This window comes from Oncorhynchus tshawytscha, linkage group LG05, assembly GCF_018296145.1.
Source record: "Oncorhynchus tshawytscha isolate Ot180627B linkage group LG05, Otsh_v2.0, whole genome shotgun sequence".
NCBI classification, from domain to species: Eukaryota; Metazoa; Chordata; class Actinopteri; order Salmoniformes; family Salmonidae; genus Oncorhynchus; species Oncorhynchus tshawytscha.
Window position 1 is genome coordinate 54,272,452 of NC_056433.1, and position 144,179 is coordinate 54,416,630.

Here is a 144,179-nt window from a genome sequence, read left to right on the forward strand (position 1 = left end):
GGCACTTTGTCACTCAGATCATTTCATGGTTATAACAAAATACGTGCACACCAACAGTAACTCCACTACTTATTTACAACCTATCCCAATTACAACACTGAAAGACACAGAGACAAGTCATCAGAGACTCTGAGCGTAGCCTACCTCCGATTCCTGAGCTGAGGAAGGGGGATGACAGGCCCTCGTGCTCATTGTAGTGGGAGCCATCTCCGTAGCCCTGTGGGAAAAACAACATGGTAAAGAGTCAGTCAGCAGAGTTCACTGATCAGTAATGAGTCCTTCCATGCTATGGCCAGTGCACTGGTTCATCCCTGTCTGTAAACTACCATGTGAGCTCAGGAAGTGTGTACGGGATCCAGTCTCTAGCAATTTCTTAATCATCAAGTTGTGGTAACAACAGTTTGCTGCAGCCAATCTTCACCCCCTGTACACCGTTCCTTTATATTTACAATGAGACGAGCCAAGACAGTTACCGTGGATGTGAAGCCGCAAATTACCATTGGGCTTCCACAGAGGTAAAGACTAGCGCAGAGCCTGCCAACGCCCGACTCTGAGCCAGGCTATTAGGTACAAAGTAAAACTACCAGTCTGAATCATATGCATAGTTTGCCAATGCACTGAGCTGTTGTGAAGTGAGTGTGTAGTGTATGTGAGCCTGTGATGAGCCCCTGGTAGTGCTTACCCTTCCCTGGTTGAAGGGGGGGCTGTTTTGTTCTCCTGGGCCCCAGGATCCAGAGCCATTGCGCTCATCCAGAGCTGGAAGAGAGAGAAATGAAAGGGTCTGGAGAAAGTACACAGCGGCACCATTTATATGAGGCTATTTTATACTTCGCACTTTTACCTTTTAGAAATCAAAGCACTTTCTGCATTTAGTCCCCCTATTTGAAGAAGTCATAGGTCATAGCATGCTAGGAATATAAGACCAAATACTACAAATTTGACTACTTTAATATACAAGTGAATTTGTCCAAATACCTATAGACACCTTTAAATGAGGGAACTAGATACATCAAGTGCTTTCATTTCTAAAATGGTAAAACATATATGAAAATACAGTCAAATAAAAGGTGACATTCGATACTGTTGCCTCATATGAAACATGTGATCTCAAATCCCAAATGGTGGAGTATAGAGCACAATTCTGTTTTAGTTTCACTGTCCAAATAAATATGTAGGGGTATATGTGTAGGAATGTAGCCATAATGCTAGCACCCATCACTCAGGTGAACTTGTCAGCACTGCAGAGTCCCTGAGCCAATGCATGTCATTCACAGGTCTTAAAAGGCAACACCATTGGGACAACAGATCACCTTTAAGAGAATCTGTCATTGTCGCATTAATAAGGAAGGACCATTCCATACATGTCCATGTGAAAACCTCAAATTGAAAAAGCAGTGATGGGAACTGCTGTTTTAAATCACCAGTCTGAAAGAGGGGGCATTTCACTGATTCTATAGTGGGCAATGATCCTGTCGTAGTTGACAGAGAAACCAAATGATAACAGAACGTGTCATTGTCTAGCTTCTCATTGCCATTTGTTTCACAGCAGTTGTGCAGATGCCATAATATGGTAAGCCATAAAACATCAAATAACATACATATTCAATACACAAATCATATATGAATATGTTAAATCATTTCACGAGTGGCGGCTGTGTGGCGGAGGAAAAACAAGCATTCTAAAGATTGGCAGAGCAGAAATTCCAAAATACCCCCATCACCCCTTTCTCCTTGTCTTATCCGTTAATGCTACCAAGCCTCTCTGGAGACACAGGGCTTAATTGCATACTGATTTGCATAATTGTGCATATTAATGCAGTTTCCTTATGAATATTCATATTTCTCCTTTGATTTCTGCCTAATTAAAAAAATGTGTGAGAGAGAGTGAGGGGAGGGAGAGAGGGTCTGGGCGAGATGAGCGGCTGACGACTCGGAATGAGTGATGAGGCTAACAGAGCGGTGCAAGCACCTACACACGCCATGACAGCCATGATCTATGGAGCTGATGCCACTGGCATGGAGAAGCAGGGGAGCAGAGAGAGAGGCACCTCCAAATATCAGCCTTACTCAGTCACTGTCAGTGAGCTGAAAGGTCACACTGCTAAGACAGTCACATTTAGTCACAAGGACTGATGGACACAACTAAATATGAGCGACAGGCTTTGCATGGACACCACTTCAACAGCCCTGCTGGCAGAGTTAGTCCACTCAATATGGAGACACAATCAAATCCACATAAGTGGCACCCCAGAGCCATAAAATAAGGCTTCTTAAAAACCTTCTCCATTATCCAGTGTCTACAATGGCTTCGTTCCAACAGCCAGTCAATAGTAGTATTTGGTGCCCACATAGACCTACGGCACTTAATAAAAGGCCTCCATTTGGCGAGCGGGTACTACATGAGATAGAGAGAGCATCGCCTTGCAGAGAAACTCTGACAACATTGTTTCACACTTTGTGGAGTAATTAACTTGGAGGCAATTAAACAAGGTGGGGAGCTGCTGAGGTGACACCGACACACAGCCAGCTATATTGAGAAGTGACAGCCAAACACTGAGGAGCCTACTGTCACTATGGAAGAGGAGAGGAGAGGAGAGACGGAGGATGGGAGGACAGGGGTGAAGGAAAGAGGAAAAGGCATGGGAGATAAGAGGGGAGAAGGAAAGGGCTGGGGGACTAAAGACAGACTTCATGCTGCAATAATTGTTTCATGTTCATTCTTAACGCTTTTACAGAAGATCTTCAATTTCATTGTTTACGTGTAAATTATGTTACAAGTGTGGTTCCATTCTCTTCTCCCACTTTCTACCTGTTGAAATGTTGAACTGCAACATCTAACCTGATTCAGTAGATGAGAATCTAGTGAAGGCCATGAGGGAAATATTAACACTGTACAGGCCAGCCAGCCGCTGAACAAATAATCTGATTTTTGAGGCACAAAATCTTCTCACTTTCTTGCGTACGTCTTATAACCACAAGCAAAAGGCTAGGTCTAGTAGACCAGACATTTTTTAGTGCCACCAGTATAGGACATATTTGATAGAAGTTGGCTGTTCAGATCATAAGGTGACAAACATCCTAGGACAATCATCTGAAATAATATTTGTGTGGGAGTGTGTGCGCACAAGCACGTGTCTCTGCCTGTGAGAGAGGGTTGTTTGTTGTTGTTGGGGGGGAATGTGGCCTGTCCTGGGTGGGTGGATGACGGGGCCAGCAGCTGCAGAGGTGAGTGAGGGGATGCCTGGTGGAGCCCTGTGGGTGTTACTGCTCCCACAGCCCCAGCTCCCCTCTCCACACGCTCTGGGCTATGGGCCCTGACGAGGAGGGGAGGACGCCTAATGCAATTAGCACCCCTCCGAGTACTTTTGTGTTGGTGAATAGAGGCGGACTGGTAGGCCACAACTCCACCGGTGCCTTTCCCGCGCTGAGTCAGTCACCTACTAGTAGAACAGAAGCGGTGATGTCACAGGCTACAGTTGGGCCAGTTAAACAGGAAGTTGACCTGTTTGCAGGAGAACAATACAGAACAAACAGGCTGCTCTTTGTTATGGCAATGTGATCTTATCATAATGGAGGACTGAAGTCAAGTTGTCATTTCAGGAAAAAGTGGAAGAGGTGCGAAATACACATTTTTCACATACATTGCCTACTTCAAAAGAAGTGCATTCTCCTCAAGTGAAAAACTGACGTAAAACTGCTGAAGTGTGTAATTTAGACCTGTACCGATGCTACTCCCTGTTGATTGTATATCTACTTATAACAATGGATCTGGTGCAGCTTCAGAGTGGAAAACAGGAAGAAACGTATCCAACAAGCCTGAATTGTAGCTTACAGATGCCCTAATCTCTCACTGGATTGATAGGCTTGTATCATAACCTCGAACAGAATCTCTAGAGGTTGGCAGTGTGGCACTCGTGCTATTACGAGCTACCTGGAGTTCTCTGAAAGTTAAATGTGACATCTTGAAGTATCACATTCGAATGGTGTCAATGACCAAGGGGCACACTTAGGACAGGGGCAGGAATGAACTTCTCACTGCTAAGTAATTGCCTGCTGTAATAGAAACAAACTGAGTCCTGCCACTGATCCCCATTCAGAGGGTTCCCACTCTGGCCAACACTCCATGCTGGGCCAGTTAAGTGTTCCAGAGCTCGGGGTGAGGGGCATTGTCTCTGGCTGAAGCCATTTCCTGTGAACCAAGTGGGGGGAAGAGCCCTGTGTCGAGTTGGGGGAGGAGTGTTTTATACTTCAGGGTGGGGGAGTCGTTTCAAGTCCATAAGCCCTTTTCTGCCTTTGTTCCTCTGCGGCCGAGTTCTTACTCTGGGGGCCGCGCAGAGTGTGACTCCATTTCACACTGCAGGTTGGCAGGGTGACAGAGGGAAGGAACATGTCTTACTAATAACATTCAGCAAAAGCTACTCGCACATTTCAGGTGTTCCGAAATACAAGCCATGTTGGTGGTAGAAAAAGATGAATTGGAAGTTAAAAAATATATATTAAAAAAAAATTGAATTCACTAAATAGAGACATATTGTAAATCTAAACGGCCACCAAGATGGTTTGCTTCATCACCCCACCAAAAAACAAGTTGGGTCTCATTCAACAACCAAAAATAAAGAAGACATTCTTCTGAATTACAGCGATTTTGTCATCCAACACACAGCGTTGAAAGGCACCACCAACGTTCTGAAGCTTTAGCACAGATGAATCATCTTGGTTAGATAAAAAGAGCGGGGGTTAAAAAGGGTAAATGTGCACACAGAGTGACAGAGCAGGCTTGAATATTTCCACAGGAGAACTAGGATCAAACTAACCAGATCTGGACAACTTACTACCAGCAATAAAAGGTGATCAAATACCATCCCCACACAGCGAAAGTAGGAGGTCAATCAAAAATATATACAGTATCTTTAATTCTATTGCCAAGTGAATGGGTGAAGGCATAATGCAATACAACAAAACCACTACGGCACCACTGCTCCAGTACTTTAAACGTATTATACAAGGACAAATAGCAATGTTGCAGCTACATATAAACAGCCATTATCCATTACTTACTGACCTTACCAAAACTTGATACAATAAGGCTCAGAAAGACAGTTTTACAGTATTCTGCATTCAGAACAGAATCTTACCTGATCCGCCAAACTGACTGCTAGCGAGTGTCGTCGGTCTGTTCTTCCCATTAGCCACAGGTGGTGCAAACATCTAGAATAGAGAAGAGGTGGGAAATAAATACTGATGTGAATATTCATTGGCCACACCTTCTTTGAACATACAGTAAAGCTAGATCATCGTCTGTGATGTGAAATGTGGGCTGGACACGGATGTTAAGAGTGATCTAGCCTAATCCCTGGTCACAGGTGCTTGCTTAACATGCCATCTCATGAGCCACTGTGTGTGCTTCTTCCTCTTGGCATCTGGGCCAGCAACAGCCATACTGTAACATTATCAGCCAATCCTGCCACATAACACACACACACACACACACACACACACACACACACACACACACACACACACACACACACACACCTTTGTCTCCAATGGGTTTAGATTCCATACATAGCTACTGCTTACAGGACCATGGACACATTTCTGATTTGAGTGGGTGGCGACACAAATGGATGTGCATAGCAAACCTAAGTCTTGACACACACACTAGTGGCCCATTAAGAAAGAGAGGGAATAAAACCAATGGAATTTCACTACCCTTAAGGCTTCAATAACACAGAGAGGAAATAAAATACCTGGGCAGATCTTATATTAGTACGCTGTGGTTAGTGGAGGAATATCAATGCGTGGGACATCAAGTCCGATGACAAGCGTTTACTCAATTAGGGTTCCTGGTCTTGAATCCACAGATATTTTTCAGCCTATAGTAATTATCCATAATAATCTATTTACACAGGCTCAGCTATTCAATTTATCCAGAGGGAAAAAAAAACACATGAATGTCAACTTAAAAGCCCAACAGAAATCATATGGTAAAAATGAATGAATACACAAGCTGATGCCAGCAAGTAGATGACAATCAAACCCAAAATCTCCTATTAGTCCGACCATTCATAAAGACCTGCTTTCAAGAGACATAAACGACAGGGTTACCCCATTCCAAACAGCATGTATTGAATTGAATACGATGTGGGGTGTTTCATCGCAAGAACCACTCAAAAGTATGGAGAGTCCCTTCAAACGCTTCCCATAAGTAATTATCAGCCATCAAAATATGGCAAGGTTGTGCACAAAATAAGAAAAACCAAACTCGGAGCAAAAATAAACATTACGGCAAAATAGGAATCAAATACATCTCGCTTGAATAAATCTTCAGGATTCAGGTCAGCCCAAACCATGAAAAAAAGATCAGTAAGGTTGATTTTATGTTCAAACACTGGTTGAAAACCAATGAATAAACACCTAGGACCTGTGGTACATTCAGGTGACCTTGCTTTGATTTATTGAGGATGGGGTAAAACAAAACAAAAATATGAAAATGAAATAACTTCTGGGAGGGATGAAGCTACTTTTGCCATGCTGGAGTTCAAGGATGGAAAAGAAGATGGGGTAAGCAATGTGGAAAAATTATAACCTGCTAATGAATCGGGAACAAGGAGAACTGTTTAACGGTTTTGCTGTCATTATATTGGATATGTAACGGGCCCGTCCCTCCCCATTCAGCCGCTCTCTCTCTCTCCCACCCTCCCGGTCCAGCAGTCTATGTCCTGGTCCCAGACCCCTAGCCCACTCTCTCTTACCGCACTGAAATCCAGGAGGTCGTTGAGTTCCTTGTCTTGTGTTCCCACTGCAGTCATTCTCTGCTGCTGCTGCTCGTTCATGCCCCTCAGTCACTAACAACCCTACGAGAGAGATTCGCAAATAAGATAGACTGACTTTTAGTGGAACCAGACTAGAGAGCACAAACACATTGAATGTGACTGAAAAAATAAATAAAATAAGAAATAAATAAAAAATCAGGCTAGATATTACTGGCTGATATGCCTGAGGAATTTCTGAGTTCTATCACTTGAGAAAATGAATGAACATACTGCTTTTTTTCTGGCCATGTAATTCACTCTTGCCTACCACTCACTTTGGACACGGATGCGTAAATAGTTGGCGAAAGTTGAGAACCCAGACTAATAGTCCAAGATCCTTCCCCTCTTATTGTCGTTTAGATGATTTCCCAGAGGCTCCACAACCTTAACACTGCCGCCTGTCCGCCTAGGACTTCTTCATGATAATAATAGTTGTCAGACATGGGTATTTTGGCATATGGGACACGGATATTCAAACAATATTCAGAGAGAAAAAAAAAGGGCAACACTATTTTGTTGTAACCGGGTTAAAATGGGTAGCACCATTTCCCTTGTCACATATAGGCCAGTGCAATAATTCATTGTGAATAATCACATATGAACAAATACAACATAAAGAAAGACCAGAGAGGGTAATTAACTCCTTTGGGCATGACCACATAGGTTACTAATAGTGAGGCATCACTATACAGGCTGCAAGGAAGGGAATCGGACACTCCATGTGAAGAATATAGGCCTGCCTAGTTAATGCATCCCTTATTCAACCTTTACCAAGACTAATCACTTCTCCCAGGCCATGTCTTCCACAACAAATCACATGCACATTGATCATCCATTTCTACATGAAAGTAAAGTATATTAGGTTTACAATTAGACATAATTGGAGCTATTGTTAGACCTAGGCAATAGGGGTGAAAGGCAGAGCTAATGGATGTATGCAAACATGTCATTACCAAATTACCATATGTCAGCACAGAGGAACCTTGTCAAATGGCACAAAAAGCATGAATACTGGATTTACCCTGTGTTTTGCATTCCAACGGGAGCCTGAGGCAAAGAGGCAGAGCTCAGATGCTCAGCAGCACTACATGCCTCAGAATAAACTGCCAGTGCAACAGAGAAGAAGCACTAGGGCGCCAACAGGTGGTGTACTTTTACAACCTCCTTTGTAATCCATTTCTTGTGCAATTTGTTGTAAACAACCATTTGAAGGTTTGAACCACAAAATAAATGCAACTTGTCAGGTGTAAATGTAAACACCAGATTTGTAACAATACATCAATTGCAAAATGAAAGCTATTCTTACTTTCTTCATATTTGTCACACACACACACACACACACACACACACACACACAGGGCTAGTAGTTCCTTTGAGCCCTGAGTGGAATCAAGGAATTATTCTTTTTTTTAAATACAAATTACGCTTTAGTATCTTCAACGTTGAATAAATTCCTTGGAGAAGACGTGTGTAAAAACAATACTTTAAAAAATGCCTATAAACCATTCAAAGGAGCCATCAGGATTAGGCCTTGGTATTGAAAGTGAAGGCAGGTTAGGCCTACATGACCTAACCTTGAAACAAGACCCCCCTAATATAACAATAGGCCCAATTGTAAATATGCCTAATGTTGTCTTGCCACACTTTTGGATAAGGTGGTAGGCCAAGGATACACAAACCTTGCCAAACATAAACCACAAAAACAATTACTGTTCTAAAATGTTGTGGGTACATCTGGATATTTAAAGGGACGCTGGCACTGTGGATACACACATATTATTGTACAGAATAGTATATTTTGCTACCCAGTTAGAACAATATTCGGAAGCAATAGATTAGGGCTATGGTCGCCTTGTACATGTGAGCCAGACAAGGCAAGACGTCCTCCATGTGCAAAACTATAGTCTCTATTCCTAAAAAAGGAACATATTTTGAACACAATTTTAATGTTATTTTAATTATGCAAAACACATTGACAAGTGGGCTACTCTACCCAAACCTTGCATATCCAGGCCTCTGTTTCTGAGAGCTGACATCAATACAAAATCCATTGTGATCATCATGCACTTCCCAAAACCTTCGAACATATTCAAGCACCACCAAAAAAACTAATAGCAGAATGTGAGTTTTGGACAATTGTGTTTTTCCTTTGAATAGACATTAACAGAAAATGTAAATATATGTTTTGAGTTGAAAAAAACTCAAATACAACTGTTGCTTCTCAACAAGGGAATATAATGTGTCTGGCTGCAATGAATCCACCTAAAACTTTACATTATTGTCGGGAACAGCATCATGATCAAATGTATTCAGAAATCTGCTGGGTTCAACGATATTTTCATTCCGATTAAATGTTTCCATATCGTTTCGCGTAGTTTCCCGAACTGAAACAACGTAAATATTTATTCCTGGTTGCAAAATCATTCTACTCCGCTCGCTAGCCGTTTCCAAAGATAATAGGCCACGTCTAGGTCCTATAGCCTACTGAAAAGGGATGCTTTCCAGCCGGAGGATATTGTCAGTTTCCAAGGGCTCTATGTTGTGGAATTAAGAATGGGATCTCTCGCTACACAACGTAAAATAATTGCATTAACCTTGAGGAAAAGAAAAAACACATAAAAGACACTGAAAAACAAATAATGTGGCCTCCTTGAATAACTGAGAAAGTAATTTTAATAAGGTTATAAATACGTTATTTCTTTTGAAATACGAGAACAAACTCAAGGTTGAAGTTTGCATTTCAGTTAGTTCAAAAAGGAGATGGTGGGGGGTGGGGGAAATAAGTAATTTCCTGCCAAATGTGGAATAAAATAAATGTAAATCTAGCCTGTGACCACCCGCTTAACCACTTTCATAAAGGGGTCGTTGTTTGTGTATTAGTGGTTATTGAAACGTCTGCGTTAGTTGCTTTACATTTCTGATGAACTCTTGAAATGGCAGGGTGAACCAATGAAAGTACAAGTTTATAATGCCCCTCAACATTACTTAGGCTATATAGCCGATTAGATTTAGTCGTCATTCCCACTGATCGAACACAGGCTTCTTTAGGGGAAAATTGTGACTAGTAAACACATCAAAGTGAGTCAAATTCAGAATAACCTATATCTTTATGGGGAACAAAGGACTAATTTCCCCCACTACACGGTTGGTGCGGAGATCACCACACACTTGAGGGCTGAACTCACCACCTTACTAGAAACCAGACAAAAACTTGCATCCCCCCGCTCCAACCACACATTCCCAAAACTTTTGATAATTGTAGAAGTCAGACGTTCTACAATTGGCCACATCCCACCTAATTAATTCGTGCAATTTTCCCGACTATATGTCAGTCTGAAACAGAAGCATTTTTTACCTTTAATCTTCAAATGTCTGGCATCCAACAGTAAAAAGAAAGGCTGTCTCTCGCAGGGGAAAAAAACATAAAACTTCAAGAGAATTTCAACCTCAGCGCGTGAAACGCATTGGATCGCTGTAGGTCTTCCTTATTCCTCCTGAACCTTGCTTCGTTACACTGTCCACGTCATTAGTACAATGTAACCAGTTTGCATCCAAACAATATCTAGTTATTAATCTCACGTCTTCCTTTTTGTTGTTACAATTGAGATGATTTCATTCTTCTAGAAGACATCTTAACCACCTCCGTCCACATTGTCAGAACCAACAACGTATCCTTCCGCATAAAAAGAGGGCCTCAAAGCAGCGGTGTCCAATTTCAAACGCCTATATAGAGACAACCTATTTGCTCATCGGAAAAGAACAACTATAAGTTGTAACGACTTAAATTGATGTAACCGCCGCATATGTTAAATCGTTGGCCAACTGTTAATGTGTACTCTTCAAAATAAAGAAGATCTAAAGGACTACGCCTTTTAGCGGAAGGTTATAGTAGGAAAGTTAGCTGCGATTACACAGCAGCTTCACGAGATGGAATGATAAATCCGTAAAAGCATAGCCAATAGAAAAACATATATGAGTGACAAGCAGTCACGGAAGCCAATAGCCGACCGCAAATACATATTTGAACCTCCCTCTTCTTGACGCCTGGTTTGCTGTGTGCTCAGGGAGGCTGTGAGGGGGCTACAGTGTAGCCTCTGACATCATTTTAATGCTGTGGTTAACATTTTGCTCGGTCTACATTTTGTAAACGTAGCCTAGGCTACTCCAAGCAGAAGGGTGAAATTGTCAAATAAATAACATTCATTGCCTAACTATATCACACTACTAGTTGTACAAGGCTTGGCTTCAACCATGTGTACTGTAGTGCCAACAGAGTGGGCATCACTAAATTGTTAATTCAGACTAGCCATAAAATCTAGCCTAGGATCTAGCCTGTTTTTGCCAGTTAGACTTTTACAATTTCTTGATAATCAAAATGTTCACCTTAAAACTGGTCACACCATTGAGTATATCCCATTTTGGCAAAAATATTTTCTAAGAAATAGATAATAGATCATCAATAACTATTTTATTATTCAGGGCCCGAGTTTTTTTAGACCAGGTGATATGACCAGGGAAACCTCAAGGCTAGGTTGATTGGTTATGTTCATGCCATTTTCACTTGACATAAAACTAAAGCGTCCTCTGTCTTTCTGCGCCTGATACATAGACCTGGGGTGGAGAGAGAAGGGAAAGGAAAGAGTATAGTATGGGATCATAACAGAGCATGAATGTGGGGGGAGGGGAGAGGTCTGGCTGCAGAGAGAGAGAGAGAACATGTGTTGAGAGAGGGAGAGCGCATAGCGAGGTCTAAGTTTGTTTGATGACGATATCCATAGTGATTAATCAATCAATCAATCAAATGTATTTATAAAGCCCTTTTTACATCAGCAGATGACACAAAGTGCTGTACAGAAACCCAGCCTAAAACCCCAAACAGCAAGCAACGCAGATGTAAAAGCACAGTGGCTAGGAAAAACTCCCTATAAAGGCAGGAACCTAGGAAGAAACCTAGAGAGGAACCAGGCTCTGAGGAGTAGCCAGTTATCTTCTGGCTGTGCCGGGTGGAGATGATAAAAGTACATGGCCATTTAAGGTCAGATTTTTCTTCAAGATGATCACAGTGGTTGTAGAGGGTGCAACAGGTCAGTACCTCAGGAGTAAATGTCAGTTGGCTTTTCATAGTCAAGCATTCAGAGGTCGAGACAGCAGGTGCGGTAGAGAGAGTGTCGAAAACAGCAGGTCCTGGACAAGGTAGCACGTCCGGTGAACAGGTCAGGGTTCCATAGCCGCAGGCAGAACAGTTGAAACTTGAGGAGCAGCACGACCAGGTGGACTGGCTACAGGCAGGAGTCATCAGGCCAGGTAGTCCTGAGGCATGATCCTAAGGCTCAGGTCCTCCAGGAGAGGAGGGAGAGAGAATTAGAGGAAGCATACTTAAATTCACACAGGACACCAGATAAGACAGGAGAATTACACAAGAAATAACAGACTGACCCTAGCCTGCCGGCACATACTGTAGACTAATGCAGCATAGATACTGGAGACTGAGTCAGGGGTGGGTCGGGGGACATAGTGGTTCCATTCAATTGACTGATTAAGAGAAAGGAGAAAAACTATATGAGTTAATAGCTTGATAGTTTGATAGCGTGATAGTTTGTATTTTCCATAAATTACCACGAAGATACACATCCTTCAAATGATTCAATGGTTTTAATCATCTTCACCTCCCCTGACAAAGGGCAAAATATTTTCAAACCAAGTGGTTAAGCAGGCATTGTGTACATATACATATGTTATAGACAGCTTATATTCTTCACATAAGCATGTCTTTCTTTTACCCCTTTTTCGTGGTATCCAACTGGTAGTTACAGTCTTGTCTCTTTGCTGCAATTCCCGCACTGACTCGGGAGAGGCGCAGGTCGAGAGCCGTGCGTCCCCCGAAACACAAACCAGCTTCTTAACACAACGCCCGCTTAACCCGTAAGCCAGCAATGTGTCGGAGGGGGACCGTGTCAGCGTGCATTGCACCCAGCATAGGAGTCGCTAGAGCGCGATGGGACAAGAACATCCTGGCCGGCCAAACCCTCCCCTAACCCGGATGACGCTAGGTCAATTGTGCACCGCCCCATGGGCCTCCCACGGTCATGGCTGGCTGCGACAGAGCCTGGACTCGAACCAGGATCTCTAGTGGCACAGCTAGCACTATGATGCAGTGTCTTAGACCATTGTGCCACTTCTGTTTTATAATTCCTACTGAACAAATACATAAAACACAACATGCAAAGTGTTGGTCCCATGTTTCATGAGCTGAAATAAAAGATCCCAGAAATGTTCTGTACGCACAAAAAGCGTATTTCTCTCCAATTTTGTGCACACAAGGCCACTCTAAAATGTGCAGTTTTGTCACACAACACAATGCCACAGATGTATCAAGTTTTGAGGGAGCATGCAATTGGCATGTTGACTGCAGGAATGTCCATCAGATTTGTTGCCAGAGAATTGAATGTTAATTTCTCTACCATAAGCTGCTTCCAACGTCCTTTTAGAAAATTTGGCAGTATGTCCATCTTGGCCTCACAACCGCAGACCACGTGTAATCACGCCTGCCCAGGACCTCCACATCCAGCTTCTTCACCTGCGGCATCGTTTGAAACCAGCCACCCGAACAGCTGATGAAACTGAGGAATATTTCTGTCTGTAATAAAGCCCTTTTGTGTGGAAAAACTCATTCTGATTGGCTGGGCCTGGCTCCCAAGTGTGTGGGCCTGTGCACTCCCAGGCCCACCCACGGCTGTGCCCCTGTCCAGTCATGTGAAATCCATAGATTAGGGCCTAATGAATTTATTTCAATTGACTGATTTCCTTATATGAACTGTAACTCAGTAAAATGGTTGAAATTGTTGCATTTATATTTTTGTTCAGTATATGTGAGAGCCTCTGCCTTAAACCTTGGCATAGCACTTGCTATGCCAAGGAATGCTATGACCACCATTAATAAATTCAGGCTGGGTATCATATGGGTGGCCATAACTGTTGACGACTATCTGTGTTTATGGTATAAGTTGTGACCAAACAGGACAGTTAGAAAGCAAAGATTTTGTATGGAAATTATTAAAGGCGTTAACCAAATATCTAACTCTCCATTCAGGGAAAGAGGGATGGGCTGCCAATAGGAGATATAGGTAAATAATCATGTGTGTCCCCTGGGTAGGAGAGCCTCGGCAGCACAGTCTGCATTAATTAGTCCCAGAGACAGTCTGTGGAATGTAGTAGGGTTATTGCCTAGAAAAAATGCACATATGGGTCATAAATACCTTTACTAACACACTGAACACATTGACAGAAGACAGGATTTTTTTTTTTAATCCCGCTGTCAAAGAACATCTGACTCACTTATCTGACAACCACTTGAACAATCCTGTCTTAAGGTATCTATTAATCAAAAAGAAAAATTCTAACAGATGGAAACATCTGTTTGAAAATGAATTGCCAGAAAAAAAATGTTTTTCCAGTATTGGGCCCTGGGTAAGAATAGTGCTGTTGTCAGTGTTAACAATGAGATTTGTAAGCCCTCCAAGTAGTTTGTAGTAACAGCTGGGCCTGACACGGAGAGCATGTACAAGGGCAGCCAGAGTGAAGACGGAGGGGGTGGAATTCAAAAAAGAATATCTGAGAACCGTCAACTAACGGATAATAAACGTGAATTCATACAATATTGAGAGTGGATAGTGAACTCCAAGAATTATAGGTGGAATGGAAGGGCCATTGCATAGAATTGTAAATGGAGTGTACATTTTTGTCAAGAGTACCTATAAATGTTTTATCAATACCGTGTGTTGCAGACAAATAGAGCAGCATGATTTTAAATCACATAATGTAACCATCACTCATATTGCAGTGAGTTGTTTATTAGTAATAGGTTATATAATGGTATCACAACAGTCCCAGATTATTATCATCATATCATTGTCACTGTAAGAAAAAATGGATACCAAAATATCCAGTATATAATATACCATTTTAAAATACATGAATAGTACAATAGATAGACCACATAGAATGTATTTGGAGAGGGAGACTGCATTATTTGCCCCCATAACTTCCTTCAAGCCATTCCCCGCCTCTCTGTAATTAACGACAGATGCACATGGAACATTTGCATATGTCTTGCACATTGGTGCTAATCGGTCATATATTTGTGCACATGTATCAAATATTAATACGTGTATGAATCTTTGAATATTGATCAATTCATGTAAGTAATAAGTGTGTACTAAGTGTACTAATTATGCAATTTTAGATGTATTACAGCACAGAAACAAATAAAGAAAGGGGAATTATCCACTCCTGGGACAACATGGAATGAAGCACTGTATCAAATCAAATTTTATTGGTCGCATATACATATTTAGCAGATGTTTTTGCAGGTGTAGCGACATGCTTGTGTTCCTAGCACCAACAGTGCAGTAATATCTAACCATTCACAACAATACACACATATCTAAAAGTAAAATAATGGAATTAAGAAATATATAAATATTAGGATGCCACTGTTCTTTGTTCCATTTTACACTGAACCTATGGTAGCATTTACCTTTCCTTTTTATGTTCTGTGGTTTGGTGCTACCTGTCTCAACAGTCTCTTACATCTTTTGTCACATCCAGCCCTCTTCCCCAGCATCCTCTCTGTTCAGTCTATAGGAAGCCACTCATGCAAACCACATCACCTGGTTATATCACACAGCAGCGAGACAAGCTGCTCACTACCTTACACACCGAGTGCCTCACAGCCAATGGCTGCATAACGGTAGAGGCTTTGGTTTGGGTGTGGGGGAAGGGCAGAGGTGCATAGGGTTCTGATCACACAAGAAACTAGGCCAAGGGCGACAACCCCTCAAACTCTAGCTCCTCCCATCACTGCAACTTATTACAGTCTCATGACAATCACTTGCAAAAATGTAATTAACCGGACATAAAAAACTATTTGATCCACAACACGTGTGTTTAGAGAATAAACCGTACCTATTTTGGGGATGATGCATAATTTGGTACCCCTTGAAAGCCATGCTCCAATGAAAGGGCGGATGGTAGCAGGTTATATGGATTGATAGCGTTGGCTGGGTGCCTGTGTTCTGAGTCTATCTCTGCAGAAGGAAGGGGAGGAGAGAGGGACCTATCTGTTGTGCTCTCTGTGCTCATGGTAAACAGAACCCCACAGAGCCGAAACTGTCCAAACTCAGGCTCCCACCTGTGTAATACCAGCAAGGTGCAGAGAGAAGAGCAAGTGTTTAAAAAGCTACAAGGTCAGCTAGCTATGGGGAAACACACAAGGTTAACATTGAATGTGATGTGAAGACACCTTCAATTAAAACAGTTGGTACACCATGTAACCTCATGGTAGACAAAGAACCCTCATGTGAACACAAATGTGTTATATATTATATTTCTTATAAAATACTGGGGCCTTAACATGTATCTCACAGACATCCCAGAGCTAAATTGAACACAATATTGAATGTCACAGACAAAAACAAATCGACAGTGTATTTACAAAAAACACAAACCCCATTGCCCTCCCGGTTTTCAGATGAGGTGGTTTCCTGACCACTGTGTTTCTCTTGTGATTTCTATGTCACCCCTTCTGCCATCTTGGAATCCCATTATTGCGCAGTAGTTCCTAGGGTAGCCCCTGTTCTGCCACCCACGCCTTCAGGTACAGTTAACAGAACACTGGCTTCCTGTTTACAAAACCAGGCAGGCACATCAGAACCCCACCACGGAGCAGACTTGCAGTCGCATGAGCAAGAGCAAGAAGGAGAGCAAAAATGTGGCAGTGTAATGAAAGAGGGAGAAATATAACTGGGTTGAGAGAGAAAGCGAGGTCCCTGGCAATATCAACACTGCCCATTCTTTGGTCTCTTGACATTTTGTAAATATAATGTAATAAATAGTCAGATACTGAGTAGGAGGTGTAGGAAGGCAAAGTCATATAATTACAATCAAATCAAGGTTTGAATCGACTTAAAAATCAATTGGAGCAGGCATGTCAGGGAGAGGACAGAAGGAGGAAAAGAAGGAGAGAAAGGGAGATGGATGGGAGCGAGTGGGGGAGGGAGACAGAGATTGTTGGTGTCGTGGGAGCACAGGAACAACAATAACAGCAGTGTGTGTGTGTCTGTGTGAGTGAGTGCCTGTGTGTGTGTGTGTGTGTGTGTGTGTGTGTGTGTGTGTGTGTGTGTGTGTGTGTGTGTGTGTGTGTGTGTGTGTGTGTGAAAGCGAGAGAGTGGAAGTGGGGGGTATTATTGCTCACAAAAGTGATGAAATGACATCTCCTCTACTCCACAACACAGCTGCTGCAGCAGTAGAACACATTCTGACAAGATACCTGACCTTTTTCTGTTTTCTCCCTGACACACGTCAGGTCATAACTGTGTTTGCCAGTGTATTCGGATCCACTTAACTATGTCTAATGTTCTCCTATTACAAACACACCATACTTATACTCTATTGTTGAACACAACCTTTTCCTTTCAAAACATGACCTTTGTTTAGGTTCAAATTACATCAGCAAAATATAACAAAAATGCTGAGGGCTATATTTAGTCTATCACTGAAGCATTACAGATTGCGCAATAGAAATGTAAAGGTAATTTTCGATAGAGCCAACATATTCAGCATTTACTGTGAATCCAGTCTCCGCTAACATAGGAACAATCCCTTTAAATTTCAATGACGCTGTAATGCTGAACTTCTGCGATACGGATTGAATAGAGCCCTTAGTCTATCTTTCTTTGATCAAGTACATTTTGCTATTCAACCAAAAATGTTGTAACCTCTATATACCATTTTGTTATTGGATAAAATATCAGAAATAATTCTCAAGTGTATGATCCCAGGTAATAACTGATTTATAAAGTTAAATTAATGTAAGTAATTCAGGTATTGGGTCCTCTTTTCATTGGTTCTCTATATTAGTTCATACTTTTTGTATCCCCTCCCCCCTTTCTTTGCAGATTAGAATTAATTAGCAATCAAAGAGCCTCCAGAGAGCTCAGGCTCTTAATTACCTCCTCATTTACATTTTTGCATATTAATGACTGCAGAGTTTTGGTGGGGTTTTTGCCGCAGTGGTTTAAAGGCACCTCAGTCCTCTCCTCTATGGAAGGGAATGGCCAGAGGCGAGGCTCCAAGCCTCTCCCGTCCCCCAGAATGCTTCCTTGTGGGAGTTGGGCAGAGTGGGAGTGGATGTGGAGCTGGGCGGCAGGGTGGAGGGGTTAAGGATCAATGTCCCTAATCAACATAAGAAAGAACATACGTCTTCTGCAGCGCCTAATTATTGTTATATTGAGGACTTAGGCACCTGATCTGAAAAAAGTATACCCTGAGAGGAAAACTGTCTAGGCATGTATATCACAGAGATACATATGGGAAAGGACTTAGAACAGTGCTGAATGTATCAGGTTCAACCACATGTAAAGGATGGGGAATTTGTATGCCCACAGAACAAAGTGTCTATGAGGAAAATGAAGATAGCAGGTTTCCCTGTTTCTCTGTAAATGAACAACATTTATAAGTGTTCATTGTAAAAACACCAGGGAGCCCAACTACCTCGGGTCATAACGAAGACGAAACACAAACGCACACCAGCGCACACACACATATGCACGTACACATGCACATACTCAAAGTGGTGTCACCAGAGACGCTAGACAACAGCTCCCAGGCATTTCTTACCCCCCCCGTGATGCTGTGCCTCTTATCCAATATGTTTAGACTATAACACATGGGCCTGAACATGGAAAATAACACCATATCCTACTGTGTCGGAGATACCTTACTCATTTCTTAGTCGTGTCAAGCCTAAAGACATTCTGCACTTCATTGTAGTCATGAATTTGTTTTAGTATAGTGTACTGTAAGTGTACTCCACTCATGTCTTGTTATTTTAATATAGATTATGTTAGCTTCAAGTATTCCTGAAAAATACTAGATTCATTATGGGGTGGCAGGTAGCCTAGTGGTTAGGGCGTTGGACTAGTTACCTGAAGGTTGCAAGATCGAATCCCTGAGCTGACAAGGTAAAAATCTTTAGTTCTGCCCCTGAACAGGGCAGTTAACCCACTGTTCCTGGGCCGTTGTTGAAAATAAGAATTTGTTCTTAAGTGACTTGCCGAGTTAAATAAAGGTAAAATAAAAAAATTATACCTAAAAAATCCCACATACTCTCGATGTTAATGAAAATCTTTTCCAAATCGGAAGAAATTGTCCTTATCCCCTAAGACCATGAACTTCTACAAATGCACCATTGAGTGCATTCTGTCGGGCTGTATCACCACCTGGTACGGCAATTGCACCGCCCGCAACCGCAAGGCTCTCCACAGATGTGAGGCAGAGCTTGGTTTGTGGTTTTGGAAAGTATTGAAAGTCTCTATAGAAAGACTCAATAGAACACTCTAAAAGTGTTCCATTGACAAAGTTTAGTTACTAGCTAACTTACTAGCTTTTAAATTTGGATCCCATGACACGGTTAGCATCAGTTGCTGGGATCGCTACGATCTGTCCAGGGATCCTGCAAACCAAAAGTCTGAAGATCTGCTTGGCATAGCAGCTAGCCTAGCTGCTAACTAGCTATCAAGCTAGCAAGGTTTTCTTGAAAGCTTGAACACAGCCCACAACGGGATTAGCCCTTGTGACTGGTACTGCTAATTGTCCCGTGCTTGTGACTGTTTAAATCCCTGCTGCTTGTTGCTGTTTCCATCTGCGTTGCGACCTGCCCTGTCTGGAACTGCATGGAGTAAAATGAAATCAAATTGTATTCGTCACATGCTTCATAAACAACAGGTCTGGACTAACAGTGAAATGCTTACTACCAGTGTTAGCCTACGTTGCTACCATGTAATCCAAAGCCACAGCCGGTGGGAGTAATGTGTTTCTCTATCACAGGTGAAGGATCTTTTAGATGAACAAAAATGGTTCTACAACCAGTTGTTAAAACAACAGCTAAATAGCTTCAAGAGCTTTGTCCAAATACTGATGGACTAAACTAATAAAAGAACGGACAATCTGACCAGATCGAATGTGTTATATTCTCCTACATTCATTTCACATTTACACAAACTTCAGTGTTTCCTTTCAAATGGTACCAAGAATATGTATATCCTTGCTTCAGGTCCTGAGCTACAGGGAGTTCGATTTGGATATATCATTTTAGGCAGAAATTGAAAAAAAGGGGGCAGATCCTTAACAGGTTGTTAAGAACAGTTTGCAGTTCTCCCAGAGGGAGGTGGATGTCCTGAAAGAGACCTGCAGCAAAATGACAAGAAACTCTAAGTCCACGTGAGATGACAGCACTATCTGTGAATTATTATTACAAATTACTGGGAAAATAGTCTATCTAGAGGGGCAATGCAGGGGGAATAACATCATTGTGGATGGCATACCAGAGTCCTCACATGAGAACTGAGCAAGTCTGAGGATAACATTTTTAAAAGGATCACTGAAACGGTGACAGACTCAAGTTCCAAAAGTTTAAGGATAAGATAGCTGTTCTGGAGAGAGCCAAGAACTTCAGAGGAACCATCTTCCTTATTAAAGAAGACTACTGTGAGCCAGAAGCGGAAATAACTTATCCCAGCCATAAAGGCTGTCAGAGAGAGTGGGGACATTGCTTACATCCACTAAGACAGGCTCATTGTCCACCCTCCCTCACAAAAGACAGGGAGGAGTGAAGGAGCCTAGCTTCCGGGTCAGTAGCTTCAGCCCCACATCACACACACAGACATACACCAACTGACACTCACAAGTGCCTGATTGACTGACTATTACCTGGAACATGTTCTTGTCATGCTTTGCATGTTTTTTTTTACCCAGGAAAGGGCTAGAAATAGCCCATATTAATATATGTAACCTCAGAAATTAGGTTAAAGAAATCAGTAACTTCTTAACATCAGATAACATTAATATATTTGTCATCTCTGAGACTCACTTAGATTGACAAAGAGAGTGGGGACATGGCCAACAGTATGTGGATATTCCTTCAAATAAGTGGATTTGGATATTTCAGCCACACCCGTTGCTGACAAGGTGTATAAAATTGAGAACACAGCCATGCAATCTCCATAAACAAATATTGGCAGTAGAATGACCTGTAATGAAGAGCTCAGTGACTTTCAACATGGTACCGTCATAGGATGCCACCTTTCCAACAAGTCAGTTCGTCTTATTTCTGCTCTGGTAGAGTTGTCTTCTGGCATCCGCCAAATCTGGGTTGGGTGGATGCCAGGAGAACGCTACCTGCCCAAATGCATAGTGCCAACTGTAATGTTTGGTGGAGTAGGAATAATGGTCTGGGGCTGTTTTCCATAGTTCGGGCTAGGCCCCTTAGTTCCAGTGAAGGGAAATCTCAAAGCTACAGCATCCAATGACATTCTAAACAATTCTGTGCTTCCAACTTTGTGGCAACAGTTTGGGGAAGGCCCTTTCCTGTTTCAGCATGGCAATGCCCTTGTGCACAAAGTGAGGTCCATACAGAAATGGTTTGTTGAGATTGGTGTGGAAGAAATTGACTGGCCAGCACAGAGCCCTGACCTCAATCTCATCGAACACCTTTGGGATGAATTGGAATGCCTACTGCGAGCCAGGCCTAATCGCCCAACATCAGCGCCCGACCTCACTAATGCTCTTGTGGCTGAATGAAAGCAAGTCCCCGCAGCAATGTTCCAACATCTAGTGGAAAGCCTTCCCAGAGGAGTGGAGGCTGTTATAGCAGCAAAGGGGGTACCAACTCTATATATAACATCTACAGAAGAAAGAAACAGGAATGTCTATATACATGTTCAGAGCCATATTCCTGTACAGCTTAGAGAGAATCTCATGCCTAATGCTGTTGAAGTGTTATGGTTGCAGGTTCACCAACCTCATCTAAAGCCTCTTCTTTGGGGGTGCTGCTATAGGCCACCAAGTGCTAACATTCATTATCTGGATAATATGTATGCAATGCTTGATAATGTGTGTGATGTTAACAGAGAGGTCTATATTCTAGGTGACTGGTTTTCATCAAGCTGTCCGTTCAAGAGGAAGCTGCTCACTGTAACCAGTGCAATTTTACCGATGCTGCAGAACTCTGCTCTGAAGTTGTATCCATACAACTTCCCAGTCCATCACGTGGACTGGGAGATGTTTCGTATTGCGTCAGACAACAACATTGACGAATACGCTGATTCAGTGTGCGAGTTCATTAGAACATGCGTTGAAGATGTCGTTCCCATAGCAACGATTAAAACATTCCCTAACCAGAAACCGTGGATTGATTGATGGCAGCATTCGTGTGAAACTGAAAGCGCGAACCACTGCTTTTAATCAGGGCAAGGTGTCTGGTAACATGACCGAATACAAACAGTGCAGCTATTCCCTCCGCAAGGCTATCAAACAAGCTAAGCGCCAGTACAGAGACAAAGTAGAATCTCAATTCAACGGCTCAGACACAAGAGGCATGTGGCAGGGTCTACAGTCAATCACGGACTACAGGAAGAAATCCAGCCCAGTCACGGACCAGGATGTCTTGCTCCCAGGCAGACTAAATAACTTTTTGCCCGCTTTGAGGACAATACAGTGCCACTGACACGGCCTGCAACGAAAACATGCGGTCTCTCCTTCACTGCAGCCGAGGTGAGTAAGACATTTAAACGTGTTAACCCTCGCAAGGCTGCAGGCCCAGACGGCATCCCCAGCCGCGCCCTCAGAGCATGCGCAGACCAGCTGGCCGGTGTGTTTACGGACATATTCAATCAATCCCTATACCAGTCTGCTGTTCCCACATGCTTCAAGAGGGCCACCATTGTTCCTGTTCCCAAGAAAGCTAAGGTAACTGAGCTAAACGACTACCGCCCCGTAGCACTCACATCCGTCATCATGAAGTGCTTTGAGAGACTAGTCAAGGACCATATCACCTCCACCCTACCTGACACCCTAGACCCACTCCAATTTGCTTACCGCCCAAATAGGTCCACAGACGATGCAATCTCAACCACACTGCACACTGCCCTAACCCATCTGGACAAGAGGAATACCTATGTGAGAATGCTGTTCATCGACTACAGCTCGGCATTCAACACCATAGTACCCTCCAAGCTCGTCATCAAGCTCGAGACCCTGGGTCTCGACCCCGCCCTGTGCAACTGGGTACTGGACTTCCTGACGGGCCGCCCCCAGGTGGTGAGGGTAGGCAACAACATCTCCTCCCCGCTGATCCTCAACACTGGGGCCCCACAAGGGTGCGTTCTGAGCCCTCTCCTGTACTCCCTGTTCACCCACGACTGCGTGGCCACGCACGCCTCCAACTCAATCATCAAGTTTGCGGACGACACAACAGTGGTAGGCTTGATTACCAACAACGACGAGACGGCCTACAGGGAGGAGGTGAGGGCCCTCGGAGTGTGGTGTCAGGAAAATAACCTCACACTCAACGTCAACAAAACTAAGGAGATGATTGTGGACTTCAGGAAACAGCAGAGGGAACACCCCCCCATCCACATCGATGGAACAGTAGTGGAGAGGGTAGCAAGTTTTAAGTTCCTCGGCATACACATCACAGACAAACTGAATTGGTCCACTCACACAGACAGCATCGTGAAGAAGGCGCAGCAGCGCCTCTTCAACCTCAGGAGGCTGAAGAAATTCGGCTTGTCACCAAAAGCACTCACAAACTTCTACAAATGCACAATCGAGAGCATCCTGGCGGGCTGTATCACCGCCTGGTATGGCAACTGCACCGCCCTCAACCGTAAGGCTCTCCAGAGGGTAGTGAGGTCTGCACAACGCATCACCGGGGGCAAACTACCTGCCCTCCAGGACACCTACACCACCCGATGCTACAGGAAGGCCATAAAGATCATCAAGGACATCAACCACCCGAGCCACTGCCTGTTCACCCCGCTGTCATCCAGAAGGCGAGGTCAGTACAGGTGCATCAAAGCTGGGACCGAGAGACTGAAAAACAGCTTCTATCTCAAGGCCATCAGACTGTTAAACAGCCACCACTAACATTGAGTGGCTGCTGCCAACACACTGTCAATGACACTGACTCAACTCCAGCCACTTTAATAATGGGAATTGATGGGAAATGATGTAAATATATCACTAGCCACTTTAAACAATGCTACCTTATATAATGTTACTTACCCTACATTATTCATCTCATATGCATACGTATATACTGTACTCTATATCATCGACTGCATCCTTATGTAATACATGTATCACTAGCCACTTTAACTATGCCACTTGGTTTACATACTCATCTCATATGTATATACTGTACTCGATATCATCTACTGTATCTTGCCTATGCTGCTCTGTACCATCACTCATTCATATATCCTTATGTACATATTCTTTATCCCCTTACACTGTGTATAAGACAGTAGTTTTTTGGAATTGTTAGTTAGATTACTTGTTCGTTATTACTGCATTGTCGGAACTAGAAGCACAAGCATTTCGCTACACTCGCATTAACATTTGCTAACCATGTGTATGTGACAAATAAAATTTGATTTGATTTGATTTGATTTACCCATTGGATGTACTAACCATAATATAGTTCCAAAAGCTGGGCCTAAAATAGAGTTTAAGTGATAATACAAAACTTTTGGTACTAATTGTTATGTTGAAGATACAAAAAATATTTGTTGGTCTAATGTGAATAATATAGAGCATCCAGACCGTGCACTTGATCAAATCAAATGTTATTTGTCACATGCGCCGAATAAAACAGGTGTAGAACTTACTGTGACATGCTTAATTACAAGCCCTTAACCAATAATGCAGTTAAGAAAATAGAGTTAAATAAAATATTTATTAATTAACTAAAGTCAAAAAAATTTATTAAAAAAGTATTATATAAAGTAACACAATAAAATAACATTAATTAGGCTATATAAAGTGGGTACCGGTACCGAGTCAATGTGCGGGGGTACAGGATAGTCAAGGTAATTTGTACATGTAGGTAGGGGTAAAGTGACTATGCATAGATAATAAACAGTGAGTAGCAGCAGTGTAAATACAAAGGAGGAGGGTGTGTCAATGCAAATTGTCCAGGTGGCCATTTGATTAATTGTTAAGCAGTCTTGTGGCTTGGGGGTAGAGGCTGTTATGGAGCCTTTTGGACCTAGACTTAGCGCTCCAGTAACTCTTGCTGTGCGGTAGCAGAGAGAACAGTCGATGACTTGGATGACTGGAGTCTTTGACCATTTTTTTGGGCCTTCCTCTGACACCACCTAGTATATAGGTCCTGAATGGCAGGAAGCTTGGCCCCAGTAATGTACTGAGCCGTACGCACTACCCTCTGTAGCACCTTACGGTTGGATGCCGAGCAGTTGCCATACCAGTTGCCATTTCCTGGTGTGTTTGGACCATGATAGTTTGTTGGTCATGTGGAACTCAGCCCTCCTTTTCCTGTAGTCCATGATCATCACCTTTGTCTTGCTTACGTTGAGGGAGAGATTGTTGTCCTGGCACCACACTGCCAGGTCTCTGACCTCCTCCCTATAGGCTATCTCACCGTTGTCGGTGATCAGGCCTACCACCGTTGTGTCATTAGCAAACTTAATGATGGTGTTGGCCATGCAGTCGTGGGTGAACAGGGAGTACAGGAGGGAACTAAGCACACACCCATGAGGGGCCCCCATGTTGAGGATCAGCGTGGTAGATGTGTTGTTGCCTACCCTTACCACCTGGGGGCGGCCCGTCAGGAAGTCCGGGATCCAGTTGCAGAGGGAGGTGTTTAGTCCCAGGGTCTTTAGCTTAGTGATAAGCTTTGTGGGCACCCTGGTGTTGAACACTGAGCTGTAGTCAATGAACAGCATTCTCACATAGGTGTTCCTTTTGTCCAGCTGGGAAAGGGCAGTGTGGAGTGCGATTGAGATGGCGTCATCTGTGGATCTGTTGGGGCGGTATGCGAATTGGAGTGGGTCTAGGGTTTCCGGGATGACGGTGTTGATGTGAGCCATGACCAGCCTTTCAAAGCACTTCATGGCTACTGACGCGAGTGCTACGGATCGGTAGTCATTTAGGCAGGTTACCTTTGCTTTCTTGGGCACAGGGACTATAGCGGTCTGCTTGAAGCATGTAGGTATTACAGACCCTTAGGGAGAGGTTGAAAATGTCAGTGAAGACACTTGCCAGTTGGTCCTCGCATGCTCTGAGTACACGTCATGGTAATCCGTCTGGCCCTGCGGCCTTGTGAATGTTGACCTGTTTAAAGGTCTTGCTTACATCGGCTACAGAGAGCACGGTCACACAGTCATCCGGAACAGCTAGAGCTCTCATGCATGCTTCAGTGTTGCTTCCCTCGAAGTGAGCATAAAAAGCATTTAGCCCGTCTGGTAGACTTGCCTCACTGGGCAGCTCACGGCTGAGTTTCCCTTTGTACTGCGTAATAGTTTGCAAGCCCTGCTACATCCAACGAGCGTCAGTGCCGGTGTAGTTCTGTATTGACGCTTTGCCTGTTTGATGGTTTGTCTGAGGGCATAGCAGGATTTTTTATAAGCGTCCGGATTAGTGTCCCACTAAGCGGCAGCTCTAGCCTTTTGCTCGGTGCGGATGTTGCCTGTATGGCTTCTGGTTGGGATATGTACGTACGGTCACTGAGGGGATGACGTCGTAGATGCACTTATCGACTATTAAACAGCTTCAATCTCCAGGCCATCAGACTGGTAAACAGTCATCACTAGCCGGCCTCCGCCCAGTACCGTGCCCTGAAACTTAGACACTGTCACTAGCCAGCACTTTAGAGACTGCTGCTCTAAGTACATAGTCGTTGAACACTGGTCACTTTAATAAATGTTTACATACTGTTTTGCCAACTTCATATGTTTATACTGTATTCTAGTCTTGGCTCATCCAATATAACTACTGCTGCACATACCTTTTCTACTCATATACTGTCCATACACCCCATATATACATTTATATAACATACTATGACATTGCTCGTTCTGATATTGCTCTTTCTGATATTTCTTCATTTATTTTTTGTTACTTTTTGGATTATGTGTGTATTGTTTTGTAATGCTAGATATTACTGCACTGTTGGAGCAAGAAAACAAAAGCATTTTGCTGCACGTGTGATAGGGAAAAGGGAATCAGAGAGGTGCGGGGGCTGCCATAATCAAAATCCACATCTTTGGTGCCCGGTGGGTGGGTTAACTGCCTTGCTCAGGGGCAGGACGACAGATTTCTACTTTGTCAGCTCGGGGATTCAATCCATCAACCTTTCAGTTACTGGCCCAATGCTCTAACCACTAGGCTACCTGCTAACGTCTACAATTCTATGTACATGACCAATACAGTATGTAGGAAATCAAATAAAAATGTATGACATCATGGGCTAAAGCTAGGAAGCATATACTGTATAACCACATGAATAACACAAGAGAATGCAAACACACTCACACACATTCCTCAGTGGGCTCTTAAGCCTTGTTCACATTGGTTTGAATGACTCCAATGCAATTTTTGGGGAGTATGTTCTTTTTCCTGCAGTCTGAACAGCCAAAAAGCACATGGAATCGGATATTTGAAGCCACATTTCAAACCACCTTCGAAGTCTGATTTCTGGCTATGCGACTTGTGTCTGAACGGTCAAATCTGATTTATTTGCCCTGAAGTGGTTTTTAGACTGTTACTTGGCATATCTTGTTGCTTGCTACTCTGTTGACAGTTTGACAAGAACATGTGGTAGCTAACTAGCTTGATAATTGTTTACAAACAAATGAGTGAATGTGCTAGAAAGCTGAACAGCTACCTACCCAGTTGACTGCTGAGGCTAGCCAAAAATGACTCAATTTGAAATTCACCTTATCCTTTAAGGCTTTAAAAGGCGTTCTGACACTTTGATTTTGAACATTCAAAGCAACTGGGAAACATCCATGGCAGGTATTGTTGTCACCTTAGCTTGCTGCTTAACTTCTGAGTGATAGGAACCATGAGCATCACCACCAATCAGCCTACACCACCGTCCACCCTTCGTAGCTATGACAACTTGTGAAGCCATGCCAGCAAATGACTGCTGTCTGAACTTGCCGTTTGGACAGTCAGTATTCCAAAATTGATTTGAGCAGTAAGGCCTGCAGTGTGAACAAGGTTTAAGTCTGCTTAACTGTCATTAATGGAATATTAGATGTGTGTTAGTGTGTGTGTGTGGTGGGTGGGGCCGGGCTTAGCTGGGCCTGGGGACTGGATTGGGGCTGTTAGGGTGGGGTTAATGAGCTGTCACGTAACCCGCTCACACCACAGGACAGCCTGAGGGAATCAGACACAGACAGACACACGAAGACAGAGGACAGACAGCAGGCCTGTGTAAGCGGACATGGCGGAGTCCAAGACATTAGCAAACAGGGAGGAATGAATGTTAAACAAGGGTCAAAGTGCACACACTTCAGAATGTAAGAATAAAAAGCATCCAAAAACATAATGGTGTGTTTATGTATTTGCTTAAGTGGGTAAAAATACAGTACTGTATTTGAATGTTCAGCATGGCTGGACCTCCTTCCGTTGTGGTGGATCCAGCAGAATGAAAAGCAGCACATTCGTGTATGCAGTAGCAAGTACTGGGATCTAGAGACAGTTTTGGTACTCATGTGTGTCATTATAGAAAGTATACTGCCATCTTGTGGCGGGACTGATTCCCCGAGTACTGCATTTGGAAACTAGTTGAGGTGAGAGCTCTTCACACCAGAATAAAATATAGTAATAATTTCTCTGATACCACATTGATAGATTAGGTACATGTGTAATTTATAATTATTTTAAATTCACAAACATGTTAGATGATTCTGTATTTTTCAGTGGGACGATTTTAAAGTGACTAAATTTAGATAATAGAATCCAGACATTTTGGGATATATATATTAAAAAAAGAAAACAGAACAAAAACTGAAACAAATGGAATTATATGGTTTAGACTTTAAATTATATGGATTTGTAGTGGTCTCATGTACAATACAAGATTTTTTTGTTGCCAAAAGTGCAAATCTCCAAAACCACCTATCCCCATATAGCTTCTTCCAACAGACACTGATGGCCATTGTTAAGGAAAACAAGTTTTCGGAGTAGGACAGAGTTTTTAGCGTCCAAGCTTGACAGACAGATTGAAATACTCGGATGTAAAATGTTGACTGTCCCTCTCCCTCCACCCCCCTACGTCTCCCCAACGCCAAGACTCAAAAGTGAGAATTAGAATCGTGTCAAGCCTAAAGACATTCTGCACTTCATTGTATTCATGCATGGGTTTTAGTGTAATTTACTATGAGTTTTCTCCATTCATCATGTTTTGTTTTAATATAGATTATGTTAGCTTCAAGCATTCCTGAATAACACTATCATCATTATACTCAAAAATCCCAAATAGATCTCAATGAAGATGAAGAATAAGTGGAAATTTGGACATGTTCCTACAGTATTAAATCACGAGCTGAGGATAGGATGCATATAATGCATTCGCAAAGTATTCAGACCACTTGACCTTTTCCAAATGTTGTTACATTACAGCCTTATTCTAAAATGGATTAAATAAAAACAAGGGAAGGGTCTTGTTCAGGGAGGTGACCAAGAACCCAATGGTCGCTCTGACAGCGCTCTAGAGTTCCTCTGTGGAGATATGAGAATTTTCCAGAAAGACAACCATCTCTGCAGCACTCCACCAATCAGGCCTTTATGGTAGTGGCCAGATCCTCAGTAAAAGGCACGACAGCCCGCTTGGAGTTTTCCAAAAGGCACCTAAAAGATTCTCTGGTCTGATGAAACCAAGATTGAACTCTTTGGCCTGAATGTCAAGCGTCACATCTGGGGGAATCCTGGGACCATCCCTACAGCATTGGGGCAGGTAGCGTTCTCCTGACATCCCCCAAACCCAGAATTGTCTGTCGGAATGCCAGATGGTGAAGTGTGATTCATCACTCCAGAGAACGCGTTTCCACTGCTCCAGAGTCCAATGGAGGCGAGCTTTACACCACTTCAGCTGACGCTTGGCATTGAGCATGGTGATCTTAGGCTTGTGTGCAGCTGCTCGGCCGTGTTTTCAAAGGCATTTTGATACTCAGTAGTGAGTGTTGCAACCAAGGACAGACGTTTTTTACATTCTACACGCTTCAGCACTTGGCTGTCCCGTTCTGTGAGCTTGTGTGGCCAACCACTTCTCAGCTGAGCTGTTGTTGCTCCTAGAAGTTTCCACTTCAAAATAACAGCACTTACAGTTGACCTGAGCAGCTCTAGCGGGGCAGAAATTTGATGAACTGACTTGCTGGAAAGGTGGCGTCCTATGATGGCGACACATTGAAAGTCACTGAACTCTTCAGTAAGGCCATTCTACTGCAAATGCTTGTCTATGGAGATTGCATGGATGTGTGTTCAATTTTTATACACGTGTCAGCAACGGGTGTGGCTGAAATAGCCAAATCCACTAATTGAAGGGATGTTAACATACTTGTGTATATATGGTGTATATAGCCACATGGGCCTTTTATCAAGTACATTGCTCACCTCCTCCGTCATCTCTCCTCGTCCTCTCAGTCAGCGAGGAGAGTGAACGTGGATGGAAATGGCTTGCTTGAAATGAGAAGGTCCTTCTCCACTCAAGCATCATTAGGCAAATTACGTTTACATGGGTGGATCCCAAATAGATGTGTAAAGTGCTAAAAACAAAGTTAGTTGTGCAATACATTTTATAGATAAAACAATAAGTTGCATATTGTTTTTAACGTGTGTATGTTTTTCCTCTGGCAAAACAAAAGCTGATTCAAAGGGGGTGTGGTCGATTTCAAAACACTTCCGCGGTAGGATACACAGGAGTATGCTCGATGAAAGGTGGCTATCCAGGTGGGGACCCCGCCGTTTGGATACTAACGAATTGACACACTCTTCGACCACTTAGCGGTTTCCGGGTCACAGAGAAGAGAGGACTGTCTTTTTCCTAGCGAGAATTTCCCCAAGTGTATCCTAGCGGGGCCGTTTGGGTCGGGATAACGACCTGTCACGTGATCCCGCTCACTCACCACAGGAAAGCCTGAAGGAATCAGGCACGGAAAGACAAGAGTGTTAGTGGACACTGCAGGGTCCAAGACCATAACAAACAGGGAGGAATTCATGTTAAGAGTCAAAGTACACATTTCACTTCAGAATATGTTAGAAAGTATAAAAAAAACATAATGGTGTGTTGCTTCTTTGCTTAAGTAGCTAAATACGGTAAATTATTTGAATGGGTCTGCTTCCGCGGTGGTGGATCCAGCAGAATGAAAAGCAGCAGTTTGTGTGTATAGTACAGATGCAGTAGCAAGTTACTAAAGTTATCTAGTTTTAGTACTCGTGTGTCATTTTAGAAAGTATACTGCCATCTTGTGGGGGGGACTGATGTCCTAAGCACTGCATGTGGACAAAAGTTGTGGGAGCTCTTCATAGCCAAAATAAAATATTGTAATAATTTGATACTACATTGATAGAATAAGTACATGTGTAGTTTATAATCTTAATTATTTGAAATTCACAAACAGGTTGGATGATTGTGTATTTGTCAGTAGGACCGTTTTAAAGTGAAGCAGATTGACTAAATATTGACATGTAAGACATTGTAAATGTACACATGTATGTAGACTATTACAGTACTTTGAACTGTTTTTAGATCATATTTGATGAGAAATGAATAATTATGAAGGCTACTTGATGTGGTTTTAGTGTGTGGGCATAACAAAAGAGAAACAATTTGCCTGACATTTGATGTGACAATAGCCAGAGACTTGCACCTGAATGCATTCTCTGTCTTTTCTTCGTAATAAACAAACACGAGCACACAAAAAGTCGCAACCATTGTTTTTTTTAATAGAAAGATCTTATTTTCTTTAAACCAGGACAACAGACATTTTTGGATATATTAAAAAAGAAAAACAGAACAGAAACCGAAACAAATTAAATTATATGGTTTAGATGGTATGGATTTAGTGGTCTCATATACAACACAATTTATTTTTGTAGCCAAAAGTGCAAATCTCCAAAACCACCTATCCCGCATAACTTCCAACAGACAATAACAGCCAATGTTTAAGGAAAATGACTTTAAAGAAGAGGATAGGGTTTTTAGCATCCAAGCCTGACAGACAGGAAATATTCTGCCTCCCCCAAATGTGCAGCAGAGTTCTAAACTAGTATGGATGATTAGTCATTTTTACAGTCAGAAATCATTCTACAATGATAATAACTCTTCTCCCTCACACCTGCTATATGTCTGCATACTATATCTTGCTGAAACTAATTTTGATTTGACAGAAAAAAAATCTAATCGAGGCCAATCAATTAATCGATTCTGTAAAAAACCTTAACTCCAAAGGTGACAAAAAAATGGCATAATCATTTGGTTGTGTCTATTTTATACCAGATCCAGCAATTTACTTTAGCTACACAAGGGTCACTAGTGTAGGGCATAGACACCACATACATTAATGTGGCTACTACATGTAAATGATGTGAGGGATAACAAAATAAAACAGCTTTAAATCTGCATGTTTGACATTAAGTAGTACAGCACAGTTCGCCTTCTCAGAAAGCTTATGTTATGGAAGTTTCTGTGCAATGCAACTCTCCCAATGATTTTATATGACTTGTTTTCCAAATATATTTGAGATTGTATGTGGATATAGGGAGACCTTGCCTTTACCCTTCCACTCTGAGAATCTATCTATCAGCTGAGACGGTGTGTGTGCCAGAAGTGTATGTATGGCCTTGTGGGGCGGCAGCTCGAATGGACCTAAACCCAAATATTCAAGTTTTCATTTTTTCATGAAGTTTTTGCATTTAAATAATCATCCATAATGAGAACAAAAATATAAACAAGAATAATAACAATAGTAATAACCAAAAAAAACAACAGCACACAATATTCTGGATGGCCTTTTGCAAAGTGCTTTGTTACAATAGCAGAAGCTGAGACAGACAGGCAGTTGGATGGCCAGGTCTGGAGAGGCCCAACTCACTGCCTGTCTGTCAGACTGGGGGTGGTAGAAGGGGGGACCGACAGATTGAAACACTCGGCTGTAAAACGCTGACTGTTCATCTCCTTCCACCCCCTCCGTCTCCCCACGCCAAGACTCAAAAGTGGAAATTACAGTATGAAGTTATGGAATGTATCCTCTATTGGTTGGTGACTTCAAACCACAAGTCTCTCTCTCTCTCCCCCTCTGCCTCCTAGCTTCCCCTGCTGAGGGCCTGTGATCTGTAATCAAAGGCCAGTCAGTAGAGAAGTGGACACCAAGGTCTGGAGAGAGAAACCCCCCCCTGTGCTTCTTATACCCAGCTACTTTTATACATTTCAACCTGATTAACACACACTTCTCAGCACTCTCCCTCCCACAGACAAGCTTTTGAATCAACATTAACAATAGTAACGGGGGGGGGTCAGTCACATGGCAATGGGGAACCAACCGTTTCCGCACTCCTTGTTTTGAAAACCATTTTCTTTAAACATTGGTACAATTTGCCAATTGTACATGGAAGGCAAAGAAAGAGATGTTAATTCTGAATCAAACCACAAACTGAACAGAAACAGGAACACCATGTATTTCAGTGTTGTTTTTCAACTTAGAAGCACAGAAAAATAGATCAACATTCCCCATCACCAGTTCCACAATTTTGCTACATCATATCATTCCCAGTGAAACACAACAAGATGGGGCAACCTGAACCATTGCACCGCAACCCTGATCTAGTCTCTCCCATGTCGTCGCTGCTGACCAATTTGGTCCAGTCCCTTCCCACCCCAATCCTGACCCTCCCACGTTGTGCAAACCATTGTAGCCCACTGACGTAGAGAAACTCCTAAACTGGCTAACCAACCAGCCAACAGCCTCTCTGGCCCCAGGGATGGCTGTGTAAGTGCCAGTGCCACGCTGTGCATTATGCCATACTACATATGTCATCCTCAACTTGCTGTGCTTCACCAGCCTGGACATTCAGGTGTGCAGCACCACTAACAAAACACACTCCTCCAACCACCACCCACTCCTGTCCCATGATTATTACAATTATCATTGTTATCAAATGTTTTGTGTGTCGTTTTTAATGCTTTCAGACATTTTATTTTGTGTCATAGTGAATTAGGAACAAAACATCTGGTGGATTTTGGATTAACCCCAACGATACGTCTTCTCTTTAAAGAGTTGTGAGACATCTCAGCGTAACGTGTTGGAGTAACAGTGGTCTAGGGCGGAGGCTGGGAGGTCTCAGCAGGAATGGGAGCATAGGACCACGAAGGAGGAGAGAGCTACACCACTACATCACCCAGTAGTATGTTTCTCTCACAGGGACACTTCTCACAATAACCAATTAATTCAAGTAAGTCATAGTAGTTTGGTCAAACACTACGGTGGGAGTTGGATTGAGAGTGTGGCTCACTAGAGATCAGCTTCCAGACAGTTTAATATATATTGTCTTTTGATTCTGTCCCCCACCTGCCAATCGTCCCAATGTTCAGTATGGAAAGGTTTACAGCCACACTCAAAATCCACATTTTAAACTAACTATGTGGAAGTCAGTGTAAGGCGCTCTGAAATTAGAATGAGGGAGAGAAAGGTTCTTCCATTCGTTCCGTTTTAAGTCACGTTCTTGCCCATGACCCATGTCCACCTGGGTGCTAGACGGAGGCCCAGCCTCAGACTTCTACTGGACCCATTAAACAAAGCTTAGTCCTCAGACAAGGCCAGTGTCCCAGGGACACTCACTCTAACTGAAGGACACCTGAATACATCTAGACCCTAAACACACTGCTCAGAGGGTTGTCATACTACCTCCCAGAGGCAGCATGCATATATATATATATAGGGCCTGAATGTGTACAACATTTCAAACATGTAGTTTCAGATTCGCTGTTACAACAGTTTTGTCTCCTCTGTGTGTACCATCCTAAAACTTTCAGAGCACCTTCAGGTTTTGATGTATTCAAATCCCATACATCCAACATGTTGTGACGACTTATCAAAGTCTTTTTCTCTTTTGGTTTGGTTAAGTAATGTTGGTACACTTCTCAGAAGAACCTCTACATGATTAAGTCTGTTGGTTAGGGGAATGGATGGACTGTCTGTGTTGGACCTTTGAGTGTATAACACCCTGTGCTCACAGAAACTCAAGGGCCTTGCTGAGGTCTCACGCCCTCCTTCCTTTAGTAGGACAAGGACTTTAGTGCAAACTCTCGCTGTCTCAGCTAAAGCACTATTTCCAGTGCTATCAGGCTTTATATCCCCGACCAAAACACCCCTTTAATCGAACTCAGAAAATACCCTACCCTCCCTAAACCAATTCCTATACCCCGACCCACACACAAAACAGCCATAAAGTTGATTAGAAAAAAGTGAAGCTGTAGGGACACCTTTTTAAGAAGAATTCAACATAAAGACATAAAAGGGAAGCTATTCCATCTACACCATTGATTTTAGTCCACGGAAATAAAGAGAATGTGAACTGATTCTACACAATTTCCTGCATACATATCGAGGGGGTGGGTTTTGTTGGTGTGTGGCTTGGTCAGAGGTGGTCTCATTCTGGATATGTTTAGAATTACTTTCATACCTTTATATCATATACAAGACATGAATAGCAATTTAGGGAGAACTCTATAAGAGTGTACTATGTACAATCAGGGTAACTTTGGCTTAACCAAGATTAAAGAAATAAAATAGGAATACAACTTGAAATCACAATATTAAGGCCCAAGAACATTATACGTTTTGATGGCTACATATACTTGAGTGATAACTTAGAACCCCTAACAGATCACCTGACTACGGCTTCTTTCATCAGACCTATTCATATACATGACTATATCCTGAGCTCCTGGCTGTCAGGCTATACATATCAACCCCTCTCATCTACCTCCTTGTCTTCTACTTGATCTGTGTATATCAAATACTGACAGACTATTGATTTGCATTCTTCTAAGAGGAGTCAACATCCCAGGGAAATAAGGATTTCAACAGAATACAAAGCAGTGAAAAGCGATGTAAAAAATGGTTGGGGGTGTGTGGAAGTTTCAAGTATACTCTCACACACACACACACACCGTTAGTTAGCCACTACTTGGAAAAGGGTCTATCTGTGTATGATTGAACTGCCGTGCAGTTGGTCTGAAAGTGTCTGACTGCGTTCTCTTCTCTGTGATAATATGTGGAGCTATGAAGGGAGCTGGTGAACAGATGGGTGGAGATAGAGTTTGTTTATCCAGGCTTGCCCTGAGACCCTCCAGCCATGCACACACACACACACACCCCACCCCCCACTCTGCATTAAGACATGAACATAGACAACTCACTAGAGCTTGTTTTACCAAACCTAACTTCAAGTGCAATCAGTTACATGGGGTTATTTTGTCTTTAAAAAAAAATGTTTTTAAGGTCACAAAACATTGTTTGTTTTTTGAACCCGCCTGACTTCTCTTAAGAGACCCGAAACACGCATACATCTTTCTTTTTTGGCAGCTTGTCGTCAAAAACTGAACAAAACTAGAGAACAAGCTTAACGGAACCACTTGCGATGGGGACATTAAGCTAATTCACCTTAGTTTGTTTCAAAGTACCCGTTTCTTTGACAAAAGTGCCTTTCTCAGTAACAAAGTGCATTCAGAACCTGCTTCTTTCCCATTAAGGTGCAAAGGACTGATACTCAGGACACAGCATTGCAGCAATGGCAGGGGAATTCAATCTACAGTCACCGGCACGGCACGGCACACTCTCCTTTGCCCCAAAACCAGTGTACAAGTATGGTTAAAAACACAGAGTTGACAAGCCAAGCGACTCAAAACACAAAGACAAACGTGTTCAGATCTATGTGAACCAGTGGCCATTTCCAAACACACGTCATAAGGCTGTGGAGCAACACCCCAAGATCTCTGGTGGCTGCCCTCATGTTTTTTACCAACTATAATGGCTGCCTGGCTTTTAGTGCACTGGCAGTTTGGGCAGCATGTTTCAACGTGTCCACAACTGGAGGAGCTGCTGACACTCCCAGCCCAAGTCTAGTGAGTGAGTCAGAGAAAAGACCCTGGCTGCCACACACACCAACACCTAGCAGCAGTCCGGTCAGCCACCGACCAGACCTCCTCTACCCAGGGCTCTATAATACCATGTACTCCACAGGCTGGTTTTGGGGCGATGGAGAACTAAAGTGAGAGAGAGAAAACGTCTGATTTGAACCCGTTCTGCCTGGAAAAGTGGCTGTGCCGGGGAGATTATATTTTGGAATGCAACAGACATTGTGAAATCCCCCTCCCCTCAACCTGCCTCACCCTGCAGCTGTGTGCTTATTTGGCCTCCCAACTTGGACAGGTATTTATTGCTCTCTTCATCACACAGGTTGCCTCATGGTTCTGTGGTCCCTAGGGCAAAAAAGACTGGAATAAGCACTAATACACACCTTTTCTCAACAACCTCCTTTAAATATACCTCACTCTGTGGGATCTCTTTAGTGAAGCTGTGCAAACGTATATATCTCGGTCTATCCCTGCTTTTCCTCTTTCAACCTGCTGTTGGTTAGAGGACAGATCCTGTCAGAACTGCACAAAGTTAACCACATAGTATCGCTTCTACCTTCAGGCAGGAACTCTATATACATCTCAATCAAGTGTTAAGTTTAGGACCAATGGGTTTCTAAATTCAATATATTCTAACATTCATATAGTTTCCTTTCTCTTTTACCCACAAGCTTCACTCTGTGAGAAATCTGACGTCAAGCCGAAGGAAACCCCGATTGGTAAGCTAATATACCTCAGCATTAAATCATCACCACCTAATGTGTATATCTATATATATACACACACGCATGTATACAAATGTAAAGTGTCAAGTACCCAAAGCAGTCACTCAAAAAGGGACAAACAACAATAACAAAGACAAATCAAAAAGAAGATAGAAATGAAATGTCAGGGTTGTGAGGGCTGAGAGTCAACGACGTGGTCAAGCCGAACGGCACCATGGCCATGGTAGTGCTTCAGAAACACACCCCCTCCTCCCCTCGCGTTCCCTACCCCTGCAATGGAAGAGCCCCCCAAACGTGGATTCGACTCGACATTTAAAAAAGATGAACCATAGATTTTTAAAATATATTTTATCGAGTAAGTAACACTTAAATCAAACCCTTGTCTGATTCTTTCTGAAGCCTTTAGAAAAAAGGAAGCTGCATCAGAGGTGTGGGTAAGTTAATCTTGCATATATTGCCATATTCTGACAATACTGTTTCTATGGTAACTGTACATTTTAGAACTGCAAAAGAATAGAAAAAGATTGGTTGCTTTCCATCTGAATATGAGAGATTACACTCAGTTCACCCCTGCAGCAGTTAGTAGGTGTGGGACACCTCATCGTTTGGCTCTGAATTCAAAACCTATTTTAACTGCATAGTTTGCTCAGGGTTTTCTGTTGTTTTGTTATGCATATAAAGCATTTTTGCCAAATGTATAAAAACCTAGATCAGACAGAAATGACCCAGAAAGGAGACATCATGGGTGTGTGATTTTAAGCGTTCCTTGCTATTTAACAGAACACTGACTCATGTTTGTCTGTTGTGTCTACTGTTTCCTAAAGCAAAGAAATAAAAGAAACTGAAAATATTAGATTTGTGACACCCTGATTTGGTTTATAGAGAAATAGTTAGTTGTGTTTTTTGTTTTTTGCCTTAGCGTGTTTTTTTTCTCTCTTGTTTCGGCAGCGGCCCCTCCAGGGGCCGAGTATGACTATGGCGTCCAGCGTCCCTCCCTGTCTCCCTGCCTCAGTGCCCCGGCTCCTCTGGCCTCTCCTGGGGCTGGGGACTGTGTGCATGGACCCTGGAGGCCCCCTCTGCCGAGGCTGCCTCCATGCGCCGTCTCTCCCTGCCACTGCGAGGGCCGGGGCCCACCAGCCCCATGGAGGCCTCCAGGAGCCCGGGGTCCCGTACCCGAGGCTTGCGGCCCCGGCGGGAGGGGATACCATTGCAGCCGTCCTTCTTGAGGTGGCGGTGCAGGTGGTCTGAACGCACAAAAGTCTTAAAGCAGCTGGAGCACTGGTAGGGCCGCAGGCCTGTGTGCACGCGCATGTGGTTCTTCAGGTCGTAGTTGTGGGCGAACGCAGCACCACACTGCGTACACAGGTAAGGCTTCTCTCCCGTATGCTTACGCATGTGAACCTTGAGCTTGTCCTGCCTGCGGAGGAAGAACACAGAGGCTCAGTCCAAGACAACAGAGAATTGATTAGTACAGTAGGAACTCTGATAGCAACAAGGGTAGTTAAGTACTAAGTAAACTACTACTATTAACCAAACAATAAGAAACACAATCTTATACACATTTTCATAGCCATTTCTGTCTATTATATTTCAGAAAAACAACCATTTGAACCATGTCTGTGTTGACATTGATAAAAAGTATAAAATGTTCCAAAACGTAGCTATTTATCTTTGCAATATATTACACAGTACACCTGGTTATATTGAGGAACGTGTGATCTTAAAGTAAGGTGTTTGTCGTGTGCAGGGTGGCGGCCCACGGGTGATTTATTTATTTCTGAGTCCATTTTTTAAACTTTGTTTATTGTTGGACATAAGACTGTAAAAACAACAGCAAATCAGCTCCAAGTGATTTTCATTTTTTGGAAATCTTTCCAAAGTCTTCCAAAGAGAATCTATGCGATCGCATACAAATGTAAGCAAGGTTTGAAATTATTATGTTTTAGTCAAATATTATATCTGTTTGGGCTTCTTGCGGTCAATTTGCAGTCTACAAATGACTTGCCATTATGTTCCGGCCCCCTGACCCTTCGCTCAATAACAAATTTGCCCGCTGCTAAATCTAGTTGATGATCCCTGGCCTTGGGTGAACATGCCTATGGAGGCAGTTTGTCTCCCTGTGTCTATCTCCCTCACTATAACAGCTGATGGACCACTCCCAGGTATTTTTTAAAAACTTTTTACTGCACTAAGGATATTATCGCTTGGATAACCTTGTGGCACAGGGGTCTAAGGCACTCCATTTCAGTGCCACTACAGACCCTGGTTCGATCCTGGACTGTATCACAATTCCATAGGGAGGGTTTGGCCGGGGTAGGCCGTCATTGTAAAATAAGAATTTGTTCTTAACTGAATTTCCTAGTTAAATAAAGGTTAAATAAAAATGGTAATTATAGTTTCTTTTTCATTCTTTATGCAGAGTGCACTGCACAGAACACCGGAAGAATTATCATTGTGAAATATGACTGGATTAATGTAATGTTTGTCTGTGTCATATAATCCCCTAAAGGGTGGGTTGCCAAATGGCGAGATTGACACAGATTTTTGTATTTATTCATTCAGTCATTCATTCATTCCAGATTGTTTACTCTGCCATGGCAGCCAGGTCATCTGAGGTTAGACCATAAACTTCACATCTTTATCTACAACATTTCTCAAAGCACACGTAGAGACCCGGCCCAGAGCTCAACGTTCAGTGTGGCTGGGTTCACGGGAAATCTATTTCTGGGGCAGATACCTTCACACACTAATACCTGGAAAGTGGAAATCCAATAAACAAAAAATGCTGGTGAACGAAGCACGTATAGGCAGATACACTCACTGACCTTAAACTACACACCACCCACCCCACCTCTATACACACAGTGACACAAAGTAGCACAATGACAGAGGTGAATTATTTAAAGGGCAGGAGGAGTGATTTATTAGTGCGAGAGCAGCACACTCTTAACCCTGATCAAACAGGATTAAGATTACAATACCACCTTCCCTTCTCAGTGCACTGCCGACCGGCTGAATTTAGACGCCACATTTAGATCAGGCACGCCCACCCGCCCGCCTGCGCAAAGGGTCCTGGGTATATCCAGTGTGCATCTATTTCCAATGCAAGTCCCTTGATTAATTAATTAGGGGGATGGTTTCAAGGAAGAGATGGTGCTCTTAAATATGGGAAAACTACCCTCAACCCCTCCCCTCTATCTCTGAAGACCATCCAGTTTGATTCTACTTGCCATATATTTTTTAACTGTGCTGTTTCACAAAAGGATGGGAATAAAAACAAACAAAAAATAACTAATGAAAAAAAGATTATACAGTATGTATAAACTGGAAGTAGAAGCCTAAGTGTTGTCAATTAGTTAACTCAAATTAGGGGAGGGGTGAAAGGGTTAGGGGAAAATAATAGAGGAACATATATTTACCAAAAAAATGATATACAGTTGAAGTTTACATACAGTTAGGTTGGAGTCATTAAAACTCATTTTTCAAACACTCCACAAATGTCTTGTAAACAAACTATAGTTTTGGCAAGTCGGTTAGGACATCTACTTTGTGCATGACACAAGTAATTTCTCCAACAATTGTTAACAGACAGATTATTTCACATTTAATTCACTGTATCACAATTCCAGTGGGTCAGAAGTTTACATACACTGAGTTGACTGTGCCTCTAAACAGCTTGAAAAATTTCAGAAAATGTCATGGCTTTAGAAGCTTCTGATAGGCTAATTTACATAATTTGAGTCAATTGGAGGTGTACCTGTGGATGTATTTCGAGGCCTATCTTCAAACTCAGTGCCTCTTTGCTTGACATCATGGGAAAATCAAAAGAAATCACACCTCTGAAAAAAAAGGAAGACCTCCACAAGTCTGGTTCATCCTTGGGAGCAATTTCCAAGCGCCTGAAGGTACCACGTTCATCTGTACAAACAATAGTATGCAAGTATAAACACCATGGGACCACACAGCCGTCATACTGCTCAGGAAGGAGACGCATTCTGTCTCCTAGAGATGAACGTACTTTGGTGCGAAAAGTGCAAATCAATCCCAGAGAAGCAAAGGACCTTGTGAAGATACTGGAGGAAACAGGTACAAAAGTATCTATATCCACAGTAAAAAGAGTCGTATATCGACATAACCTGAAAGGCCGCTCAGCAAGGAAGAAGCCACTGCTCCAAAACCGCCATAAAAAAAAGTCCGACTATGGTTTGCAACTCTACATGAGGACAAAGTCTGTACTTTTTGGAGAAATGTCCTCTGGTCTGATTATTTTTTTTTTTAACTGTTGGACCATGATGACCATTGTTATGTTTGGAGGGAAAAAGGGGGATGCTCGCAAGCCGAAGAACACCATCCCAACCGTGAAGCACGGGGGTGGCAGCATATTGTGGGGGTGCTTTGCTGCAGAAGAGACTGGTGCACTTCACAAAAGATGGCATCATGAGGAAAGAAGATTATGTGGACATATTGAAGCAACATCTCAAGACATCAATCAGGAAGTTAAAGCTTGGTCGTAAATGGGTCTTCCAAATGGACAATGACACCAAGCATACTTCCAAAGTTGTGGCAAAATGGCTTAAGGAAAACAAAGTCAAGGTATTGGAGTGGCCATCACAAGGCCCTGACCTCAATCCCATAGAAAATGTGTGGGCAGAACTGAAAAAGCATGTGCAAGCAAGGAGGCCTACAAACCTGACTCAGTTACACCAGCTCTGTCAGGAGGAATGGGCCAAAATTCACCCAACTTATTGTGGGAAGCTTGTGGAAGGCTACCCAAAACATTTGACCCAAGTTAAACAATTGAAAGGCAAAGTTACCAAATACTAATTGAGTCTATGTAAACTTCTGACTCACTGGGAATGTGATGAAAGAAATAAAAGCTGAAATAAATAATTCTCTCTACTATTATTCTGACATTTCACATTCTTAAAATAAAGTGGTAATCCTAACTGACCTAAGACAGGCAATATTTACTAGGGTTGAATGTCAGGAATTGTGAAAAACTGAGTTTAAATGTATTTGGCTAAGGTGTATGTAAACTTTTGACTTCAACTGTACATACAGTACCAGTCAAAAGTTTGGACACACCTACTCATTCCAGGGTTTAATATATTTGTACTATTTTCTATATTGTACAATAATAGTGAAGACATCAAAACTATGAAATAACATATATGGAATCATGTAGTAACCAAAAAAGTGTTAAATCAAAATATATTTGAGGTTCTTCAAAGTAGCCACCCTTTGCCTTGATGACAGCTTTGAACACTCTTGGTATTCTCTCAACCAGCTTCACCTGGAATGCTTTTCCAACAGTCTTGAAGGAGTTCCCACATATGCTGAGCACTTGTTGGCTGCTTTTCCTTCACTCTGCGGTCCAACTCATCCCAAACCATCTCAATTGGGTTGAGGTCGGGTGATTGTTGAGGCAAAGTCATCTGATGCAGCACTCCATCACTCTCCTTCTTGGTCAAATAGCCCTTAGATAGCCTGGAGGTGTGTTTTGGGTCATTGTCCTGTTGAAAAACAAATGATAGTCCCACTAAGCACAAACCAGATGGGATGGTGTATTGCTGCTGAATGATGTGGTAGCCATGCTGGTTAAGTGTGCATTGAATTCTAAATTAATCACAGACAGTGTTAACAGCAAAGCACCCCCACACCATCACACCTCCTCCTCCATGCTTCATGGTGGGAACCACACATGCGGTTATTATCCATTCACCTACTCTATGTCTCACAAAGACATGGTGGTTGGAATCAAAAATATCAAATTTGGAAATCTGACCAAAGGATACATTTCCACAGGTCTAAAGTCTATTTCTCCTGTTTCTTGGCCCAAGCAAGTCTCTTCTTATTATTGGTGTCCTTTAGTAGTGATTTCTTTGCAGCAATTCGACCATGAAGGCTTGATTCATGCGGTCTCCTCTGAACAGTTGATGTTGAGATGTGTCTGTTACTTGAACTCTGTGAAGCATTTATTTGGGCTGCAATTTCTGAGGCTGGTAACTCTAATGAACTTATCCTCTGCAGCAGAGGTAACTCTGGGACTTCCTTTCCTGTGGCAGTCCTCATGAGAGGCAGTTTCATCACAGCACTTGAGGGTTTTTGCGACTGCACTAGAAGAAACTTTCCACGTTCTTGAAATGTTCCGTATTGACTGACTGTGTCTTAAAGTAATTATGGACTGTCATCGGTCTGATTATTTGAGCTGTTCTTGCCATAATATTGACTTTGTCTTTTACCAAATAGGGCTATCTTCTGTATACCACCCCTGCCTTGTTACAACACAACTGATTGGCTAAAACGCATTAACAAGGAAAGAAATTCCACAAATTAACAAGGCACACCCTTTAATTGAAATGTATTCCAGGTGACTGCCTCATGAATCTGGTTGAGAGAATGCCAAGCGTGTGCAAAGCTGTCATCAAGGCAAAAGGTGGTTACTTTTAAGAATCTCATAGAAAATATATTTTGATTTGTTTAACACTTGTTTTGGTTACTACATGATTCCATGTGTGTTATTTCATATGTCACTATTATTCTACAATGCAGAAAACAGTACAAATAAATGAGTAGGTGTGTCAGTTTTTGACTGGTACTGTATATATTTACAAAATAATATATGGGGGACTGGAAATGATGCAGACAGTTACATTGATGGAAGCTACAATCCATTTGCAATTTTAAAGCTGATCTACCCCCTAAAAAAATAATAATAATGATCTACCCCCTAAAAATAAAACAATTATCATACAGGGAAACCAGTAATTGTAGTACACACTGGCCTGTAGCTAGCTGGGCTGTCTGAGCAGGGGCAGATTTCATTAACTGGCTAGGGACTGGGAGAGAGAGAAGGCCAGTCGCTTCTGCCGTGGGCAATAATCAACAAACTCAGGGATCAGTAAGTTCAAAACAAATTACGGCATTGGCACAGATAGGGCACCACTCTGCTTTTAACCTCACTGCCTGTATCAGAACAAACATTTTATAGCAGCCTCCTCCTCGATAGCCTGTTATACCCCCCCGTTAACATTCCAGGACTTTGCCATGAGCCCAGTCTCTATAAAACACATCTTTATGACACTCTGTCCCTATTCACTAGAAGAAATATGTTCATCTCTGACTAAAGTTTTCCAGAAAGGTCTTGGCAAAATGATCCATATTATCACTTGGGGCGGGGGAGGGACATCTAGGAGATCATTTGTTTCCTATGCTATCAACAATGTTTCTCACTTTGTTTTCAGGAGAGTGAAGTAATTAATTGACATCTAGCAAACATTTGGCTAAAGTAGCTATTGCTAAGCAGGAGTGTCCTTGGCTGTGGGACAACAGTGGTCTTGTTTTTCCTCCAGCCCTCTTCCTGACCATGAGTAGGTATGACATGGGTCGTCAGTGCATTAATTGGGGCGTACCTGGTGAAGCGCACTTTGCAGATGGCGCACTCGTAGGGCTTCTCTCCCGTGTGCGTGCGGATGTGGCGGGGTAGCTTGCCTGCACCCTGGATGACTTTGGAGCAGATTGGGCACTTCTGGAAGGCCTTGGAGCGCATCTTCCTCTCCCCTCCACCCCCTCCTCTCTCTTCTCCTCCTCCTCCTCTTCCTCCCCTCTCTCCTCCCCCTCTATCTTGACTGGAGCCTCCCCGTGTCGCCCAGAGGGGCAGCAGTCCCTGTGAGACGGCAGCATCCTCATGCTGTGTGCTGTTAAAGTAATTCAAGTAAAACTCCACGTCCGGGTCCTCCCCCTCCCCCAGCTCCTCCCCAGCCGCGGCCCGCTCCTTCTGCCTCTCGATGGAGTCCATCATCTGCTGCAGGAGTGCACTGGCCGAGCCTCTCTCCCCATCCCGCATGCCATCTTCCTCCTCTTCCTCCTCCGGCTCCAGTTTGGGCTTCGTGGGGAGGAAGAAATGGCCGTTCTGGGCAGGGGCGTAGAAAGAGGCCCCTGGCCCCCCTCCATTCCCCCTGGCCCAGGTCAGCATGTCCCTGAGGTTCTCAGAGTGCTCCACCTTTACTTCGTCCTCCTCGTCCTCCTCCTCATCATCTGGGTCCTGTGTGGGGGCCTGGGCAAGGTCCAGGGGAGAGCAGAACTCGCTGGGGCCCCCGGGGACCCCGTTGCTGTGGGACCCATTGCCATGGTTAAAGTGCAGGTGTGTGGGCATGTCCCTGAGCTCTGGCGTGCTGCAGCTGCTGCTCCAGTGGGCCCCTCTCTGGAAGTATTCTAGATACTCCCGGGCCCGCAGTCGATTCCCCTGCTGCCCCCATCCTCCTCCACCCTTCCCACCATCCCCCTCATCATCATCATCATCCTCCTCTCCTCGCTCACTGCCCGCCTATGAAAAAACAAAACAGGATTTCATAACTCACACACTCATACTCAGACACACACAAAACAGAAAGACACATTACCATGAATATGACCACACCACTTCTATTCTACATTTTGAAGCGTAGTATGTAACTGCAATATGCTTTGTCTATATAATGCAGCTTGTGAAAGAGCACACTGTCCTGAGACTCAGAGACTGGTGTTGGCCCAGCGCGGGTAAGTGTTAAAAGTTTAGTGTTATTGTGACCCCAGGGTGTGGATGTGTGTTTGGCAGTGTGAGAGAGAGAGAGAGAGAGATTAATGAAGAGCATGATGTAAGCGTGCTGACTATGTGATGGCCAAAGACTGATGATGGAGTGTTTGTTTGGTAGAGTGACGCGATGACAGAGGTTGTGTGGTAAGTGGTCTGTGGCGGCGCAGTTGGATGGAAATCAAGCATGGCATTGACAACACAATAGTTATAACTCAAAACAAGAGAGGTTTGACTGATTTCCACATAGGTCGTACTGAATACATGTATTTTAACTGTACGGTAAGTCTCTTTAGATTAAATCGTTTGTTAAGTGACTATATTTCGGTGCAGATCTACCCGCAGGACATACTAGTAAAGGCCATGTGATGGGATGTAATGATAGGACAAGAGACTGTTGACGGAATGTTAAGATAGTGTTGTCATGATGACCAGCCTACCGGCGGGGAGAGCACTTTGGTGTCCAGTAGGTGAGTGCAGACTTCCTGGACGGGCGGGATCTCCAGCAGGCGGGCGGCAGCCAGGATGTCTCCCACGGAGCTGTGACTGATCGTTAGCGTGGCTGTATAGGCAAAGTCCAGCAGGGCGCCTAGGGCCTCGGCCGCCACAAAGTCTATGGTGTAGACGTTCTGCTGGCTGGCGGTCGGGCCCGAGGTGAACAACTTGTGGAAGTAGGAGCTGCAGGAGGCCAGGACCGAACGGTGGGCAGTGAATTCCCTCTCCTGGGTGATCAGGAGCACGTCGCACAGAAGGCCGCTGAGGCGCTGCTTGTTCAGACTGCCCAGGATGTCTGCGCTGTGCTCGGGGAAGGGGATGCCCACTGGGCCTTCCTCCGCCGCTTCCCTCCCCCCACCCCTGAGCCGCCGCCCACCCCTCCCACCGGCTCCCGACGACATCTTCCACCAGCCTGCCGCCGAGCCGCCAATCACAGCCGCCGCCCGCGTGTCCGTCCTGCCGTCTGTCCGTCTGCCTGTCTGAGGGAGGAAGATATGGAGAGGATCAGTTCTCAGTCTTTAAGACACACATATGCCCAGTTCAATTCCTAGGCAATACTCCTTGGGAGTATTACAGTAGCAATGCACGGTAGGCTAGACGCCTCAGGGTAAGGGCTGGGGGTTATTTTGAAATTACAGTAATTTCAATGTGCTCCGACAGGCTTCAGCCATCACACCGGAGACAACACATAAAAATAACATTGGCAAGAGTTGCAATTTCACAGTAACGGCATTAGTCTGACTCCAATTTTATACTTTAAAAAGTTAAACAAACCGTAAAACTCTATGAGCAAGGACTACTTTGAACAATGTACACAGAACATTTCACAAAAACATATTTATTGGCAGAATTGAATTATGGTAAAATCCCCCTTTTTATGAGACTACGTTTTCCAAAAACTCTTTAAATATCTGCTGCGAATTAAGATTAAAAAATGCCTGCAGAAAGAATGGGGTGTCAACTATGACATATTGAGTAAAAAAGTATATTTTGGTTATTAAACTACAGTAAGTGCAGTGGATTTACAAGCGTTAATGGAATTACAGTAAAAGAATTAGATCATGGTCCCTGATTTGTACTATACAGAAATGCATCATTCTGGATATGAATATAATTCTCTTCATTGTGATGTATCCAGAATAGGTACACAAAAGGTAGGGAATATGCAATATTCATCTTTTGCCTATTTGGTTGTTATTCTAACGAGCTCCTCCCCGAAATAAGACCACATTTGGTTGGTCCTGACCACACTAAATCTGAACCAGTCATAGATATCTATGTTTCACAGTAAAGTACAGTAAATATGTTCAGTACACTACATAATACTGTACTCATGTGTTCTACTCAACTGTATAGTACTGTACAGTGTTGGTTAGTGCCATTCAGGATTAGGTAGGATGATTTTTATTAAAGCATATTGGATGACTGTCATTCATATTCCATTCACCAGTTCAATGTAACATTGACAGGTTTAGGCTACTACATGATACTCTAATTTGCCCAATACCCATGAGGTTGCTACAACCTAGGCTATGAATTAAAGTTTACAACGTAAGTGCACAGGTCAAGAGACAAATTAGAGTAATCAAGGTGAAAGACAGTGACCCATTCCATACCACCTTGCACACTCTCACCTGCATCTAGCTGATCTAGGGTGTAATCATTAGCCCAAACCGTTACAAAACGTTCTGTTTCTATTGGATAAATTCTTGTAGGTTCCTCCCCGTTTCGTTTGCTTCCATTTAAGAAATATTTTGCAACAGAATCGGTGGAATGAATACACCCATGATCACCCTCACACACAGTTGACTTTCCTCTGACCATTTCACTTTGCTTGTGTACTCTACTTTTCTGTACTGTTCTCTGTATTGGTTGGTTCAGATTTGGTCCGGCCAGAGCGGACCGACCAAATTTCAACTACTTTTCAACATCCATGGACGTCCGGGATCAGTCGGTGCTCAGTGGTTGAGGATGCTTGTTACGGTAAATGGAAAGAGGGTAGGTGGTAGCTGTAATGGTACCTGTCAGTAAGAGCTGGGAGAGGTGACATTAACTGGAGAGAGAAGAGGCAGAGGGAGGTTGTCCAGTCTGTTTTCACAGTCCTGCTTTGACCATCAGATGACAGAAAGAAAACAATTATGAGCTGAACATAACAGTATGCCAGTGGAAGGGAGGACAGTATAAGGTGACACTATGAGCTGAACATAACAGTATGCCAGTGGAAGGGAGGACAGTATAAGGTGACACTATGAGCTGAACATAACAGTATGCCAGTGGAAGGGAGGACAGTATAAGGTGACACTATGAGCTGAATATAACAGTATGCCAGTGGAAGGGAGGACAGTATAAGGTGACACTATGAGCTGAACATAACAGTATGCCAGTGGAAGGGAGGACAGTATAAGGTGACACTATGAGCTGAACATAACAGTATGCCAGTGGAAGGGAGGACAGTATAAGGTGACACTATGAGCTGAACATAACAGTATGCCAGTGGAAGGGAGGACAGTATAAGGTGACACTATGAGCTGAACATAACAGTATGCCAGTGGAAGGGAGGACAGTATAAGGTGACACTATGAGCTGAACATAACAGTATGCCAGTGGAAGGGAGGACAGTATAAGGTGACACTATGAGCTGAACATAACAGTATGCCAGTGGAAGGGAGGACAGTATAAGGTGACACTATGAGCTGAACATAACAGTATGCCAGTGGAAGGGAGGACAGTAGCAGGTGACACTATGAGCTGAACATAACAGTATGCCAGTGGAAGGGAGGACAGTATAAGGTGACACTATGAGCTGAACATAACAGTATGCCAGTGGAAGGGAGGACAGTATAAGGTGACACTATGAGCTGAACATAACAGTATGCCAGTGGAAGGGAGGACAGTAGCAGGTGACACTATGAGCTGAATATAACAGTATGCCAGTGGAAGGGAGGACAGTATAAGGTGACACTATGAGCTGAATATAACAGTATGCCAGTGGAAGGGAGGACAGTATAAGGTGACACTATGAGCTGAATATAACAGTATGCCAGTGGAAGGGAGGACAGTATAAGGTGACACTATGAGCTGAACATAACAGTATGCCAGTGGAAGGGAGGACAGTATAAGGTGACACTATGAGCTGAATATAACAGTATGCCAGTGGAAGGGAGGACAGTATAAGGTGACACTATGAGCTGAACATAACAGTATGCCAGTGGAAGGGAGGACAGTAGCAGGTGACACTATGAGCTGAATATAACAGTATGCCAGTGGAAGGGAGGACAGTATAAGGTGACACTATGAGCTGAATATAACAGTATGCCAGTGGAAGGGAGGACAGTATAAGGTGACACTATGAGCTGAACATAACAGTATGCCAGTGGAAGGGAGGACAGTAGCAGGTGACACTATGAGCTGAACATAACAGTATGCCAGTGGAAGGGAGGACAGTAGCAGGTGACACTATGAGCTGAATATAACAGTATGCCAGTGGAAGGGAGGACAGTATAAGGTGACACTATGAGCTGAATATAACAGTATGCCAGTGGAAGGGAGGACAGTATAAGGTGACACTATGAGCTGAATATAACAGTATGCCAGTGGAAGGGAGGACAGTATAAGGTGACACTATGAGCTGAACATAACAGTATGCCAGTGGAAGGGAGGACAGTATAAGGTGACACTATGAGCTGAATATAACAGTATGCCAGTGGAAGGGAGGACAGTAGCAGGTGACACTATGAGCTGAATATAACAGTATGCCAGTGGAAGGGAGGACAGTATAAGGTGACACTATGAGCTGAATATAACAGTATGCCAGTGGAAGGGAGGACAGTATAAGGTGACACTATGAGCTGAATATAACAGTATGCCAGTGGAAGGGAGGACAGTAGCAGGTGACACTATGAGCTGAATATAACAGTATGCCAGTGGAAGGGAGGACAGTAGCAGGTGACACTATGAGCTGAATATAACAGTATGCCAGTGGAAGGGAGGACAGTATAAGGTGACACTATGAGCTGAACATAACAGTATGCCAGTGGAAGGGAGGACAGTAGCAGGTGACACTATGAGCTGAACATAACAGTATGCCAGTGGAAGGGAGGACAGTATAAGGTGACACTATGAGCTGAATATAACAGTATGCCAGTGGAAGGGAGGACAGTATAAGGTGACACTATGAGCTGAACATAACAGTATGCCAGTGGAAGGGAGGACAGTAGCAGGTGACACTATGAGCTGAACATAACAGTATGCCAGTGGAAGGGAGGACAGTAGCAGGTGAACCAACTGTGGTTTTTGGCAACTATGATTTCCCATTGTAGCCAATTCAACTATAGTAATTCCGTTACTGATTTATTATTAGTGAAAAACAGTTGGTAGGTCTACCTTTCCTTGTTACTTCTGTGAACTTTCATTGTCCTCCCTCATGAGGGAGAGATATTACAAAATATCTTAAAGATATGTAGGTTTGCGGAAACGGAATTACAAGACAAGGCAATGTTTTTTAAGGTAAATGATTTCTCCAAAACGAAATATACAGTAAGTGTTGATATTCGTTGGCAGGGGTCTTTTCGTCAACATTGTGTTTTAATGTACATTTGAAGTCGGAAGATTACATACACTTTAGTTTTTCAAACACTCCACAAATTTCTTGTTAACAAACTATAGTTTTGGCAAGTTGGTTAGGACATCTACTTTGTGCATGACACAAGTCATTTCTCCAACAATTGTTTACAGACAGATTATTTCACTTATATTTCACTGTATCGCAATTCTAGTGGGTCAGACGTTTCCTGTGCCTTTAAACAGCTTGGAAAATTCCAGAAAATGATGTCATGGCTTCTGATAGGCTAATTGACATAATTTGAGTCAATTGGAGGTGTACCTATGGATGTATTTCAAGGCCTACCTCAAAATGCAGTGCCTCTTTGCTTGACATCTTGGGAAAATCAAAATAAGAAAAAAAATTGTAGACCTCCAAAAGTCTAGTTCATCCTTGGGAGCAATTTCCAAACGCCTGAAGTAACCACCTTCATCTGTACAAACAATAGTGCGCAAGTATACACACCATGGGACCACACAGCCATCATACCACTCAGGAAGGTGACACCATCTGTCTTCTAGAGATGAACGCACTGATGCGAAAAGCGCAAATCAATCCCAGAACAACAGCAAAGGACCATGTCTTCACAAGGGAACAGGTACAAAAGTATCTATATCCACAGAAAAACGAGTCCTATGTCGACATAACCTGAAAGGCCGCTCAGCAGGGAAGACGCCAATGCTCCAAAACCACCATTAAAAAAGCCAGACTACGGTTTGCAACTGCACATGGGGACAAAGACTGTACTTTTTGGAGAAATGTCCTCTGGTCTGATGAAACAAAATATAACCGTTTGGCCATATTGACCATTGTTATGTCTGGAGGAAAAAGGGGGAGGCTTGCAAGCCGAAGAACACCATCCCAACCGTGAAGCACGGGGGTGGCAGCCTCATGTTGTGGGGGTGCTTTGCTGTAGGAGGGACTGGTGCACTTCACTAAATAGATGTCATCATGAGGAAAGAAAATGTGGATATATTGAAGCAACATCAAGACATCAGTCAGGAAGTTAAAGCTTGGTTGCAAATGGGTCTTCCAAATGAACATGAACCCCAAGCATACTTCCAAAGTTGTGGCAAAATGGCTTAAGGAAAACAAAGTCAAGGTATTGGAGTGGCCATCACAAAGCCCTGACCTCAATCCCATAGAAAATGTGTGGGCAGAACTGAAAAAGCGTGTGCGAGCAAGGAGGCCTACAAATCGGACTCCGTTACATCAGCTCTGTCAGGAGGAATGGGCCAAAATTCACCTAACTTATTGTGGGAAGCTTGTGGAAGGCTACCTGAAACATTTGACCCAAGTTAAACAATTTAAAGGCAATGCTATCAAATACTAATTAAGTGTACTTCTGACCAACTGGGAATGTGATGAAATAAATAAAAGCTGAAATAAATAATTCTCTCTACTATTATTCTGACATTTCACATTCTTAAAATAAAGTGGTGATCCTAACTGACCTAAGACCATTTTTACTTGGATTAAATGTCAGGAATTGTGAAAAACTGATTTTAAATGTATTTGGCTAAGGTGTTTGTAAACTTCCAACTTCAACTATGCCTCCATTTCTCAAAAATATAGACTCAGCTTTCATTTGACACCCAATTAGATATGCTCTAATGAACTTCCTGTCAGTGCTCATTGGTCCTTGGTCCTTATAGATGGAAATACTCATGTGTTGAAACATTGCTCACTAATATCACAATAACGTGGCTTGTCATTGCAAGTAATGGACCGGTTTTGACTCTGCTCACTCTGATACTAAAGATCAAACAACTATTAAATCCCGTCAGAGTTACTATGGGCTGGTTACTGTGAAGAACCCAAAGTTCTCCACAGTATGACACACTGTTTTTTTATGAACTCAGTCCAGCTTTCAACTTACTCTTGAAAGTTGTAATAGTAGAATGCCATTTCGAAATTGGGATGTGCATAATCAGTTTACCTCTTGTCATGTCTGTCACTTTATACCTTAAACACCAGGCCCCAAATGATGATGATGAAACATCATCAACGTACAACAGTTACCATGATTTCACTGACGATCAGCTATTGGCAGACATTGTATTTACAGACCAATCTAATAGAAACTACATCCTTCAGTGTTGGATTAGCTGGAACGCTGGATATATTGGCCCACTGCTGAACCTATTACCATGAGAGAGAGAGTGAAGGGCAGTTTAAGGGAGAGCAGGGAGGATCAGAGTGCATGCTGGGAGGAGGAGCAAGAGGCGGGGCTGTGCAGCAGCGTGTGCATCGCTCTGTCAGTTAGGGTAGGGGGAGGCTGCCGGTTACAGACCCCGTGGAAAAACCCCACTGGAGGATGACACGCACAAGCTGCAAGGGATCGCTATTAAAAAGGGAGGTTGTCAATCCAGTCTGAGCCGGTTACCCCACCCTGTACTGTGTGCCAAGTTTCAGGAAAGGCTGTCCCCTCGCTCACGTGTGCAGGGGGGATTAAAATTATAGACTGCAGCTTGCCTGCGCGGGGGAGGGGAGGGGGCTCAAGCCCTCCCTGATTTGTCTATTTACACACACACACAAAAGCCAGTCCCTCCATTCTCCATCTGCCAGGGAGACCCAGCAGGGGGTGAGGCCAGGGGGTTTATTCTCTAGAAGAGCAATGCATTCAAATGACATTCCTTCAGATCAAGCCTCTTGGTATGTACACTAGACCTGCTCAACCTGGCTGCCTCTCCTCTCCCCTGCTCGGCTCTTTCCCACACCTCCTCACAAAGCTCCACCTCTCTCCACACCTAGAACTCTGGCACTGTGTCAGCACTAACCACAGGTCATACTTAGGTAACGCTCTCTGAGAAGTCAACTCTGGGTACTATGAACATAACTGCCCTTACTCTGCTATTAACTCCACTCCAACACTGTTGACAAAGATTCAAATCCTTAAAACAGACCTGTCAGTCAACTCATGTGTGACATACACGCATTGGCCAGTTTATTAGGTACACCACCCTGTTTAAGAAAATGGTTTTCTCCTACAGTGAGTCAAGTGGCAATGGCTTGCTATATAAAGCAGGCAGAAATGTATGGAGGAATTCAGTTACTGTTCAATTGAACGTTAGATTGGGCAAAACGTGCGACCTAAGCGACTGAGCGTGGTATGATCATCAGTGCCAGGCGCGTCGGATCCAGTGTCTCAGAAATGTCCAGCCTCCTGGGACTTTCACACACGACACATCTAAGGTTTACAGAGAATGATGTGAACATCAGTCAGCAGCAGCCTGTGGGCGAAAACAGCTCCTTTATGAGAGGTCAAAGGAGAACGGCAAGAATAGCGGAAGCTAAAGGGTGGGCCACAAACAGGCAAATAACAGAGCAGTACAACAGTGGTGTGCAGAACAGCATGTTGGAACGCCCTTGTTATGGATGGGCTGTTGCAGCAGACGATCACACTGGGTTCCACTCCTTTAAGCTAAAAACAAGAAGAAGTGGCTCCAGTGGGCACACGATCACCAATACTGGACAATTGAGGAGTGGAAAAACATTGCCTGGTCCGACGAATCCCGGTTCCTGTTGCGTCATGCTGATAGTAGTCAGGATTTGGCGTAACAGCGTAAGTCCATGGCCCCATCCTGCCTGGTGTCAATGGTACAGGCTGGTGCCGGTGGTATAATGGTGTGGGGAATGTTTTCCTGACACATGTTCGGTTCCTTAATACCAATTGAGCAAAGGTTCAGCTCCCCAAAGAATTCAGGTTGTTCTGGAGGCAAAGGGGGTCCGACCCGGCACTAGATGGGTGTACCTAATAAACTGTGTATAAACACTTTTCTAAGTATGGAAAACCGGTCCATCTGTCTCGTGGTAATCTTAAAACAACATGCAAATAATACTGTCCCACTTGGTCCCATTCAGAGTAGTGTGTGTCTTTTATTCATGACACAATGGCCTTTCATTTTGGCTCAAACCCAGTTAGCCTACTCTTTCTCCTTTAACCCTCTACCATTTTGATATGCAACTGACCACACCGCCACTACAACCTCTCCCATTGTCTTCCTGATAAAATTGCCCTGTCTGACATGGGCAAATGTTATTATCCTCCAACTCTCATCTGAATATGCTGTGGGAGGGGAGTGAGGGCAGAGAGAGAGGGATAGGGAGAGTCAGAGAGAGAGGGATAGGGAGAGTCAGAGAGAGAGGGATAGGGAGAGTCAGAGAGAGAGGGCAACCACAGGGATAACGGTCACGTCCTTCACAGTGTGGAAATAGATCCTGGGTGAGCCTACAGAGACTCAAGCCGAGTCAACCTGCCCTCACTGATGCTGCTGTTTACTGCACCAGGCTGCTGGGCTGGTCCCTGGTGCAAACCTGCTTACACATTATCCCCAGGAAATACATGCCTGACCCTGGGTCACACACAGCTCTGTGGAGGGGAAAAGAGGCTGAAAGGAGTTAAAACAGCCCAGCATACAGTCCACTGAGGCATCCAGCTGCTCTGTCATGTCCTTTACACAGGAGCTATAGGGAGAGTAAAGGCCCAGGCCAGGAATAACCTACAAAGATGACCCAAGAAAGAAAGAGGAAAAACTGTACAAACAAACCTGATCCTGACACCTTCTCATGGCTTGAAACATTCCTTATCACTTATTCATGGCTGTGGGTGAGAGGCTGCAGCACCACACCGTCTCAGTTCCCAGGGCTGCCACCGACCAAGAGCTGCCTGCCTAGTTCACTGGGTCCCACTCCGCACGCAGAGCGCTGCTTTGCAAGTCAAACCACTACTTACTGCTGCAGATCCCACTCCTCCCCCACCATCACTCAACAATAACCCCTGCGCTTGCGCCAAGCAAACGTTGAGAGCCGCTATCAAGATTAGATTTCAGGGATGATCCAACGCAAGACTAGGACAGGGATCATCAACTAGATTCAGCTGCGGGACCATTTCTTCTTGAACGGTTGGTCGGGGGACGGAACATAATTACAAATCATTTGCAGGCTGCAAACTGACCGCAAGAAGCCCAAATCGATATATTTGACTAAAACAATCATTTCCAACCTTGCTTACATATGTATATGATCACATCTCTCTATTATGCGTGGGAATACTTCGGAACACATTTCCAAAATGTAAAATCCCTTTGAGCCAATTTCTAGGTGTTTTTACAGTCTTATGTCCAACAATGAAAATTCTCAAAAACAATAATTCTATATTTTTGCTTTTGCCCCAAAAACTTGGGGGGCCAAATAAATCCACCGGGCCGTCAGCTGGGGAACCCTGGACCTGATCGTCAACTTCGTTTCAGTTCAATTGGGCTTTTCTTAAAACCTGTGAGAGATAGATGGGCTTCTCCCCTAGTTACAGTAGTTCCCTTCTTATTTAATGACCATTACAGCGATATGTTGTGGTTAAACCGGTAGTTATAAACGTGGTTATAAACTGGGTGGTGCGTTTTACTGGAAATATCATCTCAGGTCAACTGAAACCCGTGTCAAAGGATCTACAGTCTGTCCTACACATAACATTCATCCTGGAGTACAATGACTATCAACCTTACCCAGATCAACCTCAGGTGTTCCTTACATGACAAAAATGTATGTCACTTCAACTAAGTTCTTTACTATGATGCTTTTTATGAGTAGTCAACACCACAAAACTACGTTGCTCTGCTGTGTGTGGGGGACAAGTAGCATATCTGTGAATAACCAAACCAGAGTGAAACAACGAGAGCAGAAGCCAGGGTCTAACTCCTAGAAGCATAGATTGAGTAATATAAATGGACAACAGAGTTCACGTAGGCTGTCTCTCCCTGGCTGACTGTCACGGGATAAGCAGAGCCCCCTGATGATTAGTGACAGGAGTGCATGCAGCACAGGGAAAGGGAATCACTGGATCGGGTCACAAGGGTTCAAGGTCAAGTCACAGAGGATATTACAGGATAATCGGAAAAGCTATGTGGAGAGGTGGGGGGGCTGGACAGTTCCAAGAAGAACTAGATTCTGACTGAGGTTGAGCCTGCCTGGTCTAGTGCTAGTGTGGCTGTGTGAGTCATTACTGCCAGGCTTGGTAGGATAGGAAGCTTGATTGGTCGTATTGGGAGCAAGCAGGAAGAGGGCGAGCAACTGATAAAACTGGAGTTGTGGGGCTGGGCTACTCGACTTGAAACACGTCCGACATCTGCCAAAAATCAGACAATGCCCCTGACTGAAAGGTACTGGGTGAGGCAGCCTTAAAAACTCACAACCTTGACATCAGCCCACAGAATACTGTAAATTGAATGTGTTTCAAAAGTGTCTGAGACTTGAGAAACCTTAGCCACTGTAAGAAACTAACCCCTCACTGCAGGAAGGGTTTGACATCATTATCTTAAATCTTTATATCATGTTTGTCAATAAAAGTTTAGTGCAAGGGGAAGTGGGAGATTTTTATGATTTAATTTCAAAGGTCTAAGTTCCTTTAAGGGTACCATTACCCCAGAGATCGCGAGATAGCTGGTGGAGAGCCACTGTCGGGAATCACTGGCTACTGTATGGGTTTACTGTACCATCCCCCTCCTCCTTACAAAGTAAAGTAAACCAAAGTGAAGGCTCTACTTGGCTTTCCTTGCCTCCCTCCTCTAGCCTGACTCCCTGCCTCCCTCCTCCAGCCTGACTCCCTGCCTCCCTCCTCCAGCCTGACTCCCTGCCTCCAGCCTGACTCCCTGCCTCCAGCCTGACTCCCTGCCTCCAGCCTGACTCCCTGCCTCCAGCCTGACTCCCTGCCTCCAGCCTGACTCCCTGCCTCCAGCCTGACTCCCTGCCTCCCTCCTCCAGCCTGACTCCCTGCCTCCCTCCTCCAGCCTGACTCCCTGCCTCCCTCCTCCAGCCTGACTCCCTGCCTCCCTCCTCCAGCCTGACTCCCTGCCTCCCTCCTCCAGCCTGACTCCCTGCCTCCCTCCTCCAGCCTGACTCCCTGCCTCCCTCCTCCAGCCTGACTCCCTGCCTCCCTCCTCCAGCCTGACTCCCTGCCTCCCTCCTCCAGCCTGACTTAGCAGGTCCAGAAACAGCCGTGCACATCTGGCAGCAGTGTTACAGAGACACAACTTCTGCTGCTGGAGCTAGACTTTCCTAACGCTGCCATGCTGTCAGTCAGGAAGTAGCGGATCCAAACTCCCACGTGGCACCAGAAACAGAACCCCTAGTAGGCTGTAAGCTACACCCATAGTGCCAAGTCCAGCAACAGCTCCTCCCCTGAGCCCTGTGCCAATCTGTGAGTGCTACCGTGCATTGTGGGCAGAGGACTTCCTGTGTGTCTGTGACAGGCGTGTAACAGAACTTGCTCTGTTATCAGATGACCATCCCTCCTTCTCCCTCTCGCTGGCTCTCTCAGACATCAGCCCACCACATTGCCCACTTCCCCCTTCAGCTTGCTAAGGAAGCTGAAACACTCACCCACCGGCCCACGCCGAGAGATAGGATGGGAACTCACCAACCATGAGATTGTCATATGGTACCCTCCCATGATCACAGGAGAGTTTGGCTAACTCTTTGATCCCTACGTAGTGCCTTAGGTCAACGTGGGATTACTCACTCAAACATCTGTTGGTTGTCTAGTGTCTAATGTATGAAAACAACAACAGCATCCAGCAGAGCCAGAAAAAGGTGTGACATCTTGGAGACAACCCACCACCATGAAAGTAAACCATGTAAGTGAAGTCAGACTCACAACACAACGGCCTAGTCTAACCCAGGGCTGCATCTCAGCCTCTAATTTGATCAGGTTGTGTGAACTGCTTGCTTCATGAACCAGCAGGCCCAGAACAGCCCCTATGACTCCCCCAAGACAACAACACAACACACAGAGCCCTGTCTGTCTGTTTGTCAGCTTGGGCCAGGAGCAGTGGGACATTTAACTGCTGACAAGGGGAGTTCACCCTTAATAAGGGGGTAGCTTATAGTTTAGCGCACCACCCAAAAGCAACACAACCCCAAAACTAGTCCTTCCAAGGCATGGCAGTGTAATAGCACGCAACCTGTCTCCTCCTGTCGCTGTGGACCTGCTAGTTTGGGGCATTATGGTGCATAACATACAGGAATATCAAACTGTATTCAACATGCTCACCGCCAAATTGATGGGTGGTGTCTAGGGCCTACCCACAGCCACTGAAGTCCCCTACAATTCCCCTGGAGTCTATTGTGGGTAGCATGGAGTGTCCCAACTTAACCTCTTAGTGGAATTTACTCAGGCTGAAAGTACAGCCTTCTGCAATTGGCACTCAGGAGTGGCACGAGTAACATTATGACATCAACACTGTGACATTTGACAGAATGAATAATGTTTCAAACTCTACATCTGAAATCTAACCAAACACTTCCCTGAGTCTGGGCGTCTGACAGTAAAATACTCCCCTCCCTCTCTCGCTGTACCCGCACGCTTCAAAACAAGTCCAACAAGTATGTGTTGCCAGGAATAGGCATCTGTGAATTAGAAAATAAGTTACACTCCTTTAACGTCTTTTGACAAACCACCAACGTACGGACAGCTACCGTAGACTAAATGATGTTGTGACGCAAATCACACAGTGCCATAGGGGCTACTTGAGGCAAGAGGGATGTAGAGAACAACAAAAAGGGTGTGGGCAGCCATGGAGAAGAACTGAAAGTTAATAAACGAATAAAGGAGTTCGAGGGCAGAGGGTAAAGTTTCCAGTTGCTCAAGATTCCATGTGCTATGATTGTGTTATGGCAGCTCATTTACTACACCTCACTAACTAGATGAAATTGTCCACAAGAGGTGTCACATCTTCTATCCAGTAACAGTCGAGCATTGGGGGTAAGGATATATAAAGGATCTGCAGTTGGCTCATTTATTCCTAGTCTCATACATTAACAACAATAACATTACACACAATAACACCAATTCAGATGATCAGATTAACTGTATTAATTTAAAATCAAACCAGTAAGTAAAGGGTTAAAAGGGCACCGTGTGTATAGCCAAAACTTTAAGACAACAGTCTCTCTAAACATGATGTGCTCAACCTGCTCTGAGCAGTGCCCTATTTGCCATCTATTTTTTATATGCAAGTGTGTCAGGAACTCTGAACTCTACCAAGCCCCATCTCCCTCGCTCTCTTACAAACGCAGGTCCTGGTATTTATTTCCAAGCTCTCCCCTCAGTGTCAGGAGAGAGTGCAGTTTGAGCTCTTACCAGCTGGGCAGAAGCAGAAGCGTGTGTCCCTTCCCCAAGCCCTATCCGGCTCTCCTGCCTGCTCTCCTGTCTCCGTGTCTGGGTAGGGCCCTGCCTGGTGCCTCAGTACTGGAGCTTTTGCAGACAGGAAACTTCCGAGTGGCCCTAGTCATACAGGCAAGCCCTTGCCTGATCCCAAACAAGCAGACACCTACCACCCCCCTCTATTTTCAGCCCACTGCTCCGCTCTGGCATCTCTTCCCCTTCTGTGATTGGCTTGACAGCTGCTCACTCACCACACCTCCTTGCTGGGATAGGCTGGTAGGTGTTCCCTTTCCTGTATGGCCAAGGGCAAGGCACTCTGGGATGTGGAGTCCTTAAATGCTATTTGACCTGCTTCACAGCCCCTGCTGCGAACTACGAGTCCCAGCTTTCCGTCCCTCACCACCCCCACTTCTCCAAGCCTGTTCCAACGTAAGCACTCAGGGCAGAATTATACACTTCAGTATGTTGCTAGCAGAATGCCAGGTATTAAAAGTACAGACCAGCCATCAAACAGGATTGCGCTGCACACAAAAAAAAGGGTCTCAACCAGAACTGTCTAAGCCACAGCCAAACACTGGGGTAGCATTCTGTGACAACCCCTCTGTCTATGTTTTAAACGCACTTCAAGACTCCTGACCTAAATTAAGACATTCTTATTCTGATAAATTCCAAACCAGCAGGAAAGAATGAACAATGCAAGTGGGTCAGGAACTTTTCCCTCCAAGCATAATTTCTTAGTGAATGACACCATCCCGAAAAGTAATTCGCTTGTCATCGTACCATGTCCTATAAAATTAGTTTTGGTTCCTCCTTCCTCTTCTTCAGAACCCACCCCCCCCGAACGCCACCATCCTCCTCCTCCCCTAAGTTCTCCCACCTGCCCGTAAAGTTAATGCCTCAAACACGGCAAATAAAACTATCATAGCAAGCACAAAAGGTAAAAGCAGGAATCAGAGAAGTAATTTAGCAGGAATAAAAATAGAACCAATAACTACTGACTGCAACCCATTTCACCCTCCCCCCCCAAGTATCTCTCTGTCCCCCTCCCTCATTCTCCTCTCCTCCTGTGCTTGCTCCCTCCTGTCGACAGGCCCTGGGTGGACAGTGGGGGGTTTGCGGGGGTGCCTTTAGCTCACCTGCGATGGCCGTGATGGTGCTTGTTGTGGGTTAGCTCAGCCCTCCTCCTCTCTGGAGCTCTCTCTAACTGTCGTGCTGCTCAAAGCCCCATATGCGCTAACCAAGCAGCAGCAGATCAACTCAATTCCCTTCCTGGTTTCTGGAGGGCAAAGAGGTCCCTCCCTTTCTCTCCCTCTCCCTCCCTCTCTCTTAAAGAAACAGCATTCCACTCAATGTTTCTCTTCCTCTCCTCTCTGGGGGAGCAAAGTAAAAGAGATATTCACCTGCGATCAAAAGTGGACATTCATCATATTGATCACATAAAAAATGACAAATGAGTACTCGACTTCATCCTCTTGCTTTTGAAAGTATATGTTGATAGAGTTGTAAACAGCATCCAGATTAATTGGTTATGATCGGATTATAGTTGTTACTCTTGTCTTTTCTCTTCTCTCCTACTGTATCTCTCTCTCGCGCCTTGAGATGAGTCGCACCCACCCATCCCATAGCCTGAGGTCCTAGTGTCCCACCCCAAAAACAAGCCTTGGCACATTCCAGGACACAGGGGCTGCCAGCAACCCCCTCGACACCCATACCTTCATCTCTCCCCCTTCTCACATTGTACAGTAACATCTTAACCACATGCCTCACCTCTTCATTCATACCAAGCCCACTTTCACCAATGTTTCTTCGGTGGCGTGGAAGACACCAGTCAAAATCAATCAGGTTTATATCGCTTAGAAGAACTCATTTTGACTGATCTCTAACACGCCTATGCACTTGACATTTTCTACACTGTACACCTGGACAGTCAGTCACGCTGCAGTGGACTGGGTGGAGATCTTCCATACTCTAAACTATCTTTAACAGGCCTACACACAGAGTAGGAAGGCATTTATCATATATGAAGTGAAACGGCTTACCTTGTGTAATGTGATGAAACCGCTAGCCATGAAAGGTGTCTCTTCGGTCTGACTGGAAGCTGATGCACCCCACTGTGTGGCATGGCTTGGCACTGTGGGGAGAACTAGGCTAGGCATGTTCTGACAGCATGGGGAGAGGCAGTAACACACACCCAGCCTAGAGGGCAGTGTCAGCACTTCAGTAGGTACCAGAGGTAGTTCACAATCAGAGAAAAACTTATACTGTAAAAAAACATTTTAACTGCACGATCGTTTCAGTTGATCAGGATCTATGCTATACATGTTCCACACTTAATAGAAACGATTTTCACGGCTAAAAAACTGCTTCAATATACAAATAAATACAATTCTACTTTGCTTAAAAAGACAGCTACAATACATAATTATTTCAGATTTGTATGAAAACAAACCGTTAAACTGGTTAATTTTCCCTTCTGGTAGCTTTCCAGATGATGTCAGCCATGTTTATTACAATAGTCTCAGTCCAATATAAACTAGTTCTCCCTCCACCACAGACCCACCAACTACTCTGCTTTTGTCATTTGTGGCTGAGCCATGGTTTTGATTTAATTCAGGCCCAAGGCGAGAGAAGCTTCAGTCAAACTATACTGAAGAACAATGCGGAGATAAATATCCTAGAAGAGGTTGGTTTTAGTAGACGTATCCAAAGCAGTTATCTGGGTGAAAGCTTTTGTAATAGTACGTAGATCGACTTGGGAAATATGTAGACATGCCTCAGAGCTGCCTTAAGAGGATGTGTAGCATGTTTTAACCTGAGTAAAGAACATCCTCTGGCACTTGTTAGCTCCAGTCTTTCCTCAGTAAGCCTCAGGTAGGGTCCTCCGAGTGCTTGAAGCACGTCTCATCTAAAGGAACGCTCCTGCACGAGGACAACGCCATTCAGTTCTCCCAATAACTAACCACAAAACCCTCCCACATAAAAACAAATTGCCATATACATTCAAAGTTTTATTTTTACATTACAACCGTATCCAACACGTTAAAATAAAATGACATCTCTTCCACTTCCCCCTATACGAGTCAAAAACATTTTGTTTCTTAAGACTGCTAAATAGTACTTGCGTACTGTTTTTATAGCTTTATACACATACAGGCGACAATGCATCCACTTTGTTACCAACAAATGCAAGTCTGTTGAGAATGATAAAATCAGCCAGAAGCAGAGAATACATACAGTACATGGGCTCTTATAGACGACAGGCTAATACATGTTACAACCACCACCCACCCGCTTGCACAAAGCCAGTCACCACGCCGGGGCTTCACAAAGAGAACGCTTGGAGTGGAGGTTACACTTACTCACGCAAAGCAAAACAGTGGAGCAGAACCGAAAAACACTCTGGGGAATAAATTGAGTAGACTGGCAAAAATCGGAACCTTTCAGAGCATCTGTAGTCACGGTTTGAGAGATTCTAACTTGACAAATGAGTTTCAGGCAGTTGATACAAATACAAGTAAAAACAAAATAATGACCTGGGGTGTCTGGATAATATAATATGGTAAATCATTCCATTTTGTAAAATGAGCACTTTTGATGTTCATTTTACAGTGTTTAATGACCATTAAAATCAAATAAAAATGTCAACATTGAAAGTATCCTCTCAAAAATGTACTGGTCATGAATGTACAAAACTAAGTACTTTGATCTGGCATGATATCCAAAACATTAGTAGTCATGATGAGAACCTTTTTTGGTTTGCAGTCCTCCTGTACCTTCAAAACACTTAACTTGATTTCTGTCATGGACACTTTCATTGTCAAAGATAGCTCCTCTACAGCCTACACCAATATGCTGTTGCACAAACCATGAACATAATTTACCAATACAAGTGGTAAGATGATATCAATGGCAATTCATGAAATGATAAACTGGCAGTCCTTCCATTTTATTTTTTATTTTATTTGACCTTTATTTAACTAGGCAAGTCAGTTAAGAACAAATTCTTATTTTCAATGACGGCCTAGGAACAGTGGGTTAACTGCCTGTTCAGGGGCAGAACGACAGATTTGTACCTTGTTAGCTCGGGGGTTTGAACTTGCAACCTTCCGGTTACTAGTCCAACGCTCTAACCACTAGGCCACCCTGCCGCCCCGTGCTTTGTACCTCATCTTTAATATGATAGGAAAAAATAGCATGTGTGTGACTACCACGACACTGGTATGGGAAACCTGTGGTCATACAATGAGTAAATGGGCCCTGTTGATGATAAGTATACTTAAGAGCTGAAACCTCTTAAGAGCAAGACGAAAGGGGTGCCAAAGTGTGTGTGTGTGTGTGTGTGTGTGTGTGTGTGAGCGAGAGACACAGTGAGGCACTGGGGATCCTCATGTGGGAAGCAGTTGGCGTTGGGTTTCTCATTCAGTGCCACGGGTAGGGGTGCTGGGTTGGTTGAGGCCCATGGTTTTACACATCCAGCCAGCAAAGTCCACCTCCTCCACCTCAGCACGCTTGATAAACGTGTGGTTCTAAACAATAACAAACAGTAAATGCAAGTTAGTTAATTAACGCATCAATATTAGTCCATGGCTGATATCGAAAGGGCATGTACAGTAGGGAACATAGCCAATTTGCAAACTACAAAATGTGTTTACAAACCTCAATAATAATAAATATAGTATAATACGTCAGTTAGGAGACGCTTTTATTCAAAGCGACTTAGTCATTTATGGATACATACAGGTGGTCCCGGGAATATAACCGAATAATCCTGATGTTGCAAGCGCTATGCTCTACCAACTGAGATAGAGAAACATGAGCTACAGAGGACCAATGAACAATCAGAGCTGAACTGTCCAACTACATAGATGCACTTCAAATAACAGTCGACAGCGATAACAGTTAATAGCTACTCACCATCAGCATCTTCAGGTCAGCTCGCTCTGCTGGATTCTTGATCAGACTATTAACACAAACAGAAACATTTGATCATCTCCATGACTCCAGAGAAATCATTAGACCCCCCAAAGAATAATAGAAAAGAAAGCCATGATTAAGCTGCACAAGAAATCTCATTCTGCTGACATAGCCATCATTCTCAAGGGATGAGAAAGTTATCTTTAAAAATGTATGTTTGCTCTACGCTGTGCCTATTGCCTACAATAATTCACAAGACGTGTGTAGAGTCCACACACAGCCAAAAAAATTTGAAAAGTCATGGTAAAACAACAAAAGGTGCTGAGGTAATGGGCATTATTCTTATATGATGAATGCTTGGGCTCACCATTTTGTCACAAACTCGTTGAAATCGTTGGTGAAGACACCAAGTGGCAGCCTGGGAGGAGGCTGGGAATGAGTAAAAAGGTGTGTAAGACAAATGTTATTTCAAAATCCCCAGAGCACACAGACAAGAAGAATTGGTAATATGGAGAATAATATGTGGAGTCAGCAGCTCATCTGACCTCATTGACAATGTAGTCCAGCAGCTCAAATATCGCCATGGCTGGTCGACTGTCCATCCCATGTCCTGAGGAACAGGAGAATATGGAGATATATTTAGATATCATAAATAAGATACTTAAATGTTTTATTATTTTTGATTCCAGTTACTTTTTATTGAGAAGCAAAAGGAAATCCGTTTGAAAAGCACTAATATCATCTATATTGTATTATGTGTGAGGAGAGGATTCAGGTCAGTTCTCACCGCTGACTGGTCGCCCTCCTGGTGGTCTGGGGAGGCGGTTGGAGATGGTGTGTGGTTCCCCCTCGGCTCCGTCCTGTACGGGCCGGCCAAAGATGGCCTCCAGCTCCTTGGCATCAGGCGGGGGGATGGGGTAGCGGCCGATGGCCAGCTCCACCAGGGACAGGCCCATGCTCCACACGTCCGACTGCACAGAGTAGTGTGTGCCCTGCAGTCTCTCCGGCTGTTGAGGAACACACACGTACGTCACACCCAGACAGAGCTGGCCAAGTGGGCGGGCGTCGCTGTGCACTGCGCCCTCCAGGTGTCTGAGGGGAGGGGGCAGGGCTGGCAGAGCCTGCCTCCGTGCCACACGGCCCTCTACTGGGCACGGCCTCAGCTCTTGGCAGGGCATCCTGGGAAGGGAGGGAGAAGGAGAGCTGACTCACCGACATGTAGGAGCGCGTTCCCACGAAGGAGTTGGCCATGGAGTCGATGAGTTGGCCACTCACGCCGAAGTCACACAGCTTGATCTCCCCGCGCGAGTTCACCAGGATGTTGGAGGGCTTGACGTCTGCGTGGCAGAGCAGGGAGAACAGGTGAGGTTCCAGAGGGAGGGGGGGGCGAGGTCCCAGAGAGAGGGAGGGCCGAGGTCCCAGAGAGAGAGAAGGCCGAGGTCCCAGAGAGAGAGAAGGCCGAGGTCCCGGAGAGAGAGAAGGCCGAGGTCCCGGAGAGAGAGAAGGCCGAGGTCCCGGAGAGAGAGAAGGCCGAGGTCCCAGAGAGAGAGAAGGCCGAGGTCCCAGACCCAGCAGCACCAGCTGCCCCTTCCCCACGTCCCTGTCCAAGCCCCTCTACCATGCCAGACACCTCAACACTGACACATTTCACAAAGCTACTCTGTGGTAGCTAGAGCTGAACACTACAGTTACAGTTGAGACCATACAAACAAGCCAAACCCTCCTCAATACCCCTAGTCACAAACCGTCTGGAAAATTGAAACTGAATAATGGGGTTGTAGATCTGACATCCATCCTCTGTGGTGACCCCCTCCCACTTCAGAGACACAGGGGCGAGTATGAGAGAGGGAGACAGGGGCAAGAATGAGAGGGAGAGACGGAGGGAGGGGGCTGCAGGGCGCGGCTGCCATGTAATCACATCTGAGAGCCTATAATTACCGCCTGGGCTCCCGGACAGCTCTGCCTCAGCCCTGCCACAACACACCACAGCCCAAAACACTGTACCATGGACCTCAGCTCCAGAACAACACTATACCACGACACACCAGAGCCCACCCATCAGCTCCACATACACCACCACACACCGGGGCTCTCAATTAAAAACACTGTAAACCACAACCCTCAGCTCAAAACACACCATGACCCTCAGCTCCAGAACATTATTATACACCAAACGTTAAACGTTACAACCCCTCAACTCAAGATACATCCATAACACACCAGACACTTTTTCTCTATGTCCAAATAAAACACTACACCCAGGGTCTCAAATCATATTGTTTATGTGCACAAAAACATAGTACAATCTATATGTAAAACAATAGTCCATATGGAGAGCTGTCTTACCTCTGTGCATGATCTGGTGCTTCTCCCGCAGATAGGCAAGTCCTCTGAGTACCTTTTAGAGTGATATGCAAACATTTTACTTAACACAACATACTCTTGACAGCGTACCATCCACACTTCCTGGACCTGAAATCCTACACAAAGACCAGCTCGGAGACGTTTTACCCTGCCTGGGTCCATAGTTACATCCATACAAGATATCACACCAAAACAGACACGGACGCCTACAGTGTTAATGGTGAGAACAGCGAGAAGGCACGTTGAGCTTCCAGAGTCTCATGATTATCACAATGACAGGAGAAAAAGCAGTCCATTGAGAAACAACAAAAAAACTCCTTAACCACAAGGGAAAGGAACAGAGTGCACTTGATCACAGTTGTGACAAACTGCCAAGTTGCGTTTAGATCAACAATATCAAATCAAATTTTATTTGTCACATGCACCAAATACAACCTTACAGTGAAATGCTTACTTACAAGCCCTTAACCAACAATACAGCTAATAAAATGCCTAACAATGAGATAGAAGTAACAAATAATTAGAGCATTTTATATTATATAATATATACTTTTTAATAAACTTACCTTCGGTATTTATGAAAAAATACCAAATGAATGCAAACACCACCAATTAAGCACTAACAATTGAAATCTTAATTAAGTTGAGTAATACTTACTGCTATGCTGACTTTGCCCAAGATCTCCTCAGGGATTCTCCTGGCTTCCTTCAGCACCTGATCCAGAGAGCCTCCATCCTGTACCCAACAGGCAACAGTTTATTGTCTGTACATTGTCCACATTCTGTAATAAACAATTGCTCCAGGTGCATGACATGATTAATATATCATAACAACCACGGCAACATTTTAACTTGTTTGTTAGTGTTACGCCACAGGTCCTGTAATAAGCACCATTGCAGTCTCAAAACCACAAACAAATATTCCTACTCCCCGCCAAAACTCTAATTCACACATCAACCTTTTGCTACTGACCCCAAATGTCTTCCGACATTCCAGCACAATGCTAGTCCTATAACTGATCCACCCCCTCAACTCAAACCGGTCTCTATCAGAAGCTCACCATGTGCTCCATGCAGATACTGATCTCTCCGTCGCTGTAGAAGGCCCCGTAGAAGCCCACGATGTAGGGAGAGTTGCACTCATGCAGCACCTGCAGCTCTCTGATGATCTGGTTCCTGATGGCAGGCTTAATCTCCAGGTGGATGAGCTGTGGGGGAGGGAATCAGATGAGAACAACATAAGAATAATCAAGTGCTCATCTAGAATAACAGTTTAGAACCAGCATTAAAACAGACTTGCTTGTGTGGATCTGGTTTCCTGCAACGGCGGTATGTCTCAGCCTAGAAGCCTGGTACCCAAGGCTAGTAGTGTAGCGTGGCTCTACAACTGAGTTTAGGCGACCAGTTTTGATAGCCTTTAGCCATACCCTCATCCTACTCCTCCTCTGTTCCTCGGGTGATGTGGAGGTAAACCCAGGCCCCACGTGTCCCCAGGCACCCTCATTTGTTGACTTCTGTGATCGAAAAAACCTTGGTTTCATGCATGTCAACATCAGAAGCCTCCTCCCTAAGTTTGTTTTACTCACTGCTTTAGCACACTCCGCCAACCCTGATGTCCTTGCCGTTTCTGAATCCTGACTTAGGAAGGCCACCAACAATTCGGAGATTTCCATACCCAGCTACAACATTTTCCGTCAAGATTGAACTGCCAAAGGGGGAGGAGTTGCAATCTACTGCAGAGAGCGCCTACAAAGTTCTGTCATACTTTCCAGGGCTATACCCAAACAGTTTGAATTTGTCATTTTAAAAATTAACCTCTCCAGAAAAAAGTCTCTCACTGTTGCCGCCTACTATCGAACCCCTCCGCTCCTAGCTGTGCCCTGGACACCATTTGTGAATTGATCGTCCCTCATCTAGCTTCAGAGTTCGTTCTGTTAGGTGACCTAAACTGGGATATGCTTAACAGCCCAGCAGTCCTACAATCTAAGCTCGATGCCCTCAATCTCACACAAATCATCAAGGAACCCACCAGGTACAATCCTAAATCCGTAAACATGGGCACCCGCATAGACATTATCCTGACCAACTTGCCCTCCAAATACACCTCGCTGTTTTCAATCAGGATCTCAGCGATCACTGCCTCATTGCCTGCATCCACTATGGGTCATCACTGTCAAACGCTCCCTAAAACATTTCTGCGAGCAGGCCTTTCTAATCTACCTGGCCCGGGTATCCTGGAAGGATATTGACCTCATCCCATCAGTCGAGGATGCCTGGTCATTCTTTAAAAGTAATTTCCTCACCATCTTAGATAAGCATGCCCCGTTCAAAAAATGCAGAACTAAGAACAGAAGTAGCCCTTGGTTCACTCCAGACCTGACTGCCCTTGACCAGCAAAAAAACATCCTGTGGCGGACTGCCATAGCATCGATTAGTCCCCATGATATGCAACTGTTCAGGGAAGTCAGGAACCAATACACGCAGTCAGAAAAGCAAAGGCTAGCTTTTTCAAGCAGAAATTCATATCCTGTAGCTCTAACTCCAAAAAGTTTTGGGACACTGTAAAGTCCATGGAGAACAAGAGCACCTCCTCCCAGCTGCCCACTGCACTGAGACTAGATAACACGGTCACCCCTGATAAATCCATGATAATCGCAAATTTCAATAAGCATTTCTCAACGGCTGGCCATGCCTTCCTCCTGGCTACTCCAACCCTGGCCAACAGCTCCGCCCACCACGCAGCTACTCGCCCAAGCCTCCCCAGCTTCTCCTTCACCCATATCCAGACAGCAGATGTTCTGAAAGAGCTGCAAAACCTGGACCAGTACAAATCAGCTGGGCTAGACAATCTGGATCTAAAGTCTTCGAAAGCCAAGTTAATAAACAGATCACTGACCATTTCGAATCCCACCGTACCTTCGCCGCTGTGCAATCCGGCTTCCGAGCCGGTCACGGGTGCACCTCAGCTACGCTCAAGATACTAAACGCTACCATAACCCGCCATCGATAAAAGACAGTACTGTGCAGCCGTATTCATCGACCTGGCTAAGGCTTTCGACTGTGTCAATCACCGTATTCTTATCGGCAGACTCAATAGGCTTGGTTTCTCTGACGACTGCCTCGCCTGGTTCACCAACTACTTTGCAGACAGAGTTCAGTGTGACAAATCGGAGGGCATGTTGTCCGGACCTCTGGCAGTCTCTATGGGGGTACCACAGGGTTCAATTCTCGGGCCGACTCTTTTCTCTGTATATATCAATGATGTCGCTCTTGCTGCGGGCGATTCCCTGATCCACCTCTACACAGATGACACCATTCTGTATACTTCTGGCCCTTCCTTGGACACTGTGCTAACTAACCTCCAAACGAGCTTCAATGCCATACAACACTCCTTCCGTGGCCTCCAACTGCTCTTAAATGCTAGTAAAACCAAATGCATGCTTTTCAACCATTCGCTGCCCGCACCCACCCGCGCGACTAGCATCACCACCCTGGATGGTTCTGACCTAGAATATGTGGACAACTATAAATACCTAGGTGTCTGGCTAGACTGTAAACTCTCCTTCCAGACTTATATTAAACATCTCCAATCCAAAATCAAATCTAGAATTGTCTCTATTTTGCAACAAAGCCTCCTTCACTCCCACCACCAAACCCTAGTAAAACTGACTATCCTACCAATCCTCGACGATGTCATCTACAAAATAGCTTCCAACACTCTACTCAGCAAACTGGATGCAGTCTATCACAGGGCCATACATTTTGTTACCAAATCACCTTACACCACCCACCACGACCTGTATGCTCTAGTCGGCTGGCCCTCGCTACATATTTGGCTCCAGGTCATCTATAAGTCTATGCTAGGTAAAGCTCTGTCTTAGTTCACTGGTCACGATAGCAACACCCACCCGTAGCACACGTTCCAGCAGGAATATCTCACTGATCATCCCCAAAGCCAACACCTCATTTGGCCGCCTTTCCTTACAGTTCTCTGCTGCCAGTGACTGGAACGATTTGCAAAAATCGCTGAAGTTGGAGACATTTATTTCCCTCACCAACTTTAAACATCAACTATCTGAGCAGCAAACCAATCACTGCAGCTGTACATAGTCCATCTGTAAATAGCCCACCCAATCTACCTACCTCATCCCCATACTGTTTTTATTTTATTTACTTTTCTGCTCATTTGCACACCAGTATCTCTACTTGCACATCATCATCTGCTCATTTATCACTCCAGTGTTAATCTGCTAAATTGTAATTATTCGCTCCCATGGCCTTTTGCACACACTGTATAAAGACTATTTTTTCTACTGTGTCATTGACTTGTTTGTGTTATTGGCTTGTTTATTGTTTACTCCATGTGTAACTCTTGTGTTGTTGTCTGTGTCACACTGCTTTGCTTTATCTTGGCCAGGTCGCAGTTGCAAATGAGAACTTGTTCTCAACTAGCCTACCTGGTTAAATAAAGGTGTATTAAAAAAATAAAAAAAGGGAGAAATATCAAAAATTGATACAAGGGTAGACTCACCTTTCGGGCCATGACCAGTCTGGAGGGTTTGTGGCGGACCTTGTTGACCACTCCACCGTTGCCAGCGCCCAGCTCACATATGGGGTGGAAATCATCATCTTTCAGCTCGCCCACTTGGGCTTTCTGGGTGAGGAAAGCCTCCAGACGTTTCCTCTGCTGTTCGTCCAAATCTAGCTCTCCTAGCTTCTTTTGTAAGGCCTCCAGATTGGCTCTGAGAAGTGGAGATGCATTGAGGGAGTGTGGCATAGATCAATATTAAACACACATACTTTCAATCCTGTTTCTGGGGACATATGGGTGCACATGGATACGACTAATCACTGAGCCCATGATTGGTTTGAATCGGGTGAGTTAGGCTAGTGTTATATAGGTAAGTGTTCGACTGGAACAAAATTGTTCATCTAGTCCCCAGAACCATAATTTACCCGGTATCAGTACAGTACACAATAGACGTGCTCTCGGCCCTCCCGAGTTACTCACTCAGACGCAGCATCGATGGTTGTGGAGATGGACTGCCCCTCTCCAATGGGCGTGATATTTAGGGGAACGGGTCTTCTCTTCGGAGCCATATCGAAATATTTTACAGTGCCCTGGACGACTTTCCGAAGCAAATCAGTACAAGGAACTGATAATTCAAAGTTGTTCTAAAACAGCAACAGGGGTAAATGTTGCTGGCTGTTAGTGGCTTAGCCAGCTAGTTACTTTGCGAGCATGACAGACAGATGTTTGTAAGGACAATCACACATGCACGTCACCATCAGGTCAGGTGCATTTGACTATTTTAGATATCTAACGAGTAAGGTATATTTTAAAAAACAACTAGCTATAATAGTACACTAGATTTGTACACATTACTGTTCCTTTCGCTTCTTGTCCAGCTAGCACCACCTCCCCTACGGAAATCGTGTGCTGCGTTCCTCAAATCAGAGCGGCCCTCGCCACAAGGACAACGGCTGTGGTTGACAGGACTGTCTGGTCACTGACCGAGGATTGTTAGCGTTCGAAGGTTAAAGGGGTACACTTGTAGACCTTCCCCTGTATGGAGCCGGGGTGTGAAGCTTGGTTGCAGACTGCGGAGACGGAATTCGGTGTTTCAGTACAGGAAGCAGCAACATGGGGAGTCTTCCAAAAAATCGCGAGTCTGAGCCATCATGCCAAGGCAATTGAACTATCGCGGGATTTTACAACAGCCATGTTTAATGGTAGCGACCTCCAATGGCACATTGTAGAAATTACCATCAAGCAGATTTCTACAACTAGGTCTAGCTACTCAACTACTACGTAAATTATTACGTAAATTACTCTCCTAAATGTACAAACGTCACCCTTAAAGAGGTTTGACTTGATTGTTTAATTTTAGTATTTAAACTTGAGGGAAATCTACCCATGGGGAAAAACTGGCGAAAGTAATTTGATCATGATTTCTGTTTTGAATAACTTTATTTTTCCAGAAGGAACTTGTTACTTTTCAAGCTAACATGACTTAGCAGACAATTCGATAAAAAAGGAAAAAAAAGGTTTAATTAGTTCCACAAGTCAATAACAGGTGTTAGAATATGATTTTGAATTGTACAGTTCTTTTTGAAAAGGAGACAAATGTGTCCCTGAGGCCCCAGCAACAGGTAAAGGATGTCACACCAATCTACACCTCAACCACCTGGTTGTCACTAGTTACCACAGCCAAAGTCAAATGGCTATACCGTAAAAACTCATGAAAACAAACATTTGCTTTTTGGTCTTAAGGTTAGGCATAAGGTTAAAGTCAGATTTGAATAAGTTAAATTGTAGAAATAGGGGATAATTAGCCATAAATGACTTTGTGGCTGTGGTAACTAGTGACAACCCAACCACCTCTTACCCCTAAAGTGGCATCAGTTCCGATACTGGTATTTGTGATTTTATTGTGTCTGACTTTTGTAACAACTGAAGGCGATTCAAAGCTTAATAAAATATTTTAATTGTATTGTCTTTTAATACGAAGATATAAAAGACAAACAAAACATTTACATAATGGGTTGCAAGCCCTGCCCATGCTACCTTAAGCATTGTTATAATAAGGAACGCCACCATCAAGACCTGATCCACCATTTGCTTAAAACCCAGGTTTCACCATCTGGCTCAGTTCCTCAGAAACAACCTGTACTTTACCTCCGTCTCGCAATATGAAAAAGCTTGAGGAAAACTATTATCTGCGCAGTGATGTTCTACACTTATAAATTAAAACAACTTGATTCAAATCTGTAGAGTAATTTGTTGGATAGATTGGCTTAGTTGAAGATGAAATTCTGCTAGACATAATAAGATGTTGCTTAAAATGCATTAATCATACAACTATGGTCATATTCAGGGACACCGCTACGGTTTGGGGTTCTTTGACAGAAAGTGCCATCAAACAATGCGGGTTACCTATAATTGTTTCAGAACTCACCTATCGGTATAACATCCGCAAGCTAGAAATATATGGAAATGAGTACTGCAGAAAAGTGGAAGACAAGATCCCATACGTTTCCTCAGTCAATACCATCTCATTATTAGATTAGGTATACTACTACATCTTCCACAAAATGGCTTACTCATACAGTACTGAGTGTCTATGCAAGTCTGAATTCAGGATGATCACAAAATGTCAATATGCTTATGCTATAGTCAAATGCATGTATTACCAATACCATTTGAGAGATTCTAGGAATTTACAACAGACTCTGTTCTATAAAATCCTGAAAGTAGACAAACGCCATAAACAGCACAAATTAAAACGGGGACTATCGCTGGGGTGAGGAATCTAATGACCAGGAACAAAAATATTAAAAGTTTGTAAGTCTCAGCAACCGTTGTAACCAAAAAGATGAACAATGTTTACTACAATTTGAACTGTGCCTGTGGAAAAAGCTAATCTGAAGCAGTAATTACTGATGTATCGTTTAAACTACCTGTAGAGAGGACATTCATCTAGGGCCTATGCAATAATAAAGGCTCATTTGAGTGTAATATCGTTGAACTGGGAAGAGGCAGAATGTGTTATTGGTTGGAACTCAGTTTACTCAGATGGAAAGGGACATGTCTAACGATGGCAGTGCCTTGAGCCTGGATCATTCAGTTTGCCACGTATTCATTCACAAAAAAAGTTCCAGCTTCGTAAGAGTTCTGCTACCCCTTACTGGGAACTTGTGTACAGTACAAAGCCATATATAAATGGCTCTGGTACAGCACTCGATTGCCACATATGTACAATTTAATACAAACTGCCTTTCAAATAAAACAAAGTTGTGACGCAATCAATTATCAATAAATACTATACTTTAGACAAAGACAATTTAAGTCAAAAGGATGTCGACACTCACAAATTGATACCATTCCACATCTGGAGATACATCCCTCCTTAAGTCCCCACACTGTAAAAAACAACAAAAAAAAACAGTAAATAATGACAAATAGTCTTAAATAATGTATTTTCTTACTGGGACTTCCTGTGTAGACCAGGTCAAATAGCCAAACAACTGTAGGCTCCAGCCTCCCCCAATCTAAACTCAAAACAAAAAAAGGCACCCAAATCTGACCTTGCAACAAGAGATAATTGACACAAATCTGCTTTGGCACAATTGCCTCAACATGGGTTTGACCAGTTTTGTGTGGATACTAAAATGTGACATTCTTTAATCAAGTGCCTTGTTCAATAAAAAAAAATATCAACAAATTTAAGAAACTGAAAGAAAAACAAATCTGGTTCAAAACACTGAAGCTCTCATGATTTAGGGGGAAGAAGGTTGAATGCAGCAGTGTTTAGTCTCATACTATCCAACTGTTAAACTGACAAATGGGCAGGTGAAAATAATCCATGCTGTATTAGTTTCCTTGATCAATATGAACAACACTGGCAACACAGAACATTGGGCAGAATCTGAAAAGATTATGTTCCAAAACCTCAAATGATAACTGCTGGTCTCTGCTTACCCGCCACTATGACAATTGCTTGTCATACTGTGTAGCTATTCAGACACCAACTGAAATCGTATATTTCAATGCAGTGGGGAGTACTTACAAGAACTTCTCAAAGATACAGCACCCCTGGGTCATATTCAGCACAAAACAAAAACACTCAAACGGAGTGAAACAGGGAAGTACTCTTTCCATTACAAACCATTAAAAAAAACATGTTACTATTGTGCCCTAATGAACATGACCCTGCTTCCCATAACCTATTCCCTATTTGGGCCGTACAAGTTGTATAAAATGTTTAATGGGTTTCTTTATTTTTTTAAGTGATGCGAGTGAAGAAAAAAAAAATAGTAGACCCTCTTGTCAAAATACTATAGCAACCATGGTTCAGGTGCTAATCTCTCTGGTCAAGCAAGTTTGCTATGTACGACTGAGGTAGGTTGTCATCATCTAAGGACAAAATTAAATGGGGGAAGTATCAAACAAATCATTTTTAGGGATTTTCTGACTTAAACAATTTGAAATACTGTTAAGAGCCCATTTTCTTTGTCTTCATTGTCTGAATGAATTAAACAGAAAGTTGGAGTGTTCAATTTCATCATATTCCAGAAAAATCTAGTCTGTGGCTCGAGTCACAAATTCTTCATATAGGTTATCTTGACCTCTTACTACTGAACAACGACGATGCTCCATATCTCCCATTGCCTGTGATCACAAAAAGTGGAGAAACACCAAATGCTTGTGGCTTTGAGAGCCTTAAATTCAAGTCAAATACAAAGTACAAGGAGATGGAGGGGGAATAGTTTGAGAGGAGGTTACCATCTTAAATTGTCTCTAAGGAGGGAGGATACAGAATGCTGGGAGGGGTGAGTCACAAGTGTTAGGGAGCTGTTGTTTCCAGTGGTGTATAGATGAAGCCTAACCACTCCAGAGGTTGACAGTGCATGTATGAGAGTGTGTCTGTGTGTGGATAAACGCCAGAGAAGTGGGGGCAGGCGGGCGGGCAGGGGATGCAGTAGGGACTAATGATTTCCTGTCCTCCAATCAAGCCCAACCCTCTCTCTCAGTTTGTGGGGTCAGTCCGCCAGTCAGTAGGCAGTGACCAGGTCCTTGTCATAGTCGTATCGGCCCCTCTTGGGGGCAGGGCTGTCCTGGCTGTCCTCAGTGTCATCGCTGTCTCCTCTAGCCCCTCCCCCCTCCTCCTCCTCCTCCTCCTCAGAGTCCAGAGTCAGATCTACCACCACTCCTCCACCCGTTCCCCCCGCCGTGGACCCTGCTCCTGACTTCCCTGTCTGGCTGGTGCTGCTGTGGGCTGGGGAGTGGCCGTTCGCCTCAGGAACACCTGGGGGGGGGGCAAGTGAACACTATTATAAACCAATGCTATAAAAAAATATATATATAAAATAAATGACCTACAAAGAAAAGCGTCTAAATTACAGAGCACTATGAAAGTATTCAGAAACCCTTGACTTTTTCCACTTAAAGGTTACACTCTTATTCTAAAATTGCCCCCCCCATCAATCTACACACAATATCCCATAATGACGAAGCAAAAACAGGTTCAGAAATTGAAATATCAAAAATAAAAACGGAAATATCCTTTAGGTGCATTTTGGCAAAGTCCAAGCAGGCTGTCATGTGCCTCTGAGGAGTGACTGCCGTCTGGCCACTACCATAAAGGCCCGATTGGTAGAGTGCTGCAGAGATGGGAGAACCTTCCATAAGGACAACCAGCTCCACAGAGGAACTCTAGGCGACCATTTGGTTCTTGGTCACCTCCCTGACCAAGGCCCTTCTCCCCGATTGCGCAGTTTGGCCGGGCGGCCAGCTCTAGTAACAGTCTTCGTGGTTGTAAACTTCTTCCATCTAAGAATGATGGAGACCACTGTGTTCTTGGGGACCTTGAATACTGCAGAATTGTTTTGGTAGCCTTCCCCAGATCTGTGCCTCAACACAATCCTGTCTCGGCACTCTACAGACAATTCCTTCAACCTCATCGCTTGGTTTTTGCTCTGACATGTACTGTCAACTGTGGGACCTTATATAGACAGGTGTGTGCCTTTCCAAACCATGTCCAATCAATTGAATTTACTACAGGTGGACTCCAATCAAGTTGTAGAAACATCAAGGATGATCAATGGAAACAGGATGGACATGAGCTCAAGTTTGAGTCTCATAGCAAAGGGTCTGAATGCTTATGTAAATAGAGTATTTTTTATTTCTTATACATTTGCACTTTGTCATTATAGGGTATTGTGTGTAGTTTGCTGAAGATTATGTTTATTTAATCCATTTTAGAATAAGGCTGTAAAAAAATGTGGAAAAAGTCAAGGGGTCTGAATACTTTCCGAAAGCACTAAGTATCAAAATCAGTCTGCAAGAGCTAAAATGAAAATATTTGACATTAGGGCTGGGCGGAATACCATATTTTACTATATACACACCGGTATTGATGCACGGACCAGTTTGGGTTTTTACTTTACCTTCTATAACGGTATTTCAATGTTTGGTTTGTTAAATGTGATACGCCACCAGTTATAGTTTACTCCATTTGCTACTTGAGTCGTTTCTCACCCTACTCCTGCTGCACGTACACACCAAGCCCTTCCCAGCCACTCAAGGAGCCACGTTTTTGCTCGACCACAGTCACGAGCACTTGCTGCATGGTCAGATGTTGGTGACAATGATACGGCGTTACACTTTGATTCTTAAAATATAAATCCACAAGCGTTCTATAATTACAAACTGATAATGTGTCGTACTGTCTGCAAATAGCTAGTTTGGCTTTCCTTTTTGTCTTTTCAGTGTCAGAGCAAACGTTGCTAACTAAAACAAACGGATAGCTGTGCTGGTGTAGGCCTAGATCAGCATGTTTGTGCAACGGTATCTAGCTACATGAAGTAAGAGAAACCATGTAAAGTAACATCTAAATTAGGGTCTCCTGGGAAACACTGAGCCTAACTTGGTTACTTCCCTGTCAAAATAATTCCTCCCTGGCTTTATCATTTTTCATTTCATTCGTTGTCATTTCAAGCACTTTATTCAAAGTACTGCCCACTATAACATTAGAATAATTATTCTATGGCCATGATTCCAACAGTTCACTCAAGTGTTTTGATCTAAAATTGCAAAGTCAAATCGCAATATTAGGGCTTGATTTTTTGCCAATATCATGCAGCCCTACGTGGCACAGTGTGGAAATTATAACAAATGAGTGCAGGCAATGTAGAAATTGATGAAAATGCAGACATTGTTGGCGGTTGAAGTTAAATTGAACAGTATAAAACAAATCCGAATGGAGAAAGACCCATTGATATGTATGTGTTGCCCCCCTAGGGTCATGGACTACTCAAATAACATAATTCAAAAACAAAATGCAGACATAACTTTTTTTTTCTACAAATATCGTGATGATATTTTGCCCATACCACCCAGCCCCATTTGACATGCACTTACATATATCCACTACAGGATAGTCAGGAGTGTTGCTCCGTTCCCTCTCCCTCTCCTTCTCATCTCGAATAGGTCTCCATGAACCGTCAGTCAGATATTCAATCTCCTCAATATCCTCATGGGTCTCCTTTAAGATCTCAGATGCCAGCCTGGACACACGGAGTCAAAGAGTCAGTCAAATAAGTACATATATCAGGACACACAAGCAGGGATTGGATGTGTCCCACAACACACAACTCTTAAATATTAGATATACATTTTAAGGAAGTTTGTGGAAATAATCTATATATATATATATATCTATATATATATATATCTATATATATATATATATATATATCTATATATCTATATATATATATATATATATATATATATATATATTATCTATTTATATATAGTTTCTATTTGTACTGACATTGACTCAACAAAATCAAAAGCGACAGTATGAAAAGAGACGCTCTATTGATTGTTTCCTCGTGGCAGAGTCTGCACGGGGCTGACTGTTCATGCCCCATATATTGAGCACTATTTTTGTGGCGAGAAATGTATATAATAGTTTAAATTGAAGAGAACGGATTGATGAGTCAAATATATTTTTTAAATCTGATAAACCCGATGCCATGGTATGGGACATCCAATCGGTTCCTAACCATCTTGAATTTGATGCAGTATAGTTGTCAAACCTCTCAACTTTAAGTGGTACTGATACATTTTGGATTTATACTAGTCATTTTTAGCCATGCAAATTTTTGATTGGCGGCAGACAAACATTCATTCTTTTCTCTTTTGAGTAAATGCCTCTTCCATGTTTGTGGCAGAGCTGTGATGAGTTGCTTATACTTTTGTATTGAGTATACATCTCCATACCAGAGGCGTACAGCAACTCCCCGACCCACAGCAGCGTCCACGGCATGGGGGACGGGGAGGATTGTGTGTAAATGATGCATGTCTATGGTGTATGTATTATGTAGGAATGTGAGCTGAGCCATAAGGAAGCCTAGGCATTTACCACCCTACTACCAGATTAGGGAGGGAGTGGGGTGGCAATGTAGCATATGTTTTTGTCCTCCCACTTTGGTTCTAGAATTTTTGCAGTTTGTGTTTTAGCTACTAATGTATCAATATTTATCATTTCCAAAAATGAGCTATGACCTAGCCAATGAAGACATAGCACAACTTTGGATTTCACCCCCCAATTTCAAATGGTTTTTACAGAAAACTTCTCTTCTCTTGCTTCAGGCATTTGCAGTGCCGCTTGCAAAAGTGATTGCGGTCTTCAATAGGAAATCATCAACTTGACTCTGTATATATAAAAATGACCTAGCAAAAATGACTTTAAACTATCAAACCTATTGCTGAACCATCAAAATAAAATCTATTGTAAGCCCTGTTTAGCAGCTATAGCCAGATGAGTTGTGTTTCCAGTATCTTACCGGAATAATAGCAAAACACATTTTCAACAGCGGATAGATAACCTGTAATTTGCTAGGTTAATGTTGTTACTCAACTAATAAAGCTTAAGACATTTTAGCATTTGAATGCTGAAAGTACCGCGCAGATGTGCTCGATCAGGAACAGGCTGCCTACCGCAAGTTGGTCAGTGCGCAAAGCTGGGCACAGTGCAGTTTGACTAGGCCTGGGGTTGTTCGGCATGCAAAATCACTGTCTACACAGTTGAATGGAGTTTGACACTGAATGAGAGAGGACGCATCTGTCACAATAAGTATTTTCAGAAAGTAGAAATAATGTGATATGAGCAAATCATTTTTTTTGTGAACCGGCGATTCATAACGTTTGAATAGATTTATCTGATTAAAAAAAATTTAAAAAATGTTTTATTGGTTTGGGTCCGCGGATCGATGCACTTGTATCTTAACTCTCTAAATATAAATTCCCCCGTTTAGGTGACCTGCATGGTTCTGGTACCAGTTTCGTTGTGACACCGTAGATCGAAATGGCTTTCATTGAGCGGTAGCTCTGATTCTCACGGACACAGGAGTATATCCCATCCGCCTATGTGAAGTAGGATGTCAAATCTAACACCACTTGAAGCTGGGATGACCCTCTCACCATTTCATTTGCTCTTCTGACTGTCCAACTCCTTGCTGAACCCTACGTCACATCGTAGCACAGCAGGAGAGTGGTTTCGTCCCTCTAGTACATTCGATTTATAGCCAACTTTATCAAATGTAAAATTAGATTGATTTTAAACAAAAACACTGTCATAGACGGACAAGATCAATATGAGATGAAAGGAGAGTTCCTAATGAGTTCAGGAACTCAAGCTAGAGCTATGTGTGACGTTCACAGCGATAGGGCCAGATATTTTGATCAATGGAGACTTTCAGAAAATTAGCACCTTCTAACACTAAACATACATACAGTGGGGCAAAAAAGTATTTAGTCAGCCACCAATTGTGCAAGTTCTCCCACTTAAAAATATGAGAGAGGCCTGTAATTTTCATCATAGATACACTTCAACTATGACAGGCAAAATGAGAAAAAAATTCCAGAAAATCACATTGTAGGATTTTAAATGTATTTATTTGCAAATTATGGTGGAAAATAAGTATATGAACTTGCAACCTTTTGGTTACTAGTCCAATGCTCTAACCACTAGGCTACCCTGCCGCCCCAATGAGCATCTCGTCATTATAAGTGAGTGACTCATTTTGTCAGTCAGTGTAGCCTACCAAATTGCATCGGTGAGTGTCGTTCATTTGGCTCTCTAATTTGCATAGGCTACTGGTAGGCCTAGGCTTTAGTGGTGATAAATTATGAAACCATTTGACGAAGATACAGGAACAACAGAGCCTCACTCTGGTTCAAATATGATAATTAGCACACTCACGGAATCCAGGCATTAAAACTGAATTCAAGAAAGAAAGAAAGAAATATACACACATATATACACACACACACATACACTGCTCAAAAAAATAAAGGGAACACTTAAACAACACAATGTAACTCCAAGTCAATCACACTTCTGTGAAATCAAACTGTCCACTTAGGAAACACTGATTGACAATAAATTACACATACTGTTGTGCAAATGGAATAGACAACAGGTGGAAATTATAGGCAATTAGCAAGACACCCCCAATAATGGAGTGGTTCTGCAGGTGGTGACTACAGACCACTTCTCAGTTCCTATGCTTCCTGGCTGATGTTTTGGTCACTTTTGAATGCTGGCGGTGCTTTCACTCTAGTGGTAGCATGAGACGGAGTCTACAACCCACACAAGTGGCTCAGGTAGTGCAGCTCATCCAGGATGGAACATCAATGTGAGCTGTGGCAAGAAGGTTTGCTGTGTCTGTCCGCATAGTCTCCAGAGCATGGAGGGGCTACCAGGAGACAAGCCAGTACATCAGGAGACGTGGAGGAGGCCGTAGGAGGGCAACAACCCAGCAGCAGGACCGCTACCTCCACCTTTGTGCAAGGAGGAGCACTGCCAGAGCCCTGCAAAATGACCTCCAGCAGGCCACAAATGTGCATGTGTCTGCTCAAACGGTCAGAAGCAGACTCCATGAGGGTGGTATGAGGGCCCGAAGTCCACAGGTGGGGGTTGTGCTTACAGCCCAACACCGTGCAGGACATTTGGCATTTGCCAGAGAACACCAAGATTGGCAAATTCGCCACAGGCGCCCTGTGCTCTTCACAGATGAAAGCAGGTTCACACTGAGCACATGTGACAGACGCGACAGTCTGGAGACGCCGCGGAGAACGTTCTGCTGCCTGCAACATCCTCCAGCATGACCGGTTTGGCGGTGGGTCAGTCATGGTGTGGTGTGGCATTTCTTTGGGGGGCCGCACAGCCCTCCATGTGCTCGCCAGAGGTATCCTGATTGCCATTAGGTACCGAGATGAGATCCTCAGACCCCTTGTGAGACCATATGCTGGTGCAGTTGGCCCTGGGTTCCTCCTAATGCAAGACAATGCTAGACCTCATGTGGCTGGAGTGTGTCAGCAATTCCTGCAAGAGGAAGGCAATGATGCTATGGACTGGCCCGCCCGTTCCCCAGACCTGAATCCAATTGAGCACATCTGGGACATCATGTCTCGCTCCATCCACCAGACTGTCCAGGAGTTGGCGGATGCTTTAGTCCAGGTCTGGGAGGAGATCCCTCAGGAGACCATCCGCCACCTCATCAGGAGCATGCCCAGGCGTCGTAGGGAGGTCATACAGGCACGTGGAGGCCACACACACTACTGAGCCTCATTTTGACTTGTTTTAAGGACATTACATCAAAGTTGGATCAGCCTGTAGTGTGGTTTTCCACTTTAATTTTGAGTGTGACTCCAAATCCAGACCTCCATGGGTTGATAAATTTGATTTCCATTGATAATTTTTGTGTGATTTTGTTGTCAGCACATTCAGCTATGTAAAGAAAAAAGTATTTAATAAGAATATTTCATTCATTCAGATCTAGGATGTGTTATTTTAGTGTTCCCTTTATTTTTTTGAGCAGTGTACATATTAGCTTGACGTTTTTTTAAATGTATTTAACTAGGCAAGTCAGTTAAAAACAAATTCTTATTTTCAATGACGTCCTAGGAACAGTGGGTTAACTGCCTGTTCAGGGGCAGAACGACAGATTTGTACCTTATCAGCACAGGGATTTGAACTTGCAACCTTCCGGTTACTAGTCCAACGCTCTAACCACTAGGCTACCCTGCCGCCCCTTAGCAGGGATTCAACTAAAAGTATTAAATTACATTTGCCCAAGTTTATCATAATACATGAACAGAATGCATTGCACTCAAAAAGTATTTGACCCCTTGACATCCACGCTGTTACAGCCTCATTCTAAAATGGATTAAATTGTTTTTTCCCCCCTTTTCAATCGACACACAATACCCCATAATGACAAAGCAAAAAACTGTTTTTAGAAATGTTTCAATATCACATTTACATAAATATTCAGACCCTTTTTCAGTACTTTGTTGAAGCACCTTTGGAAGCGATTACAGCCTAGAGTCTTCTTGGGTATGACACTACAAGCTTGGCACACCTGTATTTTGGGAATTTCTCCCACTTCTTTGCAGATCCTCTCAAGAGCTGTCAGGTTGGATGGTGAGCGTTGCTGCACAGCTATTTTCAGGTCACTCCATAGATGTTGGATAGGGTTCAAGTCCGGGTTCTGGCTGGGCCACTCAAGGACATTCCGAGACTTGTCCCAAAGCCAATTCTGCACTGTCTCAGCTGTGTGCTTAGGGTCGTTGTCCTGTTGGAAGGTGAACCTTCCCCCCAGTCTGAGATTCTGAGCACTTTGGAGTAGGTTCATTGAGGATCTTTCTGTACTTTGTGCCGTTCATCTTTCCCTCGATCCAGACTGGTCTCTCAGTCCCTGCCACTGACACATCCCCACAGCATGATGCTGCCACCACCATGCTTCACTGTAGGAATGGTGCCAGGCTTCCTCCAGACGTGACGCTTGGCATTCAGGCCAAAGAGTTCAATCTTGGTTTCATCAGACCAGAGAATCTTGTTTCTCATGGTCTGATCAAAACATATGTCACATGCTCCAAATACAAAGGGTGTAGACCTTACCGTGAAATGCTTACTTACAAGCCCTTAACCAACAATGCAGTTTTTGTACATGTAGGTTGGGGTAAAGTGATAAACAGCGAGTAGCAGCAGTGTAAAAACAATGTAAATAGTTCAGTGTCCATTTGATTAATTGTGGCTTATGGCTTGGGGGTAGAAACTGTTAAGGATCGCTTGCCGTGCAGTAGCAGAGTGAATAGTCTATGACTTGGGTGACTCGAGTCTGACAATTTTTGGGCCTTCCTCTGACACCGCCTAGTATATAGGTCCTGGATTTCAGGAAGCTTGGCCCCAGTGATGTACTGGACTGTTTGCATTACCCCCTGTAGCGCCTTAGGGTCAGATGCCAAGCAGTTGCCATACCGTGGAGTGATGCAACCGGTCAGGATACTCTCGATGGTGTAGCTGTAGAACTTTGAGGATCTGGGGAGGTGTTGCCATGCCCTCTTCACAACTGTCTTGGTGTGTTTGGACCATGATAGCTTGTTGGTGATGTGGACATCAAGGAACTTGAAGCTCTCAACACGCTACACTACAGCCCCGTCGATGTGAATGGGGCGTGTTCAGTCCTACATTTCCTGTAGTCCACGATAAGCTCCTTTGTCTTACTCACATTGAGGGAGAGGTTGCTGTCCTGGCACCACACTGCCAGGTCTCTGACCTCCTCCCTACAGGCTGTCTCATCGTTGTCGGTGATCAGGCCTACCACTGTTGGGTCACCAGCAAACTTAATGATGGTGTTGGAGTTGTGCCTGGCCACGTAGTCATGGGTGAACAGGAAGTACAGGAGGGGACTGAGCAGTTACCCACAAGGGGCCCCAGTGTTGAGGATCAGCTGGCAGAGGTGTTGTCGTCTACCCTTACCTCCTGGGGGCAGCCTGTCAGGAATTCCAGGATCCAGTTGCAGAGGGAGGTGCTTAGTCTCAGGGTCCTTAGCTTTGTGGGCACTATGATGTCAAACGCAGAGCTGTAGTCAATGAACAGCCTTCTCACATAGGTGGTCCTTTTGTCCACGTGGGAAAGTGTGGAGTGCGATTGTGTCATCTGTGGATCTGTTAGGGCGGTATGCGAATTGGAGTGGGTCTAGGGTTTCCAGGGATGACGGTGCTGATGTGAGCCATGACCAGCCTTTCAAAGCATTTCATGGCTACAGGCGTGAGTGCTACAGGGCGGTGGTCATTTAGGCAGGTTATCTTTCTTTGGCACAGAGACTATGGCGGTATGCTTGAAATATGTAGGTATTACAGACTCGGTCTGGGAGAGGTTAAAAATGTCAGTGAAGACACTTGCAAGTTGGGCCGCGCATGCTCCGAGTACACGTCCTAGTAATACCTCTGGCCCGGCGGCCTTGTGAATGTTGACCCGTCTAAAAAAAGGTCCTGCTTACATCGGCTATGGAGAAGGTAATCACACAGTTGTCTAGAACAGCTGGTGCTCTCATGCATGCTTAAGTGATGCATGCCTCGAAGTGAGCATAAAAAGAAAGCCATTTAGCTCGGCTGGTAGGCTTGCGTCACTGGGCAGCTCGCGGCTGGGTTTCCCTTTGTAGTCCGTAATGGTTTGCAAGCCCTGCCACATCCGTTGAGCGTCAGAGCCAGTGTAGTAGGATTCAAATCTTTGTCCTGTATTGACGCTGTGCCTGTTTGATGGTTCAAACAGGCACAGCGGGCATAACGCGATTTCTTATAAGTTCCTGGATTAGTATCCCGCTCCTTGAAAGCGACAGCTCTAGCCTTTAGCTGGGTGCGAATGTTGCCTGCAATCTATGGCTTCTGGTTAGGATATGTACGCACGGTCACTATGGGTACGACATTGTCGATGCACTTATTGATGAAGCCAGTGACTGAGGGGGTATACTCCTCTATGCCATTAGATGAATCCCAGAACATATTCCATTTTGTGCTAGCACAAGAGTCGTGTAGTGTAGAAGCCGCGTCATCTGACCACTTCCGTATTGAGCGAGTCACTGCTACTTCCTGCTTTTGTTATTGCTTGTAAGCAGGAATCAGGACGACAGATTTATGGTCAGATTAGCCAAATGGAGGGTAAGGGAGAGCTTTGTATGCATCTCGGTGTGTGGAGTAAAGGTAGCCTAGAGTTTTTTTCTCCCCCCTCTGGTTCCACATGACATGCTGGTAGAAATTAGGTTAAACAGATTTAAATTTGCCTGCATTACAGTTTCCAGCCACTAGGAGCACCGCTTCTGGATGAGTATTTTCTTGTTTGCTTATGGCTTTACACAGCCCATTGAGTGCAGTCTTAGTGCCAGCATTGCTTTGTGGTGGTAAATAGACAGCTAAGAATAATATAAACTCTTGGTAGATAGTCTGGTCTACAGCTTATCATGAGGAACTCCACCTCAGGCAAGCAATACCTAGAGAATTCTTTAATATTAGCTGACATCACACACCAGTGGTTATTGACAAACAGACATCCCTAACCCTTGTCTTACCAGACTTAGCTGTTCTGTCCTGCCGATGCACGGAAAACCCAGCCAACTGTATATTATCGGTGTCGTCGTTCAGCCACGACTCAGTGAAACATGACATTAACTGTAATCTTCAGTTGGTAGGATAATCTCTAACGAAGATCATCCAGTTTATTTTCCAGTGATTGCATGTTGGCCAATAGAACAAATGGTAACAAATTCTCACAAAGCACACCGATCTCCTCCCCCTGTATTTGTCTTTTCTTGACGTGAATTACAGATTTGGGCCTGGTCTCGAGGAAGCAGTATATTCTTCACATCAGCTGCATCAGACTAATTAAAGAAAGAAATAATTTGCCAAGTTCGAGGTGAGTAATTGTTGTTCTGATATCCAGAAGCTCTTTTTTCGGTCATAAGAGATGGTAGAAGCAACATTACATACAAAATAAGTTACAATGCGAAAAAAAACGGAATAGCATAGTCGGTTAGGAGCCCGTAAAACTGCAGCCATCACCTCCGGCGCCATTATCTGAGTGAGCCAGAGCCATTATCTGATTGCCAAAAGGCAACTAAAGGACTAACTCTAAGCGGGCTGCCATATGTATTTTACTGAGGAGTGGCTTCCTTCTGGCCACTCTACCATAAAGGCCTGGTTAGTGGAGTGCTGCAGAGATGGTTGTCCTTCTTGAAGGTTCTATCTCCACAGAGGAACTCTGGAGCTCTGTTTGAGTGACCATCAGGTTTCTTGGTCATCACCCTGACCAAGGCCCTTCTCCCACAATTGCTCAGTTGGGCCGGGCGACTCCAATCAAGTCATAGAAACATCAAGGATGATCAATGGAAACAGGATGCACCGGAGTTCAATTTCGAGTCTCATAGCAAAGGGTCTGAATGCTTACAGTACCCGTCAAAAGTTGACACCTACTCATTCAAGGGTTTTTCTTTATTTTTACTATTGTCTACATTGTAGAATAGTGAAGACAAACATGGAATCATGTAGTAACCAAAAAAAGTGTTTAACAAAACATATTTTTATATTTGAGATTCTTCAAACTAGCCACCCTTTGCCTTGACAGCTTTGTACACCCATGGCCTTCTCTCAACCAGCTTCACCTGGAATGCTTTTCCAACAGTCTTGAAGGAGTTCCCACATATGCAGAGTACTTGATGGCTGCTTTTCCTTCACTCTGCAGTCCAACTCATCCCAAACAATCTCAATTGGGTTGAGGTCAGGTGCTTGTGGAGGACAGGGCATCTGATGCAGCACTCCATCACTCTCCTTCTTGGTCAAATAGCCCTTACACAGCCTGTAGGTGTATTGGGTCATTGTCCTATTGAAAAACAAATGATAGTCCCACCAGATGGGATGGCGTATTGCTGCAGAATGCTGTGGTAGCCATGCTGGTTAAGTGTTCCTTGAATTCTAAAATCGGACAGTGTCACCAGCAACGCACCTCCACAACTCCATGCTTCACGGTGGGAACCACGCATGCGGAGATCATCCGTTCACCTACTCTACGTCTGAAAGACACGGCGGTTGAACTAAAAATGTCAGAATTCCACCATCTAATGTCCATTGCTCGTGTTTCTTAGCCCAAGCAAGTCTATTGGTGTCCTTTTCGACCATGAAGGCCTGATTCACGCAGGTTTGTTTGTAACACAATCAAACGTGATGGGCCATTTTGCGGGACGTATTGACTGAAAGAAACCGATTTGAAGACAAGTCATGACATCATTGAGCACCAATGATTTGCCCACTGTTTCGTTGATTGACTGCCTTAACCCAATGACCACTGATCGTCTTGAAATCTAGCTGGGTAGATAGCCAATGAGCTGAGCTAAAGGGCAATACGCCATGTTTATGTGTTGCAAGACCAACCCATGTAGTAAGCTTCAGCGTAAAGTGAGTCATTCGCTATCGAAGTTTCATACCGGAAGGAGCTACGCATATTACGCACTGCATTGTTTGGTGAACGCGCAGATTCAGCTGTTTATATATCAATCATTATGGTGACTAAGTCAGGGAAAGCTAAATCTAAGTCTAGATATATATATATATATATATATATATACATACATACAGGGACAATAGCCCTATTGAAAATGTAGCCCAGTGTAGGTAGGCCATTGCAAGTTAAGAGTTTTTTTAAATTGTTTTAATTGCGCCAAAACATTCTAACCCATGCAAAGACCCTTAAAAGGAAGAGTGGTTCTCAAATTCCTGGAGAGTGAGTAGTAGTGGTGCTGTTGGTAAGTGACAAGCCTCAGCATGCCTTACTTACCCATCGATGGTGAGCAGCTCAAAGGGAGCCTGTTTGTCACACACAGGGCAGGTCCACGTGGGCTTCTTCTCATTCATTTGCAGGAAGTAGATGGCATCGAAACACTGCAAGTGGGCACAGGTGAGCACCCGACACGGCACTCCTATCCGCATCTTCACTAGCTGAAAGGAGGAAGAGGAAAGGGAGGTATGTTATTAGCATTAGGCTGTAGACAAATGGTGGGTGGTAGCCTATTCCTCGTGTTGTGGTTTTCTTTGTATTGGTCAGTAACAACTGAAAGGTTTAAGACTTGCTCTTTAATAAGAAATTAAAGCATGACTGGGTGGATATGGCTTGTGGTGAGAGTGCAAATCCTCACAGGACAGATGAGGGACACCCGTAGCCCTGTGGTGGCGATCTCGTTCTCTGGATCAAAGCGTAGCTTGTCCTGGACTGGACACAGCAGAAAGAAACTAGTTCAACGTCACACAGCACAGGTGTAAACATTACTAAAATGCAATAAAGCATGAAAGGCCACTTACTGCGTTCACGACAGCGTTCTGCACTCTCCACTGAGCAGTGTTTAAGTTGGCTGAAGAGCTCTGCTGATGTGAAGACCCGCACTAAATACACTGCCACCGAGTAGCGCTGCACACAGGACAAGAAGACATGAGTGAGCACTGAACAGAATGAACACACTGGAAATAGCAGCAGATATCTGAAAAACAACCACACCATTTCAAATACTTGTCATGGAAATTAATCAAAACAGCTTGCGTACATCACATAGTTTACTTTAGATGTGCAAAAGGCGTCACCTCTCGGCAAGGTTCTAAAATAACAGTGTAAAGTTTCAACCAGAGACTGACCTTGCCGAAGTTGCCCCATGTGACAGTGGCCCGGTTGGTGGCAGTGGAGAGGTGTAACCAGGGTGTGATGTTGACTGGGCGACAGGGACGACGCGGTTCCACACCTGGCTTATTAGATGGGTAGTAACCCTGTACAGAACAAATATAGAAATGTTTAGCAACCAAGATATAGGCATTTTCTTCTGATTTGTTGGTTGGTTTGTTTGCCTGAGGGCATGAGATTCCCCAGCTTGACTACTTACTGGTACATGACAGTAGGACTGGTTGACTTTGACAGCAATATTGGGAGGGTACTGATCTTCCTGGACACCGATTGAGTCTGTATAACAGATTCTGTAAAGGATCATAGCAAAAGCACAGGAGGTTCAGTGGTTATCAGTGTTAGATGGCAACATATGTAATCCTCTTAAACACAGCCATTCACAATGAATGGTTGTGGTGGTCAGATTTGTCATTCAATACACACAAAATGTACACTTTTGTTGGGACTTGATAAAGTTGATAAAGGACACAGTAGAGGAAACTATAATTGTCTGTAAACTTTCCAAATGTCGACAGAACAAACTTCAATAGACGGGTGAATAATTTTCCTTATCTGTGAAATAGACCATGTGACAAATGCAGTAGAAATGCTTTGATGCACATTTTTTATAGAATATAACCATGTTGCAGTCAAGAAATGCTACCATATATATACACACACAAAGGTATGTGGACACCCCTTCAAATTAGTGGATATGGCAATTTCAGCCAAAATTGTTGCTGACAAGTGAATATGGCAGAGCAGCCACACAAGCCTAAGATCACTATGCGCAATGCCAAGCATTGGCTGGAGTGGTCTAAAACTCAACCACCATTGGTTTCCAGAGCAGTGGAAACACGTTCTCTGGAGTGATGAATCACACTTCACTATCTGGTAGTCCGATGGACGTATCTGGGTTTGGCGGATGCCAGGAGAACGCTACCTGCCACAAGCATAATGCCAACTGTAAAGTTTGGTGGAGGAGGAATAATGGTCTGGGGCTGTTTTTCATGGGTAGGGCTAGACCTCAGTTCCAGTGAAGGGAAATCTTAATGCTACAGCATACAATTACATTCTAGACGATTCGGTGCTTCCAACTTTGTGGCAATGCCCTCATGCACAAAGCGAGGTCCATACAGAAATGGCTTGTCAAGATCAGTGTGGAAGAACTTGACTGGCCTGCACAGAGCCCTGACCTTAACCCCATTGAACACCTTTGGGATGAATTGGAACGCCGATTGCGAGTCAGGCCTAATTGCCCAACCTCACTAATGCTCATGGCTGAATGGAACAAGTCCCCGCAGCAATTTTCCAACATCTAGTGGAAAGCCTTCCCAGGCGTCACTACAGACACCCTGGTTCGAATCCAGGCTGTATCACAACCGGCCATGATTGGGAGTCCCATAGGGCAGCGCACAATTGGCCCAGCATCATCCGGGTTTGGCAGTCATTGTAAATAAGAATTTGTTCTCAACTTGCCTAGTTAAATAAAAAGGTACAATTCTATTTTTTTTGTTAATGCTTCTTTCCAATAGAGGGCCTTAAATGTTATGCTGTTGGCATGATGATTGATGCTTGACAAATATTTTTTTTTTAACTGATTGATCCATAATCTCATAATGAAGCCTACCCTCTGTGCTGCATCTGCAAGCTGTTGGCTAGAGCGCATGTGCCAATACCAAAGTGGGCACACTTGCTGTGTATTGCAGACTTTTGTGCCAAAAACATCTAAAGTGTTAAAAATGGGATGGAAACACATACTTCTGTTTTTTATTCTGTAAATGAAGTTACAGCGTAATTATGTACAGCTTTTAACAATGTTTTTTTTTTTTTTTTTTTGGGGGTTTATTTGTCCTGCTACAAATTTTTATAAATGTGTAATGAAAATGTGTTCTTGCATATTCCAACTCCCCCTGAGACACCCGTAGGGAATGGGATCATGCCACAGTCACCATTGTCCACTGCCCCTGGAGCAATTGGGGTTAAGCGCGTTGCTCAAGGGCACAGCAAAAAAAAAAAATCACTTTGTGGGCTCTGGGATTCAAACCAGGGACCTTTCAGTGACTGGTCCAACGCTCTAATCTCAAGGTTACCAAAAAGACACATTTGATGGAAAACCACTACTGCAGGTAAAATGTGCATATTTTTTGTTTGAATGTTATAATATTCACTTGAATATCATTGGACAAATTGATGGAAGCCTAGCTACTGATCTAGAATAGGCTTCAACTGTATGTACCGGAAATTACCTATGCAATTGTGAGATTGGTGTGCTGTTAAGTGTAGGACAGTTGAACTCTTGTAAACTCACCTAAGAACCACCTGGATTGCCTTCATTCCTGGTCGAAGCTCACTAAAACAACAAGGGAGGGAATGTTATGGTACCCCTCAGTGTCCACTCAAAGTCACAAGCAGTAGAAAAAAAAACACAATTAACTTTGAATAAAAGTGTTATGCTCACGTTGAGTTTCTGACTTGGTCCGCTTGGCTCTGTGTTAATTCAAATATGCATTGACTGTCCTGCAGTTTCTCACTGTTCTGGGCAACTACAAGGACAGATGCAGAAGGAAAAAAGATACGTACACATACCACAAGTTCCCTGTGCTTCGCAATGTCCAAAATGTCCTTAGCGCTTAATTGTAATGTCATGTTTCTGTCATTAATATACAGTGTCATCAGAATGTATTCAGACCCCTTAACTTTTTCAACATTTTGTTAGGTTACATACATTTGTCTCATCAATCTACACACAATACTGATAAGGACAAAGCAAATACAGTATAAGAAATGTTTGCTAATTTATATATTTTTTTTTAATGGAAATATCACATTTACATAGGGATTCAGACCCTTTACTCAAGTCCAGGCTCTGGCTGGGCCACTCAAGGACATTGAGACTTGTCACAAAGCCACTCCTGTGTTGACTTGGCTATGTGCTTAGGGTCATTGTCCTGTTTGCAAGGTGATCCTTTGCCCCAGTCTGAGGTCCTGAGTGCTCTGGAGCTGGTTCATTGAGGATCTCTGTACTTTGCTCTGTTCATCTTTCCCTCGATCCTGACTAGTCTCCCAGTCCCTACCGCTGAAAAACATCCCCACAGTATGATGCTGCCACCACCATGCTTCACCGTAGAGATGGTGGCAGGTTTCCTCTAGAAGTGACGCTTCACATTCAGGCCAAAGAGTTCAATCTTGGTTTCATCAGACCAGAGAATCTTGTTTCCCATGGTCAGAGTCTTCAGGTGCTTTTTGGCAAACTACAAGTGGGCTGTCATATGTCTTTTACTGGGGAGTGTCTTCAGTCTGGCCACTACCATAAAGGCCTGATGGTTTGAGTGCTGCAGAGATGGGAGAAACTTCCATAAGGACAACCATCTCCACAGAGGAACTCTAGCTCTCTGTCAGAGTGACCATCGGGTTCTTGGTCACCTCCCTGACCAAGGCCCTTCTCCCCCAATTGCTCAGTTTGGCTGGGTAGCCAGCTCTAGGAAGAGTCTTGGTGTTTCCAAACTACTTCCATTTAAGAATGATGGCCATTGTGTTCTCAGGGACCTTCAATACCTCAGAATTGTTTTGGTACTAGAGGTCGACCGATTAAACGGAATGGCCGATTAATTAGGGCCGATTTGAAGTTTTCATAATTGACCATTGTATTTTTGGACGCCGATTTTGCCGATTCTTTTATTTTTTACACACCTTTATTTAATCTTTATTTAACTAGGCAAGTCAGTTAAGAACACATTCTTATTTTCAATGACGGCCTAGGAACGGTGGGTTAACTGCCTTGTTCAGTTAGCCGTCCTTACGGCTAACTAGTCCAACGCTCTAACCACCTGCCTCACGAGAAGCCTGCCTGTTACGCGAATGCAGTAAGAAGCCAAGGTAAGTTGCTAGCTAGCATCAAACTTATCATATAAAAAACACTCAATCATAATCACTAGTTATAACTACACATGGTTGATGATATTACTAGTTTATCTAGCGTGTCCTGCGTTGCATATAATCGAAGCGGTGCGCATTCGCAAAAAAGGACTGTCGTTGCTCCAACGTGTACCTAACCATAAACATCAATGCCTTTCTTAAAATCAATACACAGAAGTATATATTTTTAAACCTGCATATTTAGCTAAAAGAAATCCAGGTTAGCAGGCAATATTAACCAGGTGAAATTGTGTCACTTCTCTTGCATTCATTGCAAGCAGAGTCGGGGTATATGCAACAGTTTGGGCAGACTGGCTCATTGCGAACTAATTTGCCAGAATTTTACGTAATTATGACATTACGTTGAAGGTAGTGCAATGTAAGAGCAATATTTAGACTTGGGGATGCAATCCGTTAGATAAAATACAGAACAGTTCCATATTTCAATGAAAGAATAAACGTTTTGTTTTTGAAATGATAGTTTACGGATTCGACCGTATTTCTGTGTATTATTATGTTATAATTAAGTCTACGATTTGATAGAGCAGTCTGACTGAGCGATGGTAGGCACCAGCAGGCTCGTAAGCATTCATTCAAACAACACTTTTGTGCGTTTTGCCAGCAGCTCTTCGTTGTGCTTCAAGCATTGAGCTGTTTATGACTTCAAGCCTATCAACTCCCGAGATTAGGCTGGTGTAACCGATGTGAAATGGCTAGCTAGTTAGCGGGGTGCGCTCTAATAGCGTTTCAAAAGTCACTTGCTCTGAGACTTGGAGTAGTTGTTCCCCTTGCTCCGCATGGGTAACGCTGCTTCGAGGGTGGCTGTTGTCGATGTGTTCCTGGTTCGAGCCCAGGTAGCAGAGAGGAGAAGGATGGAAGCCCGAGGGTGATCGAGGGTGACCGAGGGTGATTGACCGTCATCTTGAACTTCTTCTATTTTCTAATAATTGCGCCAACAGTTGTTGCCTTCTCACCAAGCTGCTTGCCTATTGTCCTGTATCCCAGCCTTGTGCAGGTCTACAATTTTATCCCTGATGTCCTTACACAGCTCTCTGGTCTTGGCCATTGTGGAGAGGTTGGAGTCTGTTTGATTGAGTGTCTGGACAGGTGTCTTTTATACAGGTAACGAGTTCAAACAGGTGCAGTTAATACAAGTAATGAGTGGAGAACAGGAGGGCTTCTTAAAGAAAAACTAACAGGTCTGTGAGAGCCAGAATTCTTACTGGATGGTAGGTGATCAAATACTTATGTCATGCAATAAAATGCAAATTAATTATTTAAAAATCATACAATGTGATTTTCTGGATTTTTGTTTTAGATTCCGTCTCTCACGGTTGAAGTGTACCTATGATAAAAAATTACAGACCTCTACATGCTTTGTAAGTAGGAATACCTGCAAAATCAGCAGTGTATCAAATACTTGTTCTCCCCACTGTATGTAAATCAAAAAAAGTATTTGCAAAAATTTCTAGACCTTTTTTCACTTGTCATTATGGGGTATTGTGTGTAGATTGCTGAGGATTTTGTATGTATTTAACACATTTTAGAATAAGGCTGTAATATAAAATGTGGAAAAAGTCATGGGGTCTGAATACTTTCCAAAGGCGGGCCAGTTTTTTTTACTGACCATAAGAGCTGACCAGGAACTTTTTGGCCTCTCTACAAGGACTTGACTAGACCGAAAGCTCTCCACATCTCACTGACAAAGATCACTCACTTAGCTCTGTTGGAGGCAACAGCGTCTCCAGAGTTTGGTAGAAGGGCAGCGACACCAGCTTGACCTCAGCCGCAGGTGTGGAGGACAGCTTGGGGATGCCGTTGAGGTAGTCTGCGCCCTGAGTGCCTGTGGGGGACGAGCTGAGGGAGGAGTAGGCCACCGGAACCCCTTCCGGGCGCCGAGCAGCCAGCCAACCCGACGCCTTGGGGAAGCGTGACTCGTACAGCTGCCGCACGTTCTTCAGCAGCTCTGGGCTGTACTCTGTCTGCACCAGCCTCAGCGCCCGTCCCACCAGATCATGCTTTAGACCACTCTTACTGCGGCCCATGGAGGCCAGCAGCGTCTGCAGGTCAGACACCCGGAAACTCTTCACCATGTTCTGAAGGGAAGACACAAAGGAGAGAGTGATAGGAAGAGGGGAAGTTTTGGATTACCATCTTGATTCCTTGAGCTAGGCAAGTGCCAATAACTTAAAAAAGGTAGCCTACACTAGTTACTCAACCCTGCACGTTAAGAGGCTGCTGCCCTATGTACATGAAATCACTGACACTTTAATAATGTTGTACTCATGTCATATGTACAGTTGAAGTTTTACATAGCCAAATACAATGAAACTCAGTTTCACAATTCCTGACATTTAATCATAGTAAAAATGTCCTGATTTAGCCAACTGCAGTAAAAGGTTAAAGAAGGATTTTTAAGCCTTGAGACATGGATTGTGTATGTGGCCATTCAGAGGGTGAATGGGCAAGATAATATTTAAGTGCCTTTGAAAGGGGTATGGTAGTAGATGCCAGGCGCAGGACTGGCTTAATGCAGGGGTTTACCGGGGCTGAAGCCCCTGGGCCCAGGAGGCAACAAAATATATATAAATAAAGGAACTGTATCCAGTATATATTACACACACACACACAATATAAGATAGATAGGAGAGTTGAAGTCAGAAGTTTACATAAACTGAGTTTAAATGTATTTGGCTCAGGTGTTTCACAATTCCTGACATTTAATCCTAGCAAAAATTCCCTGTCTTAGGTCAGTTAGGATCACAACTTTATTTTAAGAATGTGAAATGTCACAATAATAGTAGTGAGAATGATTTCTTTCAGCTTTTATTTCTTTCATCACATTCCCAGTGGGTCAGAAGTTTACAAACACTCAATTAGGTAGCATTGCCTTTAAATTGTTTAAATTGGGTCAAACATTTTGGGTAGCCTTCCACAGGCTTCCCACAATAAGTTGGGTCAAACAAGCTTTTTTAGTTCTGCCCACAAATATTCTATAGGTTTGAGGTCAGAGATTTGTGATGGCCACTCCAATACCTTGACTTTGTTGTCCTTAAGCCATTTTGCCACAACTTTGGAAGTATGCTTGGGGTCATTGTCCATTTGGAAGACCCATTGGCAATCAAGCTTTAACTTCCTGATTGATGTCTTGAGATGTTGCTTCAATATATCCACAATTTTCTTTCCTCATGACGCCATCTATTTTGTGAAGTGCACCAGTCCCTCCTTCAGCAAAGCACGCCCACAACATGATGCTGCCACCCCCATGCTTCAAGGTTGGGATGGTGTTCTTCAGCTTGCAAGCATCCCCCTTTCTCCACCAAACATAATGATGGCCCTTATGGCCAAACAGTTCTATTTTTGTTTCATCAGACCAGGGGACATTTCTCCAAAAAGTACGATCTTTGTCCCCATGTGCAGTTGCAAACCGTAGGCTGGCTTTTTTTAATGGCGGTTTTGGAACAGTGGCTTCTTCTTTGCTGAGCGGCCTTTCAGGTTGTCTATTGGACTCGTTTTACTGTGGATATAGATACTTTTGTGCCGTTTTTCTCCAGCATCTTCACAAGGTCCTTTGCTGTTCTGGGATTGATTTGCATTTTTCGCACCAAAGTACGTTCATCTATTGGAGACACAACGCATCTCCTTCCTGAGCAGTATGACAGTTGCGTGGTCCCATGGTGTTGTTACTTGCGTACTATTGTTTGTACAGATGAACGTGGTACCTTCAGGCATTTGGAAATTGCTCCCAATGATGAACCAGACTTGTGGAGGTCTACAATTTTTTTTCCTGAGGTCTTGGCTGATTTCTTTTAATTTTCCCATGATGTCAAGCAGAGGCACTGAGTTTGAAGGTAGGCCTTGAAATACATCCACACGTACATCTCCAATTGACTCAAATGATGTCAATTCGCCTATCAGAAGCTTCTAAAGCCATGACATAATTTTCTGGAATTTCCAAGCTGTTTAAAGGCACAGTCAACTTAGTGTATGTAAACTTGTGACCCACTGGAATTGTGATATAGTGAATTATAAGTAAAATAATCGGTCTGTAAACACGAGCATTTTGCTATACCCGTAATAACATCTGCTAAATATGTGTATATGACCAATAACATTTGATTTGAAGAGCTGTGCACAGACCTATCTATATAATTACCTGGTATAAAGAAATTAACACTCAGCATGTCAACTCAAATGATTAATGCTAAATTGAAATACACATGACCAGAAGTATGTAGACACCTGCTCGTCAAACATCTCATTCCAAAATCATGGGCATTAATAGGGAGTTGATCCCCCCCCTTTGCTGCTATAAACAGCCTCCACTCTTCTGGGAAGGCTTTCCACTAGATGTTGGAACATTGCTGCTGCCGGCACTTGATTCCATTAAGCCACAAGAGCATTAGTGAGGTTGTGCGATTAGGCCTGGCTCAGTCGGCATTCCAATTCATACCAAAGGTGTTCGATGGGGTTGAGGTCAGGGTTCTGTGCAGGCCAGTCAAATTCTTCCACACCGATCGACAATCCATTTCTGTATGGACCTCACTTTGTACAAGGGGGCATTGTCATGCTGAAATAGGAAAGGGCCTTCCCCAAAACTGTTGCCACAAGGTTGGAAGCACAGAACCATCTAGAATGTCATTGTATGCCGTAGCGTTAAGATTTCCCTTCACTGGAACTAAGGGGCTTAGCCTGATCACTCCAGAGAACATGTTTTCACTGCTCCAGAGTCCAATGGAGGCGAGCTTTACACCACTCCAGCCGACACTTGGCATTGCACATGTTGATCTTAGGCTTGTATGCAGCTGTTCGGCCATGGAAACCCATTTCATTAAGCTCCCGACGAAGTTTGTGTGCAGACGTTTCTTCCAGAGGCAAACAAGGACTGACAATTTTTACGCTCTACAGCACTCGGCGGTCCCGTTCTGTGAGCTTGTGTGGCCTACCACTTCCCGGCTGAGCCGTTGTCGCTTCTAGACGTTTCCACTTCACAATGACACCACTCACAGTTGACCGGGCAGAAAGTTACTTACTGACTTGTTGGAAAGTGTGATGGTGTCATTCTAATGCAAATGTTTGTCTATAGAGATTGCATGGATGTGTGCTTGACTTTATACACCAGGCAGCAATGGGTGTGGCTGAAATAATAGCTGAATCCACTAATTTGAAGGTGTCCACATATACTTGTGTAAATATAGTGTCTGTGCACTTGCTTCAAGTAATATTTTCGTCCCTCCCATCTAGAATTCAGTAGCATGACCCATGAGCCCCTTCTGTTCCTAACACCATGCATAGAATATTTTTCTTGCAAACAAAACCTAGACTGGTCCCCCCTTTAAGTAGTGTAGGACACAACACCGTCGGTGCATTTGAAAACCCATCAATGCATGTAGCTAGCTAGTCACTATCTACACTGAACAAAAATAGATGCAACATGTAAAGTATTGGTCCCATGTTTCATGAGCTGAAATGAAAGATCCCATAAATGTTACATACACAGAAAATACTTCTCATATTTTGTGCACATCTGTTAGTGAGCATTTTTCCTTTGCCAAGATAATCCATCCACCTGACAGGTGTGCATATCAAGAAGCTGATTAAACAGCATGATTACACAGGTGCACCTTGTGCTGGGGACAATTAAAGGCCACAAAAAATGTGCAGTTTTGTCCAACACCACAGATGTCTCATGTTGAGGGAGCATGTAATTGGCATGCTGACTGCAGGAATGTCCACCAGAGCTTTTGCCAGAGAATTTAATGTTACTTCTTTGAGAGAAAAAAAATAAACCTGCACACTAATCTTGATAGCATCAGTGCTCTTTAATAAGCTTTATGTATCAGCCCCAAGGCCTTCGCCAGAGCTTTTGTGATTTTTTTTCCCAGTCTTTTTTTTTTTTGCACCCTTATGTAGACAGCTTTACTCACATCCATCGAATGTGGTTCGAGTCGAGGGAAAATAAGTGTTACCAAATATAACATTGTGAATTTCATAAATATTCTAATAAAAGGGTGTACATAAAACATATTAAACACATCTGTAAAACCACAATGAGGACATCAACCCACCAAGCAAGTTTTCATAAATCATTGGGTACAGCGCAATACAGAGTAATCTGAAATGGGAGCATTCATTCATGTTCAAAACGGTTCCCAATAAATGACAATACGTGCTCCACCACCCATGTTATCTACATGATTAAATGTCCATGTGGATTGTGTTACGTAGGTAAAACCTCTCGTTCTCTAACAGAGAATTTGTAAATATAAATTAAAAAATCAGAAGAAACGACAGGGATTATACAGTCCCAGTAGATTTTAAATGACCAAAAATATGACATTTCTACCGTCAGATTTTGTGGCATTGAGAAGGTCAAGATATCAGACAGGGGAGGTGACATAAATAATACTCTGAGCCAAAGAGAATGTTTTTAATGATGAAATGCCAATGTATGTTACGTTGTAAATTTGATCAATTAATGCCCACATTTCAGATTACTCTGACGTCACACTATTTTAATATTTATCAAATGCACATTGTAACGCTTACTTATTTTCCCTCGACTCTAACCCCATTTGATGCATGGAACGGATGTGGGTGGAGCCATGTCGACAATTACTTTTTTTTAACTAAAAAGCTTGACGAAGGCCTTGAGGCCGATACGTAAAGCCTATTAAAGAGAAGTGATACTATCAAGAGAAGTGTGGGTTTCTTATTTTTTCCCCTCATCTTATTCAACTTTTACCATGCACCTTAAAAAAAAGACAGCTCAGATGTGCGAGTGCCCTTTGAATTTTGAATGTTAATTTCTCTATCATAAATCGCTTCAAATGGTGGTACATCTAACCTGGGTTGCTCCTCTTTTCAGTTCGCTGCAGCTAGAGGCTTGGACGAGCTGCAAAAAAAACCTCCACTGTTTTTATCTCTTCATTCAAAGACTCAATCGTGGACACTTACTGACTGTTGTGGCTGCTTCGCGTGATGCATTGTTGTCTCTACCTTCTTGCCCTTTGTGCTGTTGTCTGTGCCCAATCATGTTTGTACCATGTTTTGTGCTGCTGCCATGTTGTTATGTGTTGCTACCATGCTGTGTTTTCATGTGTTTCTGCCATGCTAGGTTGTCTTAGGACTCTATCTTTATGTAGTGTTGTGTGACTTGCCTAGTTAAATAGAAGGTTAAATGAAAAAATAACCGGCCTCACAACCACATACCACATGTAACGCCAGCCCAGAATCTCCACATCTGGCTTCTTCACCTGCAGGATCATCTGAGACACGCCACCACACAGTTGATGAAACTGTGGGTTTGCACAACTGAAGAATTTCGGCACAAATTGTCAGAAACAGTCTCAGGGAAGCTCATCTCCGTGCTTGTCGTCCTCACCTGGGTCTTGACATGACTGCATTTTGGTGTTGTAACAGAGTTGTGGGCAAACGCTCACCTTCGACGGCCACTGGCACGCTGGAGAAGTATTCACTTCACGGATGAATCCAAGTTTCAACTGTACCAGACAGATGGCAGACAGTGTATGGCATCTTGTGGGTGAGCGGTTTGCTGATGTCAACATTGTGAACAGTGTCCATGGTGGCGGTGGGGTTATGGTATGGGCTGGCATAAGATAGCCATTGATAGAACGCAATTGTTAGTTGCCTATTTGAATGCACAGAGATACCCTGATGAGAGCCTGAGGCCCATTGTCGTGAAATTCATCTGCCGCCATCACCTCGTTTCAGCACGAAATGCACAGCCCCATGTCACAACGATCTGTACACAATTCCTTGAAGCTGAAAAATGTCCCAGTTTTTCGATGGCCTGCATACTCACCAGGTATCTCACCCATTGTGCATGTTTGGAATGCTCTGAATCGACAGCGTGTTCCAGTTCCCGCCAATATCCAGCAACTTCGCAGAGCCATTGAAGAGTAGTGGGACAACTTTCCACAGCCTGAACAACTATATGTGAAGATGTGTCGCTCTGTATGAGGCAAACGGTTGTCACACCAGACACAGACAGGTTCTGATCCACGACCCTACCTTTTTTTTTAAAGGTATCTGTGACTGACAGATTAATCTGTATTCCCAGTCATGTGAAATCCATAGATTAGGCTTTATTAATTGATTTCAATTGACTGATTTCCTATATGAACTGTAACTCAGTATAATATTTGTTGCGTTTATATTTTTGTTCAGTGTAGTTATAAAAGTCTTGCAAACTAAATTACATCAATCTCATTAATTCAGGTTCATTTCTACAACTCGTGTATCAGGCTTGCAGCGTGTAGAGGTGGACAGCGGCATTGACAATTGCCTTGTCTGACAAGAAGCTAGGCTAGTGGGTAAGCTAACGTTACCTCCACTTGCTTTGTTGTTATCCCAACAGTGAAAATACGTCCATTGACAAGTCAAAGTGCCAGTGGATGGACCGAATGTTGAATGCAATCTCTCGCATAAACATTCAATGATACAATTTCGCACTGACTCCCTGCTGGCGAGTGTTTTTATGGCCTCATCATTCATTTTCCATGTCCCTGCTAGCTAACGTTAGCTAGACGCACTTAGCGGCAAAGAGAAACCAGTTTCAATATAACTACCAATTTATCAACCTTCACTAAGTTAAACCCTTTTATACAGTATTCATGGGAAACCTTTACAGTTTCCCATACTAACCGGCCATCTCCCACGCAGGCCCTTTCCTATCAACCCGGTCGAGCGGATCTCTGCTTACCATCGCTTCCACCAGTTCGCCCGCCATCTTTGTACAGCAGCCCCGCGAGAGGCAGAGCCGAAAGGTAGTCCTTCACCAGTGAGAAGCAGACGGGACGCTCGCTGCTCGACGCTTCTCTGCTTCCAATCACAGCGCAACCACACTACGAGCTTCAAGGAGTACGTTGAAAGTAGGCGTGTCATCATTGTTTTAAAGTGACAGTTAAACTTTTTTTAAACACTCAGAGACAGGCCTCCCATCTATGTAAGGCCTCACTTATAAGAAAACATAACCAGCCACTAAGTAGCTGAACGCTGGAGTTTGCTGAGTTTTATACTATCGAATCAAAGAGGATATGCATTGTGAAAATAATTCAAATTCAAAACAAGAGGAACGCATGACCTGTTAAATGGGGAGGAGCGCATGGCCCAATCAACTCCTGTCCAAGTGAAATATTCCGCTTCGGGAAATGCAACGAACCATTGGATATCGAATAAACTCTTTATCTATTTTGAACAATAATCTAAATATTCTCAGGGAGCCAAGTCAAGATGCAGTACACAGATGTAGTGCACTGAAGTCACATTGGAAGAGAGGTTATACATGCTTCTCGATTTAAAAATGCAGTCCAATGAATAAGAGCAGTCCTATGTTAATTATTTTCTCTTGATTTCACACCCTCCCCTGGTAATCCATTTCTGGATTTTCAAACTTCTTGATTTGTGCTGAAGAACAGAGATCGTAAACCAAAACCATTTATGTTTAAAATCAAATGAAAGAATAATATAAACTTTAATATATAATCTTTGCATGATTTGACTTTCACCTCAAGTTTGCATATTAACTGTGACAAGTAACAGATAATTGGAACAATATATATTGTCCCAGCTCTGCTCTATGTAGGCCTACTTTAATACCATTCCCGTGTGCTTTATCATAAATTGTTTGCTTGCACACATACAAATTTGAGCAAAAATTATATTCACAAGACAGTCAGTGTCTTACAAAACCTCCAGTTCTGTGAAATATCAGCTCCATATTATAATCAAACAGTGTTGGCTTAAGGTATTGTAAATTTAAATAGAGGTGTATGTCCTCTTGACAATGACATAATTATCTTCAGTATTTTTTTATTATGGAATCATTTCAATTTAATGATACATTTTATCACATGTCTCATTCAGGCTACTTGGATGGTGTAGGCAGGCTGTAGTAGTAGTTCTTCAACTTGGACAGACGAGGGCAATATAGTCCACCGGTGGTTCATTCCTCTCATTCTTGAACAGCCCCAATTCGTCTGGACATGGACTCTACAAGTTGTCGAAAGTGTTCCACAGGGAAGCTGTTCCATGTTGACTCCAATGCTTCCCACTGTTGTGTCAAGTTGGCTGGATGTCCTTTGGCACTCACAAGAAACTGTTGAGTGTGAAAAACTCTGCAGCTTTTTTTCCCACCTTTATTTAGCCATTTAGGCAAGTTGAGAACAAGTTCTCATTTACAACTGCGACCTGGCCAAAAATAAAGCAAAGCAGTTCGACACAAACAACAACACAGAGTTACACATGGAGTAAACAAAACATACAGTCAATAATACAGTTGAAGAAACTCTATATACAGTGTGTGCAAATGAGGTAAGAAAAGGGAGGTAAGGCAATAAATAGGCCATGGTGGTGAAGTAATTACAATATAGCAATTAGACACTGGAGTGATTGATGTGCAGAAGATGTATGTGCAAGTAGAGATACAGGGGTGCAAAGGAGCAAGATAAATAAATAAATACAGTATGGGGATGAGGTAGTTGGATGGGCTATTTACAGATGGGCTATGTACAGGTGCAGTGATCTGTGAGCTGCTCAGACAGCTGGTCCTTAAAGCTAGTGAGGGAGGTAAGAGTCTCCAGCTTCAGTGATTTTTGCAATTCATTCCAGTCATTGGCAGCAGAGTACTGGAAGGAAAGGCGGCCAAAGGAGGAATTGGCTTTGGGGGTGACTAGAGAGATATACCTGCTGGAGCGCGTGCTACGGGTGGGTGCTGCTATGGTGACCAGTAAGCTGAGATAAGGCGGGGCCTTACCTATATCAGAGACTTGTAGATGACCTGAAGCCAGTGGGTTTGGCGATGAGTGTGAAGCGAGGGCCAGCCAACGAGAGCGTACAGGTTGCAGGGGTGGGTATTATATGGGGCTTTGGTGACAAATGGATGGCACTGTGATAGACTGCATCCAATTTGTTGAGTAGAGTGTTGGGGGCTATTTTGTAAATGATATCGCCGAAATCGAGTATCGGTAGGATGGTCAGTTCTTGACACAAACCAGTGAGACAGGCACCTACTACCATATCCAGTTCAAAGGCACTTAAATATTTTGTCTTGCACATTTCCACTTTGAATGGCACACATTCACAATCCATGTCTCAATTGTCTCAAGGATTAAAAATAATTATTTATACACTGATTGAAGTGGATTTGACAAGTGACATCAATAAGGCATCATAGCTTTCACCTGGATTCACCAGGTCAGTCTATTTCATGGAAAGAGCAGGTGTTCTTAATGTTTTGCATACTCAGTATATACATTATACACATCATTGGTGTAAAACGGTTTGCATGCCCCACCTTGTTCTATTACAGTAACTACAACCAGAGAGACAGAGGGGAGAGGGTCGACTCCGCTCCAAATCTGTCCTAGTTAAAAAAAGCGCTAAGCAGACCGAGGGAGGGTTTTTGTATGGGGGGCAATGAGAGCATTTCGCTACACTCGCAATAACATCTGCTAACCATGTGTATGTGACCAATAAAATTTGATTTGATTTGATTTGAAAGGAAGACACAGAGTTACCTCTGCTGCAGAGGATAACTTCATTAGAGTTACCAGCCTCAGAAATCGGCAATTAACTACACCTCAGATTGCACCTCACAGAGGTCAAGTAACAGACACATCTCAACATTAACTGTTCAGAGGAGACTGCGTGAATTAGGCCTTCATGGTCAAATTGCTGCAAGGAAACCACTACTAAAAGACATCAATAACAAGAAGAGACATTCCTAGGCCAAGAAACACGAGCAATGGACATTAGACGGTGGAAATCTGTCCTTTGGTCTGATGAGTCCTAATCAGGTTCCCACCATAAAGCATGAGGTGTGATGGTGTGGGATTGCTTGCTGATGACACTGTCAGTGATTTATTTAGAATTCAAGGCACACTTAACCAGCATGGATACCATAGCATTCTTCAGCGATACGCCATCCCAACTGGTTTGCACTTCGTGGGACTATCATTTGTTTTTCAACAGGACAATGACCCAACACACCTCCAAGCTGTGTAAGGGCTATTTGACCATGGAGAGTGATGGAGTGCTGCATCAGATGACTTGGCCTCAACAATCACCCGACCTTAATAAATCTTCTTCAGGATCGGTGTCACGTCTGCGGGACGGTTGATCTAATGTAGGCTAATGTGATTAGCATGAGGTTGTAAGAAACAAAACAATTCCCATGACATAGACATATCTGATATGGGCAGAAAGCTTAAATTCTTGTTAATCTAACTGCTCTGACCAATTTACAGTAGCTATTAGAGTGAAAGAATACCATGCTATTTTTGAGGAGAGTGCACAGTTATGAAATGTATGAATAAACCAATTAGACATATTTGGGCAGAATTGATAAAACATTTTGAATAGATACGCAAGATCTCGCTGGATCACTCTAAAATGTTGCACATACAGGGCTGCCATCTAGTAGCCAAAGTCTAAATTGAGACTGGGCTAGAATAATTAATTATGCCCTTTTTCTTACATTTCAAAGATGATTGTGCAAAAAAACAATACAAAAAAGGTTGTTTTTTCTTTGTATTATCTTTTACCAGATCTAATGTGTTATATTATCCTACATTCCTTTCACATTTCCACAAACATCAAAGTGTTTCCTTTCAAATGTTATCAAGAAAATGCATATCCTTGCTTCAGGGCCTGAGCTACAGGCAGTTAGATTTGGGTATCGCAAAATTGAATAAAAGGGTATGTCAAAATTGAAAAAAAGGGGTGGATCCTTAACCCAATTGAGATGGTTTGGAAATGCAGAGTGGACTGCAGAGTGAAGAAAAAGCAGCCAACAAGTGCTCAGCATATGTGGGAACTCCTTCAAGACTGTTGGAAAAGCATTCTTCATTAAACTGGTTGAGAGAAAGCCAAGAGTGTGCAAAGCTGTCATCAAGGCAAAGGGTGGCTTTGAATAATCTAAAATAACAAATATATTTATTTAGATTTGTTTAACACTTTTTTGGTTACTACATGATTCCATATGTGTTATTTCATAGTTTTGAAGTCTTCACTATTATTCTACAATGTAGTAAATTGTACAAATTAAGAAAAACCCTTGAATGAGTAGATTTGTCCAAACTTTTTACTGGTACTGTAATTTAGCCAACAAAAATGTCTAAACAAAATGAAAGAAATTACTTATTGCATTGGCTATTTCAAGAACTGGTTCAGATTATTACATAGGCCTACAATAATAATAATAATAATAACAATTTACAATAATAATAATGACAACACAATTTCTAATAAATACTAAAATAAATAAATGAAAGTTAGAAGATTGCATCAAATCTGAATAATGATTTACACACAGTCTATTTGGCCACAACAACGTTCTTTTCATCTTTGTCCACTAAAATATTAAAACTTTTCCCAGAGGACATTTCCCTTGTTGGCTTCTTTTCACTATACTTTTTACTCTACTGTTTCTGCTCTAACTTTCATCACTTAAATCACTCCAATCGGTTCCAATCGGTAAATCAATTTTAATTGCACATACCTGAGACCGTGGAAATTATATCCGACCAGGTCTGAGACAAAAGTCTGAATTCATGGCCCAGACCTGTTCGGGTCCCGGTTCGGATCTCAGTATTTTGTGTCTGTTGAAACCGTGAAAACCTCTATTGCCTGCCTATCTTTCATAAGGTAATGACAGTCAACCTGACTCTTAACAACAATGTCTTTAGACTGTGGCGTTGACACAGCTGTAGGCATGTGCGTAGCCAGTGTCACAGTCTTGTTTGGGTACGGCTGAGTCAGTGTCCTGAGAAAGTGACTGTGAGCCTCAACTGTAGGTCAGTGTTTCCCAATCCAGGTCCTTGAGTACCCCTAACAGTACACGTTTGTATTGTGACCCTGGACAAGCACACCTGATTCAACTTGTCAACTACTCATCAAATCAAATCAAATCAAATGGTATTAATCAGATGCGCCAAATACAACCTTACATTGAAATGCTTACTTACAAGCCTTTTACCAACAATGTAGTTTAAAGAAAAATAAGTGTTAAGTAAAATAGATATAATTTTTTTTTAAATATATATATATATATATATTTATTTATTTTTATTTTTTAAATTATATCTATTTTACTTAACACTTACATATATATATATATATATATATATATATATATATATATATATATATATATATATATATATAATAAAAAAATAAAGTAAAATAATAGTAATAGAGGCTATATACAGGGAGTACTGGTACAGAGTCAATGTGCGAGGGCACAGGTTAGTTGTGGTCAAAGAGGTAATATGTACATGTAGGTAGAATTAAAGTGACTATGCATAGATGATAAACAGAGAGTAACAGCAGCGTAAAAGGGGAGGGGGGGCAATGCAAATAGTCTGGGTCGCCATTTGATCAGCAGTTCAAGAGTCTTATGGCTTGGGGGAAGAAGCTGTCAAAAAGCCTTTTGGTCCTTGACTTGACGCTCCAGTACCGCTTGCCGTGCGGTAGCAGAGAGAACAGTATGACTATGGCAACTGGAGTCTTTGACAATTTTTAGGGCCTTCCTCTGACATTGCCTGGATGGCAGGAAGCTTGGCCCCAGTGATGTACTGGGCCGTACGCACTACCCTCTGTAGTGCCTTGCGGTCGGAGGCCAAGCAATTGCCATACCAGGCAATGATGCAACCAATCAGGATGCTCTCGATGGTACAGAGAACTTTTTGAGTTTCTGAGGACCCGTGCCAAATCTTTTTAGTCTCCTGAGGGGGAATAGGTTTTGTCGTGCCCTCTTCACGACTGTCTTGGCACTGGTGTAGTACGATTCGATCTTAGTCCTGTATTGACGCTTTGCCTGTTTGATAGTTTGTCTGAGGGCATAGCGGGATTTATTTTAAGCTTCCGGGTTAGAGTCCCGCTCCTTGAAAGCGACAGCTCTAGCTTTTAGCTCAGTGCGGATGTTGCCTGTATTCCTTGGCTTCTGGTTGGGGTACATACAGTCACTGTGGGGACAACGTCATCTGTGATGGAGCCAGTGACTGATGTGGTGTACTCCTCAATGCCATCAGAAGAATCCCTGGAACATATTCCAGTCTGTGCTAGCAAAACAGTCCTGTAGCGTAACATCTGCTTCATCTGACCACTTCTTCATTGACCGAGTCACTGGTGCTTCCTGCTTTAGTTTTAGCTTGTAAGCAGGAATCAGGAGGATATAATTATGGTCAGATTTGCCAAATGGAGGGCTAGGGAAAGCTTTGTATGTGTCTCTGTGTGTGGAGTAAAGATGGACTATAGTTTTTTCCCTTTGGTTGCACATTTAACATGCTGATAGAAATTAGGTAATATGGATTAAAGTTTCCCTGCATTAAAGTCCCCGGCCACTAGGAGTGCCGCCTCTGGGTGAGTGTTTTCCTGTTTGCTTATGGCCGTATACAGCTCATTGAATGCAGTCTTAGTGCCAGCATCAGTTAGTGGTGGTAAATAGACACCTACGAAGAATATAGATGAAACTCTCTTGGTAAATAGTGTGGTCCACAGCTTATGACGAGATACTCTACCTCAGGAGAGCAAAACCTTGAAACTTCCACACTATTAGATTTTGTGCACCAGCAGTTTTTTTTTACAAATATACTCAGACCGCCACCCCTTGTCTTACCAGAGGTGGCTGTTCTATCTTGCCGGTGCAACTTAAAAGCCGCAAGCTTTATGTTATTCATGTCGTTGTTCAGCCACGACTCAGTGAAACATAAGATAATACCGTTTTTAATGGCCCGTTGGTAGGATATACGTGATCATAGATCGTCTGTTTTGTTATCCAATGATTGTACGTTGGCTAATAGGACTGATGGTAAAGGCAGATTACCCACTCGCCTTCGGATCCTTACAAGGCACCCTGACCTACGTCCAAATATCTGTATCTCTTTCTCCTGAGAATGACAGGGATGAGGGCCTTGTCGGGTGTCTGAAGTAAATCCTTTGCGTAGGGATGTTTTTTTGATTGTAGTACCTAATTTATGATAAATGTATTACTGTTTTATAACAGAATCTCTTACAGTAACTCTGATAATGTGCACTATACGGAGCATCCTCCGTCCAAACCCATTTAAGTAGGGATAATGCTGTTTAAATGCCTTTTGGTGCTGCTGAAGCACCCTCTGAACACCATGTCGTACTAAATCAGTGTTTAATCTCCCATAATTACAAAGATTTGCTGTGGTTTAAGAAAATTAATCGGCCTTGATTTGACCCCCTCCCTCTGCTTCTCCTGTCTCTATTGCCCCTCACTGTGAGGGATACATTTACGGACGTTTAAATAGTGGTACCATCACAACTCTGATCCATTCTGATCTAGTTTTCACAAGATACATTTGAGGAAGGAAATAACACTGCATAAATTCTTTTTTTCCTTCATTTTCTTCTTCTTCTATCAGATCAGTGTGGTATAACACGTTTGATTGTCCTTAACCTATACAGGCTTTGGCATCACATTGAGTTGAGTTACCAAACAATCAGGGTAAATTGGGACTATCCCATTTAATTGTCCTAACTTGATCTTGTGACCAAAGAGACTGCAGTCATTAACTTACTTAGCCCAAAGTACATTGAAGAGAGGCATCTTACTTGATGCACAGCAGTGTCATAGACCAGCACTGGGAAACTGAGCAACAAAAACATCTGTGAAGAATCTGAGGATTGTATTGTGGTGGAAATAGGTAATCTACATTTAAAGTGTTAGCAACTGCCTTAAAAGTCCAACAAGGCCCATGGAGGACAGAAGCAGCTGCAACACTGGCCGGGAGCGCTTGGGACTACGCTTCACCATAGACTACCTGCTGTACAACAAGGACAGTAAGAGCATGAGAGAGGAGGCAAAGAGTCCCCCAGCAGAGCAGACCTCTCATAGTCCAGTGGAGGAGCGGAGTCCTGACATCCTCTCAGAGAGGGAAAGTATCAAACTTGGGAGCCCTGAGAAGGGGCCCGAAGGAGAAGAGGGGTCAGAGGAGGAGGATGAAGAGGAGGAGGAGGTCAAAGTGAAAGAAGATCAAGAGGCGACCACTACAGACAGTCCATGGGGCAAGCCCACCCAGTCCTACATCGCCCTTATCTCTATGGCCATACTTGCATCAGAGGAGAAGAAGCTGTTGTTGTGTGACATCTATCACTGGATCATGGATAGCTACCCCTACTTCAAGAGCAAGGTATGTCCAAGTGATTCAATTCAGGGTTCATTCCAAGTGGAATATTTGTCTGAACTAGGGTTGGGATCAGTTTAATTTCAATTCAGGAGATATATTCCAATTCAGGAATTGAAAAGAGTGCCATTTATTTTCAAAGCAGATTGTTTTTGATTCTTGAAATTCTATTTCAATTCACTTCAAACACAGACTGAATTGAATTGGAATTTACATTGCCAGCTCCCTGTATTGGCAATAGTCTGTAATTCTAATCAATTTAACTGCATAACATTAGATACTCATGAGAAAAACCTGATCAAGAAATGACTAGTGTGTGGAAAGTTTCCAAAAACCTAAAGTACTATTCATTACGCACATCCTCCACTGTAGTCAAAAGAAAGAAAAAAGTATATCTGACGTTTTCTCTTTTCACTATATTCCCATTGTGAACTGTTGAAAAAGGGTGATCTGGCACGGTAATGGGTAGAATTACTGCATGCATGAACCTGGCTCAGCTGATTATGTTGTTGCATGGAAGGTCTAACTGAGTAACCTATAGGCTGCAGGTAATTCTGTTGATAGCCGCAACGGGTTAAGAACTAAAACTAGCTCTTTAACAGGTGTAACAACAGGTTTACCTCATGGGATTAGGGGAATTAAACAAGGTGAACGTGGTGGTTTCGTCTGTCAGTCAACTCAAACAACCGTAACCAAACGTCACTATGGCCCTTTTACATGGCCTGGCACCAATGAAATAAATGCAAGGGAAAATTGTTAATATTCTCTGTACAATGTATACGGGGGATTCAGCCATGAGGGAATGCCATTTTTGGTTTCTAATAATTGAGTACAAGGATGATGTTGGATCATTTCTGTTCCAGGGCCACATACAACACTTAGTTCATGAATCACCTTTATTCTTCATGTCTCATATGTGAACATTATTGTTGTCCTATAGGATAAGAACTGGAGGAACAGCGTCAGACACAACCTGTCTCTGAACGAATGCTTTGTGAAGGCTGGTCGGAGTGACAATGGTAAAGGGCATTTCTGGGCCATCCACCCCGCTAACTTCCAAGACTTCTCCAATGGGGACTACCATCGCCGCCGAGCTCGCCGCAGGATCCGCAGGGTGACAGGACAGCTCCCGTATGCCCTGCACGCACCCTATTACCCCATCAACAGGCCCAGGGGGGTGCCGTGCTGGTGCTGCCCCCCAGCCCACCCTCTCTCCATGGCCCACCCTCTGTCCTGCCTCTCAGCCAGGATGTATTGGAGCTGGGCTAGCCAGTATGCCAGACGACACCCATCCCTCCACGCTCCGGTTCAATAGCACCACATAGAATTGGATGCATGTTTGATGTTGAACTACTCTTTGTATGACATGTGGCTGAGAGAGATGTATTGAGTATGATTGTGAAATCTGTGGCTAGCTGGCACAAATAAGAGTACCAAAGCACCAAAGTACTATGTTGCACTATTTATTGTTTGAAATGTGATACACCAGATTTGTACTGTAATATTATGTATATTGTATTTGATGAGTACTGTATATGAAGAAATAGAATTGTAAATATATTGATGAACATATTGCATTATTTTATATATCTTCAACAATTTCAAATAAATAAACAAAAAAACCTAACCAACAATGTGTCAATGATTTCTGTCAAACATGAGAAATGCTTACACAGAATGATATATTATATAATATATATATATATATATTAATAAATATATATATAATATATAATATTTTAAATCTATAAATAAAACACTTTACAGCAAGGGTTGGAACTGGTTGACCAAAAACCGGAAACTAACTAAATGATTTGAAGAACAGAACGCTAACTGAAAAAAAGTGATCTATACTGTTCTGGAACAGAACCGTTATTTTAAAAGCATGGGAACCGGTTACTAACATTCTGGGCATTTTGTCCAGTCCCACACAACAAACAAAGTGCCAACAAAGCCCCTACGTAAAGCCTTCACTCTGAAACGTATTCCAGCGTCTGTCTGACAACTAGAAATCTTTGCTAGTAGGTGTGCGTGTGTGTGTAGGCTACCTGCCACTCCCCTCTGAAACATAGGTTACTGAAGCCTACTGACAATGGTGCAAGCGTAATTCAGAAATTAGGGATAGATGTTAAATTAGAGAAGAATAGGTTGACTTTTTCAATGCTAGTTAATGATGCTATAGTTATCAAGCTTCACATTGGATTTATTAACTACAAAAAGGTAAGATGTGTTTTTATTTCTAGTGCCGCTCTGCACACACAAGCTAGCTAGCTAACGCTTGCTCTGGTCCAACTTTAAACCAACTCGGAAGTTCAAAGACATTTGAAGTTCCTCTATAGAAGTTGCTCCTCCGTAGGTATAATTCTGTGGGCCTAATTCAGATAACAAAATGTCCAGCGCTTCAAGGGAAGCTTCCTCCATCCTCACCCTCAACATTTCAGTTGCATCTCGTGCCCTACACTGTGACTGGTAGCACAGTGTGTGTGTTTGTCTTTCATTATGATTAAACTATGCTGTTACGGCAAAATACAATTTGCTCTAAACGACTTTCGTGTACAGATTCAATCGCTTACCCACTCTACAGCAAGCTACTCTATCCGCACTGATTGGTGAAGAAATGTAATTTAGAGCTAAATGTAAAGAAAACGAACAGAACAGAACGATAAACACTGGTTCAGAACTTTATATCGCTGGTCGGAACAGTGGAATGAAACAACAAAAAAGAATGGTTCTGTTCAGAATGAAACGATTGAAAAATCTTTTTGGTTCCAACCCCTGCTTTACAGTAACTTATACAGTATGTACAGAATATTGTACTGTACAGATGACTGTACTGACATAGTACTGTACAGATGACTGTTCTGAGAAGACATTTGGTACTCCAGGTGGTACAGTTCATTAACTGTGCATGTGTATGCTTGAATACGTGCATGCGTGCTTCTACCTTTGTGTGTCTGTGTGCATTTTTGTGGTTGTGTGTTCCTGTGTGTTCCAATGTGTGGTTGTGTGTGGATTCAGGGTGTTAAAAGTGAGCCCACTCCTGAAGCCCGGCCTAGTTTAGATGCTAATTAGTCAGAGATGCTGGGATGCCAAATCTTGTGCCCTAAGAGACTAAAGCAGGCTTCCCAAAGTCAACTCAGGGGATAAGCACCCGGATAATCCCAGAGATCCCAAGGAGTTTCAAAAAATAGGAAGCTTATCACACAGTGTAATCTGTTACCGTTCCTGTGGTGAGGAGACACTGCAGGAGGTGAGGGGGAAGGGAGGGTAGGGTATGGAAGTGGGAGGAGGTGGCAGAAGGGTCGGGGGAGTGGGTGGCGTGGAGAAGTGAAGGTGCAGGTATGAGCGTGTAAAGGGGACCATTGTCAAAGTCTTCACTGGCAACAACAAGTAAAAGATATAAGGGGACCAATCAGAAACAACAGTTCAACTGGAAATGTGAAAGGTATATTATACAGTATACAATAATACTGATCTTTATACCGGTCTGAGAATGTATAGAGAACTGGCTCCATATTTCTTTATCAAAGGGCAAAAAGTGTTCAAATATGCAGTAGCATGGTCAGATAATTATATCTGGAGAATACAACAAGATTATCATAAAAAAAATAAAAGTCAATCATCAGCTGTCAGTTATTCCATCGATAGGAAACTGAGATGTAATTTCCAAAGGTTGGCATTTAAATTCACAATTCTTGAGCATGTTTTTTGTTGTTGAGTGGATTAGGTCAGAGATCGACTTTTTATACTGCTTGTTTATGTCAATTCATGTGCGGTTTTTGCCTACCAATTATTGGAAATTTGGATAAAGGCAATACATCTGAAAGGTAGATTAGAGTACATTCTAAAAAGAAAAGAGAATGTCTTTATTTATGGGAAAAGACAAAAATACAGTAGACAAACATGTCAAAACCCCATTTTCTTCTCTGTTTATTAGAGCGATGACAAATCCATCTAATTAATTTTTTGTTCCCCAAATCTCTCTGTTCATTGTGGACAAGCTAATTGGACCACTAATTTGTTTAATTCCCATGAATTGCACTCTGTATTAAATCCTCTTCAATTCGCAAGCTTTAGGGCTTTAATTCTGTTGCATATGTTTTCTGCATGCTGGCAGGAAACAAGGCTTTGGACAGGTTGCATCCATCACACAAACACACACACACACTGTAAAGGGGTAACCATTAATTTGACAGTAATATACTGGCAGCTTGGTGGCAAGTACAATTCTGTATTTAATATTAAAGTACACCTACTGTAATAGAAATATGGTATCAAAGCAAGTACTGTGACTGTATTGTATTGACTGTATTGTATTGACTGTATTATACTGTAAAAGTAAATGCAACCGTAATCAGAATTAATGAATGAATGGATGAATGACATTTATTGAGGGGAGAGGCTTGTGTTTCACAGTATTGTTTTATAATAATATGGGATTGGTGCAAGCAGGTTGGCTGTTACACTCAAAAAATGAGGGGTTCAACAAGCGTTCTTCTATGATCCTCAAAGTTCTTAGAAGAACCTTAGGGTTCTTGGCACTGAAAATTCCCCCAAAAAGGTTATTCAAAAGGTTATTTGAGGATCCATGAAAAAGGGTTCTTTGAAGAAACGTTTTAAAAGGTTCTTCGAAGAACTCATAGGGGTTCCCCCACAGTTTCAATTTGAAGAAGCCCTAAAGGATACTCCAGGAAACTTTTCTTTTTAGAATGTAGGTAAAGTGCTTATGCATTACAGCATATTAATGAATATTAGTTTTTTTATATCACTTGCACTTCTAGAGGCCTTAACAAATGGTTTCCAAACAGGCAGCGACTAAAGGAGAAACAGACCAGAAAGATATGGCAAAATGCTTAACCATTTAAGGTTTAAGACTTGCTGCCACTCCAATCTGTCCCCTATACAGTTTAAATTGATGGGGGACTGTACCACATAGGAGTTAAATTGCTAGACCATTCTCACTGCAACAAATACATTCTCTTACAAGGCACACCTCAAAATATGTCAATACGCCAGAAACAACAATCCCATGCACCCACTAGTGGTCAAAATAGTTTGGGCAGTCTGGTACGGTACTGTATTCTGTGGGGTGGAATTACAGTAGCATTCAAAATACAGCAGTTTTCCCACAATGTATTATAATTTACAGTATGATGCAGTAAATGTTTCAGTATTTTTTTTTACTGTTAATAATACTTAAAATTACTGTATATATTACAGTTTTCCATTACAGCGCACACACACACACACACACACACACACACACACACACACACACACACACTCACACTGGGCTACAGTATGCTGAACCACCTTTTTTAAAACATTTAAAAAAAAATCTCAACACAAAAGACATGTTGACAAGTTGTTACAGTGTTAGTAATGATGTACACCCAAATTGAGGGTGAATGCAATGTTCCATTCAAGCATTTCTCTCATTGTCATTCTTTCAGCTGTTTCGTAACTCATTGCGGCACACAACTAGATGCCAGACATGCTAGGAATATGTGAACGTCCATCAACATCAGATTTTTCTGTTTACCAAAGAATGTCTCCATTCAACACATTATGGCCACAAGTTATGTGTTTAAGTTGACCAAGGCTGTCAGTGTAGCCGCAGCTTGTCGGGCCACGGCAGAGGGAGGCGTGTTAGGTTGTGTGCTGTATCTTCTTAATCTAATAGGATAGGCGGAAGGGTGCAGGGGGCCTGGGATTACTGCCCACGATTTGCCCCTGATTAACAAATCTGAGAGTGAGGTAAGAAGATGAGTCCTGCTGTGATGATGATGATGAAAACGTATGGCCATGTTATGGCCACATTATAGCATTCCAAAGCTGCTTTTATTGCTCTGGCGTAGTGTCTCCTGGATTGATTGTGGATTGACAAGAGACATTATTGATGAATGTTGACAAAACATTGGTTGATGTCTGACTCCACAGAGCTTCAAAAAGGACATTCAAAACTGTGGATGTGACTGATAAGACAGGAAGCACAACTTCACCGCCAAAAATATAAACATATGCTTTCAATAAACATGTCAAAACTGTTAGATTGTTTTAATTAGTCAACATTTACATTACCCAGATTTAGTCAATGTTTAAATTTACCTGAATTATGCACAAACTATAGAAGGAATTCTACACAGAATTACGCAATTTTGAGGACTCTTGAATAGTTATAGACCAACAATTACTTTGGAAAAGGTCGAAACAACGTTTTGTAAAGCCGTTGAATAGATAGAAACAGGTAGATTAGACATCAGCATTATGCTGGCACCATAACCCCTATCTCTATGGTGTAGGAATAATAGCCCAGGCTGCCTGAGCATCAAAGGCCCCATAATAGTCAATCGATCATCATGAATGCAAGGCGCTATTCTACACATTATTGTTAACAATAATTTGCTTCCCAGTGCACCGCTGCCATCTTTGAAGCAATGTTTTATTGCCTTTCTTTTCATCTGCATCTGTCATCCCTGAGGTACACTGTTTGATCTCTCCCAACAACCCTCCCTCTCTCCCCGAGGTCGCGTTGACCTGTTGATTGGCAGCTGGGCTCAGACATATGGTAGGACGAGGCATCGACCGGTGCTCCCGGGAGACTGAGGCAGACCGAATTATTTTTTTCTGCGGGAGGAGAGCAGAGACGGTGAAGGACCGATTGTGCCGCGCTGCGTAAAGAGCAATATGATATTTCGCCTCTAGATGACGCAAGATGCCAGTAAACCTCAACGTTGTTTCGATCATTTGGAACAAATGTTTCAGTGGGCCTCATTTTCATCGCACTTAGGCTATATTGAAATCCTACATGCGCAGTATTTAGACTTGCATGTCATTTTCTGGGTATACAATATAAGTGACATAACAAGACATCTTAGTAAGACAAGGAAAACAATACTTCACAGAACAAGATACAAATGTCCATTTGTTGTCAGATGAGAATCTCAAGAGATCAGCCCTTTCTCTCTGGGAGAGTATCAGATTGCTTGAGAGTGTCACTCCCAATCCTCATTTGATTGGAAATAGATCATGATAATGGTCACTTACTAGATGCCTTGTGTCTACTTTTCCTACTGTAAGCCTAAGGATACAACTCTCTGCTAGTCCAATGTGTGCCATAGGGGCAGCGGAAATCTCTAAAAGCAGCACAGATGTGATGGAGCCCCTGGTTGGGGGAGATGGTAGATGTTAGAGCAGTCCAGTGCCCTTTCCCTTTCTTCCTCCCCAGGGACAGGGTTGCTATGGTGATGGTTCTCCAGCCAGGCCAGCAGTGATCCTCTTGTTGGTGACCCTTAACCTTTAGGCCATGGCCAGGGTCAAGAGGTTAGTGGTGGCCAGAGGGCAATGAGAGCGCTTCCATGATTGGCACTCTGACATGCTCACTGCCCCCTCATCTGCAGTCGTCACCTTTCTCCTAGATATCAACTCCAATTTGGCATTTATAATGGGAACGTCTGCTGAATAACATTCCATGCTTCAACATGTTTGTTTCTGTAGGTATTCTGCCCTTAAGGCAGAATACGGGCTCAATAATGTACAATTTGCATTTGGTTCTATACATCCTCATACATATATTGCACATACTGTATGAACAACGATGCACATACTGTATGTATTCTGTGAGTGTATTGATAGGCTAATACCAATAGTAATGCACAATATTCAGCTCTAAACCATGTAAGATGACATGATGAATATGACAGAAATAATGATCATCAGTATTCCCCACAGCCCCCTGTAATCCACTGTACGTGTGGATGTTTATAGACCAATGTGTGAATGTATGGATGGGGGGATGGGTTATGCACTAGCATACTCGCAGGGAATAATTACAGAATCCTGGGTACTAAAAGTCATATGACCCAGGCCTTCTGCTCCCAAATAATTTATCCCCCGGCTGATAGCTCGTCAATATCAATTTATTAATTTAACAGCTCTAGACTGATAAAAGGTACAGCACACGGTTAGCCTGCTGAAGCAGGGAATAAGGACAAATTTTACAGTGAGGCTAGAGGATGGAGGGAGGTTAGAGGTGTGAGGAGCAAGATAGCTGAGGGAGAGAGAGACTGGGGATGTGGAGTGATCAATGATGATATGGAGAGAGTGATGGAGATTTGTGATGTAAAAGGGGGATATCATCGCTCATGATACAAGGCTATTGAGCAAAGCATATGAAAATGAATATGGTTATTATCACGAGATTAAAGATAAAGATGAAAGAAGACCATCCTTTCATGACATTCAATGACATTAAAATGTTCAAGAAGGTTCAAGTATGATACTTAAAGACACATCCTCTTTAGGTAAAACGGAATGATAATAATACTTCCCCAAAAATATATAAACATTGACCCTGACCCTCTTGACCTCTGTGCACTCACTTTGATTCCAAATAAAAAAAGAGTAATAAATATGCATCAAGCAAAGTGCATGCACATTCTCCTAGCTAGCACCCCCTCACCCTGCAAGCCAAACTAGTCCCCGAACCATTACATAACATCCCTGAAGGAGGCTAAAAGGTATTTTAACAAGACCCACTGCTCGGTGACCTTTCACCTTCCTCCACTGACCGTCACCCCCTGACCCCACTTACACTGGCCAGTGACAGTACTGACACCCCTCTCTCTTCCGTTGGGCAGCTGTACAGGAGAAGGACACATTTGAATAAACACATTTGCATTGTTTCTGGGGTAATACAGATGGATGCTGTTTTTCACTTCATCACTGGCCCTTCCATCCATCTTTTTATCCATCTATCTGTCCATCTATCCATCCATCCATCCATTTGCACAATAAATGAATAATAAGCGTGAAGGTGACAGGCATGCAGAGAATGGTCATGGGAGCTGAAAGTCATTATACTTCATTTTCATCTTTTAGAATCCATATTTTTACAGAACGAATCAGCGTCTCCTAATTTTCTTTGATCTTTTTGAATTCATTACAATGTAATATCCCGGGGGGTTCTGATACAATACAGAGCCTTCGGAAAGTACTTAGACCCCTTGACTTTTTCCACATTTTGTTACGTTACAGCCTTATTCTAAAATGCATTAAAATGTATTCCTCATCAGTCTACACACAACACCCCATAATGACAAAGCAAAAACAGGTTTCTAGAAATGTTAGCAAAAAAAATTAAAATAATAACTGAAATATCACATTTACATAAGTATTCAGACCCTTTACTCAGTACTTTGTTGAAGCACCTTTGGCAGCAATTAGAGCCTTGAGTCTTCTTTGGTATGATGCTACATGCTTGGCACACCTGTAATTGGGGAGTTTATCCCATTCTTCTCTGCACATCCTCTCAAGCTCTGTCAGGTTTGATGGGGAGCATTGATGCACAGTTATTTTCAGGTCTCTCCAGAGATTTTTGGGTTCGAGTTCGGTCTCTGGCTGGGCCACTCAAGGACATTCAGATACTTGTCCCAAAGGCACTCCTGCATTGTCTTGGCTGTGTGCTTAGGGTCATTGTCCTGTTGGAAGGTGAACCTTCGCCACAATCTGAGGTCCTGAGCACTCTGGAGAAGGTTTTCATCTCTCTGTACTTTACTCTGTTCATCTTTGCCTTGATCCTGACTAGACTCCCAGTCCCTGCTGCTGAAAAACATCCCCACAGCATGATGCTGCATCCCTAAGGTGAAGCATGGTGGCAGGTTTCCTCCAGATGTGACACTTGGCATTCAGGCCAAAGAATTCAATATTGGATTCATCAGACCAGAGAATCTTGTTTCTCATGGTCTGAGAGTCTTTAGGTGACTTTTGGCAAACTCCAATTGGGCTGTCATGTGCCTTTTACTGAGGAGTGGTTTCCATCTGGCCAGTCTACCATAAAGGCCTGATTGGTGGAGTGCTGCAGAGATGGTTGTTCTTCTGGAAGGTTCTCCCATCTCCACAGAAGAACTCTAAGAGCTCCTTCATAGTGACCATTGGGCTCTTGGTCACCTCCCTGACCAAGGCCCTTCTCCCCCGATTGCTAAGTTTGACCAGGCAGTCAGGTCTAGGAAGAGTCTTGGTGGTTCCAAACTTCTTCCATTTAAGAATGATGGAGGCCACTGTGTTCTTGGGGACCTTCAATGCTGCAGACATTTGTTGGTACCCTTCCCCAGATCTGTGCCTCGACACAATCCTGTCTCGGAGTGCTAAGGACAATTCCTTGGACCTCATGACTTAGTTTTTGCTCTGAAATGCACTGTCAACTATGGGACCTTATATAGACAGATGTGTGCCTTTCCAAATCATGTCCAATCAATTGAATATACCACAGGTGGACTCCAATCAAGTTGTAGAAACATCTCAAGGATAATTAATGGTAACAGGATGCACCTGAGCTCAATTTCGAGTCTCATAGCAAAGGGTCTTAAGGTATTTCTAAATATAAATTTGCAAACATTTCTAAAAACCTGTTTTCACTTTGTCATTATGGGGTATTGTGTGTAGATTGATTAGATGTTTTATATTTAATCCATTTTAGAATACGGCTGTAACGTAACAAAATGTGGAAAAAGTCAAGGGGTCTGAATACTTTCTGAAGGCCCTGTACAGTCCATGCACATGCTTTACTGTTCTGAACAATGTCTTACGCTAACAACCCCTGTAGTGGACTCTCAGCCTTTGGAGAGGGCTGTACGTTGTACGGTGGTGGCAAGTGTCAATGGAGAGGCCGTGTCAGTGTGATAGATGATAGACTGAGGTTAAGAGGTGTCAACGCACAGTGAGAGGGCTTGAGGACACTTCAACTGAGCTGCCTGACACTCTCCAGGCCTCTCCTCTGATTAACTCACTAAAGACAGCCATTCAGACACACACTCCACACACACACACACACACTGATCCTATGACACATACTCAGAGCCGCTCTCTCTCTCTCTCTCTCTCTCTCTCTATCTCTCAGTTCACACACTCACACACACCCTCTTATGAGAGTCAAACACATCACACTGCAGTGGGTTGCCTGTGTGTGTGGCTGACATATAGGAGGTGAGGGTGTCTTCACAGAGGCCCTCTGAAAGGTTCTTACAGACCACAATGGATTTCTCTCACATCCAATGTGAGGTATATGTCCAGTGGAGTGCGAAATACAATACGCTCAATTCTACAGGGCTTTGCTCCTGTCAGACTGTGTCGAGCAACATAAAACATCTCAAACATGCACATACACACACTCTTTTCCTCTGTTGCTCACGCACATACATACAAAAGAAAATAATGCACTTTAAAAGTGCTTCAAACTCATTTAACTTATTTTAGTTTTTGTTGGTCACTAGAATATTTGAAAGTAAGTAAGACTCTTTACCAATAAGTTGTACCATTCCAATCATTTGGCCAATAAATGTACCTAAGTTGTGTGAAACTGGGCCCTCTTATATGTCCCTTTGCATTTCCCAAACGCTCCCTTTGAATATCTCTTGCGTCGTTTGGGGGTATATTGCTTTCTTTTCAGGTTGCTGAGGAAACCACTCCTTATTTGTTCCTGCCATGACCTCTGACCTCAGACACATGTGGTTGGACTCTGCTCTGAAAAGATGATGGTAGGCCTCTCTCCATGCTTCTACATCTGCATTGCTTTCTGTTTGGTGGTTTTAGGCTGGGTTTCTGTATAAGCTCTTTGTGACATCTGCTGATGTAAAAAAGGCTTCATAAATACATTGATTTGATTCACCTTCTAGGTCGCCCTAAACAGCTGGTGAGGAGTGGGATGGAGGGAGATAAAGAGTGGTAGAGATGGAGTGGTAGATGGAGTAGGTAAGCGTCATAGAGAATGGTCCCTCTATGCTTTTCTTGACCTCCTCTCTCAAATGTTATTTTATTAGCCCTGTCAGATTGTAATTTTCCCAACTGTAAACACACAGAACGGGCTTAATTAAGAATTTTTGAAAGGGGATACAAATAAAGTCCGGAAACATTAGGTAGATGCAACCGGGTGTCGTAAAGATTGATTAAGACAAAGAGGATGGAAGGACAGGGAGAAACAGTTTGTGGAAGGAGGGGGGTCAGGAGTGGTATATGATACAATGGAGGCATATTCTTGTGTTGCTCCGGGCAGGGCTCAGAAATAGGCTTGGAAAGATAGGGAGAAATGATTTTTAATGCATTAACAGCCTGCTTGTGTAGGGCAATAACAAGGACAAGATCCATGCTAAAATGTTTGACATCCTGCACAGCACAGAGATCAATGGATCATGGCTCTGCGCATTAACAGGGCACACACACCTAGGCCCATGTATCCGCCTCGGATACCGGTCTAGATAACACACACACACATGAACCCCAACCAGGGCAAGAAACATGTGGGCGCACAGGTTTATTGTATGCAAACCTGAGGGCAAAATGGAAAAATAAGACTACATATATTTATAGGCCCTACCTCTGGATATGGATTTGGATAGACTGCTGAAATTATAATGGAGAATGAAGCTGGAAACCGATCAGTCTGAACCTTCACTGAATAAATAGGCAACCAGAAATAATAATAAGCACATCCATTGTTCCCTCTGGACCTTAAGGTTCCATTCAATACATTATTTACAGCTGCATTTTTACTGAGGTATGGGGCCTCTCTCAGGGAGACTTACTTATAGACCAGGGCTCTAACCACTTACCAATGCCTTACCAATGGCTCCTGTGGACCTGGGTTAACAGCTGGTCCTGTCCACCACAGCCAGTATACCCACTGAAACTGAGGAGGTAGCCTACATGCCCCCTCAATGTAATCCATTTGTATAGTAAAGATATACTCTTTCTTTCCACACAAAATGAATAGATCATCAGTGCCCCCTTTATAAAATGTTGGTGTGCCTCTGCTATCCACTCCTCCAGTGTCAGGTGTATGGTTATAGGACCTGGTCAATGTGTTCTGTGTGTCTGTTTCCCCTGGGGTTCCAGGCACTCTTGCACCCTGGACAGCAGTACAAATCCCTAGACTATATGTGCTTGCAGTGCTTTAAAACACTGCTGGATGGATCTGAAAGCCTTTAAACAGAGATCCCCACACACAAGCTGCTGTGGCCTTAAAAGCCTGCATTGCTTTGTAGTAGATTCAGCTCAGATCCAAGAGACAACTTCTGGGATACCCAGTCTGTCTGATCTCTGTTCAGACAGAGTGCATACTGGAAGGAGAGGCTTCAGCTCTGCCATTCTCCCCTCGTTTCAAACAGACTATTTGTCATCTCTGAAATAGAGCATTTGAAAAAATTCAACCTGCAGCCAGCCCCCACCCCGACTCCCTCCTATTTTCACTCTCAATTCCCCTGACTATGGCCAGCTACGATCAATAGCCTATTGATCAGCTCTCTCCATTTCCATTACACAGAAGTGCCAAAAGAGCCAGCCATTCACAGCACTAAAACATATTTGGTGAGCATTTGCCATTGTAAGTCCTGTCAAATGTTCTTTCATATCACAAAATGTATGTAGACAGTAGGCTATAATGGTACATATTTATCCATGCATACATATTGCACATGTTCACTCCCTGTACTGTTGGACGGTATAAATGGTGAAAAACTTAACCAACTTAGTGGGATTACTGTTGTGTTGTGATGTACAGTGCCATGATGTTTCAACAGGCTAAAGTGCAGCCGTACACAAGGTGGGAGCACCACCAGACACAGACTAATCCTTTCCCCTTTTTTCCTGCTAGTTCATTTATCTCCCCCTCCCACTCTCCTTCTCTCTTTCTCCTCTCCCTCTCTATAGACAATGCTACGGGCAAAATCAATACTCTCCAGAAAAAAAGGCATATTTTTAGCCCCTTATTATATGAGCTGTAAGACGAAAACATGTTTGTGGGAAAGGCAGAAACAGCATGTCGGCTTATAAGGGAGAGGAGGAGAGCGAGGAGAGAGACAAAAGAAGGTGAAGAAGAGTGAGAGTGATGGTGAGGATGGAAGCGATAGTCTAATGGAGATGAATCAAACGAAGGTGGAGATAACAGGATGCGACTGTGAGAAAATGGCCGATGCCCCGAGCAGAGACTTGGCTGCATGGGAGGAGGAGAGGGTGGGCTATCTGGGCGGGGCCAGCAGAAACGGTGACCATATGATACTTGATGATGTTGTCAAATGTTTCCAGTAACTCGTGTGCTTTGTGATATCAATGGACTCAACAAACACATGAATTCCTATTAGATGTATCTGAATATTTTGTCAACTAGATTTTGTTCTCTGACCATAGATGGCTTCGTATGCAGTCGTTTCCCACTCCAACGTTGCCAGTACTACACAGGGCACTCTGTACAGGACACAGGGCACTCTGTACAGGACACAGGGCACTCTGTACAGGACACAGGGCACTCTGTACAGGACACAGGGCACTCTGTACAGGACACAGGGCACTCTGTACAGGACACAGGGCACTCTGTACAGGACACAGGGCACTCTGTAGCTCTGTGTATTTAGCACTCACTCTATTCCATCCAGCTCAGTAACAACTCTCCTGCCAATGGCTTTCTGATTGACTCTCCCCTGGCCGTAGTAGGGTTAACCTCTATGCTGCTGTCTGTCAGTCTCCCTCCCACCTGCCTCCTTATTGGCCAGGGAGCCTCTGTTGATCAAACGATAAGTCCTCCAATTGGACAGATGAGCTCCAGGGGAAGGCAGGAATTGATTTATCGGTGGTATTAGGAGATCAATTAATCCCCATTGTGTGTGCCAGCACAGATAGTCGGCCGTGTCTTATTTGGTATGACTTGTTTTCTGCTCAGCCAAGATAAGAGTCTGCAATCACTTCCTTCTATGAACAACAAATCAAACCGAATGGAATGGTGGGGTGACGGCATGCAGCAGGTCCTCCCCAAGGCACCCAATGCTTAGCTAGTCACAATAAAGAAAGCCCATCAATAACAAAGACTTCTACAGAGAACAAATGCTTTCCATTCCCAGGCTGAAATGACAGTGACACTAGGATGGAAATTACATGTACATATATATCAAGCTTGAATATTTATTTGGTATTATGCGTAAATCAGAAATCAGCAAATCACATACGGCAAAGGATGATTCTCAGGAGATGTTTGATGAGTTAGGTGCTAACTTTTGGTTATATCAGATACTATATGACTGAAACTCATATGATATTTCTGTTGCTATTACTCTCTCTTTCTCTGTCACACAGACACACAAACGACACCACAATCATTACCAGCACACTGAAAGACAAACAGGGTTGGTGGGGGGAGTAAGTTAAATGTGGATGGGCAGAAAGAGAAAGACAGAAAAGGAGGAATGGGGTTCAGGGATGTGTTGACTACCTGGAGAGGAGGGTGAAAAGGATGGGGAAGGGGGAGTGGGATGGGAGTGAGTGCTAATTCCTACTTTTCAGTTTAAATAAAGATTGGAGCTGGATAAAAGCCATTAAGGGAGAAATCAGACAGGGCATGCTATGTAGGACAAGAGCTGACTGCAGGGAGGTGAGTGGAGAGATCAATACTCAGTCGATGCGCTCAACACCAAGCTCTGCACAGACACACATACACTGGGGGAGATGTGCTACTGCTAGCCATGAGTAATTGCATGTGTGTGTGTGTGTGTGTGTGTGTGTGTGTGTGTGTGTGTGTGTGTGTGTGTGTGTGTGTGTGTGTGTGTGTGTGTGTGTGTGTGTGTGTGTGTGTGTGTGTGTGTGTGTGTGTGTGTGTGTGTGTGTGATAGAAAGTCTGAGAGAGTATAAAATTTAAAATGATAAACTCTCTCATGAATTGGTGCATATTCAACATAGGGAGGGTGAACAGATTATAATTTGTAGTGATAAACATATGAAAGTGGAATATTTGATAAGAGATTGAGAGGTGGACAGTTTTAGAGATGGATTTATTTGCCAAGGCAAGATACTGTTAAAGCCATATTTTTCAAAGGATCATATCAAACCCCTCTCTGCAACTCAAAGCAGGAATATGACTGCAATCACTCTGCATTTTGCCTTTCTCTCCTCTCCCCCTCTCCTCTTTCTCTGGGTCACTCTCCCTCTCTCTCGCTCTCTCTCTCTCTCTGCTCTCACTCTCTGTAGAATTGATCGACTATGCCTTCTCAATCCATCTCTCCCTCTGTCGCTTAGCAACCAGTGCTCTATCGGGTGTGGAGGTTGGTAGTTTTAGAATGGGGGGTGGGGGGGTTAACAGCTTATTGTACATGGGTGAGCTTGTTGATATTGATGAATATTAGGATAACCTTTCCAATTTCTTTATTTCATGGAATAGCCTTACTTCTATAGTATTTTGCTTGACTGTTATGAGAGGTGTAACTTTACACAACTGCCATAACAGTACCAAATGTAGCCTATACTGTACATTACAGGGGAACATAAACACATAATGAGTGACAACTTTGACAGTGTGATTTTCTGTCCATTTTATGAGACTGTGAATCAACAACAAAAATCCTATCCAGTCTGTGATGTCACTGCTCTTATTAAACATTGATATTGTTTATTTCATATAGTGTTTAGGTGAAAGAAAGAAAACCTATGGATAATATTTAGAAATAAAGTGCAAGTTTGGAATCTCTTCATTCAATAAAATCCAGCAAGTATTTAGGATCTGGTAAATAAGAGAATAATTAGGGCTCTATTCAATCCGCATTGCAGAAGTTGAACTTTACAACTTTAAAGGCAATGTTCCCACTTTAGCAGTGACTGCATTCACGGTAAACACTGCATATGTGGGCTCAATCTGAAATGACCTTTACATTTCTATCATTTCTATGGCGGTACAGATTGAATAGAGCCCTTTAAGAGTGTGAAAAGGCAGTGTGATATGAGGGGGACTTAAGGATGGAGAGAATACTCTAGGGACATTCATATCAGGAGGGAGGTGCACCTTATCAGCTGACTAGGACTGAGATAGACATGGCAACTGTAATTACATTTCAAGTCTAATTGGTAACAAACAAAGGTCTCAGTCGTCACTATCCCCCTGTGAGATAATAACCGTCATTATACACAACAAAAGTGTGCATTGGGAAATTGTTAGAAACTGGATGCAGTCTCCAGTTCATTTCCTTATCAGTTTAATAATGGCATCATTTTCATACAACACCACCTAAGTTTGGTGATGATTTATAAAAAAGCGAGATGTTACAAAATTGTTTAATTTGTGAGTTATGCAGTAATTTTGAGTTTTAGTTTCAACCTAGAATATAAGATTACAGATGATGGGTTCCTCCACGGGGTCATAAAACCCATTGCCTTCCTTAGTAAAGAATATGCGACATTAATTGCACAATCCAGACAAATCCGATATCATATAAATGTTGCCTATCATGTGCAGGGAAATGGGGTGTAACATAGTTGGAACATAGCATCAACTTTATGTATTTGTTTATTCATCAGAAAAAGCGGCGAAATTAAGTTAGACCTGGGATGATTCAATCAATCCACCCAATAAGATCGATGCTCTAGATGTCGATGATGACATGCTATAGGCCTATACAAACAGGGCTGTGGTTACGTAATACAAATACACACACACAAAAAAAACCATTTTAAAAGAGTTTTCATTTAGATCAAACACAAAACCACTTTTTTTTAAAGTATTGTCAGAAATCAATGTGTATATCCTGCATATCCCTTATAGCCACAGTCCCGACTGGTGGGAGTGCAATCAAAAAACGCATGTTCGATGTTCAGTGGCTCAAGCAGACTCACACTCACATGCATAGTAAAAGTACCAAAAAATGTAAAAAGTGCTATATTTTTTTAATTCGGCTGGCATAGCTCACATAGCAGAAGAAGAACATATCTGAAGTGTCGACATGCGGCGAAATATTGGTTACATGATCAGTCATTACAAGTAGTGAGTAGACTCGTCAACAGTAAGACACATTCTGGATATCACAACTGTATTTGGAAAATAACATCCATGTTCATCTTATTATAGGCTTAGCCTTCTCGTACACGCCCTTCACAAATTCGAAATAGTCAACAATCAGATTAACACACTGATGATTTAAAAAGTATTCCGTTCGGGCCAATGAAATCATTATATGTAGGCTATTTCTATATGCGTATTACTATTTATGCTTATGTCGTATCTACATGATGTAATAAGCGACCCCCTTATACATTTCAGTGTTAGGCAAAAGGAAATGAGTACACATGTTTTATTATGCTGTTATAACGCCTTATTTTTGTTATTATAAAATTAACTATATTATTATTATCATTCAAAAATGTGCCATTATATAATTTACCATTAAATACGAATCAAGGTATTAATACAAAAAACAACGTTTTCAAAATAAAATATTTTATTTCAGGTTGTGTTTTATTTGTTAAGTGGATGTTTATGTTTTCCCTCTAAGCAATTCATCTTAAAAATGAAACTCCTCTCTGATCAGGCTGATTAATAGGATGCCAATAAACATCCCTGGCATGGCTAAATATAGAGATTATCGATAGATTCAGAGCTGCAAAGAATCATGACTTTTCTTATTGTTTTTGGGGCAACCGAAAACTTTTACTGTCTCACCTTACATTAATTACTTAGTGTATATCTTAGGCTACGTCATATAAGTAAATTATGCATACATGTCAAATCCAAATTACATCATTCGAGTAAAACCAACCATAGTGTCCCTAAGCATTCTAGGCCCTATACTGCCTGCCAATTGATCAGAATTCGGGATAGAGCTATATGGCGCCAGTGCTATTGTTCACCGCAAATCCTCTATTGCAGGACGCTTTCAAACGCAAATGTACCTAAATAATCATTTATGACAACACACTAATATTTCTTAACAAACTGAACGCAAACGCTTTACAAAAACTGAAATTCAATGAGAGCAAGTGGAGCTTTCACACATGTACAAATTCAACTATTATACAATAGTAGAAATGTAGAAAAACTAAATATTTTCAAGATATGATCCTTTCAGCCACATTATTTTACAAGCAAAAAACAACATTACTTTAAAAAAAACTTGAGCATGGAAAATATAGATTATAAAACATAAGCCTATAATATTGATTACTTGAGTGTCCCTGCAGAGAGACAGGCCCGATGTTTTGAAGGTAAAACATTAGCGTCGGTACAGGCCTATGTGCCGATGTGTGAAAAGAATATATTGACAAAAAAATAGAAAGAGAGAGTGAGAGAGACGGAAAGAGAATGGTTATCCGGGGAAGCAGTTGTCAATGTGTTTCATTTGTCGCACGTTGAGATATATGAGGACATTCCAGCACAATACAGAAATGCAAAACAGATAGCCAGTTTGAAATAATACAAAATAGCCAACTAAAATAAACTAGGCCTATTATAAATTCTTATGAATCAGGACTCATGACATAATGCTACACAAACACTGAGTATAAGAAACATTAAGAACACCTTCTCTTTCCATGACATAGACTAACATGGTGAATCCAGGAGAAAACTATGATCCCTTGTCACTTGTTAAAACCACTTCAATCAGTGTAGAGGAAGGAGATGAGACAGGGAAAATTACCTAGTGGCCTCATGGGTGGAATGTTATTATTTTTCATAATTTCATAATTAATACAAAATATATATATGTTAAACAGCCGAAAATCCTGTGTTTCTATGTCAAACAGTTGTGTTATATTTCAGTCTTCTGTGATGTATATAACATTTCAACTATATATCTGACACGGTACAGGTGTCTTCCTTTTTAATGCCCATAACCATGTGTGTGAGGTGTACACTTTAGTTTCAAAGTAGATTTGTTTACAACTAACAAGAACGCTGATTTAGCCAACTGCAGTAAAAGGTTAAAGAAGGATTTTTAAGCCCTGAGACATGGATTGTGTATGTGGCCATTCAGAGGGTGAATGGGCAAGATAATATTTAAGTGCCTTTGAAAGGGGTATGGTAGTAGGTGCCAGGCGCAGGACTGGCTTAATGCAGGGGTTTACCAGGGCTGAAGCCCTTGGGCCCAGGAGGCAACAAAAATATATATAAATAAAGGAACTGTATCCAGTATATAATTATATGTACATATATATCTCTATATATGTATATATATATATATATATATATATATAGAGAGAGAGAGAGAGAGAGAGAGAGAGAGAGAGAGTTGAAGTCAGAAGTTTACATACATGTACACCTGAGCCAAATACATTTAAACTCAGTTTTTCACAATTCCTGACACTTAATCCTCGTAAACATTCCCTATCTTAGGTCAGTTAGGATCACCACTTTATTTTAAGTATGTGAATTGTCAGAATAATAGTAGAGAGAATAATTTACTTCAGCTTTTATTTCTTTCATTGCATTCCCAGTGGGTCAGAAGTTTACATACACTCAATTAGTATTTGGTAGCATTGCCTTTAGATTGTTTAACTTGGGTCAAACATTTCAGGTAGTCTTCCACAAGCTTCCCACAATAAGTTGGATGAATTCTGGCCGATTCCTCCTAACAGAGCTGGTGTAACTGAGTCAGGTTTATGGGCCTCGTTGCTCACACACACTTTTTCAGTTCTGCCCACACATTTTCTATAGGATTGAGGTCAGGGCTTTGTGATGGCCACTCCAATACCTTGACTTTATTGTCCTTAAGCCATTTTGACTCAACTTTGGAAGTATGCTTGAGGTCATTGTTCATTTGGAAGACCCATTTGCAACCAAGCTTTAACTTTCTGACTGATGTTTTGAGATGTTGCTTCAATATATCCAGATAATTTTCTTTCAGCAGTTGTTCTGCTATTTTGTGAAGTGCACCAGGCCCTCCTACAGCAAGCACCAACACAACATGATGCTGCCACCCCCGTGCTTCACGGTTGGGATGGTGTTCTTCGGCTTGCAAGCACCCCCCTTTTTCCTCCATACATAACAATGGTCATTATGGCCAAACAGTTCTATTTTTTGTTTCATCAGACCAGAGGACATTTCTCCAAAACGTATGATCTTTGTCCCCATGTGCAGGTGCAAACCGTAGTCTGGCTTTTTATGGCGGTTTTGGAGCAGTGGCTTCTGCCTTGCTGAGCGGCCTTTCAGGTTATGTCGATATAGGACTTGTTTGACTGTGGATATAGATACTTTTGTACCTGTTTCCTCCAGCATCTTCACAAGGTCCTTTGCTGTTGTTCTGGTATTGATTTGCACTTTTCGCACCAAAGTACGTTCATCTCTAGCAGACAGAATGCGTCTCCTTCCTGAGAGGTATGATGGCTGCGTGGTCCCATGGTGTTTATACTTGCGTACTATTGTTTGTACAGATGAACCTGGTACAATCAGGCATTTGGAAATTGGCTTATTTCTTTTGATTTTCCCATGATGTCAAGCAAAGAGGCAATGAGTTTGAAGGTAGGCATTGACATACATCCACAGGTACACATCCAATTGACTCAAATGATGTCAGTTGGCCTACCAGAAGCTTCTAAAGCCATGACATAATTTTCTGGAATTTTCAAAGCTGTTTAAAGGCACAGTCAACTTAGTGTATGTAAACCTCTGACCTACTGGAATTGTGATGCAGTGAATTATAAGTGAAATAATCTGTCTGTTAACAATTTTTGGAAAAATCACTTGTGTCATGCACGAAGTCGATGTCCTTACCAACTTCCCAAAACTATAGTTTGTTAAGTTAACAAGAAATTTGTGGAGTGGTTGAAAAACGAGTTTTATTGACTCCAACATAAGTGTATGTAATCTTCTGGCTTCAACTGTATATACAGTATATATTTTTTTTTACTGCAACCACCACTGACAGGATGATTCAGGATCCAGCTCTCCTGCTGCTGCCTGCTGATGCTCTGCTAACTGCCAGATGGGGAGAGTAGAAGAGATAGGGGGCACACATGGGTAACTGCCTTGATTGGGTAACTATTAATAAAAAAATCTAAATAAACTGCCTAATAAATACATGTGACTGGTCAATTGTGTGAGTTAGGGGCTGGGCTCAAGCCCATAAGGGGACCAAGAGGCAAAACAAATATATATCAAATGTTTTATCTAACCACAGAAGCCACAGGATTCCGCTCTTAATGTTCTAAATACATCAGAGGGTCAATGGATTCCCCCCAAAATAACTGTGAATTACATTATCACAAGCGCATACAGGTAACTGACAAAATAAAGGAAACACCAACATAGTGTCTTAAAGTGTGCTTGAGCACCATGAGCTGCCAGAACAGCTTCAATGCACCTTGGCATAGATTCTACAAGTGGACCTAAACCATGCCAGGAAAATTCACACCCTAACATACTACTCGTATCCCTCATTTACTCAAATGTTTCCTTTATTTTGGCAATTACCGGTTGCGTACGGTCGGGAAGTCCACAATTTGGCCAGCATGCGAGCCAAATATACAGCTTGTTGCATTGTGGCCATATACATATAATCCATAGAAGGGTTTTGTAACCTCATGCCCTGGCAATTTTACTATTAAACTTATGGGAAAACTAGCAATCAGTCAGTCCTGATTTGAATGAAAACTGCCATCTATGGATTAGGCTTACATTTCTGTGGTTAGTTGTGGGCTTGTCTTTTGCAAATTTCAAAATACAATCACGGGAAAAACATACTGTTTGCAAAACAAATGCCGACAGCTGAAAAGAGAAGACTAATATGTCTGTAGAAACCAATATATATTTAAAAAAAAAATCTTAACAACTCCCATTTTTTTTAGAACAGAAACACTGTTTTTCAAAGTACCTCATCTTGAGACAGGTTATTGCCAAGACATCTGCCATCACCATGAGTAGCCTATGGCTTCATCTTCATCATTAGGTGAGTCAGTGTGCTATTTGAAATTGTATTTAATAGCTGACTGTAGTATATATATATATATATATATATATAATATATATATATATATATATATATATATATATATATATATATATATATATATACAGTACACGTCAAAGTTTGGACACACCTACTCATTCAAGGGTTTTTCTTTATTTTACTATTTTCTACATTGTAGAATAATAGTGAAGACAATAAACTATGAAATAACACATGGAATCATGTAGTGGAGGCCAGGTCATCTGATGCAGCCCTCCATCACTCTCCTTCTTGGTCACATAGCCCTTACACAGCCTGGAGGTGTGTTTTGTCATTGTCCTGTTGAAAAACAAAATGATAGTCCCACTAAGAGCAAACCAGATGGGATGGCGTATTGCTGCAGAATGCTGTGGTAGCCATGCTGGTTAAGTGTGCCTTGAATTCTAAATAAATCACAGACAGTGTCACCAGCAAAGCACCCCCACACCTCCTCCTCCATGCTTCACGGTGGGAACCACACTTTCGAAGATCATCCGTTCACCTACTCTGTGTCTCACAAAGACAAGGCAGTTGGAACCAAAAATCTCAAATTTGGACTCATCAGACCAAAGGACAGATTTCCACAAGGTGGCAGGTAGCCTAATGTGTAGAGCATTGGGCCAGTAACTGAAAGGTTGCAGGATTGAATCCCCAAGCTGACAATGTAAAAATCTGTTGTTCTGCCCCTGAACAAGGCAGTTAATCCACTGTTCCCTGATAGGCAGTCATTGTAAATAAGAATTTGTTCTTAACTGATTTACCTAGTTAAATAAAGGTTAAATAATATTGCTCTTCTTGTTATTGGTGTCCTTTAGTACTGGTTTCCTTGCAGCAATTTGACCATGAAGGCCTGATTCACAGTCTCTTCTGAACAGTTGATGTTGAGATATGTCTGTTACTTGAACTCTGTGAAGCATTTATTTGGGCTGCAATTTCGGAGCCTGGTAACTCTAATGAACTTATCCTCTGCAGCAGAGGTAACTCTGGTTCTTCCTTTCGTGTGGTGGTCCTAATGAGAGCCAGTTTCATCATACCACTGGATAGTTTTTACGACTACACTTGAAGAAACTTTCAAAATTCTTGAAATGTTCCGGATTGACTGACCTTCATGTCTTAAAGTAATGATGGACTGTTGTTTCTCTTTGCTTATTTGAGCTGTTCTTGCCATAATATGGACTTGGTATTTTACCCAGTAAGGCCATCTTCTGTATACCACCACTACGTTGTCACAACACAACTGATTAACTCAAACCCATTAAGAAGGAAAGAAATTCCACAAATGAACTTTTAACAAGGCACGCCTGTTAATTGAAATGCATTCCAGGCAACTACCTCATGAAGCTGGTTGAGAGAATGCCAAGAGTGTGCAAAACTGTCAACAAGGCAAAGGGTGGCTACTTTGAAGAATCTCAAATAAAACATACATTTGTATTTGTTTAACATGATTCCATATGTGTTATTTCATAGTTTTGATGTCTTCACTATTATTCTACAATGGAGAAAATAGTTTTAAAAAACAACAACCCTGGAATGAGTAGGTGTGCCCAAAGTTGACTGGTACTGTATACATTGCCTACTAATATTGTACAATCTGTGTGTCGCTTCATTGACCTGGCTATTGTTTGTTTGAATTCAAGACCAGATTGATCTCAGTTTGTCAGTGTCAGAGTAGCCACTCATTTCTGAAATTTGTGTGGTATTAAAAAAAAGATTCAGCTAATGTCATATAGCATGTAATTGACGTTGAAACGCATGAAATCCATTTTTTTAAAGGCAATTGTTTTCCTGATCCTGCTAACAAATGTTCCACATGTGTGGAAATCCTATATTTCCATGTGTGGAAATATATATTTTAAAAAACAAAGCCCTGGGGCCTATGATTTCTTAATCCGGCCCTGTCCAGGCGCACTGGTTTGTGTCAAGAACTGCAAAGCTGCAGTGTTTGTATCAATAATGGTTCACCACCCAAAGAATATCCAGCCAACTTGACACAACTGTGGGAAGGATTGGAGTCAACATTGGCCAGAATCCCCGTGGAACACTTTCGACACCTTGTAGAGTCCATGTACCGACTGATTGAGACTGTTCTGAAGGGGGGTGAAACTAAATGGTGTTCCTAATGTTCAGTGTATACGAGATCATTGACACATATTGATGGTAGTGATACACACACGCGCACACACACACACACACACACACACACACACACACACACACACACACACACACACACACACACACACACACACACACACACACACACACACACACACACACACACACACACACACACACACACACACACACAAGATTCATAGACACACACAGACTTACTTAAAGTAGAGCTAGTCAAACAAGCGAGTTTCTGAGTTTCTCACACCCAAGGCCACCTAGCGTCTGAGGCTCTGTGGCATTGCAGAGTGCTCCATCCCGCTGACTTGCTCAGAGGCCTGATCAATGCAACATTACTAAACACCGGTACTTAACTATTGCCAATAGCCAGATCCAAGTAAATATACTTTAGAATACATTAGCGTGATCCATCAGCGATGGAGTCTTTCAAGAAGCCATGAAAAGATTAGTCTGTCTCTATATCGAGTGATTTTTTTAAAGACTCGAAAAAATAGAGTTTGTGTGAGGACTTGTACGAATTCTCTTTCATTGGTTTCAAACAGCTAATGTGGTCAAGAATTTTATGTAGGCCTAATACAGTACAAGCAAGAAAACAAATGTTCAAATCTCTTTGAGGAAACAAAAACAAAAACCTATTTCAATATTAATTTTCGTACTATTTATTTGTGTATCAAAACACTATATGCCAATATTTTTTCCAAACGACATGCAGACTTTGTTAACTAATTATTTTGACATGGTATTACAAAAACAGGTGCGCTAAATGTTGTCGTTTGAGAATACAGAAATCAATCATCCCTAGTCCTTAATATAATTATAATAATAAGACGATCAAATCCGTTAAAAAGTGTTCATATTAGCATTAATGTATTAGTCTATTCCAAAAATAAAACTGGTGGAGATGTTAACAACAAAAACCTCGACACATTATAGTAAATTCAAAGGTCACATAAAACGTTTTTGAAATTTTATAGACTAAAATGTATCATATTTGTGAAGGTCTAACAGAGAGCCAGAGAATAAGTCCTTACATTTTTTGATGACGAAACTCGTTTGGTAAGGCTGTTCTACTTAACAACAGGTGCTACAAAAAATAATAGTGTAAGGCACTATATCTCACAGAGGGGGATAAAAGTTGTTTATTTCCTACCAGTCTGCGTCTGTAAGTCTGTTATTAACCGGAGTATGTAGGCGGTAGCAGCACCAAGCGTGGCTGAGTAAAGTCGATGCCAGTGTGGTGCTGAAGCCCTACCGACCTACCCGCTGTTAATAATGTGAAATAAATGTCTGGGCCTCGCGCATCACCCCTCTCACACCGCATATATCGACAACGTTAATATTTCATATTGTATTTGCCATAGGATATGCTTATTTGGACATTCGAAAACCGTAGATTAAAATACAAATTAAAACCAAGCTCTAGGCTAATACATATAGATTTTGAAGAATGGGGGGGTGAGGCATCGTTTGTATGCAAATATGAACTGTGCACACAAGCTGCAGGTGCATGAAATAACTTGGCCAACATTATTTAACATGATTTAACCAAAGCAAAATATATGGACATGCACTAATTAAAACCAAGTGTGCGTGTGTGTCCAAAATATATTTCGATCATTCGAACATTATGTTAAATAAGCTACTATTGATGGCCCAGAACACAGTGTTTTCAACAGCTTTTGAAAATAAAACTACAGTAACAACTAAGTTTAACATCGATTTGAAACGAGAAGGTATAACGAACAAGAAACTGGAAAGGGTTATTTCGACCACTAGCCTAACATCACATTTTGGTGATATAAAAACTATAAAACTATACACTGTAAAAACGTTTAATCTTGAGTTTCGATGTGTATTACACCCGTGTGAATTACCAGCGAAGGAGGACGAAAGTTGACATATATCACAGAGCCGACCAATAAGGTTCACTGCGCGGAGCTGACGGATTCGCTGCAGGGTCGAGTAATTCATTTTCGATGAAAGTGGTTGCAGGGATCAATAGAGGGACATTAACCCACGCGAACACTGTTGTTTCCCTGATGCCACCGGTGGCATCATCGACTGGCAAGCAGCAACTATTTTACAATCAGGGGACTCATAAAGTGGTGTTAGCTAGGACTAGCGCCTAATCGTAATGTACTTTAATTAAAGTACATGCCTAACTTGGGTAGAACTATAATTTTTCACAACATTTTGTCCGTCCTGAAGTGTATGCAAAATAAATACATAATATCCTCAATACAGCAGGCGTAATATCTGCAAAACAAGTCAAAATAGTTTAGGCGGGCCAATAGACCTACTTATTATAACACACACACACACACACACACACACACACACACACACACACACACACACACACACACACACACACACACACACACACACACACACACACACACACACTTCGGGTCATATAAACGAATTTCTTTAATTTGGTGGGGATTTTCTGTGTGCTGTAGACCATAGGTTTTCATTATATAAAGCCTGTTACACACGACTTCACATTTCCATGTGTTGTGAATATGTAGAGATGCCATCTCATGATGCTGTCCTCGACAGCCCAAACTACCATTATAAATATAGGCCTACACATGCTGTGTTTACACAGGCAGCCTAATTCTGATATTTGTTCCACTAATTGGTATTTTCACTAGTCACATCAGATCTTTTTACATCAGATATTTTCAGAGCTGATCTAATTGGTCAAAAGACCACTTACTGAAAAAAAGATCAGAATTGGATTACCTGTGTGAACGCAGCCATGTATACAGGAAAGGCATATAGGGCCTACAAACTAGAATGGACTCGCACACATTTTACGCATGTGTAACCCTGTGTTACTTGTGTAATATCATAGTGGAGTTGATAATAACAGTATAGCGCTATAGTAAAATGGTGCGCTGCCCCTTTAAGGTTTCTCTGTTTTCAACCAGAATTTGCGCGAGTCATTAATTATTCTATGGCTGCAGCTTTATCCAGACGTGTCCTGTATTACTCGCAGAAGTATTCATGTGGAATGTTTTGTGAACGTGTTTGGAGCTACTGTTTTAGTCATATGGAACTCGGTTACTAGGTGAATTGTGGATACCGGCACATCATACACCATTGCTGTTATATAGCACTATATTGGATTACTCCAATATGGTATCCTTCCGCGCAGCAGAATACATTCCGAGTAATGATTTCAGATTAGTCCCGTACTTGGTAGTGCTGCGGCTGCGATTGACCCCCTTAAATATACGTAACGCACTACTTCCACATCTTTTAATTCTCAGCTCATTCCAGAGAGTCTTCGGTTGGTAAGAGCTCTATGTGTACCCATAAGTATACCCGCAACTATTAAATAGCTTGGCAGCTTGCTAGCCTCCCCATCTGAGTGCACTGCTGTCCCCCATTCAGGTTGTCCTGATCTATCTGGTATCACCAGAACCGTTATTTTGCCTTCGGGCTCCGCGCCTACCCCACAAGATCGGGAGAATGTGTAGTTCTGTGTGTTTCGCTCTGGCGGACTTTCCTGAGAGCAAGCAAGGTGACGCAAGGCGCACCACGCTTTCATCTCTCACAGGGTACAGCAATCTTGCCTAGACTCTTGTGTGTTCCACAGTGAACGAACTATGCAAAGTGAGAGGTGACCATTGCAGGACTAAGCGCAAAGTTATGAACAAGCTTTCCCCTTAAGTCCTGCCTACCTGAACCCCCGCGTATGAAGCAAAAAATAGCTATGAACGTGGCATGAGTTACAGGCGACCTACATGTACAAAGCAAGACAAATTATTTTAACACATATCTTATATTTAACAGAGTTAGAGTGCAATTCCCCTTCGCGGCCAGGCAGTACACGTTCCATTTACATCTCCTTCAGACAGTGTACGAGACAAAGGCTGATACTGTAGGTCAGTAGTAACTTGACTACTATACAGTATTCTGTTACACTATTTTACAGTACAGACAGTAACTATATTAGTTTCCTTTAGAAACACATCTCAGCTCTATTACACTGAGAGTTTCAGTGTGTCCCTGGGTTTACTATAGTTCTGTTGGACTATTTTACAGTAAGGACAGTAACTATATTAGTTTCCTTTAGAAACACATCTCAGCTCTATTACACTGAGAGTTTCAGTGTGTCCCTGGGTTTACTATAGTTCTGTTGGACTATTTTACAGTAAGGACAGTAACTATATTAGTTTCCTTTAGAAACACATCTCAGCTCTATTACACTGAGAGTTTCAGTGTGTCCCTGGGTTTACTATAGTTCTGTTGGACTACTTTACAGTAAGGACAGTAACTATTCTGGTTTCCAGTGGATCCTAGTTTACCTTGGAAACATACTTTTCAGCTATATTACTCTGCGGTATTGCACAGTGTGCATCTGGGTTCACTATAGATTTTCAGTTGCACTACTTTACAGTACAGATAGTAACTATATTATACTGACCAACAATATAAACGCAACATGCAGCAATTTCAAATATCTTATGACTTATAGATCATATAAGGAAATCAGTCAATTGAAATAAATATATTAGGCCCAAATTTATGGATTTCACATGACTGGGAATACAGATATGCATCTGTTGGTCACAGATACCTTTAAAAATATGAGCCTCAGGATCTCATCACGTTATCTCTGTACATTCAAATTGCCATAGATTAAATGCAGTTGTGTTCGTTGTCTGTAGCTTATGCCTGCCCATACTATAACCCCACCTCCACCATGGGGCACTCTGTTCACAACGGTGACATCAGCAAACTGCCAAGAAATGAACAATTCAGCTCTGGTGGACATTCCTAAAGTCAGCATGGCAATTGCACGCTCCCTCAAAACTTGAGACGGCTCTGGCATTGTGTTGTGTGACAAAACTGCTCATTTTAGAGTGGCGGTTTATTGTCCCAAGCACAAGGTGCACCTGTGTAATGATCATGCTGTTTATTCAGCTTCTTGATGTACCACACCTCTCAGGTGGATGTATTGTCTTGGCAAAGAATACATTTTCACTAACAGGGATTTAAACAAATTTGTGCACAACATTTTAAAGAAATAAGCTTTTTGTGCGTATGGAACATTTCTCTGATATTTTAATAGCAACTAATGAAACACTGTACATGTTGCGTTTCTATTTTTGTTCAGTTTCCATTGGAAACTCAAATTACAAATCTATTACACTGCTGTTATTCACACAGTGAGTAGCTGGATTGGTGCGCAATACTGTTTCTGTTACATTACTTTACGATGCATACAGTCAGTGGCGACCCGTCAATCAGGGCAGGTGGGGCAGAGCCCCACATTTTTAGCAAAAAATATATACAAATTAAAAATAGCTTTTTGGAAGGGGGCTTGCCTATTTTGCATGTTATTTTGGCATTAATACGTGTCACATATCAGTTTACAAACAATGTTGTCACGCCCTGACCTTAGATATCCTTTTTATTCTCTATGTTTGGTTAGGTCAGGGTGTGACTCAGGTGGGAAAGTCTATGTTTTCTATTTCTTTGTTTTTGGCCGTGTGTGTGTGTGTGTGTGTGTGTGTGTGTGTGTGTGTGGTTCCCAATCAGAGGCAGCTGTCTATCGTTGTCTCTGATTGGGGATCATGTATAAGTTGTCATTTTCCTTTTGGGTTTTATGGGATCTTGTTTTCTTTTTTGTGTCTGTACCTGACAGAACTGTTTGCTTTTGTTTTTTGTCCTTGTTATTTTTTGGTGTCATCAATAAAAACACGATGTACGCCTACAACGCTGCGCCTTGGTCTCCTTCTACAAACGAGAGCCGTTACAAATGTACCGAATTATATGTATCATTGAGTTAATAAAGCCGCATACAAACATGGTCTCTTTTTTGTTTTCTTGAGTAAGGCAGCTCCAAAATGTAGGTGTTTCAACCTAGTTCAGCGCCTTCTGTGGTGGTGGGGCAAGCCAGCAGAAAATATGGAGCATTGCGCCATTATTGGCTCAGTGTTCTGTCACTCATGGGGACACTACATCACCGCCAAGTCTATGGGTAGACCTCGGAAATTCTAGCCCCTTGGGTGCTGCCATAGAGTTACATTAGAAGTGCCCATCCAAGAAGGCTCAAGGTCATTGACCACAGATAAAATGATGTCAAATCACATTACATCTACAGTAGCTTTGATTGGACTGATCATGTCAACATCATACTTTCAAAATGATCAAACTAGCAGTCATCATCATGAGTCAAGTCTGACAATATACTGGCAAATCCTTTTTAATCCTTGTCATATGAAAATAAATTGTATCGGTGCTCATCGGCCATTGGACATAAACATTACACAACAAGTTGGAAATTGCAAAGTCAACAATGAGTGGTTTGGAAGGAATTAGTGGCCAACTGCAAGCATTGCAAAGCAATCATTAGCCTGCTATTCAGTGGAATGGCTGTGGCTGGGTGGTCCCAAGTCTAAGATGAATTAACATCTATGGGATCAGTGTCCCTAAACCGGGATGGTTGTTGCTAACGTGCGCTAATGTGACTAGAATGATGTAAGTAAAAGCCAATTTTCCAGGACATAGACATGTCTTATATTGTCAGAAAGCTTCAATTCTTGTTATTCTAACTGCATTGTCCAATTCACAGTAGCTATTACAGTGAAAAAAGACCATGCTATTGTTTGAGGAAAGGGCACAACAACAGAACATTTTTATCACAGCAACTGGTTTGATACATTCACCTCTGAAGGTATAATAACGTACTTACAGTCATTAATCTTGCTCTGATTGTCTTCCTGAGGGTATAAAATGAGAGAGATAAAAATATTTTAAAATATATAAAATGTAGCATAGTTTGTTTGATAAAATCATTTTTTATATTCAAATGTAGGAACTGGGGTCTACAGTTTGACCCCACCGCTGTCTCAACAAAAATCCAGAGAATGCCAGACTTTGATGACAGAGTTTGATGATCAAATTTGCCAACAAAGGACCGCTGCGTCACCTTCCTGTTCAAGTGACAACAAGCACAACAAGGTGACAACAACTGCCCGAGTTACACCAGGAACACACAATCCCTCCATCAGGGCTCAGACTGTCCACAATAGGCTGAGAAAGACTGGCTTGTAGGCCTGTTGTAAGGCAGGTCCTCACCAGACATCACCGGCAACAACGTCGCCTATGGGCACAAACCCACCGTCGCTGGACCAGACAGGACTGGCAAAAAGTGCTCTTCACTGATGAGTCGAGGTTCTGTCTCACCAGGGGTGATGTTCGGATTTGCGTTTATAGTTGAAGGAATAAGCTTTACACCGAGACATGTACTCTGGAGTGGGATCGATTTGGAGGTAGAGGGTCCGTCATGGTCTGGGGCGGTGTGTCACAGCATCATTGGACTGAGCTTATTGTCATTGCAGGCAATCTTAACTCTATGCGTTACAGGGAAGACATCCTCCTCCCTCATGTGGTACCCTTCCTGCGGGCTCATCCTGACATGACCCTCCAGCATGACAATGCCACCAGCCATACTGCTCGTTATGTGTGTGATTTCCTGCAAGATAGGAATGCCAGTGTTCTGCCATG

The 144,179-nt window shown here is 42.8% G+C and overlaps 5 protein-coding genes across 18 annotated transcripts in view; 1 reads left to right on the forward strand and 4 right to left on the reverse strand.

The window, feature by feature from the left end:
- The window catches only part of LOC112250871 (transcription factor E2-alpha), a 26,589-nt gene extending 15,875 nt beyond the window's left edge, over positions 1 to 10,714 (reverse strand). For 4 of the 12 annotated variants that reach the window (XM_024421377.2, XM_024421368.2, XM_024421370.2 and 1 more), the window contains exons 1-5: positions 10,171 to 10,710; positions 6,756 to 6,857; positions 5,136 to 5,208; positions 683 to 756; positions 145 to 217 (exon numbers count right to left, since the gene is read on the reverse strand). In XM_024421377.2, the coding sequence (XP_024277145.1) occupies positions 145 to 217; positions 683 to 756; positions 5,136 to 5,208; positions 6,756 to 6,836 (301 nt within the window). In that variant the 5' untranslated portion in view covers positions 6,837 to 6,857; positions 10,171 to 10,710. Of the gene's footprint in view, positions 1 to 144; positions 218 to 682; positions 757 to 5,135; positions 5,209 to 6,755; positions 6,858 to 10,170 lie in introns of all 12 variants that reach the window. The other 8 variants (XM_024421374.2, XM_024421372.2, XM_024421369.2 and 5 more) reach the window with 5 other exon arrangements.
- A 20,890-nt stretch (positions 10,715 to 31,604) lies between these two features.
- LOC112251553 (zinc finger and BTB domain-containing protein 7A-like) lies at positions 31,605 to 55,659 on the reverse strand. The gene is made up of 4 exons (XM_024422534.2): positions 55,558 to 55,659; positions 46,554 to 47,087; positions 44,954 to 45,867; positions 31,605 to 38,958 (listed from the first exon to the last, which is right to left on the reverse strand). Exons 1-4 carry the CDS (start codon positions 55,657 to 55,659, stop codon positions 38,550 to 38,552), a joined length of 1,959 nt encoding a protein of 652 aa, XP_024278302.2. The 3' UTR covers positions 31,605 to 38,549.
- Positions 55,660 to 63,363: 7,704 nt separating this feature from the next.
- Positions 63,364 to 73,333, reverse strand: map2k2a (mitogen-activated protein kinase kinase 2a). Of its 2 annotated transcripts, XM_024421385.2 has the most exons (12): positions 73,033 to 73,333; positions 72,658 to 72,821; positions 72,178 to 72,388; positions 68,708 to 68,854; positions 68,305 to 68,382; positions 67,629 to 67,680; positions 66,495 to 66,619; positions 66,070 to 66,289; positions 65,828 to 65,892; positions 65,650 to 65,711; positions 65,283 to 65,328; positions 63,364 to 64,894 (listed from the first exon to the last, which is right to left on the reverse strand). In XM_024421385.2, exons 2-12 carry the CDS (start codon positions 72,744 to 72,746, stop codon positions 64,784 to 64,786), a joined length of 1,206 nt encoding a protein of 401 aa, XP_024277153.1. In that variant the 5' UTR covers positions 72,747 to 72,821; positions 73,033 to 73,333; the 3' UTR covers positions 63,364 to 64,783. The 2 variants fall into 2 exon arrangements, with proteins under 2 accessions (XP_024277153.1, XP_024277152.1); XM_024421384.2 differs by having other exon boundaries at positions 72,658 to 73,333.
- Positions 73,334 to 73,592: 259 nt separating this feature from the next.
- pias4a (protein inhibitor of activated STAT, 4a) lies at positions 73,593 to 103,501 on the reverse strand. Of its 2 annotated transcripts, none has more exons than XM_024421383.2 (11): positions 103,286 to 103,501; positions 96,336 to 96,714; positions 93,162 to 93,246; positions 93,012 to 93,053; positions 90,921 to 91,011; positions 90,679 to 90,807; positions 90,352 to 90,457; positions 90,189 to 90,262; positions 89,831 to 89,991; positions 79,570 to 79,715; positions 73,593 to 77,455 (listed from the first exon to the last, which is right to left on the reverse strand). In XM_024421383.2, the coding sequence occupies exons 2-11, from the start codon at positions 96,709 to 96,711 to the stop codon at positions 77,202 to 77,204; spliced, it is 1,464 nt and encodes a 487-aa protein (XP_024277151.1). In that variant the 5' UTR covers positions 96,712 to 96,714; positions 103,286 to 103,501; the 3' UTR covers positions 73,593 to 77,201. The 2 variants fall into 2 exon arrangements, with proteins under 2 accessions (XP_024277151.1, XP_024277150.1); XM_024421382.2 differs by having other exon boundaries at positions 103,344 to 103,500.
- A 7,700-nt stretch (positions 103,502 to 111,201) lies between these two features.
- On the forward strand, positions 111,202 to 113,285 carry LOC112251799 (forkhead box protein D1-like). Its single transcript, XM_024422739.2, has 2 exons — positions 111,202 to 111,801; positions 112,736 to 113,285. The coding sequence occupies exons 1-2, from the start codon at positions 111,367 to 111,369 to the stop codon at positions 113,108 to 113,110; spliced, it is 810 nt and encodes a 269-aa protein (XP_024278507.1). The 5' UTR covers positions 111,202 to 111,366; the 3' UTR covers positions 113,111 to 113,285.
- Positions 113,286 to 144,179: the final 30,894 nt, after the last annotated feature.

Bases quoted from the DNA above. Each gene is read 5' to 3' on its own strand.
- LOC112251553 (XM_024422534.2), bottom strand. From the start codon at position 55,659: ATGACAGAGCAGCTGGATGCCTCAGTGGACTGTATGCTGGGCTGTTTT. The intron at 45,868-46,553 runs GTAGGCTGGTCA...GTTTTTTCATAG, and splicing joins CCAAAGTGCTCTCCCCGCCG to GCGGGCAGTGAGCGAGGAGA. The intron at 38,959-44,953 runs GTACGCCCCAAT...CTTCCTCCGCAG, and splicing joins TGCAAAGTGCGCTTCACCAG to GCAGGACAAGCTCAAGGTTC.
- map2k2a (XM_024421385.2), bottom strand. From the start codon at position 72,746: ATGGCTCCGAAGAGAAGACCCGTTCCCCTAAATATCACGCCCATTGGA. The intron at 66,620-67,628 runs GTAAGACAGCTC...TCTGCCACGCAG, and splicing joins GCACCAGATCATGCACAGAG to ACGTCAAGCCCTCCAACATC. The intron at 66,290-66,494 runs GTGAGTCAGCTC...GTTCCTCAACAG, and splicing joins GAACGCGCTCCTACATGTCG to CCGGAGAGACTGCAGGGCAC.
- pias4a (XM_024421382.2), bottom strand. From the start codon at position 103,370: ATGGCGGGCGAACTGGTGGAAGCGATG. The intron at 90,263-90,351 runs GTAAGTGGCCTT...TGCTGTGTCCAG, and splicing joins AGAACGCTGTCGTGAACGCA to TCCAGGACAAGCTACGCTTT. The intron at 89,992-90,188 runs GTGAGGATTTGC...TCCTCCTTTCAG, and splicing joins GGGTGTCCCTCATCTGTCCT to CTAGTGAAGATGCGGATAGG.
- LOC112251799 (XM_024422739.2), top strand. From the start codon at position 111,367: ATGGAGGACAGAAGCAGCTGCAACACTGGCCGGGAGCGCTTGGGACTA. The intron at 111,802-112,735 runs GTATGTCCAAGT...GTTGTCCTATAG, and splicing joins ACCCCTACTTCAAGAGCAAG to GATAAGAACTGGAGGAACAG.